This window comes from Somniosus microcephalus, chromosome 31 (genome assembly GCF_052327205.1).
Source record: "Somniosus microcephalus isolate GS21.2 chromosome 31, FLI_Smic_1.0, whole genome shotgun sequence".
NCBI lineage: Eukaryota > Metazoa > Chordata > Chondrichthyes > Squaliformes > Somniosidae > Somniosus > Somniosus microcephalus.
Genome location: NC_141017.1, coordinates 9020762 through 9164940, shown reverse-complemented (window position 1 = coordinate 9164940; position 144179 = coordinate 9020762). Strand labels below are relative to the sequence as shown.

General features: G+C 48.9%; 1 protein-coding gene across 1 annotated transcript; it reads left to right on the top strand.

Moving 5' to 3' along the window:
• The first annotated feature begins 43005 nt into the window (after nt 1–43005).
• On the top strand, nt 43006–110066 carry LOC147097564 (uncharacterized). Its single transcript, XM_085971407.1, has 13 exons — nt 43006–43204; nt 43941–44060; nt 50824–50898; nt 51604–51675; nt 55518–55592; nt 56298–56369; nt 60088–60162; nt 60872–60943; nt 70223–70297; nt 70991–71062; nt 81331–81482; nt 94156–94265; nt 107274–110066. The coding sequence occupies exons 1-13, from the start codon at nt 43120–43122 to the stop codon at nt 107398–107400; spliced, it is 1182 nt and encodes a 393-aa protein (XP_085827533.1). The 5' UTR covers nt 43006–43119; the 3' UTR covers nt 107401–110066.
• The last annotated feature ends 34113 nt before the right edge of the window (nt 110067–144179 follow it).

Genomic DNA, 144179 nt, shown 5'->3' with positions numbered 1-144179 from the left:
GTAATTGAACCAATTGCACTCTATGGCAGTGAGGTATGGGGATCGCTAACACAACAAGAATTTGCAAAATGGGACAAATACCCAATTGAGATCCTACATGCAGAATTCTGTAAAAGTATCCTCTGGACTCAAAGGAAAACCGTAAACAATGCATGCAGGGCAGAACCATTAATAATCACTATCCAAAAAAGAGCCACCAAATTTTGGAAACACCTAAAAATGAGCAACTCCCACTGCTATCATTACGAAGCCCTGAAATGCCAAGAGAGGACCATAAAGAAGAATACCCTCAGTCAACTAGTCCTGGGACGCAGTGAAGTAACTACTAACACTACTAACAATAACCAGCCCCAGGACAGTGACAGCGTAACACACAGAATTCGACCCAACACAATCGTCACTAAGCAAAAGGAAAAATATCTCTCATATTGGGCAGAAACAACAAAAACCCAAAACAAACTCAATTGCTACTTGGCCCTAAACAGACAATACAACATGGCTGATTACCTGACCATGGTAAAGGATAGCAAACTGAGAAAAACCATGACAATGTACAGACTTAGTGAACATAGCCTGGCGATCGAAAAAGGTAGACACAGGCAGACCCGGCTACCAAGAGAGGACAGGATATGCTCTCACTGCAGTCAGGGAGTGGTGGAGACAGAGATGCACTTCCTCACAGCTTGTAGAAAATATCAGGGCATAAGGGAGAATTTCTACCCAAAATTCACAAAAAAATGCCCGGAATTCAGAAATTTGAATGACGACCAAAAACTCTCATACCTACCAGGGGAAGAGAGAAATTGTGTAACCTTAGCGGCACACTATGTTACAGCTTGCCATAAACAGAGGGACAACCACTAAATATAAGAAAAGAGTATATACAAATTATATGAATGTATATTTATACACTCAGGGATATATCTGTTTATACACTGTATGGATAGATCTGTATTTATGTGTTCAACCATGAATGTTTTTCGATGCTTTGGCAACATAAGATGTACTTTGTCATGCCAATAAAGCAATTTGAATTGAATTGAATTGAATTGAGAGAGACAGAGAGATGGACAGAGAAAGAGAGGGAGAGAGAGGGGGAGTGAGAGAGAGAGATACAGAGAGAGGGAGAGAGAAAGCGAGGGAGGGAGATGGAGGGAGTGCTAGAGAGAGGAAAGTGAGGGAGAGAGAGTGAGTGAGGGAGAGTGAGTGAGGGAGATTATGAGGGAGGGAGAGTGTGAAGGAGGGAGAGAGTGAAGGAGGGAGAGAGTGAGGGGGAGAGAGAGTGTGAGGGAGGGAGTGAGGGAGAGAGAGGGTGATTGAGGGAAAGAGAAGGTGAGTGAGGGAAAGAGAAGGAGAGAGCAAGCGAATGAGGGAGGGAGAGTGTGAGGGAGAGAGAGTGTGAGGGAGAGGGAGAGAGAATGAGAGGGAGAAAGAATGTGAGAAAGAATGAGAGAGAGACAGAGAGAGAGAGAGAGGAAGTGAGGAAGGGAGATGCAGGGAGAGAGTGTGTGAGAGAGAGAGTGAAGGAGAGAGAATGAGTGGGAGAGTGAGAGAGGAAGAGAGAGGGAGAGAGTGAGAGAGAGATCTAGAGAGAGGAAGAGAGAGCAGGAGAGGGAGAGAGAGTGAGGAAGATTGAGTGAGGGAGGGAGAGGATGAGGGAGGCATGAGAGGATGTGGGAGGGAGTGAGTGAGGGAGAGTGTGAGGGAGGGAGAGAGTGTAGGAGGGAAAGAGTAAGGTAGAGAGAGTGTGAGGGAGAGAGTGAGTGAGAGAAAAAATGAATGAGGGAAAGAGAGTCAGTGAGGGAGAAAGAGAGAGAGAGAGTGAGAGAAAGCTCAAGTAGCTAGAGAGAGAGCGGGAAGAGAGATAACTGTAGCTGTAGTAAAGACAGCTGCTTTACGGTAGCTGTAGTAAAGACAGCTGCTTGACAGCAGTCATATAAATAGGAAGCCATCTTGGCCATGCGGCAGTACTGCACAAGCTGGCACTGACTCAAGACCTAATAAAGAGTACTCAACGATATCTACTTGTAAGCCTCTTAATACTAAGATATAAGATAACATTACATGGTACCAGGATTTATAGAACGCACGATACGGGCATACCACTACAATGGAAGGGATAAAACCACCGACTAGCCTGCAACTTGAAGGAAATCTGGACGAAAATTGACGTGAATTCAAACAACGCTTTCTTCTGTACCTCACAGCGATCGACGCCATGACTAGCTCTGGAACACGTAAGGTAGCTTTGTTGCTAACAGTGGCTGGCTCGCAGGCAATTGAGCTGTATAATACATTTACGTTTGCAGCAGAAGGTGACAAAAATGATCTGGACAAGGTGATAGGTTTGTTCGATAAAGACTGCACACCTAAAAATAATGAAACGTTCGAGAGATTTGTTTTTCGCTCCCGCGTGCAAAAGCAAGGAGAATCCTTTGATGTTTTTCTGACGGACTTGAAAACAAAAGCACAAACATGCAACTTTGGAGACTTGAAGGAATTGATGATACGCGATCAGGTCATCTTCAGAATACTTGACAAGAAGGTGAGGGAGAGAATGCTTAGGGACAATGACTTAACTTTGGATGCTGCAGTAAAAATATGTCATGCTAGTGAACTCTCAGCCATGCACACACAAACATTCGATAGGAGAACTACAGCAACGGGCGTGAGAGCGCTGGGACTGGACAACCTACCAGTGGATGTAGTACACAGAAGGGACAAAAGAGGGCACACAGAGTTCAGGACTATGACGCCATACTATTGCAGATGGTGCGGCAATAGACACGTGGCAAGACAATGTCCGGCTAATGGGAAGAACTGCGCAAAATGTAAAGGCAGGAATCACTTTGCTAAAATGTGCTTTTGGGAAGAGAAAACTGAAGGTAAAAAGACAGTGCATGCTATTGAGACTGAAGACACGGAATCGGAGACTTTGTATGTTGGAATTGTGCAAAATGACTTAAAACAGGGTAAAGATATGGAAAAGGAACTACATTCCGTAGGACTAAAGACTGAAGTTTGGATAGCCCCCTTGCTGGTAAATGGCACCATTGTTCCCTTCAAGCTAGATACAGGTGCTAAGGCAAACCTCATAAGCTGGAGTGATGCATGGAATCTCAAAGTGAGACCAAAAATACTGAACAAGACAGTGGCTTTGAAGGCGTACAATGGACAAAGTATTGAAACAAAAGGAACGTGTAGGCTGAATGTTAAGGTAAAAAATCGCATTCACCCATTGACGTTTGTTATAGTGCCTGAAGGACATGAGTCACTGTTGGGGGATAAGGCATGTGTGGATTTGGGCTTGGTAAAACGAGTCTATACTATTAATGAACTGAACTGTGTGCAGAGTGCCCCACAAGACAGTACAAATATAAAGCATGATGCTAGAACACACAAGTACGCAGATGTATTTCAGGGTTTCGGAGCACTGCCCTTTACATACTCCATCAAACTGAGAGATGACGCACAACCTGTGATTCACACACCCAGGAGAGTTCCAGTGGCCCTTCGTGAGAAACTGCGGAAAGAGCTAGACCGCATGGAGGGACTAGGTGTCATAAAGAAGACTGAGGAACCGACTGACTGGGTAAATTCCATGGTTTGCGTCAATTCAAAAAAGACTGATAAATTGCGTGTCTGCGTGGATCTCAAGGACCTTAACGCTAATATAAAAAGAGAGCACTATCAAATCCCTAAGAATGAGGAAATAGTCAGTGAAATGACAGGAGCAAAATTCTTCTCCAAGATGGACACCTCGCATGGATTCTGGCAGCTGAAACTTAATGAAGAGAGTGCTAAGCTGTGTACCTTTAACACCCCGTTTGGCCGATACTCTTACCAGCGCCTGCCCTTTGGCATTAGCTCCGCCCCATAAATCTTCCACAGAGCAATGGAGCAAATCATCGAGGGCCTGGATGGTGTGCGGGTGTACATAGAAACATAGAAATATAGAAGATAGGAGCAGGAGTAGGCCATTCGGCCCTTCGAGCCTGCTCCGCCATTCAATGAGATCATGGCTGATCATGCAAACCCTAGCACCCGGTCCCTACACCGACAGCCATCCCACCCAAGCCCTATCCTCGTAACCCCACGTATTTAATCCCCCCTAACACTAAGGGCCAATTTTTTTTTATATCATAACCAATCAACCTAACCCGCACATCTTTGGACGTGGATGATCCGGTAGTATGGGACTCCCCTCAGGGAGAGCACGACACCAGACTGGAAAAAACACTTCAGAGGATATGGCAGTATGGACTCAAACTAAATAAAGACAAATGTCAGTTCAGCATCAATGAAATCGCATTCCTCAGGGACAAGATTTCTGCAGAAGGGATTCAGCCAGACAAGTCAAAGGTAAAGGCCATACATGACATGGAAAAACCAAAGGACAAGAAAGGGGTTCAGCGGGCCCTTGGCATGGTTAATTACCTAGGGAAATTCATTCCAAATCTGGCAGTGAAAACCGCTCACTTGAGAAAACTGCTGCACCAAGAGACAGAGTTCCAATGGGGACATGAACATGAGAATGAATGGAAGGGGCTGCTACACATTCTAGCAGGTGAACCCCTACTGAAGTTCTTCTGCCCTGAAAAGAGGACAAAAGTGTCCACAGATGCCTCTAAGGATGGATTAGGGGCTGTCCTTCTACAGGAAGATGAAGGAGAATGGCGACCAGTGGCATATGCGTCACGCTCCATGACGGCTACAGAGTGCCGGTATGTGCAAACAGAGAAGGAGTGCCTGGGCTTGGCATTTGGGTGTGAAAAATTTCATACCTACATCTATGGACTTCCCAAGGTTATCATAGAAACTGACCATAAGCCACTGCTAGGGATCGCAAAAAAGAATCTGTGTGACATGTCATCATGGATACAGCGTCTAATGATGAGACTACAATGTTATGATTTTGAGCTCACATATGTGCCAGGGACACAAATGTTCATAGCAGATACATTATCCAGGGCTGTGCCTCGTGCCACACAAAACAGTGAAACAGAAGAGGATGTGGCCCTTCATGTGGATATGGTCTATGCAGCATTGCCTGCCTCACAGGAACAACTATCAAAGATAGCCACAGAGACATCAAAGGACCCTGTTCTGAGGAAAGTGATGAGAAATCTTCAAGAGGGTTGGAAGAAAGGGTCATGTAAACAATATCATCATATTCAGTCTGAGCTTTCTGTGGTCAATGGACTACTGCTTAAGTGTGACAGGATTGTAGTGCCCATTTCTATGCGACGAGAAATGCTTCACAGGATGCATGACGGGCACCTGGGTGTGGAAAAGTCAAAAAGGAGAGCACGTGAGGCACTCTACTGGCCAAACATGAACTCTGATATTGACCAGATGATCAGTGAGTGTGCTACATGTCAGGAGTATCACTACAAGCAAACAAAAGAGCCTCTCATTACCACAGAGCTCCCATCACAACCATGGGAAAAGGTAGGAACTGATATTTTTCACTACGAAGGAAAAGACTATTTGTTAGTTATTGATTATTACTCTAATTATCCTGAGATTGCTCTCCTACCCAGCACCATGTCAAGAGCTGTGATAACTCACCTGAAGTCAATCTTTTCCAGGCAGGGCATCCCTCGAACTCTGGTCCCTGATAATGGCTCTCCCTATGCCAGTCATGAGTTTCAGTCGTTTGCTACAGAGTATGAGTATAAGCATATAACCTCCAGCCCGCTCTACCCTCAAGCCAATGGAAAAGCGGAGAAGGGGGTACAGATTGTGAAAAGACTATTAAAGAAAGCAGCACACAGCAACACTGACCCATATCTGGCCATGATGTCATACAGGGCGGCCCCACTGGAAAGTGGCAAGTCTCCAGCTGAGCTCTTACTGCGTCACAAAATCCGTACTCGACTTCCCAGGCATGTCACACCTGATCACAGAGATGAGGTATGGGCAGACAAGGCCCGGAAACTTCGGCGGAAACAAAAAATGCTCCATGACCGCACAGCCACTGCACTAGTGCCTCTACAGGAGAAGGATGTAGTTCGCATTGAAGGGCCTGGGTCATGGAATCAAAGGGCCACCATTCTACAACAGGTCGCCCCCAGGTCATACAGTGTCATGACAGAAAATGGCAATGTGTATCGCAGAAACAGAAGGCACCTACTGAAAACCATGGCGACCTGTCAGCTGCAGGAGGACAGAGAGGATGAGCTGATGATGGAAATCCGACAGAGTGACGAGGAGATGAGGGCAATGCCACAAAGTGATGAAGTACACAGGGGTGACAATGAGACAAGGGATCCGTGTGGTACAGACATGAACTTAATGGACACAACTGGGTTGGCCTAGCAAATACCCGCTCAGCTACGCGGGTCACAGCGCACCAGAAAGCCTGTCGTTAGACTCGACCTGTAGACAAGGGAAAGAATGTAAACAGCTAATGGACTTCTGGGTGTGGGTAGTGTTTATATGTACCGGCAGTTATTGCAAGGTATAGTTACACTGACAGTTTTTACATGTTGTTAATAGTAATTAATAGTAGTTACACTGACTGTTTTTATATGTTGTTAATATGTGTTCTATGTGTTATGTTATTTTATGGTGTTTACTGTTTATGTCATCGTTGAGGGGGAAAGATGTACAGATAACTGTAGCTGTAGTAAAGACAGCTGCTTTACGATAGCTGTAGTAAAGACAGCTGCTTGACGGCAGTTGTATAAATAGGAAGCCATCTTGGCCATGTGGCAGTACTGCATGAGCTGGCACTGACTCAAGACCTAATAAAGAGTACGCAACGATATCTACTCGTAAGGCTCTTAATACTAAGATATAAGATAACATTACAGAAAGCGGGAGAGAGAGTGAGCTACAGAAAGAGAGAGAGAGCGAGGGAGAGAGTGAGAGAGAGAGACAGGCAGATCGGGACAGGCAGAGAGAGAGGGATGGGCAGAGTGAGACAGCAAGAGACAGGCAGAGTGAGAGGGACAGTCAGAGAGGTAGGGACAGGCCGAAATAGAGAAACAAACCGAGATAGAGAGACAGACAGAGAAGGAGACAGGCAGAGATATAGAGACAGGCAGAGAGAGAGGGACAGGCAGAGTGAGAAAGCGAGAGACAGGTAGAGAGAGAGGGACAGGCAGAGGGAGAAAGCGAAAGCCAGGCAGAATGAGAGAGACAGGCAGAGAGAGAAGGACGGGCAGAGAGAGAGACAGCCAGAGAGAGAGAAAGGCAGAGTGAGGCAGTGAGAGACAGGCAGAGTGAGAGGGACAGGCAGAAATAGAGAAACAAACAGAGATAGTGAGACAGACAGAGAAAGAGACAGGCAGAGAAAGAGACAGGCAGAGAGAGAGGGACAGGCAGAGTGAGAAAGCGAAAGACAGGCAGAATGAGGGTGACAGGCAGAGAGAGAAGGAAAGGCAGAGAGAGAGACAGCCAGAGAGAGAGGCAGGCAGAGTGAGACAGTGAGAGACAGGCAGAGTGAGAGGGACATGCAGAGAGAGAGGGACAGGCAAAGAGAAGAACAGGCAGTGAGAGACAGAGAGAGAGAGGCAGAGGCAGAGATAGATAGGCAGTCAGAGATAGAGAGACAGGCAGAGATAGAGAGACAGGCAGAGCGAGACTGAAAGACATGCAGAGTGAGACAGCGATAGACAGGCAGAGCAAGACAGTGAGAGACAGGAAGAGTGAGAGGGACAGGCAGAGAGAGAGAGGGACTGGCTGAGAGAGAGGGACAGGCAAAGAGAGAGACAGGCAAAGAGGGAGAGGCAGAGATAGAGGGACAGGCAGATATAGTGAGAGAGGCAGAAAAAGAGAGACAGACAAAGACAGATGGACAGGCAGAAATAGAGAAAGAGACGGAGATAGAGAGACACAGAGAGAGAGAGAGACAGGTAGAGATAGAGGGGCAGGCAGAGAGAGAGGGACAGGCAAAGATAGAGGAACAGGCAGAGAGAGAGGGACAGGCAGAGTGAGACAGTGAGAGACAGGCAGAGTGAGAGAGACAGGCAGAGAGAGAGGGGCAGGCACACTGAGACAGTCAGAGACAGACAAAGTGAGATGGGCAGGCAGAGAGAGAGGGACAGGCAAAGAGAGAGAGACAAAGAGAGACAGGCAGAGATAGATGGACAGACAGAGATAGACGGACAGGTAGAGATAGACAGACAGGCAGAGATAGATGGACAGGCAAGATAGAGAGACTGGCAGTGATAGAGAGACAGGCTGAGTGAGACTGCGAGAGACCAGCAGAGTGAGAGGGATAGGCAGAGAGAGAGAGAGACAGGCATAGATAGAAAGACAGGCAGAGATAGAGAGATGGGTAGAGTGAGATAGCGAGAGACAGGCAGAGTGAGAGGGACAGGCTGAGAGAGAGGAACAGGCAAAGAGAGAGACAGGCAAAGAGGGAGAGGCAGAGATAGAGGGACAGGCAGATATAGTGAGACAGGCAGAAATAGTGTGACAGAGATAGGATAGGCAGAAATAGAGAAAGAGACAGAAATAGAGAGACACAGAGAGAGAGAGAGACAGGCAGAGATAGAGTGACAGGCAGAGTAAGAGGGACAGGCAGAGAGAGAGGAACAGGCAACAAATGAGAGACAGGCAAAGAGAGAGAGAAAGGCAAGGAGGGAGAGACAGGCAGAGATAGGGGGATGAGCAGAGATAGAGGGTCAGGCAGAGATAGAGGGACAGGCAGAGATAGAGAGAGAGAGCCAGGGATAGAGAGACATGCAGAGATAGAGGGACAGGTAGAGATAGAGGGACAGACAGTGATAGATGGTAAGGCAGAGATAGATGGACAGGCAGAGTGAGACAGCATGTGACAGGCAGAGTGAAAGGGACAGACAGAGAAAGAGGGACAGGCAAAGAGAGTGAGACAGGCAAAGAGAGAGAGACTGGCAAAGAGAGACTGGCAGAGATAGAGGGATCGGCAGAGATAGAGGGTCAGGCAGAGATAGAGGGACAGACAGAGATAGAGGGACAGGCAGAGATAGACAGACAGGCAGAGAGAGAGGGACAGGCAGAGTGAGACAGTGAGAGACAGGCAAAGTGAGAGAGACAGGCAGAGAGAGAGAGGGACAGGCAGAGTGAGGCAGCAAGAGACAGACAAAGTGAGATCGACAGGCAGAGAGAGAGGGACAGTCAAAGAGAGAGAGACAGGCAAAGTGAAAGAGATAGGCAAAGAGAGACAGACAGAGATAGAGCGACAGGCAGAGATAGAGGGACAGACAGAGATAGATGGACAGGCAGAGATAGATAGACAGGCAGAGATAGAGAGACAGAGATAGAGACAGACAGACATAAAAAGGCAGGCAGAGATAGAGGGACATGCAGAGATAGTGAGACTGGCAGAGATAGATGGACAGGCAGATATAGATAGACAGGCAGAGATAGAGAGATAGACAGAGATAGAGACAGGCAGAGATAGAGGGACAGGCAGAGATAGAGCGACAGGCAGAGAGAGAGGGACAGGCAGAGATAGAGCAACAGACAGATATAGAGAAACAGACAGAGGTAGTGTGAGACAGGCAGAAATTGAGAGACAGACAGAGATAGAGGGACAGGCAGAAATAGAGAAAGAGAGAGAAATAGAGCGACAGGCAGAGATAGATAGCTTGGCAGAGAGCGAGGGACAAGCATAGAGAGAGGGACAGGCAGAGTGAGACAGTGAGAGACAGACAAAGTGAGAGAGACAGACAGAGAGAGCGAGGGACAGGCAGAGTGAGGCAGCAAGAGACAGACAAAGTGTGATGGACAGGCAGAGAGAGAGGGACAGTCAAAGAGAGAGAGACAGGCAAAGTGAAAGAGATAGGCAAAGAGAGACAGACAGAGATAGAGGGACAGGCAGAGATAGATGGACAGGCAGAGATAGACAGACAGGTAGAGATAGAGGGACATGCAGAGATAGAGAGACTGGCAGAGATAGATGGACAGGCAGATATAGATAGACAGGCAGAGATAGAGAGATAGACAGAGATAGAGACAGGCAGAGATAGAGGGACAGGCAGAGATAGAGCGACAGGCAGAGAGGGAGGGACAGGCAGAGATAGATAGACAGGCAGAGATAGAGAGACAGACAGAGATAGAGACAGGCAGAGATAGAGGGACAGGCAGAGATAGAGCAACAGACAGAGATAGAGAAACAGACAGAGGTAGTGTGAGACAGGCAGAAATTGAGAGACAGACAGAGATAGAGGGACAGGCAGAAATAGAGAAAGAGAGAGAAATAGAGAGACAGACAGAGATAGAGACAGTCAGAGATAGATAGACAGGCAGAGAGCGAGGGACAGGCAGAGAGAGAGGGACAGGCAGAGATAGAGGGACAGGCAGAGATAGAGGGACAGGCAGAGTGAGACAGTGAGAGACAGGAAGAGTGAGAGGGACAGGCAGAGAGAAAGAGGGAAAGGCAAAGAGAGAGACAGGGAAAGATGGAGAGGCAGAGATAGAGGGACAGGCAGATATAGTGAGAGAGGCAGAAATAGAGAGACAAAGACAGAAGGATAGGCAGAAATAGAGAAAGAGAAAGAGACAGAGAGAGAGAGACAGGTGGAGATAGAGGGGCAGGCAGAGAGAGAGGGATAGGCAGAAATAGAGGGACAGGCAAAGAGAGAGAGAAAGGCAGAGTGAGACAGTGAGGGACAGGCAGAGTGAGACAGTGAGAGACAGGCAGAGTGAGAGGGACAGGCAGAGAGAGAGACAGGCAGAGTGAGACAGTGAGAGACAGGAAGAGTGAGAGGGACAGGCAGAGAGAGAGAGGGACAGGCAAAGAGAGGGCCAGGCAAAGAGAGAGAGACAGGCAGAGATAGAGAGATGGGTAGAGCGAGACAGTGAGAGACAGACAAAGTGAGATGGACAGGCAGAGAGAGAGGGACAGGCAAAGAGAGAGACAGGCAAAGAGGGAGAGGCAGAGAAAGAGGGAAATGCAGATATAGTGAGAGAGGCAGTAATAGAGAGACAGACAAAGACAGAAGGATAGGCAGAAATAGAGAAAGAGACAGAGATAGAGAGCCAGAGAGAGAGAGAGACAGGTAGAGATAGAGGGACAGGCAAAGAGAGAGAGGAAGGCAGAGTGAGACAGTGAGAGGCAGGCAGAGTGAGACAGTGAGAGACAGGCAGAGTGAGAGTGCATGACAGGCAGAGAAAGAGTGACAGGCAGAGAGAGAGAAAGGCAAAGAGAGAGAGACAGGCAGAGATAGAGGGACATGCAGAGACAGAGAGACAGACAGGGATAGGGGGACAGGCAAAGATAGAGGAACAGGCAGAGAGAGAGGGACAGGCAGAGTGAGACAGTGAGAGACAGGCAGATTGAGAGAGACAGGCAGAAAGAGAGAGGGACAGGCAGACTGAGACAATTAGAGACAGACAAAGTGAGATGGACAGGCAGAGAGAGAGGGACAGGCAAAGAGAGAGAGACAGGCAAAGAGAAAGAGACAAAGAGAGACAGGCAGAGATAGAAAGGCAGGCAGAGATAGACGGTATAGAAATCTGGGATGTAATGCTTAAGTAATCCCCCAGATGGAGATAAATATTAAGGGATCACAATTGCCATTGTTTTAAGGTAATGTCCTGGCACACCACTTATTAAGGTAGTGGCATTGCACTCTGGGTATGACTCAGAGGTTGATCCTCCATCTTGGCTCGTGCAGTAAGAAATAGAGTATCTTGCTGGCAGCCTGTAAAGCTATGTTCTCTGCTACATGTGTATAATTAAACAGTTAATGTTTTGGTTCATGAAATCTGGCTTATCACAGTTCTTGACCTTACCACTCGGATATCACATTTGGCGATGAGGATGGGATAGATCTCAACTTGAAGAAGGAGAAATAAAAGAAAAGCACTGAATCAAGGAATCATGGCTGCTATAGTAGGACAGCTTTTGATGTTCAGACGCAGACATGGAATGATTACTGTGAGTTGCTGGGGCATTTCTTTGTAGCAAATGATTTAGTTGATGTCGGGAAAAGCAGAGCTATTTTGCTCACTTCCATGGGAAGTCAGACGTATAGTTTAATGAGAAACTTATGCATCCTGAAAAGCCTGGAGACGTACCATTTGCAAACTTAGTGGACTTGCTAAAGGAACATTTCAATCCCAGACCGAGTAAGATTGTACAGCATTTCAAATTTAATTCACGGAACAGGAAGCCGGGAGAGACTGTATTGGATTATGTAGCAGTGTTGAGAAACCTGGCACACGATTACAATTATGGGAACAGTTTGAAAGACATGCTGAGAGATAGGCTTGTTTGCGGGATAATGGATGCTCGAATGCAGAGGAGATTATTGTCCGAGACTGGGCTTACGTACAAAAAAGCGTTGGAACTTGCTCAATTAATAGAGACAGCTAACCGTGATGTAAAAGAGATACAAGGTTCAGACTGGGCTGCGAAAAAGCAAGTTGGAGGTCTGCTGGTGCACAAGTTAAATATGAGTCGGAAACCACAACGTGAGCATGTAAAGGCATGTTATAGATGCAATGAAGATCACCTGGCGAGGGAATGCAGGTTTCTGGAGGAAAAGTGCCACAAGTGTGGGAAAAAAGGACATATAACACGTGCATGCCGAGCAAAAGCTACCCTGGAGGTATACAAACCTAAAGGGGGAGGAAAGCAAAACCTAGTAAGAGAAGTGAAAAAACAGGGAGCACATCACATCAGTGGAGAAGCTGAGAAAGAAGATGATGTGTTCATATTGCATAGTATAGAAACATAGAAACATAGAAGATAGGAGCAGGAGTAGGCCATTCGGCCCTTCGAGCCTGCTCCGCCATTCAATGAGATCATGGCTGATCATCCAAATTCAGTACCCTGTCCCTGCCTTCTCCCCATATCCCTTGATCCCTTTAGCCTTAAGAAATATATCCAACTCCTTTTTGAATATATTTAATAAACTGGCCTCCACCGCCCTCTGTGGCAGAGAATTCCACAGGTTCACCACTCTCTGGGTGAAGAAATTGCTCCTCATTTCAGTCCTAAATGGCTTACCCCTTATCCTTAGACTATGACCCCTGGTTCTGGATTCCCCGGCTATCATAAACATCCTTCCTGCATCTAGTCTGTCCAGGTAGAGGACATTCCAAAAGTGGATCCTATCACTTTGCAACTGATAGTAAATGACTCTAAGGTGAACTTTGAGGTGGATACCGGATGCGGTGTTACCATAATGAATAGGTAGGAGTACTCAAAATTGTGGAACTGTGCAAAAGTTCCAGAGTTAAAGCCTTGCTCTATGCAGCTTAAAACGTATACCGGTGAACGAGTGGCGACATTGGGCACAGCTACTGTAACTGTGAAACACAGGGAGACCGTGGAGCAGCTATCTGTAGTTGTAGTATCAGGTTCTGGACCAAACTTGTTAGGTCGGGGCTGGATATGAGAACTTAAATTAGATTGGGGAGCAATAAATCAACTAGAGGGAGGCAAACAATTGTCTTTGCAAGACGTGTTGATTGAACATGAGAACGTGTTCAAGGACGAACTTGGAACATTTAGTGGCCCCCCAGCTAAGATTTATGTCAACAAGGAGGCACTGCCAAGGTTTTTTAAACAACGACCTGTGCCGTATGCCATTAAACCAAAGGTAGAGGCTGAGCTTGACCGTCTTTTGAGAGAGAACATTCTGGAACCCGTAAAATGTTCAGAATGGGCAGCTCCCATTGTACCTGTTTTAATACCAAACAATTCGGTAAGAATCTGTGGAGATTATAAATTGACTGTAAATAGGGTGTCTAAACTTGAACAGTATCCTATTCCTAAAACTGAGGATCTTTTTGCAAACCTGGCTGGAGGGAAGAAATTCACGAAGCTGGATATGAGTCATGCTTACTTGCAGATTACACTAGATGAGGAATCCAAGAAGTATGTAACCATAAATACACACAAGGGTTTGTTTACCTATAACCGCTTGCCGTTCGGTGTCTCATCTAGTCCAGCTATTTTCCAGAGGACTATCGAGGGTGTACTGCAAGGGATCCCACATGTTTCTATTTATCTGGATGATATTCTGGTGACGGGAAGAACCGACCAGGAGCATCTGAGCACTCTGAGTGAGGTACTACAAAGATTGGATAAGGCTGGGTTACGGCTCAAGAGGAGTAAGTGCACTTTCTTTGGGAATGAGGCTGTGTTCCTGGGACACAGAGTGGACGCCACAGGGCTCCATCCAATCAAGGAGAAGGTACAAGCACTGCAGGAGGCCCCAGCTCCTACCAATGTGACTTAGTTAAAAGCTTATCTGGGACTGCTAAACTATTATAACAGGTTTTTACCAAATTGGCAACAGTGTTAGCACCTCTTCACAAACTTCTGCACAAGGAGACACTGTGGCAGTGGGAAGAGGAACAGAGGGCTTCATTTGAACAGTCTAAGAAACTGATGCTGTCCTCAGATGTGCTGGTTCACTACAATGCAGAAAAAGACATCATTCTCTCTTGTGATGCTTCACCTTACGGGGTGGGGGCAGTTCTTTCACACAGCTTGGAAGATGGAACAGAAAGACCGATAGGGTTTATGTCTCGAACTCTGACCCCAGTGGAAAAAAACTATTAAACTATTCCCAGTTAGATAAAGAGGGATTAGCAGTAATGTTTGGGTTACAGAGGTTTTACAAGTACATATATGGCAGGAAATTCACCATATGCACCGATCATAAACCTCTTCTATCTTTTTTTAATGAGATGAAAGCAGTACCACAGATGGTATCACCCCGGATCCAGAGGTGGGCAGTGGCGTTGAGGGCATATGAGTATGTCATCATTTACAAGGCGGGCAAGTACCATGGGAACGCAGATGCCTTGAGCTGTCTTCCACTACCAGGTACACCTATCCATGCAGCTCCAGAGGACAGAGTTTTGATGTTGGAGGGCACGGACATGGCAATTGTGACCGCGGAACACGTAAGGACATGGACAGGTAAAGATCCAGTACTGTCTAGAGTCCGAGAATATGTAATGAGGGGTTGGCCACAACATCCAGAAGGGACTGATTTCGCACCTTACACTGTCAGGAAAACAAAGCTGAGTGTGCAGGATGGTTGTGTGTTGTGGGGAGCTCGAGTGATTATTTCACAGCCAGCACGACAGTCTATCCTCGTGCAACTACATCAGTGTCATCCTGGAGTTTCGCTTATGATAGCATTGGCAAGGAGTTACTTGTGGTGGCCAAAGTTAGATGAGGAGATAGAAAATCTGGTCAAGACATGCAGCACTTGTCAAGTACACAGGAAGGCACCAGCAGCGGCTCCACTCCACCCCTGGGAGTGGCCAGATAAACCATGGAGAAGATTACATGTAGATTATGCGGGTCCATTCATGGGAAAGATGTTCCTCATAATCATTGATGCACATTCCAAATGGATGGATGTGTATCCTGTAAATTCTGCTTCATCTACTGTTACTATAGACTGCCTGCGTAGGAGTTTTAGTAATCAAGGGATACCGGAGATCGTAGTAAGTGACAATGCCACGTGTTTTGTTAGTACAGAAAAAAAAGAGTTCATGAGAAACAATGGCACAGTGCACGTGACATCAGCTCCATATCATCCGTCTTCAAATGGACATGCGGAGAGAGCCGTACAAACATTTAAGGAGATGATGTAAAAAAGTGTGGAAGGGAGTTTGGCAGCAAAGGTGTCACGAGTTCTGTTCAGCTACAGAATAACACCTCAATCTACCACAGGACTCTCTCCTGTGGAGTTGTTGTTAGGACGTCGACTACGCTCCACTCTTGACCTGGATCACCCAGATCTAAAAAGGAAGGTGGAAAACCGACAAATCAAACAAAAGGAGAACCATGACAGAAGGACAAAGAGCCGCAGTTTTGGAGAATGAGATGCGGTCCTTACCCGGAATTTCAGTTATGGTCCAAAATGGATTCCTGGCGTCATAGACTCAATGACCGGTCCAGTCTCATATACAGTCATGGTGGGAACTGGTCAGGTAGTGCGCAGACATGTGGATCAGATACTGACCAGACAAAGGGAAATCGAACTGGAGGTTCCAGAGGAAATGTTGGACGACAAGTTGGTCCCCAGTTATCCAAATGCATCGGTGGTACCAGCACCACGAACAGAGCCAGTTATACCTGGACCCCTTCGTCAGGAGGAAACCATCATAGCAGTCAGATACTCTGAGTACTGCTCAGGAGCAGCAGGTGGCTCTACCACAACCAATCAGGGACTTGACTGTAAGACATTCACCAAGGACTCACAAGCCACCAGAGAGATTGATCATGACCTGCTAGATTGGTTCAGTATGGACTATCATTAAAGGAGTTTCCTTATGGACTTTTTAAGAATGTTGTTAAGAAATTATTGTAAACATAAGTGGGGGGGGATATCGTAATCTGGGATGTAATGCTTAAGTTATCCACCAGATGGAGACAAACATTAAGGGATCACAATTACCGGTGTTTTAAGGTAATGTCCTGGCACACCACTTATTAAGGTAGTGGCATTGCATTCTGGGTATGACTCAGAGGTTGATCCTCCATCTTGGCTCGTGCAGTAAGAAATAGAGTATCTTGCTGGCAGCCTGTAAAGCTATGTTCTCTGCTACATATGTATAATTAAACAGTTAGGCCTAGAAATTCAGTGCCCTTAGCACCGATTTTGCGGCGCTAGAGGGCCTAGCGCTGCAATTGGCACCGGTTCCTAAATTGCCTGGGGCCCTTCCGCGGCGGTAGACCGGTAGCGCTGCGCCGGCACCGATGACGTCATCGGTGTGCGCAGCGTCCCGGTTGCCGTGTTAACCCGGCCCCAAGCCAAAATTCAGTTGCGCCCGCCTCGCCCGTGGCAGGCGCAACTAATACTCTGGCAACAGAGTCTTCCCCCAGTGTGCGCCGGCGCATAAAGGTGGAGCGGCGGCCGGCCGCGTTCCCGGCGGCCGCCTGCCCGCACCTCCCTTCCCGGGCTCCTGCATTCCCCCCCCGCGGCCCTGATCAGTGTCTCATGCGAGCCCGGCACTTCCCCGAGGTGCCGGGCTCAGATGTCGGGTCAATCCGCCGGACAGTTGTCGGCTGCAGGCAGCTCCTCCTTAACAGGAGGAGGAGGCCTGCAGTTCCCCCGCCTGCCGCACCGCATCGGGTGCCGCAGCGGGGGATTAGTGCCGGGAAACCCAAGTTCACGCCCGTTTTGAGGCGCTAAAGGAGGGTTTTAGCGCCCGCCGCCGTCTGGGCCCGGCGCACCCGAATTTTCGTCGGGCGCTGCCGCATTACCGCTGGCGCAAACTTTCTGGCGCTACAGCCCTGGCAAGACCAGAACCCAATTCCTAGGCCTTAAAGTTTTGGTTCCTGAAGTCTGGCTTATCACAGTTCTTGACCTTACCACTCGGATATCACAAATGGACAGGTAGAGATAGACAGACAGGCAGAGATAGATAGACAGGCAAGATAGAGAGACTAGCAGTGATAGAGAGACAGGCTGAGTGAGACTGCGAGAGACCAGCAGAGTGAGAGGGATAGGCAGAGAGAGAGAGAGAGACAGGCATAGATAGAGAGACAGGCAGAGTTAGATAGATGGGTAGATTGAGACAGCGAGAGACAGGCAGAGTGAGAGGGACAGGCTGAGAGACAGGGACAGGCAAAGAGAGAGACAGGCAAAGAGGGAGAGGACAGAGATTGAGGGACAGGCAGATATAGTGAGACAGGCAGAAATAGAGAGACAGACAGAGATAGGATAGGCAGAAATAGAGAGACAGAGATAGAGAGACACAGAGAGAGAGGGAGACAGGCAGAGATAGAGTGACAGGCAGAGATAGAGGGACAGGCAGAGATAGAGGGACAGACAGAGATAGAGGGACATGCAGAGACAGAGAGACAGGCAGAGATAGAGAGACAGGCAGAGATAGAGGGACATGCAGAGACAGAGAGACAGGCAGAGATAGTGGGACAGACAGAGATAGAGGAACAGGCAGAGATAGAGGGACATGCAGAGACAGAGAGACAGGCAGAGATAGTGGGACAGACAGAGATAGAGGAACAGGCAGAGATAGACAGACAGGCAGAGAGAGAGGGACAGGCAGAGTGAGACAGTGAGAGACAAGCAAAGTGAGAGAGACAGGCAGAGAGAGAGAGGGACAGGCAGAGTGAGGCAGCGAGAGGCAGACAAAGTGAGATGGACAGGCAGAGAGAGAGGGACAGTCAAAGAGAGGGAGACAGGCAAAGTGAAAGAGATAGGCAAAGAGAGAGAGGCAGAGATAGAGGGACAGGCAGAGATAGATAGACAGGCAGAGATAGAGAGACAGGGATAGAGACAGGCAGAGATAAAAAGGCAGGCAGAGATAGAGGGACACGCAGAGATAGAGAGACTGGCAGAGATAGATGGACAGACAGATATAGATATACAGGCAGAGATAGAGGGACAGGCACAGATAGAGGGACAGGCAGAGATAGATAGACAGGCAGAGATAGAGCGACAGACAGAGATAGAGAAACAGACAGAGGTAGTGTGAGACAGGCAGAAATTGAGAGACAGACAGAGTTAGAGGGACAGGCAGAAATAGAGAAAGAGACAGAAATAGAGTGACAGACAGAGATAGAGACAGTCAGAGATAGATAGACAGGCACAGAGTGAGGGACAGGCATAGAGAGAGGGACAGGCAGAGTGATACAGCAAGGGACAGGCAGAGTGAGACAGCACATGACAGACAGAGTGAGAGGGACAGGCAGAGAGAGAGGGACAGACAGAGATAGAGGGACAGGCAGGGACAGAGTGACCGGCAGAGATAGAGGGACAGGCAGAGAGAGAGTGGCAAAGAGAGAGAGAGAGAGAACCAGAGATAGAGAGACAGGCAGAGATCGAGAGACAGGCCAAGATAGAGAGACAGGCAGAGTGAGACAGTGAGAGGCAGGCAGTGTAAGAGGGACAGGCAGAGAGAGAGCAACAGGCAGTGAGAGAGACAGGCAGAGAGAGACAGGCAGAGTAAGACAGTGAGATATAGGCAGATTGAGAGGGACAGACAGAGAGAGAGGGACAGGGATAGAGAGAGACAGGAAAAGGGAGAGAGACAGGCAAAGATAGAGGGAGAGACAGAGATAGAGAGACAGGCAGAGTGAGAGGGACAAGCAGAGAGAGAGACAGGCAAAGTGAGAGAGACAGGCAGGGATAGAGGGACAGGCAAAGATAGCGGAACAGGCAGAGAGAGAGGGACAGGCAGAGTGAGATAGTGAGAGACAGGCAGAGTGAGAGAGACAGGCAGAGAGAGAGAGGGACAGGCAGAGTGAGACAGTGAGAGACAGACAAAGTGAGACGGACAGGCAGTGAGAGAGGGGCAGGCAAAGAGAGAGAGACAGGCAAAGAGAAAGAGACAGGCAAAGAGAGACCAGCAGAGATAGAGGGACAGACAGAGATAGACGGACTGCTAGAGATAGACAGGCAAAGATAGATAGACAGGCAAGATAGAGAGACTGGCAGTGATAGAGAGACAGGTGGAGTGAGACTGCGAGAGACCAGCATAGTGAGAGGGACAGGCAAAGAGAGAGAGAGACAGGCATAGATAGAGAGACAGGCAGAGATAGAAAGACGGGTAGAGCGAGACAGTGAGTGACAGGCAGAGTGAGACAGTGAGAGACATGCAAAGTGAGAGAGCCAGGCAGAGAGAGAGAGGGACAGGCAAAGATAGCGGAACAGGCAGAGAGAGAGGGACAGGCAGAGTGAGATAGTGAGAGACAGGCAGAGTGAGAGAGACAGGCAGAGAGAGAGAGGGACAGGCAGAGTGAGACAGTGAGAGACAGACAAAGTGAGATGGACAGGCAGTGAGAGAGGGGCAGGCAAAGAGAGAGAGACAGGCAAAGAGAAAGAGACAGACAAAGAGAGACCAGCAGAGATAGAGGGACAGACAGAGATAGACGGACTGGTAGAGATAGACAGGCAAAGATAGGTAGACAGGCAAGATAGAGAGACTGGCAGTGATAGGGAGACAGGTGGAGTGAGACTGCGAGAGACCAGCAGAGTGAGAGGGACAGGCAAAGAGAGAGAGACAGGCATAGATAGAGAGACAGGCAGAGATAGAAAGACGGGTAGAGCGAGACAGTGAGTGACAGGCAGAGTGAGAGGGACAGGCTGAGATAGAGGGACAGACAGAGATAGAGGGACATGCAGAGATAGAGGAACAGGCAGAGAGAGAGGGACAGGCAGAGAGTGAGGGACAGGCAGAGAGAGAGGGACAGGCAGAGTGAGACAGTGAGAGACATGCAAAGTGAGAGAGACAGGCAGAGAGAGAGAGGGACAGGCAGAGTGAGGCAGCGAGAGACAGACAACGTGTGATGGAGAGGCAGAGAGAGAGGGACAGTCAAAGAGAGAGAGACAGGCAAAGTGAAAGAGATAGGCAAAGACAGACAGGCAGAGATAGAGGGACAAACAGAGATAGACGGACAGGCAGAGATAGAGAGACAGAGATAGAGACAGGCAGAGATAGAGAGACTGGCAGAGATAGATGGACAGGCAGATATAGATAGACAGGCAGAGATAGAGAGACAGACAGAGATAGAGACAGGCAGAGATAGATGGACAGGCAGAGATAGAGCGACAGACAGAGATAGAGAGACAGACAGAGGTAGTGTGAGACAGGCAGAAATTGAGAGACAGACAGAGATAGAGGGACAGGCAGAAATAGAGAAAGAGAGAGAAATAGAGCGACAGACAGAGATAGAGACAGTCAGAGATAGATAGACAGGCACAGAGTGAGGGACAGGCATAGAGAGAGGGACAGGCAGAGTGAGACAGTGAGAGACAGGCAAAGTGAGAGAGAGAGGCAGAGAGAGAGAGGGACAGGCAGAGTGAGGCAGCGAGAGACAGACAAAGTGTGATGGACAGGCAGAGAGAGAGGGACAGTCAAAGAGAGAGAGACAGGCAAAGTGAAAGAGATAGGCAAAGACAGACAGGCAGAGATAGAGGGACAGGACAGATAGAGGGACAGACAGAGATAGACGGACAGGCAGAGATAGAGAGACAGAGATAGAGACAGGCAGAGATAAAAAGGCAGGCAGAGATAGAGGGACACACAGAGATAGAGAGACTGGCAGAGATAGATAGACAGGCAGAGATAGAGGCCTAGAAATTCAGTGGTGTTAGCGCCCACTTAGCGCCTAAAGAGGCCTTTTCCCCGGCGCTGTTGGTAGCCTGGAATTCAGTGCAGCGCAAATGGTGGTGTTAGCCGGTAGCGCTGCGCCGGCACCGATGACGTCATCGGTGTGCGCAGCGCCCCGGTTCCAACGCGATGCCGGCCCGACGCCCAAATTCAGTTGCCGCCGCCTCACCCGTAGCGGGCGCAAAGAGCGTTTGTAAAACGGGGCCTTGCAGCTCCGAGAGGCCGGGGCGTAAAGGTGGAGGTGCGGCCGGCCGCTTTCCCGGCGGCCGCTTGGCCGCTCCTTCCTCCCCGGACTCCCACACCACCCCTCCCCGTGGCATTGGTCTCTGGCCCCCGCGAGCCCGGCACTTCTCCGTGGTGCCGGGCTCATTTGCCGGGGGAATCCAGCGGCGATCTCACAGTTGCAGGCAGCTCCTCCTTAAGAGAAGGAGGAGGCCTGCAGTACCCCAGACTGCCGCACCGCATCGGGTGGCGCTGCGGCAGCTGGACGCCTGAAATTGACTTTCAGCGACCCAAGCGGAAGCGGCCAAACCCTGCAATAGCGCACGCCTCCGTCTTGGGGCGCTGCAACTGAATTTCAGGCAGGTGCTACGGGAATCCGGGCGTGCGCTAACTTTCGGGCGCTAAAGACCTGGCGCGGCGATAGCGAATTTCTAGGCCAGAGAGACAGAGATAGAGACAGACAGAGATAGAGAGACAGGCAGAGTGAGACAGGGTGAGACAGGCAGAGTGAGACAGGGAGAGACAGGCAGAGTGAGAGTGCATGACAGGCAGAGTGAGAGAGATAGGCAGAGAGAGAGAGACAGGCAACGAGAGAGACAGGCAGAGTGAGAGAGATAGGCAGAGATAGAGAGACAGGCAAAGAGAGAGAGACAGACAGAGATAGAGGGACAGGCAGTGATACAGATAGGGTGTTCTGACCTTACACCAAGGGGTCCTGACCTCACACCCGGGGGGGGGCCCTGACCTTACACCCAGGGGTCCTGACCTCACACCCGGGGGGGGGGCCCTGACCTCACACCCGGTGGGTCCTGACTTCACACACAGGGGGGTCCTGACCTCACACCCAGCGTGTCCTGACCTCAGCCAGGGGGGTCCTGACCTTACACCCAGGGGGTCTAAATGCCCACTAAACAGATAACATGCCTGGGACAATGATTTCCAGATAGTTTGCCAACAGACTCTGTCTTGCAGAAGATTTGCAGAGTTTTCCGTTCACTGAGGGTTTGACGATATATCTACAGAACTAGGGTCGAGTCTAAAAGTGCAAGCAACAGTTCTGCAGGGGTTACGGTACTCGGTGCATGTTGAATACTGCTGGTGCGGAATCCCAATTGATTCCACAATGTCTAAAGCCCAAGTTTGGTAGTTGTCAGCACCGGGTCTTTGACCACTCGAGTCGGTCCCAGGGAGGCCAACGTACCGCGGGACACACCCCATAAGAGAAGAGGTCCACAGTAAGGAGACAATGGGAAGAAGCCTTGAAGCAGGCAGGCAAAGGAGGAGAGTCAAGCAAGAACAGGGTCCTTCTGCCTGGACGGTTTCCCAGGAAGCCTCTCGGCAATAAGTGGAGTTGGAGGAACCACAGACTGTCACCATGTTCATGGGATGGCATAGAATTCCTACCGGAGAGAGGCAGCTGGTCCAAGAACCACCAAAGAGCAACGGAGAACTGGCTGCTTGGTCGGCCTTATCTCAGCTGCTTTGGGCCGTCCATGGCAATTTAACACCAGGAGAGTTTGTCAGGAACCGGCAGTAGATTCTGATATGGTCGGCAGTCAGTCAACCATTGATCTCATGGGAAGGGAAATGAGATAGAGGCACCAAAAAGAGGGGAGGAGAGGGGAAGGGAGGAGAGGAGAGGAGAGGGGGGAGAGGGGAAGGGGGGAGTGGAGAGGGCAGGGGAGGAGGGGGAGGGGAGGTGAGGGGCGGAGAGGGACAAACACCCAATTGAGATCCTACATGCAGAATTCTGTAAAAGTATCCTCCGGACTCAAAGGAAAACAGTAAACAATGCATGCAGGGCGGAACTAGGCCAATATCCATTAATAATCACTATCCAAAAAAGAGCCACCAAATTTTGGAATCACCTACAAATGAGCAATCCCCAATGCTATCACTACGACGCCCTGAAATGCCAAGAGCTGACCATAAAGAAGAATACCCTCAGTCAACTAGTCCTGGGACTCAGTGAAGTAACTACTAACAATACTAACAATAACCAGCCCCAGGACAGTGACAGGGTAACACAAAGAATTCGACCCAACACAATCGTCGCTAAGCAAAAGGAAAAATATCTGACATATTGGGCAGAAACAACAAAAACCCAAAGCAAACTCAATTGCTACTTGGCCCTAAACAGACAATACAACATAGCTGATTACCTGACCATGGTAAAGGATAACAAACTGAGAAGAACCTTGACAAGGTACAGACTTAGCGAACATAGCCTAGCGATCGAAAAAGGCAGACACAGGCAGACCAGGCTGCCAAGAGAGGACAGGATATGCTCGCACTGCAGTCAGGGAGTGGTGGAGACAGAGATGCACTTCCTCACAGCTTGTGGAAAATATCAGGGCATCAGGGAGAATTTCTACCAAAGATTCTCACAAATATGCCCTGATTTCAGAAATCTGAATGACAACCAAAAACTCCCATTCCTACTGGGAGAGGAGAGAAGCTGTATAACACTGGCGGCACGCTATGTTACAGCTTGCCATGAACAGAGAGCCAACCAGTAAACTAAGAAAAGAATATATATAAACAATGCGAATGTATATTTATACACTCAGGGATATACCTGTTTATACACTGTATGAATAGAACTGCGTTTATGTGGTAAACCATAAATGTATTTTGATGCTTTGGCAACATAAGATGTAACTTATCATGCCAATAAAGCGATTTGAATTGTGAATTGTGAATTGTGTAGATGGGAAGGGAGGGAGGAGAGGGTAGGGAGGGGAGGGAGGCGAGCAGAAGGGAGGAGAGGAGAGAGGAAGGGAGGGGCGGAGAGGAGAGGGAGGATAGGGGAGGGGAGGGGAGGGCAGGAGAGGAGGGGGAAGGGAGAGGAGGAGAGGAGGAGAGGAGAGGAAGGATAGGGGAGGGGAGGAGAGGGGAGGGCAGGAAATGGCAGGAGAGGAGGGAGGAGAGGGGAGGAGAGGGAGATGAAGGGAGGGGAGGAGAGGGGGTGGGGAGGGAAAGCGAGGGAGGGGAGGAGAGGGGAAGGGAGGAAGGCGGAGCGACGGCAGCAGAGGGGAAGGGAAGCGAGGGGGAGGGAGGGGAGGAGAGGGGAAGGGAGTAGCAGAGAGGGGAGATGAGGGGTGGAGGGGGTGGAGAGGGGAGGGAGGGGAGGAGAGATGAGTGGAGGAGAGGGAAGGGGAGGAGAGTGGAAAGGCGGAGCGGAGAGGGGAGTTGAGGGGTGGAGAAGGGAGGGTGGAGAGGGGAAGGGAGGAGAGTGGAGGGGAGCGGAGGGAAGAGACGTTAGGGAGGGGAGGCAGGAGAGCGGAAGGGTGGAGAGGAGAGGAGAGGAGAGGGGCGGAGAGGGGAGTAGAGGGGAGGGTAGGGAGGAGGGGGGAAGGGATGGGAGGAAAGGAGAGGAGAGGGAGGATAAGAACATAAGAACATAAGAAATAAGAGCAGGAGTAGGCCAATCGGCCCCTCGAGCCTGCTCCACCATTCAATAAGACCATGGCTGATCTGATCCTAACCTCAAATCTTCTATCACTCTCCATCCCACCCGAACCCATGTGATCTCCCGGGAGAGGCAAAAAAACAGATAAAAAACCCAATGGCCAATTTGGGAGAAAAAATCTGGGAAATTCTTCTCCGACCCATCTAGGCGATCGAAACTCTTCCAGGAGATCACTCTGTCCCTATATTTTCTACAGTACTTACCTTCTGTAAAGGCGATCTTCACCCCAGCCAGGAACAGGAATAAAACCATCTCCTGAAATCTAACACACAATTAGAACACAAGAAGTAGGAACAGAACCATGCTACACGGCCCCTGGGCCCGCTCCACTACCCACAGGGCCATGACCATTCCGAACCGAGACTCATGTCCAATTTCCTGCCCGCTCCCCGTAACCCTTAATTCCCTTTACTTCTAGGAAACCACCTATTTCTGTTTTAAATTTATTTAATGATGTAGCTTCCACAGCTTTCTGGGGCAGCAAATTCCACAAACCTACCACCCTCTGAGTGAAGAAGTTTCTCCTCATCTCAGTTTTGAAAGAGCAGCCCCTTATTTTAAGATTATGCCCCCTAGTTCTAGTTTCACCCATCATTGGGAACATCCTCACCGCATCCACCCGGTCAAGCCCCTTCACAATCTTATATGTTTCAATACGATCGCCTCTCATTCTTCTGAACTCCAATGAGTAGAGTCCCAATCTACTCAACCTCTCCTCATATGACCACCCCCTCATCCCCGGGATTAACCGAGTGAACCTTCTTTGTACTGACTCGAGAGCAAATATGTCTTTTCTTAAGTATGGACACCAAAACTGTATGCAGTATTCCAGGTGCGGTCTCACCAATACCTTGTATAACTGCAGCAATACCTCCCTGTTTTTATATTCTATACCCCTAGCAATAAAAGCCAACATTCCATTGCCCTTCTTGATCATTTGCTGCACCTGCATACTAACTTTTTGAGTTTCGTGCACCAGGACCCCCAGATCCCTTTGTACTACAGTACTTTCCAGTTTCTTGCCATTAAGATAATAACTTGCTCTATGATTTTTCCTGCCAAAGTGCATAACCTCACACTTTCCAGTATTGTATTCCATCTGCCAAATCTCTGCCCACTTACTTAGCCTGTCTATGTCACTTTGCAGGTTTTTTATGTCCTCCTCACTCACTACTTTCCCTCCCATCTTTGTATCATCTGCAAACTTTGATATGTTATACTCGGTCCCCTCCTCCAAATCGTTAATATAGATTGTAAAGAGTTGGGGACCCAGCACTGACCCCTGCGGAACACCACTAGTTACTGATTGCCAGTCTGAGAATGAACCATTTATCCCAACTCTCTGCTTTCTGTTAGAGAGCCAATTCTCCACCCACGCCAGAATATTACCCCCAATCCTGTGATTTTTTATCTTGAGCAATAATCTTTTGTGTGGCACCTTGTCAAATGCCTTTTGGAAGTCTAAATACACTACGTCCACTGGTTCTCCTTCATCCATCCTGTATGTTACTTCCTCAAAGAACTCAAGCAAATTTGTCAAACATGACTTCCCCTTCATGAAACCATGCTGAGTTTGTCCTATTAAATTATGTTTATCCAAATGTCCCGTTACTGTCTCCTTAATAATGGACTCTAACATTTTACCAACCGGAGATGTTAGGCTAACAGGTCTATAGTTTCCAGCCTTCTGCCTACTACCCTTTTTAAATAAGGGTGTTACATTAGCAGTTTTCCAATCTGCCAGGACCTTTGCTGAGTCCAGGGAGTTTTGGAAAATTATTACCAATGCATCCACAATCCCTACCGCCACTTCCCTCAAGACCCTAGGGTGTAAGCCATCAGGTCCAGGGGATTTATCCGGCTTAAGTCCCATTATTTTACCAAGTACCACTTCCTTAGTGATTTCAATCATATTTAGCTCCTCTCCCCCTGGAGCCCCCTGTTTGTCCAGTGTTGGGATATTCTTAGTGTCCTCTACCGTAACGACTGATACAAAATATTTGTTCAGCGTTATTGCCATCTCCATGTTTCCCACCATTAATTTCCCAGTCTCATCCTCTAAGGGACCAACATTTACTGTAGCCACCCTTTTTCTTTTTATATAACTATAGAAACTTTTGCTATCCGTTTTTATATTTTTTGCTAATTTCCTTTCATAATCTATCTTCCCTTTCTTAATCAATCTTTTAGTTATTTTTTGCTGTCTTTTAAAGACTTCCCAATCTTCTATCTTCCCACTAGATTTGGCTACCTTATATGCCCTTGTTTTTAGTCGGATACTATCTTTAATTACTTTACTTAGCCACGGATGGCTATCTTTTCTTTTACACCCTTTTTTCCTCAGTGGAATATATTTTTTTTGGAAGTTGTAAAATAACTCCTTAAATGTACACCACTGATCATGTACCGTCTTACCCTTTAATCTATTTTCCCAGTCCACTCTAATCAATTCCGCTCTCATACCTTCATAGTCTCCTTTATTCAAGCTCAGCACGCTTGTTTGAGATCCAACCTTCTCACCCTCTACTTGAATATGGAATTCAACCATGTATGGTCACTCATTCCAAGGGGATCCTTTACTAGGACATTTTTAATTAATCCTGTCTCATTACACAGGACCAAATCTAAGGTTGCTTGCCCCCTGGTCGGTTCAGTTAGATACTGCTCAAGAAATCCATCCCTAATACACTCAATGAACTCATCCTCAAGGCTGCTCTGCCCAGTTTGATTTGTCCAGTTAATATGATAGTTAAAATCCCCCATAATTATAGCTGTTCCCTTATTACAAGCCTCAACTATATCCTGATTAATACTCCGTCCAACAGAGTTGCAAATGTTCGGAGGCCTATAGACTACGCCCACTAGTGTTTTTTTCCCCTTATTATTCCTTATCTCTACCCAAACTGTTTCACTATCCTGCTCCTTTGACCCAATACCATTTCTCTGTATTATAGTGATTCCTTCCTTTATTAACATAGCCACCCCACCTCTCCTCCCTTCCTGCCTGTCCTTCCTGATTGTTAAATAACCTGGTATGTTTAATTCCCAGTCATGGTCACCCTGCAGCCATGTTTCTGTAATGGCCACAAGATCATACCCATATGTAGTTATTTGTGCCGTTAACTCATTCATTTTGTTACGAATGCTACGTGCATTCAGATAAAGAACTTTCAAATATGTTTTGTGACACTTAGTAGTCGAATGGAATATTTCGACAGGATCCACTGCTGGTGCTTCCTCCGCAGTAGGCAGTGGCAGGCGTGATAGCCCATCAGCATTTCCATGCTGTTTCGTGCCCTTATATTCAATCTCATAGTGGTGCACCCCTAGAAAGAGTGACCATCTTTATAGTCGTTGCGCAGTCATCACCGGAACGCCCTTCTTCGGATTAAAAATGGAGACAAGAGGCTGGTGATCAGTCAGCAAGGTGAATTTCTGCCCGTGCAGATAGTGATTGAACTTTTTCAATCCCCACACTAGGCTGAGGGCCTCCCTGTCAATCTGGGCGTAGTTACGCTCGGCTGAGGTTAGTGATCGTGACGCAAAGACTATTGGCCTCTCTGAGCTGTCTGAGAATTTGTGCGACAGCACCGCTCCAATGCCGTAGGGTGACGCATCACATGCCAACCGAATTGGTAATGCTGGGTTGTAATGGGCCAATACCTCTTTCGATGTGATTAGTGTTTTGCTCTTCTGGAAAGCTCGTCTACATTCGTCACTCCACTTCCATGGCACCCCAGTTTGCAGTAGGGTGTTCAGTGGGTGTAGTATTGTAGACAAATTTGGCAACAACTTATGGTAGTAGTTTACCAGCCCGAGGAACGACCTCAGTTGTGACAAATTTCCCAGTGCTGGAGCCTTGACTACTGCCTCAATCTTCTCTGGGGACTTATGTAACCCCTCTTTATCGATAACGTGGCCACAATACGAGATCTGTTTTCTAAAAAACTCGCAATTGGGGCGGTTAGCTCGGAGCCCATATTCCTGCAATCTAGTGAGCACCTGCTCCAGGTTGGCAAGGTCATCACTGTCATTTTCGCCCATGACAAGGATGTCGTCCAAATAACACTGGGTCCCTGGGATCCCTTGCAGGACTTGTTCCATTGCCCTCTGCCAAATAGCTGGAGCTGATGCTACCCCGAATACCAGCCGGTTGTATTGGTAGAGACCTTTATGGGTGTTGATTGTGAGGTATTTTTTTGATGTTTCTTCTACTTCCATTTGCAGATACGCCTGGGCCAGATCAATCTTCGTGAAGCGTTTCCCTCCAGATAGCGAGGTGAAAATATCTTCAATCCGCGGAAGTGGATATTGTACGGTGTGAAGGACCGGGTTCACTATTACCTTAAAGTCCCCACAGATGCGAACCTTCCTTGGTTCCCCAGGCGTGCTGCTCAACGACTTTTTCATCACAGGGACGATGGCTGTAGCCCACTCGCTCCAGTCTACCTTGGACAGTACACCTGAACATTCCAGACTCTCCAGCTCTGCTTCGATGGCTGGGCGGATCGCATAAGGTACCGGTCTGGCCTTAAAAAATTTTGGGCTTGCGTTTTCTTCAATTTTAATCATCGCTGTCATGCCTTTTAGTGTTCCGAGTCCTTGCTGGAACACTTCTTTCATGTCAGTTAGGATCTTTGACAGTCGCCCAGGTGTGACGTCGTCATCCTTTTTGTCAGCCACAGTCAGTGCCTGTATGGAATGCCAATCCAGTTGTATTTTCCGGATCCATTCATGTCCCAGTAATGGTGGTCCTCCATCTTGCAATACATACAGGTCTAGTTTTGGTGTTTCCTTACCGTTATATATAACGGTCACCCTTATTTTTCCTTTGGGGTAGACTTTTTGCCCCGTGTACGTCTTCAAAATAATTTTTGTGTCTCTCAAGGGTATGTGTGAGAATAGCCGCTCGTAGTCCCGTCGGTTTATGACTGTTAGGGCTGATCCTGTGTCCAATTCCATCTTTACCTGGAGTCCTGCTATCTTGAGAGTGACCCAAATGGTTCGGTGATCCTCCATTGTGATCACATTATGTAGTTTCAGACAACTCAGTTCCCTGCTTTCGGAGTCGTTATCACTTTTTTGTTCATCTGAACTATTCTCCGTCATCTTATGTACCTTCTTGTACTTTCCTTTGGTAGGTTTCTTATTGCTGGTTTTCTTTCCCGACCTGCAGAATCGTGCTATGTGTCCTAATTTTCCACACTGTCTGCACACTTTGTCTTTGAACCAGCAATCATTCTGGTCATGTGTTGTTCTACCACAGCGATAGCACTGCTCTGTTCTATATGACATTTCGTTTGTGCCATATTCTTGCGGTCTCTGTTGTATCTCTGCAGCGCCCCGTGCTGCTGCTTCATATGATACCGCAATGCTGAAAGCCTTTTCCAGCGTAAGGTCCTTTTCAGATAAAAGCCGTTTCTGGGTTCCTTCACTTTGAAGCCCACACACAAACTTGTCCCTTAAGGTATCTGCCAGTTCCGCTCCAAACTGGCAGTGTTTCGATAGTTTGCGCAGTTCTGTTAAATAATCAGCATTGCTTTCATCCTTATGCTGCTTCCGTTTGTGAAACTTGAATCTTTCTGCTATCAGCAGCGGTGTGCGGTTTAAATGTTCCTGTAGTATCGTTGCTATGTCTTCAAAACTCTTTTCCATTGCCTTCGTTGGGGTTACTAGATTTCGTAATAACCCATACGTCTTTGCACCCATTAAATTTAACAATACCGATGCTTTCTTGTCATCTGACACCTCATTTGCCTGGCAGTATACCTCTATTCGTTCGACATATGTAGTCCAATCTTCGACTTCATTGTCAAACGCGGTGATACTGCCACTCTTCGGCATTTTGGGTGTGGTTTAAAATGGCATCTCCCAATGGCTTAAAATGGCATCTCCCGCTCTTTCCTTCCTCCCCCGCTGCTGCCAACACCGCTCCCGGCAGTTCTCATGGCAATGGCGGCGCCCTGTAGGTTTCGCGCGCTTCTCCTGCGCTGCTGCCAACGCCGCTCTCGGCGGTCCTTGTGGCAATGGCGGCGCCTTGCGGGTTTCTGCGCGTCTCTCTCTCCCTCTTTTCGACGCTGCTCGGCCCCTGAACACCGGCTGCGCCATGTGTGCTCTGCCCTCTCTCTCTCTCCCCCGTCGACGCTGCTCGGCCCTTTGCTGTGCCGCTCGGTCGGGCTCTAGCCCGCCGTTGTCCGGGAAGGGTCTGTGTACTATCTGTTGCCAGCCCGTTTCGCTGGTCCACCTCGACTGGAAAGCCAATCCTGGCTCTCGACAGCCTCCCCCCGCAATTCTCGAGTCTCTGCTGGATGACTGGGTGGTTGCCCGTGGTCAACGCCCGAGTCTCTGGCCTTGACCTCCAATCCACTGATCTCCAGGAATGAATCCCCGGGAGATGATGCAGAGTTGCAGGTAGGTTCGAACTTGCCTTGTCGCCAATGCTGTGTCTGTGTATAATAAGACACAGACTGCAGGAGAACGGTACAACAGGTGTTTACTCAACGTGGCTCACACGGGAACTGATCTGTACAGATTACTACTCAGTGCTATATACAGGTGTGGTCACTGCTGGTACTGCAGTATACATGAGCTGTAAAAGATAGTTCCCCCCCTTAAAGGTTCTGACAGGTCATCTTGTTGGACTCTTGTACTTCACCCTGCACAACCTTCCTCATTTCTACTTCACTCTTCACAACCTTCATCATCTCTACTTCACCCTTCACAACCTTCCTCATCTCTACTTCACCCTTCACAACCTTCCTCATCTCTAGTTCACCCTTCACAACCTTTCTCATCTCTACTTCATCCTTCACAACCTTCCTCATCTCTACTTCACCCTTCACAACCTTCCTCACCTCTACTTCACTCTTCTCAAACTTCCTCATCTCTACTTCACCCTTTACCACCTTCCTCATCTCTACTTCACCCTTCACAAACTTCCTCATCTCTAATTCACCCTTCACAACCTTCCTCATCTCTACTTCACCCTTCACAACCTCCCTCATCTCTACTTCACCCTTCACAACCTTCCTCATCTCTACTTCATCCTTCGCAACATTCCTCATCTCTACTTCATCCTTCGCAACCTTCCTCATCTCTACCTCACCCTTCACAACCTTCCTCATCTCTACTTCACCCTTCGCAACTTTCCTCATCTCTACCTCACCCTTCACAACCTCCCTCATCTCTACTTCACCCTTCACAACCTTCCTCATCTCTACTTCATCCTTCACAACCTTCCTCATCTCTACTTCACCCTTCACAACCTTCCTCATCTCTACTTCACCCTTCAGAACCTTCCTCATCTCTACTTCACCCTTCACAACCTTCCTCATCTCTACTTCACCCTTCGCAACTTTCCTCATCTCTACTTCACCCTTCACAACCTTCCTCATCTCTACTTCACCCTTCACAACCTTCCTCATTTCTACTTCCATAAGACTATAGTCATTTCTCCTCCAAACTTTCCATCGTGGCTCCATGTAATCTACAAACGCATTCTCCTCCATGTTTCTCCTCCTCCTAAACCATCTCTGCCTCGAATCCATTCTTTCGCAGGGCACAGAACTCTGCAACTCCTCCTCGCCTCCTGCTTTATCAATGCCTAAAATCAGTTTGCACACAGTGAATAACTTTGCAGCAGCCATTTTGTGCACTGTAAGATCCCACATTGAGCAATGAGGTGAATAACTAATGTGTCTTTGGTGGTGTTGGGTGAAGGTTAATTGTTGGGTATAGTGGGAGAATTACTTGTTCTTCTTCAATTAGTGCCATGGGATCCGTAACATCTACCTGACGAAGCAGAACTGGCAGATGGGGCCTCAATTTATTGTCACATCTGAAGGATGTCACCTTTGACAGTGCTGCACTCCCTCTGTACCACACTGGAATCCTTAGTCTGGGTTGACATAAGTCCTGGAGTGGGGTTTGAACGCACGACCTTCTGACTCTGATGTGAGAGTGCTATGACTGAGCCAAGGCTGACTATGAAGGAAAGGTCTGCTCCAGCATTGCACAGTGGAAAACAGACCGATTCCCTGTGGAGAACAGGAGCCACAATCAAAGACATGGCTGCCAAGGAGAGGAACATAGGAACAGGAGTAGGTCATTCAGCCCCTCGAGCCTGTTCTGCCAGGTACTGAGATCATGGCTTATCTGTAGCTCAACTCCATTTACCTGCCTTATCACTGGACACTCTTACCTAATAAAAATCTGTCAATCTCAGTATTGGAAATTTTAATTAGTCCCCAGCATCCACAGCCTTTTGGGAGAGTTCCAGATTTCCACTACTCTTTGTGTGGAAGAAGTGCCTCCTGATTCAACACTCTTGAATAGCCTGACTCTAATTTTAAGATTCTGCCTCCTTGTTTTGAATTCTGACACCAGAGGAAATAGTCTCTCTGTATCTACTCTATCGAATCCTTTATAATTTTAAACTCCTTCAGTGTCAGCCATGGCTCAGAGGGCAGCGCTCTCACCTCCGAGTCAGAAGGTTATGGGTTCAAGCTCCACTCCAGCACAAACTCCAGGCTAAGACTCCCAGTGCAGTACTGAGGGAGCGCTGCATTGTCCGAGGTGCCGTCTTTCAGATGGGACGTTAAACCGAGGCCCCGTCTGCTCTCCCAGGATCCCACTGCACTATTTCAAAGAAGAGCAGGGGAGTTCTCCCCGGTGTTCTGGCCAATATTTATCCCTCAACCAAGATCACTAGAAACAGATTATCTGGTCATTATCACATTGCTGTTTGTGGCAGCTTGCTGTGCACAAATTGCCTCCCACGCCTCCTACATTACACCAGTGGCTACACTCCAAAAGTACTTCACTGGTTTTCAAGTGCTTTGGGATGCCCTGAGGCTGTGAAAGGCGCTGTATAAATGCAACTTCTTTATTTCGACAGAATTCCGAACTGGAACGATTTACAACAAGTTGCATTTATATAGCGCGTTCAACATAGTAAAATGTCCCAAGGCACTTTACAGGAGCGTTATCAAACAAAATTGACACTGAGAAACATAAGGAGATATTGGGACACATGTTAGGTATTAAGGAGCGTCTTAAAGGAGGAGAGAGAGGTGGAGAGGTTTAGGGAGGGAATTCCAGAGTTTAGGGCCTAGGCAGCTGAAGGCACGGCCGCCAGTGGGGGAGCGATTAAAATCGGGGGTGTGCAAGAGGTCAGAATTGGAAGAGAGCAGAGTTCTCGGGGGGTTGTGGGGCTGGAGAAGGTTACAGAGATAGGGAGGGGCGAAGCCAGGGAGGGATTTCAAACAAGGATGAGAATTTTTAAATGGAGGCGTTGCCGTCAAGGGCGCCAATGTAGGTCAGCGAGCACAGGGGTGATGAGTGAGCGGGACTTGGTGCGATTTCAGGTACGGGCAGCAGAGCTCCGGATGAGTTCAAGTTTATGGAGGGTGGAAGATGGAAGGCCGGCCAGGAGAGCGTTGGGTGGCCAAGTCTAGAGGTAACAAAGGCATGGATGAGCTGAGGCAGGGGCGGAGTCGGGCGAGGTTACAGATTTTACATTGACATTTATACAGCGTTTTGACATAACAAAACATGGCAAAGCACTTCACAAAGGAGAGTAGCAACACGGAGCAGGGGCAGGAGAGGGAGCGGAGGGGACCGAATGTACAGGCAAAACGAGAAATAGTGAGGATGTGGCAGAGCCACCAAGGGACTCTTATATCAATGTACATAATTATCTGTAACAGAATGAATCTGTACCTGTATTCGTTTTACTACATGTAAATAGCGCGGTCCCTAGAGGGTTAAGACCAAACACGATGATGTCACCACGTGGGTCACGTGACGTTCCCAACGGCGGGAAACGTGATGCAGGAGCTCCCTCTCTCAGTCCTCGTGGAGCCAGCATTGAGCATAGACCTGTTTGTTAGTTCTCCTGCGTTTGATTGTTACTTCTGCAAAACAGTATTAAACTTCGTTTGGTTAACAGACTGACTCGATCTCAGTCTTTTGATTAGGAATCTGACAATTCCTACAGTGATGACCCCGAACTTTCGCGAACGATCTTTGCGGAGGAAGCGACGTGCAACGAGATGATGGAAGCGTACGTGGTGGCTTTGAAGCTCCCTCAGTTCTGGGAACAACAGGCGGCCTCCTGGTTCGTGCAAGCGGAAGCTCAGTTTGAACTGCGAAACATCATGGCGGATCAGACCCGTTACCTCTACGTGGTCTCCGCACTCGACGGCTCCACGGCTTCAAGGATCATCAACCTGCTTGAAAACCCCCCGGTCGACAGCAAGTACAAAATGCTAAAAGCGCGGTTAATTCAGGTTTTCGGCCTCACGAAGGCGGAACGCGCACACCGTTTACTTACGCTGCCCGGGTTAGGCGACTCCAAGCCATCGGAGTTAATGTGCCAGATGCTCACACTCCTTCACTCCGAACCGCAATGCTTCCTCTTTCGAGAGTTGTTTTTGAGCCAATTGCCCGAGCAGGTACAGGCAGCCCTCGCAAGATCGGATGCTACGGATTGCGTCGCACTTGCCGCTGAGGCAGACACCATTTATGCGGTCACTGCGCCGCCACGAGGCAACCCCCCCTCGTGGATCCCGCCCCGACGCCTCCATCGCCTGGCTTGTGCTTTTACCACGCCCATTTCGGCGCGAGAGCCAGATGCTGCCGGCCTCCCTGCAGTTTCACGCCTCAACCGAAGAAAAAACACCAGCGCCAAGTCCGGGAAAGGAAGCCCGAGCCTGAGGGATGTCCCACGGCCGCGATGGCGAGTGGCGATTCCGGGAAGCTCCTTTATATTACTGATTCCATCTCCGGCCGACGATTTTTATCCGACACAGGGGCGCAGTGTAGCATCATGCCCGCCTCCGTCCTCGACATCCAGACTGGGAGGCGTGGTTTTCCCCTCCAGGCCACCAACGGCGGTGCTATCCGTACTTTCGGTAAACGGCGAGCCAAGGTGTGTTTCGGCGGACAGCATTTTCAATGGGACTTCATCACCGCCAAAACCTCGCAAGCCATCCTCGGCGCAGATTCGACGCGGCCACTTTCAACTCCATCCCTTGTTTCCGCAGCACAGTTGTGTCGCACACAGTCTCCTGTGCTACGCCCGCACCTAATGAATTCACTCGCCTGCTCGGGGAATTTCCGGAGCTAACCAAGCCTACTTTCTCCTCATCCACCGGCAAACACGGCGTGGAGCACCACATCGCAATGACCGGCTTTCCGGTTTACGCATGAGCTCGCCGCCTGGAACTCCTCAAACTCGTGGCCGCTAAGGCAGAATCCGCCGCAATGGAGCAGTTGGGGATTATTCGCCAGTCGAATAGTCCCTGGTCCTTGCCACTCCATATCGTCCCGAAACCCGGTGGCGGATGGCGGCCATGCGGTGACTACCGACCCCTTAATGACGTTACAACTCCCAATCGGTGCCCAATACCGCATATACAGGATTTCTCCGCGCATTTGGCGGGAAAGTCAATATTCTCGAAGGTCGACCTCGTACGGGGGTACCATCAAGTGCCGGTACACCCCCAAGACATCCAAAAGACGGCGGTCATTACTTCTTTTGGCCTCTTCCAGTTCCTCCGGATGCCGTTTGGGCTTAAGAATGCGGCGCAGGCGTTTCAGCGTCTGATGGATTCAGTGCTCCGGGACCTTCCCTTTTTATTCGTCTACCTTGACGATATTCTGATCGCCAGCTCCACCAAAGAGGAACACATCTGCCAGTTGTGCACCCTGTTTCGCCGCCTCCATCAGCATCGTTTCATAATCAACCCAGCCAAATGTCAGTTCGGCCAACCACATATCGACTTCTCGGGCCACCGCATCACTTCGGAGGGTGCGATGCCGCTTCAGTCGAATGTAGAGGTGATTACAGTTTTCCCATGGCCGCAGTCCACCAAGGCCCTCCAGGAGTTCCTGGGTATGGTAAATTTTTACCACCGTTTCGTTCCCAGGGCTGCTCAACTTATGCAACCACTCTACGAGGCTCTCAGGGGAAAGCCGGGTAAAGGGCCCGTGGTTTGGACGCCCGAGATGGACTGCGCCTTCAGCGACATGAAGACCGCTCTTGCAAACGCAACTATGTTGGCACACCCACTGCCGGGTGCCACTTTCGCTCTCACGACCGACGCTTCGGACTACGCCATAGGCGCCGTGCAAGAACAGTGGGTCGGCGGCATGTGGCAGCCACTGGCGTTTTTTAGTCGCCAACTACGACGTAATGAGCGCAAATACAGCACGTTTGACAGGGAGTTGTTGGCGCTGTTTCTGGCTATCCGCCATTTTCCATTTTTATTAGAGGGGTGTCACTTCACCGCGTTCGTGGATCACAAGCCACTGACGTTTGCTATGGCCAAGACCGCCGAACCGTGGTCGGCTCGACAGCAGCGACAACTTACCTTTATTTCGGAGTTTACTACCGACATCCAGCACGTGGCCGGAAAGGACAACGTGGTGGCTGATTGTCTTTCGCGTGCGACCGTCCAAGCCGTTCAGCTGGGGATCGACTATTCCGAACTGGCTGCCGACCAAGCCACCAATCCAGAAACACAGGCGTTCCGTTCCGACTCAACCTGCCTCCAGCCAGCAGATGTGCAGTTCCACTCAGCATACACCTCCGTGCTCTGTGACGTCTCCTTGGGGGATCCCCGCCCGATCGTTCCGACCTCCTGGCGTCGCAAAGTTTTCAATGCCATACACGGACTTTTGCATCCTGGTGCGAAGGCATCTCAAAGATTACTGGCATCTAAATTCGTCTGGAGAGGGATGCGTAAAGATGTTTGTGACTGGGCTAACACCTGCGCCGTGTGTCAAAAATCTAAGGTTCAACGACATGTAAAAGCCCCCTTGGCCACTTTCGAAGTGCCAGAACGCCGTTTCGACCATGTCCACGTAGACCTCGTTGGGCCGCTTCCGCCATCACAAGGGTTCACACACCTCCTGACCATGGTTGACCGCACTACAAGATGGCCAGAGGCGGTTCCTTTGGCGTCTACTACCTCCGCTGATGTCGCCAGGGCTTTTATCTCCTCGTGGGTCGCCCGTTTCGGTGTCCCATCAGATATTTCGTCCGACCGCGGTCCACAGTTTTCGTCTGAACTTTGGAAAGCTGTAGCCTCAGGTTTGGGCACCAAGCTCCATCACACCACGGCCTACCGCCCGCAGGCGAACGGGTTGTGTGAGCGTTTCCATCGGTCGCTAAAAGCGTCGCTAAGGGCCACCCTTCAGGGCACTGCATGGGTAGATCGACTCCCGTGGGTTCTGCTTGGTTTGCGCACGGCGCCTAAAGAAGACCTGCAGTCATCTTCCGCGGAACTGGTGTACGGCCAGCCACTCCGGGTGCCGGGTGATTTCTTGCCATCGCCAACTAAGCCGTGGTCCGCGGCTGATCAACTCAGCACCCACCGAGAAACGGCCAACTCCTTTAAGCCGATTCCGATGTCGCACCACGGCCTTCCTTCCTCTCATATTCCAACGGAGTTAAGGCAGGCCGAGTTTGTCTTCGTTCGCCATGATGCCCATCGCGGTCCACTCCAGCCTCCTTATACGGGCCCCTTCCGGGTGCGGGAGGCTGGCGACAAGAGTTTTTTGGTCGACATCGGGGACAAACCCGACTACATTTCGATTGACCGCCTCAAGCCCGCGCACCTGGACCTCAACCGGCCGGTTGAAACTGCACAGCCACCACACCGTGGTCGACCGCCCGCTGCTACTACGTCCGAACGGATCGTTCCACCTGTCAGCCCATCTACCGCTCCACAAATTCCTCTCCGGGAATATAGGAGTCGTTCGAACAGACTTGTCCGACCTCCTCTTCAATTGACTTTCACTATTAAAGATAATTCTGGGGGGGCGCATGTGGCAGAGCCACCAAGGGACTCTTACATCAATGTACATAATTATCTGTAGCAGAATGAATCTGTACCTGAATTCGTTTTACTACATGTAAATAGCGCGGTCCCTAGAGGGTTAAGACCAAACGCGATGACGTCACCACGTGGGTCACGTGACGTTCCCAACGGCGGGAAACGTCATGATGTCATGACGTCAGAGGGAGGAGCTCTCTCTCTCAGTCCTCGTGGAGCCAGCATTGAGCATAGACCTGTTTGTTAGTTCTCCTGCGTTTGATTGTTACTTCTGCAAAACAGTATTAAATTCGTTTGGTTGACAGACTGACTCAATCTCAGTCTTTTGATTAGGAATCTGACAATTCCTACAAGGAGACATTTAAAGATGGAGGGAAGAAAGAAGGATTAAAAGGGAGGGGTTTCAGGGAGGTTGTCCCGAAGACTATATCATTGTCACAGTAATGCCACTGATGGATTGAGCTGTGATTTACTGAAACATTGCAAAATAGTAAAACAGAAACTAAAATCTCTTCACATGTTTAGCAATCTAAATCAGAGCAGAATATTTTGCATAATACAGTTTTTAAGGAGATTTTTTCAGTGTGCATTCTCTAAAGCACCTTGAATCACCCTGTATAAAGGAACCTCTGTGCACTTTCTCCACAGCCTCCTGTGCATCGACTTCAGTCTGCGGCAGTGAGCATGCTGTCTTACAGGGAGACGTGTGCCCGGGAGCATCGAGGCATAGAGTGCAAAAGCAAGGAAGTTATGGTAAACCTTTATAAATCACTGGTTAGACCCCAACTGGAGTATCGTGTTCAATTCTGGGCCCCACACTTTAGGGGGGAAATGGCGGAGGGCACCAGGTGTATATGATGCCACGTGGAATAGAAAGGGTTAATCTGGAGCATTATTTCACATTAACCCATGAGAGCAGGACAAGGAGACACGGGTACAAACTGGGAAATGGCAGGTTCAGGACTGACAACAGAAAGCCCTTCACACACAGAGTGAACAACACACAGTGGCCTCTGGGTAGGGAAGAGGAGGCAGGAACTCTGCAGTTAAATAGTGCGATAGGGACGAGATCATAGGTTTCATTGGAAGAGGTAGATGGGCTGAATGGCCTCCCTTGGCCATCATGGTCTTTGTGATATCACAAAATGGACATGTCTAACACACCCATTTCAACAGCACGATCACCCTCGGTTCACACATACCACCCATTACCTCAAATCACAGTCTCTTTGACCCATCCAGCCAGTTCCACTGCTTCGCCCCTTCCACCCCAAGCACACGCAGCTCTTCCTCATCCGATAACATCCCATTGCCACCTGCCGTCAATGCTTTATTGGGAATTCTAAAACCATCCAGTGGGAATGACGTGTTCATAGAATCATAGAAACTTATGACACAGAAGGAAGCCATTCGGCCCATCGTTTCTGTCCCAGCTGAAATAGAGCTATCGAGCCTAATCCCACTTTCCAGCTCTTGGTCCGTAGCCCTGTAGGTTACGACACTTCAACTGCATATCCAAGCACTTTTTTAATGTAATGAGGCTTTCTGCCTCTATAACCCTTTCAGGCATTGCATTCCAGACCCCCACCACTCTTGGGTGAAAAAGATTCTCAACTCCCCTCTAATACTTCTACCAATTACTTTAAATCTATGCCCCCTGGTTATTGACCTCTCTTCTAAGGGAAATAGGTCCTTCCTATTCACTTTATCGGGGCCCCTCATAATTTTATACACCTCAGTCACGTCTCCCCTCAGCCTCCTCTGTCCCAAAGAAAACAACCCCAGCCTGTCCAATCTTTCCTCATAGCTAAAATTCTCCAGTCCCGGCAACATCCTGGTAAATTTCCTCCGTATGCTCTCTAGTGCAATCACATCCTTCCTGTAATGTGGTGACCAGAACTGTACACATTATTCTAGCTGTGGCCGAACTAGTGTCGAGCTTCCAGTCGCCTGTCATTTTAATTCACCGCTCCATTCCCACTCAGACCTCACCGTCCTTGGCCTCTTGTATTGTTCCACGGAAGCTCAACGTAAACTCGAGGAACAGCACCTCATCTTCCGATTAGGCACTTTGCAGGCTTCCGGACTCAATATCGAGTTCAACAATTTCAGATCATAACCTCGGCCCCTATTTCATTTTTTCTTGTAATTTTTCCACTCCTTTTCCCCCCCCGCCTTTCCTTTTGTTTCTGTCTCACACCTGGCAGCTATCTCTTGCCCTGCCAGTACACTTTACACCTAATCTCAGCCTATTACCATCTCGTCTAGCTCTTTTGTTTCTTTCACTTCTTTTGTCCGATCGCAGCCCTGCCTTCGATCTAGTTTCTTTTCTTTCCAGTTTTGAAGAAGGGTTCAACCCGAAACGTCAACTCAAATTTCACTCCACAGATGTTGCCTGACCTGCTGAGTTTTCCAGCATTTTCTGTTGTTATTTCGGATTTCCAGCATCTGCAGTATTTTGCTATCGTACTGTATGCCTACATATTTGCTCTTCTATCTATCTCTGACTATTTGGGGTCTATAGTACAGTCCCAGCAGTGTGATTGGCCCTTTTTTGTATTTCAGTTCAACCCATACAGCCTCATTTGATGATCCTTCTAACATATCATCCCTCCTCACAGCTGTAATTGTTTCTTTAACCAATATTATGACACCCCTCCTTTTTTTTATCCCCCTCTCTATCTCATTTGAAAATCCTGTAACCAGGAATGTTGAGCTGCCATTCCTGCCCTTCTTTCAGCCATGTCTCAGTAATAGCTATGATATCATACTTCCAAGTGTCTATCTGTGCCCTCAGCTCATCTACCTTATTCCCTATACTCCATGCATTGAAGTATATAACATTAAGCACTGCCAAACCCTTTTCTTGTCTATTTCCTAGCCTTTCTTTCCTCTGCCTTCCAAGTTAACTTTCTAATTTTCTGCCTTAAATTCCAACTTTGCTTCCCTCCTTTCTGAAAACACTCTCAGGTTGACATTCCTCTGCCAAGCTAATTTAAACCCTCCCCAACAGCACTGGCAAACCGCCCCATGAGGATATTGTTCCAGGCCCTGTTGAGGTGCAACCCATTTGGTTTTTACAAGGCCCACGTCCCCCAGAACTGGTCCCAATGCCTCAGGAATCTAAAGCCCTCCCTCCTGCACCATCTCTCCAACCACACATTCATCTGCTCTATCCTCGTATTTCTGTACTCACTAGCACATGGCACCGGGAGTAATCCGGAGATTGCTACCTTTGAGGTCCTGCTTATTAATCTCTTTCCTAGCTCCCTAAAATCTGCTTGCAGGACCTCATCCCTCTTTCTACGTATGTCATTGGTACTGAGATGGACCACAACATCTGGCTGTTCACCCTCCCCCCCTCAGAATGTCCTGCTGCCGCTCAGTGACATCCTTGACCCTGGCACCAGGGAGGCAACATAATATTCTGGAATAGTGTGCAGTGGAAGAAAGAACCTACGACAGTGAATATCTACAAACCCAAAGAGATCTGTATAAAAGCCCTCAGTCTGAGAGCAGGTTTAGGGCAGGAATGCCTGATGGACCCCTCAAGGTCCTCAGTTCAGGGCATTGCCATTTAAACCCATCATCTAAAAACAGAAGTGTGTGTCCATCAGAAAATATTTATAAAATAACAACAGAAAATGCTGGAAAAACTCAGCAGGTCAGGCAACATCCGTGGAGAGAAATTTGAGTTGATGTTTCGGGTTGGACCCTTCTTCAAAACTGGAAAGAAAAGAAACTAGATCGAAGGCAGGGCTGCGATCGGACAAAAGAATAAAAGAAAGTAATGAAGATGAACAAGGTTGAAGAGCCAAACGGAGATCCCGTCGAAGAGAAGAACTTCTTCAAGGTAGGCATTCCTAGAAGAGGTGTGGCAGTGAACCAAACACTAGTACGATAGCAAAATACTGCAGATGTTGGAAATCTGAAATAACAACAGAAAATGCTGGAAAAACTCAGCAGGTCAGGCAACATCCGTGGAGAGAAATTTGAGTTGACGTTTCGGGTTGGACCCTTCTTCAAAACTGGAAAGAAAAGAAACTAGATCGAAGGCAGGGCTGCGATCGGACAAAAGAATAAAAGAAAGTAATGAAGATGAACAAGGTTGAAGAGCCAAACGGAGATCCCGTCGAAGAGAAGAGCAGAACTTCTTCAAGTTAGGCATTCCTAGAAGAGGTGTGGCAGTGAACCAAACACTAGTACGATAGCAAAATACTGCAGATGTTGGAAATCTGAAATAACAACAGAAAATGCTGGAAAAACTCAGCAGGTCAGGTCCAACCCGAAACATCAACTCAAATTTCTCTCCACGGATGTTGCCTGACCTGCTGAGTTTTTCCAGCATTTTCTGTTGTAATTTCAGATTTCCAACATCTGCAGTATTTTGCTATCGTACAGAAAATATTTATAGTTGTGGTTTATCAGAGAAACACTGCAAGCGCAGCAAGAGGAACTGAGTGAGGCAAAAAGTCCCATTTCTCTAACAGCCTCTCACACGTTCTTCAAAGACAAGAAGTTCATCCAGCTGGTGACATGGAGCTAGACAATTGTCAAAATCTCAGTGATTTTTATTCTGATCAACTAATAGGAGGCAGAGGAAAACAGGAGTTGAAGCCAGGTACACATCAGTGATCTGATCATTATTGTAGAGTTTATTCAGTTTGAGTTAATTAGTTCGAATTCATTAACACCTTCAGATCAATTAACAACAGTGAAAAGGTCATTTCTCATTGGTTGGGGAGCGTGTTGTTAGGAAATTCCACTTCTTCAGAAAAACTGATGGATTTAGATCTGAACAGTGAAATAAAGCAGTGGGGCCAGAAACCCCCCGTGACCATCCCTTTAACTGATGGTGTTGTTAGCACACAGCGAAATAAAGCAGTGGGGTCAGAAACCCCCCGTGACCATCCCTTTAACTGATGGTGTTGTTGGCTCACACTGAAATCTGTGAAGAAGGTGATGATGTAAAGATGCTGGATGAAGGATGGTGAAATGTTGAAGAAATGGTGAGGACAGAGGGGTGAGATGAACGAATGGTATTTATTCCTTGTACCCTGCAGATTACCTGAGTAAATGATATTTTGTGCCTGTTGTTTGTAACTGTCCATAACTTGCATCACTTCAGTTTCCGGCCCAGTTTAGATCTCTAACCTGCTGTTGATGAATGTTCTTAAATTGAAGAAATGTGTGTTCGAGAGGCCCAATAGTGCAAAGTTTCAAACATTCCAGTGTTGACAACAACACTCGGCTCCTCTGCCTCCTCTCCAGGTCCAAATGAGAAAAGGTTTGGAGCCTTTTTCACAAGACGGTTCCCTCTAATCCTTTCAGTGATGACTTTCTCTTACACTTTGCAGAAACTGGTGTCCGATCAGCAGAGCCTGTCGGAGGAAAACGGTCACCTCTGGTCATCTACATTCTCCTGGGTCTCTCCATCCTGCTGTCTGTAGTGGTTCTTGGCACTGCAGTTATACTGTGTAAGTTTTGTGATATTTGAAACTATGGAATTTACTGTTGTGAATTCTGCAATGATAGTTAACAAAGCTAATTCAGAGCTGTGCATCAATTAGCATGCATTAATAATGTAGGTATCGGGCCAGAACTTGCTGAAACTATAACTGTGTGAAAAAAGCACGCCATTATTAACGTACAAATTGTCCGACATCTTGTGGCAAGGAAGAGATACCCTGTGAATTGCGAATCACCACAAGTTGCTGGACGATTTGTGCCGCTCCGCCATTAGCCTCGCGAAAACGGTATCTCGCCCTTAACCTCCCCGTGAGTTTCCTGAAGTTGCTGCATTTGCACATTAATTGTCCATTAAACTCTGCTCAGAAAATTAAGTCTAGTAATTAACAGCATAGGTACCCTTTAAACAATGCAATATTTGTTAATGAGTGCCAGTCAACCTCCCTGGCCCAGAAAGTGAACAATTAAATGTGTGGAATCTCATTCCTTCAGGTACTGAATTGCTGTTGGAGATTTTAAAAATGTAAAATTTAAAAACATTTTTTCCCACTTTTCCTTCCTGCCTCTTTCTTCTCTCTCTCTTAATTCAATCTTTTGTTGGCATTGAATTCACCCTCTTCTCAGTCATTCCTAGTTCATTTCTCAGTCCCTACATTTCATTGATTAAGGAGTTAGACTGTTGGTCCTGTCATTCACTAAGGCCCATGATGGCCCTTCGCCGCACCGCTCTCAGCTCGAACGTCCAGCAAATTACAGCGCAAAAAACCTTTGAGCTGAAGGGGGCAGGAAAAAGTCTAACTAAAGGCTAACATCGCAAGATGCCCCACTCCAGCAAGATTTGGCCCAATATTAATTCAGTAGTGGGACTGGGGATCAGTATTATTAAAACTGGACAGCGTGGGCAGGACACATAATAACACCTTATAGAAAATACAGGCTCACTGATCTAATAACAACAAAAACCACAACTTGTATTTATATAGTGCCTTTAATGTAGTAAAATGTCCCAAGGTGCTTCACAGAAGTATTATAAGACAAAAAATGTGACACCAACCACATAAGGAGAAATTAGGGCAGGTGACCAAAAGCTTGGTCTAAGAGCTAGGTTTTAAGGAGCGTCTTAAAGGAGGAAAGAGAGGTAGAGAGGCAGAAAGGTTTAGAGAGGGAATTTCAGAGCTTAGGGCCCAGGCAACAGAAGGCACGGCCACCGATGGTTGAGCGGTTATAATCAGGGATGCTCAAGAGGGCGTTAGAGGAGCGCAGATATCTCGGGGGGTTGTGGGGCTTGAGGAGATTACAGGGATAGCGAGGAGCGAGACCCTGGAGGGATTGAAAACCAGGATGAAAATTTTGAAATCAAGGCATTGCTTAACCGGGAGCCAATGTAGGTCAGCGAGCGCAGGGCTGATGGGTGAACGGGACTTGGTGCGAGTTAGGACATGGGCAGCCGAGTTTTGGATGACCTCAAGTTTACATAGGGTAGAATGTGGGAGGCCAGCCAGGAGTGTATTGGAATAATCAAGTCTAGAGGTAACAAAGGCATGGATGAGCTGGAAAGGTCGAGAGAAGTGGTGGTGAGGTAGAGGTGGGTGTCGTCAGCGTACATGTGGAAATTGACGCTGTGTTTTTAGATGATGTCACTAAGGGGCAGCATGTAGATGAGAAATAGGAGGAGGCAAGGATAGATGCTTGGGGGACTCCAGAGGTAACGATGCGGGAGTGGGAAGAGAAGCCATTGCAGGTGATTCTCTGGCTACGATTAGATAGATAAGAATGGAACCAGGCAAGTGCAGTCCCACCCAGCTGGATGACGGTGGAGAGGCTTTGGAGAAGGATGGAGTGGTCAACTGTGTCAAAGGCTGCAGACAAGTCAAGAAGGATGAGGAGGGATAGTTTACCTTTGTCACAGTCATAGGATTTCATTTGTCACTTTGATGAGAGCTATTTCGGTACTGTGGCAGGGGCGGAAACCTGATTGGAGGGATTCAAACGTGGAGTGCTGGGAAAGATGGTCACGGATTTAGGAGGCGACAATAGGTTCAAGGACTTTGGAGAGGAAAAGGAGGTTGGCGATGGGACGGTAGTTTGCAAGGACAAAGGGGTCAAGGTTTTTTTGAGGAGAGGGGTGATAACGCCAGATTTGAGGGAGAGGGGGACAGTACCTGAGGAGAGAGAACCGTTAACAATATCAGCTAACATGGGAGCTAATAAAGGAAGTTGGGTGGTCAGCAGTTTGGTGGGAATAAGGTTGGGGAAGCAGCAAGTGGGTCGCATGGACAAGATGCACATGGAGAGGTCAAGAGGGGAGATCTGAGAGAAATGGGAAAAAGATACTAGTTCAGGGCTAGGGCAGTGGGGAACTTTAGAGGAACCATCTTAGCTCCTTCAAGTGCAAGGGACACAAATTGAGCATATCTGGCCCACAACTAGTTTAGCCATCCATCACCAGATCTGGCGGGCCTGCATCAAGTGCTATCGGACCTCACTCTCCGCTGCCAAAGCCGCCCAATAATCCAGGATCACCCTGAATGGCATAGACAACCCGGCTTCTTTTCTCCACTATCAACCATCTCCTGAAACCCCTCTCCCATGCCCGCTCCATCCTCACATGCAACAACCAGTACGAAGAGCTCATGGATTTCTTTGTCATTAAGATTGAGACCATCTGTTCAGCTGCCTCTGCTGCTTCCGCACCTCCCCTAGCACACCGGGCCAAACCTGCCCCCAGGCTCTTCCCTTACTGAGTGCTAATCCTGTGTCTTTGTCTAGTTTCTCTCCTATCTCCCCTGCTGCACTCTCTCATCTCAGCTTGTCTATGAGACCCATCCCCTGCTCTCTTGACACCCTTCCCACCAAACTGCGGACCACCCAACTTCCCTTCCTGCCGCCATGCTAATTGACATAAATTATTCCCTCTCTGCATGTACTGACCATCTATCAAAACTGCTCTTGAGAGACCTGCAGCTGGACAGCAGAGAGGGGAGCAAAAGAGAGGGAGAAGCAAAGGGGTGAGCAGCAGAGGGGGCGCTGCACAGATAGGGGGCAGCAGAGGGTGCGCTGCACAGAGAGGGGGCAGCAGAGGGGGCGCTGCACAGAGAGGGGGCAGCAGAGGGGGCGCTGCACAGAGAGGGGGCAGCAGAGGGGGCGCTGCACAGAGAGGGGCAGCAGATGGGGCGCTGCACAGAGAGGGGGCAGCAGAGGGGGCACTGCACAGAGAGGGGGCAGCAGAGGGGGCGCTGCACAGAGACGGGGCAGCAGATGGGGCGCTGCACAGAGAGGGGGCAGTAAGGGGGGTGCTGCACAGAGAGGGGGCAGCAAAGGGGGTGCTGCACAGAGAGGGGGCAGCAGAGGGGGCGCTACACAGAGAGGGGGCAGCAGAGGGGGCGCTGCACAGAGAGGGGGCAGCAGAGGGGGCGCTGCACAGAGAGGGGGCAGCAGAGGGGGCGCTGCACAGAGAGGGGGCAGCAGATGGGGCGCTGCACAGAGAGGGGGCAGCAAAGGGGGCGCTGCACAGAGAGGGTGCAGCAGATGGGGCGCTGCACAGAGAGGGGGCAGTAAAGGGGGCGCTGCACAGAGAGGGGGCAGCAGAGGGGACGCTGCACAGAGAGGGGGCAGCACAGAGAGGGGGCAGCAGAGGGGATGCTGCACAGAGAGGGGGCAGCAAAGGGGGTGCGGGGCAGCAGAGGGGGAGCTGCACAGAGAGGGGGCAGCAGAGGGGGCGCTGCACAGAGAGGGGGCAGTTAAGGGGGCACTGCACAGAGAGGGTGCAGCAGAGGGGGCGCTGCACAGAGAGGGGCAGCAGAGGGGGCGCTGCACAGAGAGGGGGCAGTAAAGGGGGCGCTGCACAGAGAGGGGGCAGCAAAGGGGGCACTGCACAGAGAGGGGGCAGCAGAGGGGGCGCTGCACACATAGGGGGCAGCAGAGCGGGCGCTGCACAGAGAGAGGGCAGCAGAGGGGGCGCTGCACAGAGAGGGGGCAGCAGAGGGGGCGCTGCACAGAAAGGGGGCAGCAGAGGGGCGCTGCACAGAGAGAGGGCAGCAGAGGGGGCGCTGCACAGAGAGGGGGCAGCAGAAGGGGCGCTGCACAGAGAGGGGGCAGCAGAGGGGGTGCTGCACAGAGAGAGGGCAGCAGAGGGGGTGCTGCACAGAGAGAGGGCAGCAGAGGGGGTGCTGCACAGAGAGGGCGGCAGAGGGGGCGCTGCACAGAGAGGGGGCAGCAGAGGGGGTGCTGCACAGAGAGGGCAGCAGAGAGGGTGCTGCACAGAGAGGGGGCAGCACAGGGGGCGCTGCACAGAGAGGGGGCAGCAGAGGGGGCGCAGCACAGAGAGGGGGCAGCAGAGGGGGTGCTGCACAGAGAGAGGGCAGCTCACAGGGGCGCTGCACAGAGAGGGGGCAGCTCACAGGGGGCGCTACCCTCGACACAGGACGTACAGGCCGAGGCTGAGTTTCCTTGACATGTCTGAACAGCAGTGTTTCAGGAGGCTCAGGTTGTCATGTCAGGTGGTGGCAGACATCTGCAGCCTCCTAGAAGAAGACCTGCTCCCTTCTGGACCTGGTTGGCCACCAGTGGCTGTAAAAGTGACCACAACCCTCAACCTTTTTGCCTCCGGATCCTTCCAGGACACGACCGGAGACATATCCAGGATCTCCCAGTCGGCAGCCCAACAATATATAAGAGAGGTGAGTGATGGCCTGTTTGCCAAGGCTGGCAATTGTGTCAACATCACCTGAGGTGAGGCTAGTCAGAATGAGCGGACACTCGGGTTTGTATCTCTGGCTGGCTTCCCACAGGTGCAGGGCATCATCGACTGCACACACGTTGCAATCTGTGCACCCCAGATCAACCAGGAGTATTCGTCAACCACAAGGGCTTCCAATCCATCAATGTGCAGCTGCTGTGCAACCGCAAGGTTCCCGGGGAGCTGCCACGGTGCTTTCATCCTGCGGTAGTCCAAGCTCTCTGATGTCTTTGGAGCTGCAAGCAGACTTAAGGCATGGCTGCTAGGAGACAAAGGTTACCCACTTCAAACTTGGCCGATGACACCCGTGAAAACCCACCAATGAAGCCCAAGAGCAGTACAACAAAAGCCATATGACAACCAGATGTGTCACAATCGGCATGCTCAAGATGTGCTTCAGGTGCCTGAACAGACCTGGAGGCGCCCTTCATTACGCACCAGCCAGGGTGTCCAGAATGATCGTGGTGTGCTGCGCTCTGCACATCATTGCGCAGGATAGGCTCCACAGGAGGAACAAGGCGCTGAGCGCACACAATCTACAGGTGGATCCGAGGAGGAAGAGGAGCAGGAGCAAGAGGAATATGGCAACCCCAATGCAGCACCAGCCACTCACATTGCTGTCCGGGTGCCAGGGAATCCCTTATGGCTGTAAGGTTCAGTTAGATGCCAGCACTGGACCGATGTAGCAATCACACCCAACAGCCACTCTCCTCGCTCCTCTCCTCAATCCCACTAAAACAAAGCAGTTCTATAAACAACCAATCACCTATTACACATCCATTGATCTGTCATCCTATTTAAGGTATCCAGAGATGTTGTGATCAAGGGCTGCATGGTCTCATTTGATTGCCGTGATTGATGTGCCATGAGGAATTGTACTCACCCTTCCTGACCTGGTTAGGTCATTATAGCGCTTCCTGCACTGAATCCAGGAACGTGGCACAATGCTCCTGCTGCTCACTTCCTGGGCCACCTCCAGCCAGGCCTCCTTTGTGCCAGCAGCAGGTTTCTTCTTCCCATTGCTGGCGAAGAGGATTTCTCTCTGGCTCCTGACAGCATTCAGCAGTACATCGAGCGATGCATTATTAAAGTGGGACGCAGCCTTTGAGCGTCCTGAGTCCATTTGTACAATGGCTGTCTCTGGGCAAAAACTCCCAACTCCTCCAAATTCCATCTTTGAAATGGACCTTTAAATACTCGAGTTGAGATTATGTCAGGCAGGTCCGCACCACGCCCGGTGCCGCGCATTCGATGTCAAACCCGGAAGCAAAATGATAATGAGGTAGCCATGTTAAAATTCCACAGACAGAGATGCTGAAATTCCTTCCTGATTTCCCACCCGACGTTGCACATCCCGCTCCAAACACACCGCGGAGTTATTATTGGGGCCATTGTCTCAGGCTGATCCAAAATGTTCCAAACCTCAGCATTCTATTAGACCCCGACTTCAGCTTCCAACCCCATATCTTTTCCATCGCGAAGACTGCCTACTTCCACTTCCGTAACATCACCCACCATGTGCTGCTGAAACCCTCATCCATGCCTCTGTCCCCTCCAGACTCGGCTGTTCTCCTGCCCGGCCTCCAATGTTGCACTCTCCATAACCTTCAGCTCATCCAAATCTCTACTGCCCATATCGTGTCCCACATCCCAAGTCTCACTCACTCATCACCACTGTCCTTACTGAACTACATTGGCTCCAGGTCCCCCAATCCATTCATGGCCCAGCCTTTCCCTATCTCTGTAACCTACTTCAGCCCTAAAACCTGAGCTTTCTCCTTGTCCTCCCTACAATTGTGTTGTGTGTTCAGAACTCTCAAAGGAATACACATCCTCACCTCGTGTGAGGAAACATCAAAGTCAACAGCAAGCAAGAATAATGATGGTGATGCGACCATTAGTCTATTCACGGTATCATTAAACTCCAAACTGGTATCAGAACAGCCTCTTAGCTGCCATTTGTGTACAAGCTATTCTAACCTGTGCCACGGTGTGTTTCTGGGTTGAGAGCTAAAGCTGTCTTTCCATTTCAGTTCCACAGATGTTCAGTGAAATGAAAGCGTCATTGGCCAATTTCAAGATGGAACTTTCCCAGATAAAGAGTAACAGTAAGTGTTAAATGCCAGTCAGGATCTCCAGTTCAAAGGGCTCTCTAGTTTTTCAGATGGTCTGCTCATTCTTCGCGGATTGATCTCCAGTGCATTTCACACTGGAGTGTTTGGTTTGGTTCGAATTTTGAACCAATCAAGTATAAGTGGATTTGATTGGTTCACATTTCCCATGGGCCCATTATAAAAGCAGTACAGATTTTTATGTTGTGAACACATTGGGGGAATTCCCAGAGAAGAAAATTAAATAGATAATAAATGAGTGTACATGTACTGTACAGTTAAAATCAATAGAATCTTACAGCACGGAAGGAGGTCATTCAGCCCATCACGTGTGCTGGCTCTCTGGGATTACAACAGTGACTACACTTCAAAAGTACTTCATTGGCTGTAAAGCACTTTGAGACGTCCGGTGGTCGTGAAAGGCACTGTATAAATAAAAGTCTTTCTTTTTTTCCGACATTATTTCTGGTTTGCCATTCCATGTCTTAAAAACCGTTTGTATAAAACAATTCCTAACCTCTCCCTTCATTGTGTTGCTGATCATCTTCAAATCTTCAGTTGATGCCCTCCGGTTACCAACTCACCAAACAGTGGAAGCAGTTTTGTCTGTTTTCTCCTGTGAAAATCTCTCGTGTTCGAAAGCAAAATTGATCTTGTTCTACAAACAGTGCCACACGATCTCAAGTGTTGTTCCTCTTTCAGTTACAGGAACGTCTGAGGAGACAAGAAGCTCAGTCGCTGAACTTAGGACTGACATTTCACAGCTGAAGGAGAGTAAGTTTAATAACCATCAGGGAGACCTTTGATCTCCAATTATTCATACTGGAAACTATCAGAATGGTGACACTGGGATCAGGTGGATTGTAAATACTGCACAGATACTGATCACTGGCTCTGGTTACTACAGACATTTATATTGATGCACAGAGTGGGATTAAACGGAATGGAATGAACAGAGTGCTTTATTTGGGAGTTTGGAAAGAGTGGAAATTTGGAGAAGAGGGGGAAGGAGTTGCTGCTTCTTGCCTACGCTACTTGTAGTGCTTTGTGTTACAGGCAGATATTTAATTTCAGTACCCTTAACTTAATCTAGATCAAGTAAGCAGTCAAGAAACTACACTATAAACTAAGTTACCTAAATACAAATTTATTAAATAAAACAAGGTCATATTGGGATGGCAGTGTAGGCGGTGTGCCGCAACTGCAGCATGTGGGAGTTTGTGGAGAGCTTTGTGATCCCGGACAACCACGCTTGCAGTAAGTGCCTGCATCTTGAGGAACATCAGCTCAGAGTTTTTGAGCTGGAGTCTGAGGTACAGACATTGCGGGGCATCAGGGATGGGGAGAGTTACCTGGGTACTTTGATCCAAGAGGCAGTCACACCCCTTAGGTTAGATAGTGGTACAGGTCTGGTTAGTGGTCAGGGACAGGAGGGTGTGATTGCAACTCAGGCAGGTAAGGGGACTCCAGGTACAGTGCTGGAGGAGCCTCGGCCTTTGCCGTTGTCCAACAACTATGAGGTTCTTGCTCCATGTGTGGATGAGGGAAAAGCCTGCAGGATGGATGAGCAAGCTGACCTGGGTGGGTAAGGCATCCTGTGCCGACGCCTGTTGGCCCTTCTCCATCTGGCCATGACTGGCACTGGGGACGCTGCACAGAGAGGGGCCAGCAGATGGGGCGCTGCACAGAGAGGGGGCAGTAGAGGGGGCGCTGCGCAGAGAGGGGGCAGTGGAGGGGGCGCTGCACAGAGAGGGGGCGCTGCACAGAGAGGGGGCAGCAGAGGGGGCACTGCACAGAGAGGGGGCAGTAAAGGAGGTGCTGCACAGAGAGGGGGCAGCAGAGGGGGCGCTGCACAGAGAGGGGGCACTGCACAGAGAGGGGGCAGCAGAGGGGGCGCTGCACAGAGAGGGGGCAGCAGAGGGGGCGCTGCACAGATGGGGCAGCAGAGGGGGCGCTGCACAGAGAGGGGGCAGCAGAGGGGGCGCTGCACAGAGAGGGGGCAGCAGAGGGGGCGCTGCACAGAGAGGGGGCGCTACACAGAGAGGGGGCAGCAGAGGAGGTGCTGCACAGAGAGGGGGCAGCAGAGGGGGCGCTGCACAGAGAGGGGGCAGCAGAGGGGGCGCTGCACAGAGAGGGGGCAGCAGAGGGGGCGCTGCACAGAGAGGGGGCAGCAGAGGGGGCGCTGCACAGAGAGGGGGCAGCAGAGGAGGTGCTGCACAGAGAGGGGGCAGCTCACAGGGGGCGCTACCCTCGACACAGGGCGTACAGGCTGAGGCTGAGTTTCCTTGACATGTCCGAACAGCAGTGTTTCAGGAGGCTCAGGTTGTCATGTCAGGTGGTGGCAGACATCTGCAGCCTCCTAGAAGAAGACCTGCTCCCTTCTGGACCTGGTTGGCCACCAGTGGCTGTAAAAGTGACCACAACCCTCAACCTTTTTGCCTCCGGATCCTTCCAGGACACGACCGGAGACATATCCAGGATCTCCCAGTCGGCAGCCCAACAATATATAAGAGAGGTGAGTGATGGCCTGTTTGCCAAGGCTGGCAATTGTGTCGACATCACCTGAGGTGAGGCTAGTCAGAATGAGCGGACACTCGGGTTTGTATCTCTGGCTGGCTTCCCACAGGTGCAGGGCATCATCGACTGCACGCACGTTGCAATCCGTGCACCCCAGATCAACCAGGAGTATTCGTCAACCACAAGGGCTTCCAATCCATCAATGTGCAGCTGCTGTGCAACCGCAAGGTTCCCGGGGAGCTGCCATGGTGCTTTCATCCTGCGGTAGTCCAAGCTCTCTGATGTCTTTGGAGCTGCAAGCAGACTTAAGGCATGGCTGCTAGGAGACAAAGGTTACCCACTTCAAACTTGGCCGATGACACCCGTGAAAACCCACCAATGAAGCCCAAGAGCAGTACAACAAAAGCCATATGACAACCAGATGTGTCACTTAGCAAGCAATCGGCATGCTCTAGATGCGCTTCAGGTGCCTGGACACATCTGGAGGCGCCCTTCATTATGCACCAGCCAGGGTGTCCAGAATGATCGTGGTGTGCTGCGCTCTGCACATCATTGCGCAGGATAGGCTCCACAGGAGGAACAAGGCGCTGAGTGCACACCATCTACAGGTGGATCCGAGGAGGAAGAGGAGCAGGAGCAAGAGGAATATGGCAACCCCAATGCAGCACCAGCCACTCACATTGCTGTCCGGGTGCCAGGGATTCCCTTATGGCTGTAAGGTTCAGTTAGATGCCAGCACTGGACCGATGTAGCAATCACACCCAACAGCCACTCTCCTCGCTCCTCTCCTCAATCCCACTAAAACAAAGCAGTTCTATAGACAACCAATCACCTATTACACATCCATTGATCTGTCATCCTATTTAAGGTATCCAGAGACGTTGTGATCAAGGGCTGCATGGTCTCATTTGATTGCTGTGATTGATGTTCCATGAGGAATTGTACTCACCCTTCCTGACCTGGTTAGGTCATTATAGCGCTTCCTGCACTGAATCCAGGAACGTGGCACAATGCTCCTGCTGCTCACTTCCTGGGCCACCTCCAGCCATGCCTCCTTTGTGCCAGCAGCAGGTTTCTTCTTCCCATTGCTGGCGAAGAGGATCTCTCTCCGGCTCCTGACAGCATTCAGCAGTACATCGAGCGATGCATTATTAAAGTGGGACGCAGCCTTTGAGCGTCCTGAGTCCATTTGTACAATGGCTGTCTCTGGGCAAAAACTCCCAACTCCTCCAAATTCCATCTTTGAAATGGACCTTTAAATACTCGAGTTGAGATTATGTCAGGCAGGTCCGCACCACGCCCGGTGCCGCGCATTCGATGTCAAACCCGGAAGTAAAATGATAATGAGGTAGCCATGTTAAAATTCCACAGACAGAGGTGCTGAAATTCCTTCCTGATTTCCCACCCGACATTGCACATCCCGCTCCAAACACACCGCGGAGTTATTATTGGGGCCATTGTCTCAGGCTGATCCAAAATGTTCCAAACCTCAGCATTCTATTGGACCCCGACTTTAGCTTCCAACCCCATATCCTTTCCATCGCGAAGACTGCCTACTTCCACTTCCGTAACATCACCCACCATGTGCTGCTGAAACCCTCATCCATGCCTCTGTCCCCTCCAGACTCGGCTGTTCTCCTGCCCGGCCTCCAATGTTGCACTCTCCATAACCTTCAGCTCATCCAAATCTCTACTGCCCATATCGTGTCCCACATCCCAAGTCTCACTCACTCATCACCCCTGTCCTTACTGAACTACATTGGCTCCAGGTCCCCCAATCCATTCATGGCCCAGCCTTTCCCTATCTCTGTAACCTACTTCAGCCCTAAAACCTGAGCTTTCTCCTTGTCCTCCCTACAATTGTGTTGTGTGTTCAGAACTCTCAAAGGAATACACATCCTCACCTCGTGTGAGGAAACATCAAAGTCAACAGCAAGCAAGAATAATGATGGTGACGCGACCATTAGTCTATTCACGGTATCATTAAACTCCAAACTGGTATCAGAACAGCCTCTTAGCTGCCATTTGTGTACAAACTATTCTAACCTGTGCCACGGTGTGTTTCTGGGTTGAGAGCTAAAGCTGTCTTTCCATTTCAGTTCCACAGATGTTCAGTGAAATGAAAGCGTCATTGGCCAATTTCAAGATGGAACTTTCCCAGATAAAGAGTAACAGTAAGTGTTAAATGCCAGTCAGGATCTCCAGTTCAAAGGGCTCTCTAGTTTTTCAGATGGTCTGCTCATTCTTCGAGGATTGATCTCCAGTGCATTTCACACTGGAGTGTTTGGCTTGGTTCGAATTTTGAACCAATCAAGTATAAGTGGATTTGATTGGTTCACATTTCCCATGGGCCCATTATAAAAGCACTACAGATTTTTATGTTGTGAACACATTGGGGGAATTCCCAGAGAAGAAAATTAAATAGATAATAAATGAGTGTCCATGTACTGTACAATTAAAATCAATAGAATCTTACAGCACGGTAGGAGGTCATTCAGCCCATCACGTGTGCTGGCTCTCTGGGATTACAACAGTGACTACACTTCAAAAGTACTTCATTGGCTGTAAAGCACTTTGAGACATCCGGTGGTCGTGAAAGGCACTGTATAAATAAAAGTCTTTCTTTTTTTCTGCCACTATTTCTGGTCGGCCATTCCAGGTCTTATAAACCGTTTGTATAAAACAATTCCTAACCTCTCCCTTCATTGTGTTGCTGATCATCTTCAAATCTTCAGTTGATGCCCTCCGGTTAGCAACCCACCAAACAATGGAAGCAGTTTTGTCTGTTTTGTCCTGTGAAAATCTCTCGTGTTCGAAAGCAAAATTGATCTTGTTCTACAAACAGTGCCACACGATCTCAAGTGTTGTTCCTCTTTCAGTTACAGGAACGTCTGAGGAGACAAGAAGCTCAGTCGCTGAACTTAGGACTGACATTTCACAGCTGAAGGAGAGTAAGTTTAATAACCATCAGGGAGACCTTTGATCTCCAATTATTCATACTGGAAACTATCAGAATGGTGACACTGGGATCAGGTGGATTGTAAATACTGCACAGATACTGATCACCGGCTCTGGTTACTACAGACATTTATATTGATGCACAGAGTGGGATTAAATGGAATGGAATGAACAGAGTGCTTTATTTGGGAGTTTGGAAGGAGTGGAAATTTGGAGAAGAGGGGGAAGGAGTTGCTGCTTGTTGCCTACGCTACTTGTAGTGCTTTGTGTTACAGGCAGATATTTAATTTCAGTACCCTTAACTTAATCTAGATCAAGAAAGTAGTCAAGAAACTACACTGTAAACTAAGTTACCTAAATACAAATTTATTAAATAAAACAAGGTCATATTGGGATGACAGTGTAGGTGGTGTGCCGCAACTGCAGCATGTGGGAGTTTGTGGAGAGCTTTGTGATCCCGGACAACCACATTTGCAGGAAGTGCCTGCATCTTGAGGAACTTCAGCTCAGAGTTTTTGAGCTGGAGTCTGAGGTACAGACATTGCGGGGCATCAGGGATGCGGAGAGTTACCTGGGTACTTTGATCCAAGAGGCAGTCACACCCCTTAGGTTAGATAGTGGTACAGGTCTGGTTAGTGGTCAGGGACAGGAGGGTGTGATTGCAACTCAGGCAGGTAAGGGGACTCCAGGTACAGTGCTGGAGGAGCCTCGGCCTTTGCCGTTGTCCAACAACTATGAGGTTCTTGCTCCCTGTGTGGATGAGGGAAAAGCCTGCAGGATGGATGAGCAAGCTGACCTGGGTGGGTAAGGCCTCCTGTGCCGACGCCTGTTGGCCCTTCTCCATCTGGCCATGACTGGCACTGGGGATGCTGCACAGAGAGGGGGCAGCAGATGGGGCGCTGCACAGAGAGGGGGCAGTAGAGGGGGCGCTGCACAGAGAGGGGCAGTAGAGGGGGCGCTGCACAGAGAGGGGGCAGCAGAGGGGGCGCTGCACAGAGAGGCGGCAGCAGAGGGGGCGCTGCACAGAGAGGGGGCAGCAGAGGGGGCACTGCACAGAGAGGGGGCAGTAAAGGAGGTGCTGCACAGAGAGGGGGCAGCAGAGTGGGCGCTGCACAGAGAGGGGGCAGCAGAGGGGGCGCTGCACAGAGAGGGGGCAGCAGAGGGGGCGCTGCACAGAGAGGGGGCAGCAGAGGGGGCGCTGCACAGAGAGGGGGCAGCAGAGGGGGCGCTGCACAGAGAGGGGGCAGCAGAGGGGGCGCTGCACAGAGAGGGGGCAGCAGAGGGGGTGCTGCACAGAGAGGGGGCAGCAGAGGAGGTGCTGCACAGAGAGGGGGCAGCTCACAGGGGGCGCTACCCTCGACACAGGACGTACAGGCCGAGGCTGAGTTTCCTTGACATGTCCGAACAGCAGTGTTTCAGGAGGCTCAGGTTGTCATGTCAGGTGGTGGCAGACATCTGCAGCCTCCTAGAAGAAGACCTGCTCCCTTCTGGACCTGGTTGGCCACCAGTGGCTGTAAAAGTGACCACAACCCTCAACCTTTTTGCCTCCGGATCCTTCCAGGACACGACCGGAGACATATCCAGGATCTCCCAGTCGGCGGCCCAACAATATATAAGAGAGGTGAGTGATGGCCTGTTTGCCAAGGCTGGCAATTGTGTCAACATCACCTGAGGTGAGGCTAGTCAGAATGAGCGGACACTCGGGTTTGTATCTCTGGCTGGCTTCCCACAGGTGCAGCGCATCATCGACTGCACACACGTGGCAATCCGTGCACCCCAGATCAACCAGGAGTATTCGTCAACCGCAAGGGCTTCCAATCCATCAATGTGCAGCTGCTGTGCAACCGCAAGATTCCCGGGGAGCTGCCACGGTGCTTTCATCCTGCGGTAGTCCAAGCTCTCTGATGTCTTTGGAGCTGCAAGCAGACTTAAGGCATGGCTGCTAGGAGACAAAGGTTACCCACTTCAAACTTGGCCGATGACACCCGTGAAAACCCACCAATGAAGCCCAAGAGCAGTACAACAAAAGCCATATGACAACCAGATGTGTCACAATCGGCATGCTCAAGATGCGCTTCAGGTGCCTCAACAGACCTGGAGGCGCCCTTCATTACGCACCAGCCAGGGTGTCCAGAATGATTGTGGTGTGCTGCGCTCTGCACATCATTGCGCAGGATAGGCTCCACAGGAGGAACAAGGTGCTGAGCGCACACCATCTACAGGTGGATCCGAGGAGGAAGAGGAGCAGGAGCAAGAGGAATATGGCAACCCCAATGCAGCACCAGCCACTCACATTGCTGTCCGGGTGCCAGGGATTCCCTTATGGCTGTAAGGTTCAGTTAGATGCCAGCACTGGACCGATGTAGCAATCACACCCAACAGCCACTCTCCTCGCTCCTCTCCTCAATCCCACTAAAACAAAGCAGTTCTATAGACAACCAATCACCTATTACACATCCATTGATCTGTCATCCTATTTAAGGTATCCAGAGACGTTGTGATCAAGGGCTGCATGGTCTCATTTGATTGCCGTGATTGATGTGCCATGAGGAATTGTACTCACCCTTCCTGACCTGGTTAGGTCATTATAGCGCTTCCTGCACTGAATCCAGGAACGTGGCACAATGCTCCTGCTGCTCACTTCCTGGGCCACCTCCAGCCAGGCCTCCTTTGTGCCAGCAGCAGGTTTCTTCTTCCCATTGCTGGCGAAGAGGATCTCTCTCCGGCTCCTGACAGCATTCAGCAGTACATCGAGCGATGCATTATTAAAGTGGGACGCAGCCTTTGAGCGTCCTGAGTCCATTTGTACAATGGCTGTCTCTGGGCAAAAACTCCCAACTCCTCCAAATTCCATCTTTGAAATGGACCTTTAAATACTCGAGTTGAGATTATGTCAGGCAGGTCCGCACCACGCCCGGTGCCCCGCATTCGATGTCAAACTTGGAGGCAAATGATAATAAAGTAGCTACACTAAAATGCCACAGACAGAGGTGCTAAAATTCCTTCCTGATTTCCCACCCGACATTGCACATCCCGCTCCAAACACACCGCGGAGTTATTATTGGGGCCATTGTCTCAGGCTGATCCAAAATGTTCCAAACCTCAGCATTCTATTGGACCCCGACTTTAGCTTCCAACCCCATATCCATTCCATCGCGAAGACTGCCTACTTCCACTTCCGTAACATCACCCACCATGTGCTGCTGAAACCCTCATCCATGCCTCTGTCCCCTCCAGCCTCGGCTGTTCTCCTGCCCGGCCTCCAATGTTGCACTCTCCATAACCTTCAGCTCATCCAAATCTCTACTGCCCATATCGTGTCCCACATCCCAAGTCTCACTCACTCATCACCCCTGTCCTTACTGAACTACATTGGCTCCAGGTCCCCCAATCCATTCATGGCCCAGCCTTTCCCTATCTCTGTAACCTACTTCAGCCCTAAAACCTGAGCTTTCTCCTTGTCCTCCCTACAATTGTGTTGTGTGTTCAGAACTCTCAAAGGAATACACATCCTCACCTCGTGTGAGGAACATCAAAGTCAACAACAAGCAAGAATAATGATGGTGACAGGACCATTAGCCTATTTACGATATCATTAAACTCCAATCTGGTATCAGAACAGTCTCTTGGCTGCCATTTGTGTACAAACTATTCTAACCTGTGCCACAGTGTGTTTCTGGGTTGGGAGCTAAAGCTGTCTTTCTAATTCAGTTCCACAGGTGTTCAGTGAAATGAAAGCGTCATTGGCCGATTTCAAGATGGAACTTTCCCAGATAAAGAGTAACAGTAAGTGTTAAATGCCAGTCCGGATCTCCAGTTCAAAGGGCTCTCTAGTTTTTCAGATGGTCTGCTCATTCTTCGAGGATTGATCTCCAGTGCATTTCACACTGGAGTGTTTTGCTTGGTTCAAATTTTGAACCAATCAAGTATAAGTGGATTTGATTGGTTCACACTTCCCATCGGCCCATTATAAAAGCACTACAGATTTTTATGCTGTGAACACATTGGGGGAATTCCCAGAGAAGAAAATTAAATAGATAATAAATGAGTGTCCATGTACTGTACAATTAAAATCAATAGAATCTTACAGCACGGAAGGAGGTCATTCAGCCCATCATGTGTGCTGGCTCTCCGGGATTACAACAGTGACTACACTTCAAAAGTACTTCATTGGCTGTAAAGCACTTTGAGACGTCTGGTGGTCGTGAAAGACGCTGTATAAATAATAGTCTTTCTTTCTTTTTTTCCGCCACTATTTCTGGTTGGCCATTCCAGGTCTTAAAAACCATTTGCATAAAACAATTCCTAACCTCTCCCTTCATTGTGTTGCTGATCACCTTCAAATCTTCAGTTAATGCCCTCCAGTTACCAACTCGCCAACCAGTGGAAACAGTTTTGTCTGTTTTCTCCTGTGAAAATCTCTCGTGTTCGAAAGCAAAATTGATCTTGTTCTACAAACAGTGCCACACGATCTCAAGTGTTGTTCCTCTTTCAGTTACAGGAACGTCTGAGGAGACAAGAAGCTCAGTCGCTGAACTTAGGACTGACATTTCACAGCTGAAGGAGAGTAAGTTTAATAACCATCAGTGAGACCTTTGATCTCCAATTATTCATACTGGAAACTATCAGAATGGTGACACTGGGATCGGGTGGATTGATAATACTGCACAGATACTGATCACTGGCTCTGGTTACTACAGACATTTATATTGGTGCACAGAGTGGGATTAAACGGAGTGGATTGAACAGAGTGCTTTATTTGGGAGTTTGGAAAGAGTGGAAATTTGGAGAAGAGGGGGAAGGAGTTGCTGCTTGTTGCCTACGCTACTTGTAGTGCTTTGTGTTACAGGCAGATATTTAATTTCAGTACCCTTAACCTAATCTAGATCAAGTAAGTAGTCAAGAAACTACACTGTAAACTAAGTTACCTAAATACAAATTTAATTAAATAAAACAAGGTCATATTGGGATTGCAGTGCAGGTGGTGTGCCGCAACTGCAGCATGTGGGAGTTAGTGGAGAGCTTTGTGATCCCGGACAACCACGTTTGCAGTAAGTGCCTGCATCTTGAGGAACTTCAGCTCAGAGTTTTTGAGCTGGAGTCTGAGGTACAGACATTGCGGGGCATCAGGGATGGGGAGAGTTACCTGGGCACTTTGATCCAAGAGGCAGTCACACCCCTTAGGTTAGATAGTGGTACAGGTCTGGTTAGTGGTCAGGGACAGGAGGGTGTGATTGCAACTCAGGCAGGTAAGGGAACTCCAGGTACAGTGCTGGAGGAGCCTCAGCCTTTGCCCTTGTCCAACAACTATGAGGTTCTTGCTCCCTGTGTGGATGAGGGAAAAGCCTGCAGGATGGATGAGCAAGCTGACCTGGGTGGGTAAGGCCTCCTGTGCCGACGCCTGTTGGACCTTCTCCGTCTGGCCATGACAGGCACTCTCTCACGGCGTCTCTGAGCCCTCTGAATGCAATGCAGTAAGCCAACTTTTGCACCCATTACAGTCCCCATTAGATGTATCGAATTAATGCTATGGCACTGAAGTTCCGGTTCGGGGCGCACAAAGGGCGTTGCACCATGAAATGACGTCAGGATCAGCGCGCGCAGCTAAGTGGGCACAACAGTTTTGCACCGCCGCTAATTCTTGACTGAAGTTCGCGAGAGGTGCAGATCGCGCCGCGCCCGGGCGCCAGCCGCCTCGCGCCCCGCTTCTCGGCCTCTTAAGGCGCTAGCGGCTGGCGCTAACCACTGAGTTTCTAGGCCCAAGACTTTTACAGATTTATGTAGGAAATCTAAACAATATGATATAAAAGTAACTAACAATAGATGTTTGGAACAATCTTCCACAAATGGCAGTTTATGCTGGGTCAACTGTTAATTTTAAATCTAACCAAAGGTATTAAGGGATTGGGGTAAAGGCAGGTACATGGAGTTAGGTCAGAGATCAGCCACAATCACATTGAGTGGCGGAAAAGGCTCGAGGGGTTAAAAGGCCTCCTCCATTCCTATGTTCCCTTCCCCATCACTAACTCCATCCGATCCATATCGCTAACTTCATCACTTCCCCATCACTAACACCATCCATTCCCCATTTCTAAAACCATCCCATTCCCTTCACTAACTCCACCCGTTCCCCATCACTAAATCCATTCCTTCCCCATCACTAACTCCATCCCTTCCCCATCACTAAATCCATCCCTTCCCCATCACTAAATTCATCACTTCCCCATCACTAACTCCATTGCTTCCACATCATTAAATCCATCCCTTCCCCATCCCGAACACAACCATTTCCCCATCATTAACTCCATCCCTTCCCCATAACTGACTGCATCCCTGCCCCATCACTAACTACATCACTTCCCGATCACTAACTTCATCATTCCCCATCATTAACTCCATTACAGTCCAATCACTAATTCCATCCCTTCCCCATCACTAAATCCATCACTTCCCCATCACTAACTCCATCCCTTCCCCATCATTAAGTCCATCCATGTCCCATCACTAACTCCATCCCTTCCCCATCACTAACTCCATCCCTTCCCCATCACTAATTCCATCCCTTCCCCATCACGAACTCCATCCCTTCCCCATCACTAACTCCATCCCTTCCCCATCACTAACTCCATCCCTTCCCCATCACTAACTCCATCCCTTCCCCATCACAAACTCCATTTCTTCCCATCACTATCTCCATTCCTTCCCCATCACTAACTCCATCCCTTCCCCATCACTAACTCCATCCCTTCCCCATCACTAACTCCATTCCTTCCCCATCACTAACTCCATCCCTTCCCCATCACTAACTCCATCCATTCCCCATCACTAAATCCATCCCTTCCCCATCACAAACTCCATTTCTTCCCATCACTAACTCCATTCCTTCCCCATCACTAACTCCATCCCTTCCCCATCACTAACTCCATCCCATCCCCATCACTAACTGCATCCCTTCCCCATCACAATCTCCATCACTTCCCCATCACTAACTCCATCCCTTCCCCATCACTGACACCATCCCTTCCCCATCACTAAATCCATTCCTTCCCCATCACTAACTCCATCCCTTCCCCATCACTGACTCCATCCCTTCCCCATCACTAACTCCATCACTTCCCCATCACTAAATCCATCACTTCCCCATCACTAACTCCATCCCTTCCCCATCACTTAGTCCATCCATGTCCCATCACTAACTCCATCACTTCCCCATCACTAACTTCATCCCTTCCCCATCACTAACTCCATTCCTTCCCCATCACAAACTCCATCCCTTCCCCATCACTAGCTCCATCCCTTCCCCATCACTAACTCCATCCCTTCCCCATCACTAACTCCATCCCTTCCCCATCACTAACTCCATCCCTTCCCCATCACTAAATCCATCACTTCCCCATCACTAACTCCATCCCTTCCCCATCACTTAGTCCATCCATGTCCCATCACTAACTCCATCCCTTCCCCATCACTAACTCTATCCCTTCCCCATCACTAACTCCATCCCTTCCCCATCACAAACTCCATCTCTTCCCCATCACTAGCTCCATCCCTTCCCCATCACTAACTCCATCCCTTCCCCATCACTAACTCCATCCCTTCCCCATCACTAACTCCCTCCCTTCCCCATCACTAACACCATCCCTTCCCCATTACTAACTCCATCCCTTCCCCATCACTAACTCCATCCCTTCCGCATCACTAACTCCATCCCTTCCCCATCACTAAATCCATCCCTTCCCCATCACTAACTCCATCCCTTCCCCATCACAAACTCCATTTCTTCCCATCACTATCTCCATTCCTTCCCCATCACTAACTCCATCCCTTCCCCATCACTAACTCCATCCCATCCCCATCACTAACTGCATCCCTTCCCCATCACAATCTCCATCACTTGCCCATCACTACATCCATTCCTTCCCCATCACTAACTCCATCCCTTCCCCATCACTGACTCCATCCCTTCCCCATCACTAACTCCATCCCTTCCCCATCACAAAAACCAACCCTTCCCCATCACTAACTCCATCCCTTCCCCATCACAAACTCCATTTCTTCCCATCACTAACTGCATCCCTTCCCCATCACAAACTCCATCCCTTCCACATCACTGACTCCATCCCTTCCCCATTACTAAATCCATTCCTTCCCCATCACTAACTCCATCCCTTCCCCATCACTGACTCCATCCCTTCCCCATCACTAACTCCATCCCTTCCCCATCACTGACTCCATTCCTTCCCCATGACTAACTCCATCCCTCCCCCATCACTGACTCCATCCCTTCCCCATCACTAAATTCATCCCTTCCCCATCACTAACTCCATCCCTCCCGTATCACTAACTCCATCACTTCCCCATCACTAACTCCATCGTTTGCCCATCACTAACTCCATCCTTTCCCCATCACTATCTCCATCATTTCCCCATCAGTAACTCTATCCCTTCACCATCACTTCCCCATCACTAATTCCATCCATTCCCCATCACTAACTCCATCCCTTCCCCATCACGAACTTCATCCCTTCCCCATCCCGAACACAATCATTTCCCCATCATTAACTCCATCCCTTCCCCATTACTGATTGCATCCCTGCCCCTTCACTAACTACATCACTTCCCGATCACTAACTCCATCACTTCCCCATCATTAACTCCATTACGGTCCAATCACTAATTCCATCCCTTCCCCATCACTAAATCCATCACTTCCCCATCACTAACTCCATCCCTTCCCCATCACTTAGTCCATCCATGTCCCATCACTAACTCCATCCCTTCCCCATCATTAACGCCATTCCTTCCCATCACTAACTCCATCACTTCCCCATCACTATCTCCATCCCTTACCCATCAGTAAATCCATCCCTTCCCCATCACTAACTCCATCCCTTCCCCATCACTAACTCCATCCCTTCCCCATCACTAACTCCATCCCTTCCCCATCACTAACTCCATCCCTTCCCCATCACTATCTCCATCCCTTCCCCATCACTAACTCCATCCCTTCCGCAACACTAACTCCATCCCTTCCCCATCACAAACTCCATTTCTTCCCATCACTAACTCCATTCCTTCCCCATCACGAACTCCATCCCTTCCCCATCACTAACTCCATCCCTTCCCCACCACTAACTCCATCCCTTCCCCATTACTAACTCCATCCCTTCCCCATCACTAACTCATCCCTTCCCCATCACGAACTTCATCCCTTCCCCATCACTAAATCCATCCCTTCCCCATCACTAACTCCATTCCTTCCCCATCACTAACTCATCCCTTCCCCATCACAAACTCCATCCCTTCCCCATCACTAAATCCATCCCTTCCCCATCACTAACTCATCCCTTCCCCATCACTAACTCCATCCCTTCCCCATCACTAAATCCATCCCTTCCCCATCACTAACTCCATTCCTTCCCCATCACTAACTCCATCCCTTCCCCATCACTAACTCCATCCCATTCCCATCACTAACTGCATCCCTTCCCCATCACAATCTCCATCCCTTCCCCATCACTAACTCCACCCTTTCCCCATCTATAACTCCATCCCTTCCCCATCACTAAATCCATCCCTACCACATCACTAACTCCATCGAAGTTACCATCACTAACTCCATCACTTCCCCCTCACTAACCCCTTCCCATACCCATCACCAACTCCATCCCTTCCCATCACTTAATCCATCCCTGTCCCATCACTCACTCCATCCCTTCCCCATCACTAACTCCATCCTTCCCTCATCAGTAACTCCATCCCTTCCCCATCAGTAACACCATCCCTTCCCCATCATTAACTCCATCAATTCCCCATTATTAACTCCATCCCTTCCCAATCACTATCTCCATCCCTTCCCCATCACTAACTCCATCCCTTCCCCATCACTAACTCCTTCCCTTCCCCATCAGTAACTCCATCCCGTCCCCATCACTATCTCCATCCCTTCCCCATCACTAATTCCATCCCTTCCCCATCAGTAACTCCTTCCCTTCCCCATCACTAAATCCTTCCCTTCCCCATCACTAACTCCATCCCTTCCCCATCACTGACTCCATCCTTTCCCCATCACTAACTCCATTCCTGCCCCATCAGTAACTCCATCCCATCCCCATCACTAATTCCATCACTTCCCCATTACTAACTCCAAACCATTCCATCACTAACTCCATCCCTTCCCCATCACTAACTCCATTCCTTCCCCATCACTAAAACCATCCCTTCCCCATCACTAACTCGGTCCCTTCCCCATCACTAACTCCATCCCTTCCCCATCACTAACTCCATCCCTTCCCCATCACTAACTCCATCCCTTCCCCATCACTAACTCCATCTCATCCTCATCATTAACTCCATCTCTTCCTCATCACTAACTCCATCCCTGCCCCATCACTAACTCCATCCCTTCGCCATTACTAAATCCATTCCTTCCCCATCACTAACATGATCCCTTTTCCAACATGAGATCCATCCCTTCCCCACCACTACATCCATTCCTTCCGCATCACCATCTCCATTTCTTCCCCATCACTAACTCCATCCCAGTCCCATCACTAAACCCATCCCTTCCCCAACACTAACACCATCACATCCCCATCACCAACACCATCCCTTCCCCATGACTGACTCCATGCCTTCCCCATCACTAAATCCATCCTTTCCCCAACAATAACACCATCACATCCCCATCACCAACACCATCCCTTCCCCATGACTGATTCCATGCCTTCCCCATCACGAACTCCATCCCTTCCTGATCACTAACTCCATCCCTTCACCTTCACTATGTCCATCCCTTCCCCACCAATAAATCCAACACTTCCCCATCACTAACACCATCACTTCCCCATCACTAACTCCTTCCGTTACCCATCACTAACTCCGTCCCTTCCCCATCACTAACTCCATTCCTTCCCCATCACTAACTCCATCCATTCCCCATCACTAACTCCATGCCTTCCCCATTATTAACGCCATCCCTTCCCCATCATTAACTCCATCCTTTCCCCATAACTAACTCCATCCCTTCCCCATCACTGACCACATCCCTTCCCCATCACTAAATCCGTCCCTTCCCCAACACTGAGTCTATCACTTCCCCATCACTAACTCCAAACCATCCCATCACTAATTCCTGCTCTTCCCCATAACTAACTCTTTCACTTCCCCATCACTAACTCCATCCCTTCCCCATCACTAACTCCATTCCTTCCCATCACTAACTCCATCCCTTCCCCATCACGAAATCCATCCCTTCCCCATCATTAACTCCATCCCTTCCCCATCACTAACTCCTTCGCTTCCCCATCACTAACTCCATCCCATCCCCATCACTAATTCCATCCCTTTCCCATCACTAATTCCATCCCTTCCCCATCACTTACTCCATCCCTGTCCCATCACCAAATCCATCCTTTCCCATCACTTACTCCATCCCTGTCCCATCACTCACTCCATCCCTTCCCCATCACTAACTCCATCCCTTCCCCATCATTAACTCCATCCCTTCCCCATCATTAACTCCATCCTTCCCTGGTCATTAATTCCATCCCTTCCCCATCATTAACTCCATCCCTTCCCCATCACTATCTCCATCACTTCTCCATCAGTAACTCCATCCCTTCCCCATCACGAAATCCATCCCTTCCCGTGCACTAAATCCATCCCTTCCCCATCATTGCCAAAATCCTTGTGAGGCATCAAGCTTTGTAAAGTATCTGGCACCTGACATTTCACTGGTGATTCCTTCTCGCTTGGGAATCTGGTAGTGTTCACGTTTTATGTTTGCATTTAAGTCCTTTGGATCCATGCATATTCTTAAGATCATTGTTCTTTTTCTTTACACATACCATGGAGTTAACCCAGTCTGTTGGCTCTTCAACTTTCCTGATGACTCCTAGTGTGGTCATTCTGTCCAGTTCATTCTTGAGCCGGTCACGCAGGGGTGCTGGAACTCTACGTGGAGCATGTACCACTGGCTGAGCATCCTCCTTTAGCTGGATCTTGTAAGTGAATGGTAGAACTCCAAATTCTTTGAACACATCTTGGAAATTATTCACTACAGAATCCATCGAGTCATCTGGTCTGCTTATGGCACAGTTTATACGGTAGACTCTCTTGACCAGTTCTAAGTCCTCACAAGCTTTGTCACCCAGTAGTGAATCAAGTCTTTCAGCCACAACAGAAAACATGAGGTGATGCACTTTGTCTTTGACTGTCACTTTAAGTCTGCATACACCTAAGCTATCTATTTTCTGTCCATTATAGTCCTTCAGTAGTACTGACTTTTTCTGTATTTTGGGCTTTACTTTCATATTGTTAATGTCACTCATACTGATTAAGTTTGCTTTTGCCCCAGTGTCTAGTTTCAAGGTAACTAATGCTCCATTTACCTGCAGTGGGATCATCCATTTGTCCTCTTTTACTGCATTAACTTTATGTTCAGCATTGTCCATTTCTGAGGGCTGCACATTTTCTGTATCCTTTTTGATATTGTCACATGACACCATTCCTACAAAAAATGTCTCACTTAAATCAGTGTCCTCAATTACATTAACTCATTGCCCTTTCTTAGTTTGTACTTTTGAAAAGCATTGTTTGGCAAAGTGATTCTTTCCATTACACTTTGTGCACATTTTTCCAAACGCTGGGCATTGTCTTAACTGGTGTTTGTAACCACAGCATTAACAATTAAAAATTTCACCCTCCGATTGCTTTTCATTTCTGTTCTGCCCACGTTTCTTCCCCTTGTAGGACACAGCACTGACAGCAGCATTATCACTCATTACAATCGCATCATTATTGATTTCACTGAAAGTCTTCACGTGCTTTCGAGCTATCTCGCTGGCTTGGCATATTTTCACTGCATTTTCCAAATTTAGTTCAGTTTCTCTCAACAGACGTTCCCTGACTTTTTTATCATGAATACCAAACACAATCTGGTCACGAATCATGGATGATTTCAGCTCAGAGAAATTACATGTCTGTGCTTTCAGTTTCAGATCAGTTATAAAGCTATCAAAAGTCTCATTTTGCTGCTGTGTCCTTGAACAGAACATGTATCTTTCATAGGTCTCATTCTTTTTGGGAGAGCAATGTGCATCAAATTTTTTTAGCACATCTTCCAATTTTTCTCTGTTCTCCTCTGGATTAAATACAAATGTATTAAATACCTCTATCACCTGTGGGCCTGCAACCGTAAGCAGCAATGCTATCTTCCTTGCGTCTGGCTTCGTACCGAATCTGATGGCTGCAATGTAGAGTTCGAATTGTTGTTTAAGAGTCTGCCACTTCTAGTCGGTATTTCCTGTGAATTTCAAATGCTCTGGTGGCTTCAAATTCTCCATGTCGCTTTTCACAATTTTCAGCAGATCTTCACCATCCTGGTACCATCTTATGTTCATTAATAAATAGACATTCTTATTATGAACACAGCTAGCTTTTGCTAGACACTTTTATTGAGCACATGTGGACTAGGTACAGTATCTGTAGAGGCATCCATCTTGACTGCTGCCTTGTGGTTAGCCTAGTGCCTCATGGGTAATGTAGTCTTAATATATATACAACTATATACAGCTCTACACAGCTCTACGGCTCCACCTAGTGTCCACTATAGAATGACATGTTATTGATCATTTCAACATCCTCACCTCGTGTAAGAGGAAACATCAAAGTCAACAGCAAGAAAGAATAATGATGGTGATAGGACCATTAGCCTATTTACAGTGTCATTAAACTCCAATCTGGTATCAGAACAGCCTCTTAGCTGCCATTTGTGTACAAACTATTCTAACCTGTGCCACGGTGTGCTTCTGGGTTGAGAGCTAAAGCTGTCTTTCTATTTCAGTTCCACAGATGTTCAGTAAAATGGAAGCGTCATTGGCCGATATCAAGATGGAACTTTCCCAGATAAAGAGTAACAGTAAGTGTTAAATGCCAGTCAGGATCTCCAGTTCAAAGGGCTCTCTAGTTTTTTCAGACGGTCTGCTCATTCTTCGAGGATTGATCTCCAGTGCATTTGACACTGGAGTGTGTTTTGATTGGTTGAGCCAATCAAGTATAAGTGGATTTGATTGGTTCACATTTCCCATGGACCCATTATAAAAGCACTACAGATCTTTATGCTGTGAACACATTGGGGCAATTCCCAGAGAAAATTAAATAGATAATTAATGAGTTTCCATGTACTGTATAATTAAAATCAATAGAATCTTACAGCACGGAAGGAGGTCATTCAGCCCATCACGTGTGCCCGCTCTCTGAGAGAGTTGTCCACTTTGTCTCTTTCACCTGCCCTTTCTCTGTACCCTTCTAAATTTTCGATTTGAAATATCTAACCAAGTCCCTTCTGATCTGGATTCAGCTTCCACCATTATTTCTGGTCGGCCATTCCAGGTCTTAACAACCGTTTGCATAAAACAATTCCTAACCTCTCCCTTCATTGTGTTGCTGATCATCTTCAAATCTTCAGTTGATGCCCTCCAGTTACCAACTCACCAACCAGTGGAAACAGTTTTGTCTGTTTTCTCCTGTGAAAATCTCTCGTGTTCGAAAGCAAAATTGATCTTCTTCTACAAACAGTGCCACACGATCTCAAGTGTTGTTCCTCTTTCAGTTACAGGAACGTCTGAGGAGACAAGAAGCTCAGTCGCTGAACTTAGGACTGACATTTCACAGCTGAAGGAGAGTAAGTTTAATAACCATCAGAGGGACCTTTGATCTCCAATTATTCATACTGGAAACTATCAGAATGGTGACACTGGGATCAGGTGGATTGATAATACTGCACAGATACTGATCACCGGCTCTGGTTACTAACTACATTTGTGTCTGGTGTGATCAACAAACAATTCTGAACAGTGATAAGGAGATGTGGCTTCTAATCTTTAAAAAACACCAGACTCTTACAGATTTACATATCGGTACAGTTGCTGTACTTTTTGTTTAGAAGGTACTGGAGGGGCTGACACTGGTGCAGGGAGTGTGTTGGTATGGCTGTACATTCTGCTATTGTAGCGCTACTGCTACACATTTCAGCACCAGGGGATTTGGATGACAGAGGACAGACAGGGTCTAGCTGTGTAAGGGGCCCTAGAGGCTACACTACTTTGTCGCAACTTAATCCTCTGACACTTGTGACTCATCTGACTGTGGGCCTTTACATTCTGTTAAGGAGGCCCTGGCTTCATTGGAGCCAGAACTACATGGAGAAGAGCATCACGATGACCTGCACTCAGAGGACTCCTCAGTGACTGCTGCAAGGAGCATCAGAGCGCATCTCGTCACTGAAGTCCTCTCTTCTGTAATACTCTGTCTACCTTTGAAACCAGAGCCTGACCTCCTTCTCCCCCACTTTCAGATTAAGGCAATTCCCTCAATACACAAACCATCCTACAGCATGACAACATGTTAGACCTCTTTGCCCCTAAAGCAGCAAGCCAATACTCATCACATGAGTGAATGTCTGCAACAAATGAGTGGAAGCTGAGGGCCAGTATTGGAAAAGGCCATTGGTTGCTCCTGCTCTATTGAAGGGTCATGGGACTGAGGTGGCCCTCCTGTCGTGGCGGCTTGTTCCTGGAATGGAGACGCTGCTGGCTGTATCTCTGGATCTCGGTCCTGGGGAGCCTTGTCTCACCTCCCATGTCTGGCCTGGTGCTCTGAGGGGGGAGGCCAAGGCCTGGCATGTGCTGCTGTCCTGAGAGACAATAGGATCAGACAGGGGGATTCCAGCTGTCCCATTCCACAGGGACCTGGATCTGTCACCCCATTGATCAGCGGAATGAATGGTGTAATGGTAGCTCTGAGACCCTGAAAACCCTGAGAGACAGCAGCCTGTATCACAGCCCCCATGGTCTGGAAGCTGCTATGCAGAGTGATGTCTATTCTCTCTCCTACTGCCACCAGAGCTGTAGGCTGTGCCTCTGCAGAGGAGGAGGCACAGACTAGCCCCTGACTGCTTCTTAGCTGGGGATATACTGCAGGATCCAGTGATGCTGCCACTCGCTCCACTGGTGCCTGTAAGGAAGATAAAGCTTCCTTGATGTTGTCGTAAAGCAGAGACTAGGAACTGTGGAGGAGCGAAGGGCTTTGGGTGTCCATGTATGTAAATCACTGAAAGCTAGTGCACAGGTACAACAAGTAATCATCAAGGCTAATGGGACATTGGCCTTTGTCTCAAGGGGTTGGAATATAAAGAGGAAGAAGTTATGCATCAGTTGTGCAGAGCATTGGCCAGATCCCATCGGGAGGACTGCGTTCATCCTGGGCAGTGCACCTCAGTAAGGCTATATTGTCCTTGGAAGGGGTGCAGCACAGATTCACCAGGATGAGACTGGGGCTTAAAAGGTTAAATTATGTGGACAGGTTGCATAAACTTGGTTTGCACTCTCTTGAGTTTAGAAGGTTGAGGGGTGATCTAATTGAGGTGTTTAAGATGATAAAGGGATTCGATAAGGTAGATACAGATAAACTAGGGTCCACTGGGGAACACCACTTGTCACATCCTGCCAATCAGAGTATGTACCCATTATCCCCACACTCTGTCCCCTACCTCCGACCGATTTCCAACCAAGTCAAAAGGCTAACTCCAATTCCGTGCACTCTCATTTTTGCATCATCTCTTGTGATGAACCTTATCGAATTCCTTCTGGAACTCCATATAAATAACATCCATAGACACTCCTTTATCTACCTTATTAGTGACCTCATTAAAAAATGTAACTGGTCAGTCAGACATGACTTGCCCTTAACAAAACCATGCTGGCTCTCTCATATCAGCTCATAATTGGTCAAGTGCTCAGTCACTCTATTCTTAGTGACAGATTCTCATCGCTTCCCCACAATGGATGTTCTTCATTCTCTGACTTGTGAATCAGAAGCTGTGACTGATCAATGACAGGAGGCCATTCAAGTAACCAGTGGGTCTGCAGACAGGACAGTCTCACCAACCTGAAGCTGACAGCTCTCCTCCAACGGCTGCATCTCCCACTGCCTCCCTGCTGTGTCTGCCCAGGAGATACAGAGCTTCCTCCTCATGGCTGCTGAGGGCTCTGAGGAATGCTGGCCATTCCTCCCTCTGTGATGCTTCAATGCAAAGAATAAATATGAGCACAACCAGAGGCAAAGATTTCAACATGCTGCAGACTAATTCACAAGGGTCCCGACGTTAACGGGGAGGCGGGGAAAGTGTGGGGGAGCGTGGTGGCGCGGGGGGGATACTGAGTAGTGTAGAGGAACAGAGGGACCTTGGAGTGCATGTCCACAGATCCCTGAAGGTAGCAGGACAGATAGGTAAGGTGGTTAAGAAGGCATACGGGATACTTTCCTTTATTAGCCGAGGCATAGAATATAAGAGCAGGGAGGTTATGCTTGAACTGTATAAAATGCGAGTTAGGCTGCAGCTAGAATACTGCGTACAGTTCTGGTCACCACATTACAGGAAGGATATGATTGTGCTAGAGAGGGTACAGAGAAGATTTACAAGGCTGTTACCAGGAGTGGAGAATTTTAGCTAGGAGGAAAATTGGATAGGCTGGGGTTGTTTGCTTTGGAGCAGAGGAGGCTGAGGGGAGCCTTAATTGAGGTGTATAAAGTTATGAGTGGCCTAGATAGAGTTATTTTTTTATTCATTCATGGGATATGGGCATCGCTGGCAAGGCCAGCATTTATTGCCCATCACTAGTTGCCCCTGAGAAGGTGATGGTGAGCTGCCTTCTTGAACCACTGCAGTCCATATGGTGAAGGTACTCCCACAGTGCTGTTATGGAGGGAGTTCCAGGGTTTTAATCCAGTGATGATGAAGGAACGGCAATATAATTCCAAGTCAGGATGGTGTGTGACTTGGAGGGGAAATTGGAGTTGGTGGTGTTCCCATGCGCCTGCTGCCCTTGAAAACTTCTAGGTGGAAGAGGTCGCGGGTTTGCGAGGTGCTGCTGATGAAGCCTTGGCAAGTTGCTGCAGTGCCATCTTGTAGCAGCCACGGTATGCCGGTGGTGGAGGGAGTGAATGTTTAAGGTGGTGGATGGGGTGCCAATCATGCAGGCTGCTTTGTCTTGGATGGTGTTGAGCTTCTTGAGTGTTGTTGGAGCTGCACTCATCCAGGCAAGTGGAGAGTATTCCATCACACTCCTGACGTGACCCTTGTAGATGGTGGAAAGGCTTTGGGGAGTCAGGAAGTGAGATACTCACTGCAGCATACCCACCCTCTGACCTGCTCTTGATACTACAGTATTTATGTGGCTGGTCCAATTAATTTCTGGTCAATGGTGAACCACAGGATATTGATGGTGGGGAATTCGGCGCTGGTAATGCCGTTGAATATCAAGGGGCTGTGGTTAGACACTTGCTTGTTGGAGATAGTCATTGCCTGGCACTTGTGTGGCAAGAATGTTACCTGCCACTTATCAGCCCAAGCCTGAATGTTGTCCACAGGTCTTGCTGCATGTGGGCATGGACTGCCTCATTATCTGATGAGTTGCGAATGGCACTGAACACTGTGCAGTCATCAGCGAACATCCCCACTTCTGACCTTATGATGGAGGGAAGGCCATTGATGAAGCAGCTGAAGATGGTTAGGCCTAGGACATGCCCTAAGGAACTCCTGCAGCGATGTCCTGGGGCTGTGATGATTAACCTCCAACCACCACAATCATCATCTTTTGTGCTAGGTATGACTCCAGCCAGTGGAGTGTTTTCCCCCCATTCCCCATTGATTCAGTTTTACTAGGGCTCCTTGATGCCACACTCAGTGTCTTGATGTTGACATCAATGTTTGGACCAAGGTAGTAATGCGGTCTGGAGCGGAGTGGTCCTAGCAGAACCTAAACTGGGCATCAGTGAGCAGGTTATTGGTGATTAAATGCTGCTTGATAGCACTGTCGACGACACCTTCCATCACTTTGCTGATGATTGAGAGTAGACTGATGTGGGGTAATTGGCCGGATTGGATTTGTCCTGTTTGTGTGGACAGGACAAACCTGGGCAGTTTTCCACATTGTCAGATAGATGCCAGTGTTATAGAGTGGATAGGAAGGACCTATTTCCCTTAGCAGAGAGGTCAATAACCAGGGGTCATAGATTTAACGTAATTGGTAGAATGTTTGGAGGGGAATTGAGGTGAACTTTTTTCACCCAGAGGGTGGTGGGGTCTGGAACTCACTGCCTGAAAGGGTGGTAGAGGCAGAAACCCTCATCACATTTAAAAAGTACTTGCATAAGCACTTGAAGTGCTGTAACCTACAGGGCTATGGACCAAGAGCTGGAAAGTGCGATTACGCTGGATAGCTCTTTTTCGGCCAGCACATGGGCCGAATGGCCTCCTTCTGTGCCGTAAATTTTTATGATTCTATGAAAACCCAGCAAGGCCCCACTTAAATGAAAGTTTACAGACTCCCACCTGACAGCCGGCCAAATTGGCAGCTTGGCTGGCAGAGCAGGAGCGGGAATCTGCGGATGGCCTGAAGGGGTGTTCAGGAGCAGGAGCAAAGCTAGAGTCAGCACAGAAGAGGTTGCTGGCTATCCGGGCGATGGCACATGTGGCCCCTTTAAGCTCTGGAAATTCCCACAGGTCCCCAGTAGCTCATGAAGGTATTGCCGCGATCGGGAGGGGAGGAACTGGATGCGATTGAGAAGTGGGGGTCTGGCTGTGATCGGAGGGAGGTGGGACCACGGTGCAATGAAGGCCTAAATTTCCTAGTGAGGCCTGGAGGAGCAGTCCAGCCCCACAAGGAAACCTGAAAAATTAAATTAAAACTTCACTTCTGAGCCTCTTCTTGCCCAGGTATGTTTTGTTCAGGAACCGGCTCCAGGTTTTGCCCAGGATCCGGCTCCAGGCTTGGCTCAGGATCTGGCTCCAGGTTCTGCCCAGGTTCCGGCTCCAGCTTTTTTCCAGGATCCGGCTCCAGGTTTGGCCCAGGATCCGGCTCCAGGTTATGCTCAGGCTCCGGTCCAGGTTCTGGCCAAGGATCTGGCTCCAGGTTTGGCCAAGCATCCGGCTCCAGGTTTTGCTCAGGATATGGCTCCAGATTTTGACTGGGATCTGGCTCCAGGTTTTTACCCAGAATCCGGCTCCAGGTTTTGCCCTGATTTTTGTTCTTCAGTTCATAGAAACATAGAAACATAGAAGATAGGAGCAGGAGTAGGCCATTCGGCCCTTCGAGCCTGCTCCGCCATTCAATGAGATCATGGCTGATCATCCAAATTCATTACCCTGTCCCTGCCTTCTCCCCATATCCCTTGATCCCTTTAGCCTCAAGAAATATATCCAACTCTTTCTTGAATATATTTAATGAACTGGCCTCCACCGCCCTGTGTGGCAGAGAATTCCACAGTTTCACCACTCTCTGGGTGAAGAAATTCCTCCTCATTTCAGTCCTAAATGGCTTACCCCTTATCCTTAGACTATGACCCCTGGTCCTGGACTCCCCAGTCATCCGAAACATCCTTCCTGCATCTAGTCTGTCCAGACCTGATAGAATTTTATAGGTTTCGATGAGATCCCCTCTCAATCTTCTAAACTCCAGTGAGTATAAGCCCAATCGACACAATCTCTCCTCATACGTCATTCCTGCCATCCCAGGTATCAGCCTGGTGAATCTTCGCTGCACTCCCTCCATGGCAAGAACGTCCTTCCTCAGGTAAGGTGACCAAAACTGCACACAATACTCAAGGTGCGGTCTCACCAAGGCCCTGTACAACTGTAGCAAGACACCCTTATTCCTGTACTCAAACCCTCTTGCTACGAAGGCCAACATACCATTTGCCTTCTTAACCGCCTGCTGCACCTGCATGCTTACCTTCAGCGACTGGTGCACCATAACACCCAGGTCTCTTTGCACTTCCCCTTCTCCCAATCTATTGCCATTGAAATAATAATCTGCCTTCCTGTTTTTGCCACCAAAGTGGATAACCTCACATTTATCCACATTATAGTGCATTTGCCATGTTTCTGCCCAATCACCCAACCTGTCCAAATCGTACTGGAGTTTCACGACATGCTCCTCACAGCTTACCCTCCCACCCAGCTTTGTGTCGTCTGCAAATTTGGAGATACAGGTAGACTATCCTTTATCCGAACTTCCGAAAACCGGAAACCTCTAAATACCGAAAGTTTTTTCGTTCAGCGTAAGTCGTGCGCACGACATGACCAGAGTGGCGCATGACTTACGCTGAGCAGGGCAGAGGGTCACAGAGTTCCCTCCTGGGCAGGAGATTGCAGGCCGAGCCAGGCAGTGTGAAGGAGGTACCGGGAGAGTGAACCCAACAATACAGCGGCCGGTCCGATAGCTGCAGTGGCCCTTCCGATATTCTTTTCTCCCCCGACCTGACCCACGGCCTGTCCGATATTCTTTTCTCCCCCCCCCACACCCGATTCGACCCGACCCCCGACCCGTCCAATATTCTTTTCTCCCGACCCGACCCGAACCGCGGCCCGTCCGATATTCTTTTCTCCCCCCTGACCCCACCCGGGCCCCCCCCGACCCCGACCCCCCCCGACCCAACCCCCCCCGACCCCGACCCCCCCGACCCCCCCCAACCCCCCCCCCGGACACCCCCGACCCCGACCCCCCCGACCCCGACCCCCCCGGACCCCCCGACCCCGACCTGAACCGCGGCCCATCCGATATTCTTTTCTCCCCCCCCCACCCGACCTGATTTGCGTGCCAGCTTAGTAGGAGTCAGCCGATATCCGGCTTTCCAGAGAAGCAGGAAGGGGAATGAGACACAGAACAGTTGCAAGAGGTAGCCTTAACTTTTAAAATTTATATTAAATACAAATTTCCCAGTCTTATAATAATACCTTCTGAAATCCGAAAAATTCCGAAATCCGAAACTCAGCTGGTCCCAAGGCTTTCGGATAAGGGATAGTGTACCTGTATTACATCCAATTCCCTCGTCCAGATCATTAATATATATTGTGAACAGCTGGGGTCCTAGGACCGATCCTTGCGGTACCCCACTAGTCACTGCCTGCCACTCGGAAAATGACCCGTTTATTCCAACTCTTGGCTTTCTGTCCGCCAACCAGTTCTCTATCCAAGTCAATACCTTGCCCCCAATCCCATGTGCCTTAATTTTGCATGCTAATCTCTTATGTGGGACCTTATCGAAAGCCTTCTGAAAGTCCAAATACACCACATCCACTGGTTCTCCCTTATCTATTTTACCAGTTACATCCTCAAAAACCCATACAGCATCATTTTTCAATTCAATTTTTATTTGCCATATGTAACCAGTACAAGTACAATTACAATGGAATGCTTACTCCCCGTAGGGACGCGTCAGCGATTCATACAGCACCACGTTCAGAAAGTCAATACAATGGCTTCCCGTGGCAGTGAGAGGACGATGTCCCTCAGCCGCTCCGTCCTCCTCGTCACTGCGGCCTCCTCCTCACTGTTGCCGGCTCCAAGTGGTGGCCTGCTATCCCACTCACAATCTGACCTCTGGCCGCCATGCCCGGCTCCCCTCCTCCCAGTCGGACTGCGAGCTTCCCGCCATGGAGCTGCCGGCCGACGTGCTGCAGCGGGTCATCGTGGCTGCTGCTGCTGCTCATTGCGCTGCGCTGCCTTCGCCCGACTCGACGAACACATCGTCGGGATGTGAATGCTCTGGTCGCCGCGGCCTCCTCCTCACCGTCGCCGGCTCCACGGTCCGATGGCCCGGGCCTGCTTCTCCCTCTCACGGTTCGGCCTCTGGCCGCCATGCTCGGCTCCCCTCCTCCCAGTCAGAATTCCTTCCCGCCGAGGAGCTGCCGGCCGACGTGCTCCAGCGGGTCGACGTGGCCGCTGCTGCTGCTCACCGCGCTGCGCTGCCTCTGCCCGACTACCTCGCTCCGGTTGCGGGAATGAGTGGCGAGAGCTGGCCGCCCGAAGCAGGGAGAGCGCGCTCAGCACCGGACTGTCTCGGCCACCATCTTGACTTTGATGATCCTTCTAACATATTATCCCCCTCACAGCTGTAATTGTTTCTTTAAACAATATTGTGACACCCCTACGATGATAGCAAAATACTGCAGATGCTGGAAATCCGAAATAACAACAGAAAATGCTGGAAACGCTCAGCAGGCCATGCAACATCCGTGGAGAGAAAATTGAGTCAACTTTTCGGGTGAACCCTTTGTCAAGACTAAAGAAGCACAGGAAATGAAATAGATTAAGAGGCCAGGCTGTGACACCCCTCCTTTTTTATCCCTCTATCTCATTTGAAAATCCTGTAACCAGGAATGTTGAGCTGCCATTCCTGCCCTTCTTTCAGTCATTTATCAGTAATAGCTATGATATCATACTTCCACATGTCTATCTGTCCCCTCAGCTCATCTGCCTTATTCACTAGACTCCTTGCATTGAAGTATATACCATTAAGCACTGACAAACTCTTTTGTTGTCTATTTACTACCATTTGTTTCCTCTGCCTTCCAAATTCACTTACTAATTCATAGAATGGTTACAGCACAGAAGGAGGCCACTTGGCCTGTTGAGCCCGTGCCAGCTCTCTGCAAGAGCACTTCAGCTCGTCCCACTCCCCCGCCCTTTACCCGTAACCCTGCAAAAATTTTTCCTTCAGGTACTTATCCAACTCACTTTTAAAAGCCACGATTGAGCCTGCCTCCACCACCCTTTCAGGCAGTGCATTCCAGATCCTAACCACTCACTGTGTAAAAATGTTTTTCCTCATGTTGCCTTTGGTTCTTCTGCCAATCACCATAAATCTGTGTCCTCTGGTTCTTGACCCTTCTGCCAATGGGAACAGTTTCTCTCTCTCTACTCTGTTCAGACCCCTCATGATTTTGAACACCTCTATCAAATCTCCTCTCAACCTTCTCTGCTCTAAGGAGAACAACCCCAGCTTCTGTAGTCTATCCATGTAACTGAAGTTCCTCATCCCTGGAATCATTCTCATAAATCTTTTCTGCACCCTCTCACATCCTTCCCAAAGTGCGGTGTCCAGAATTGGACACAATACTCCAGTTGAGGTCGAACCAGTGTTTTATAAAGGTTCATCATAACTTCCTTGCTTTTGTATTCTATGCCTCTATTTATGAAGCCCAGAATCCCGTATGCTTTTTTAACTGCTTTCTCAACCTGCCCTGCCACCTTCAATGAGTTGTGCACACATACCCCCAGGTCTCTCTGTTCGTGCACCCCCTTTAGGATTGTACCCTTTAGTTTATATTGCCTCTCCTCGTTCTTCCTACCAAAATGTATCACTTTGCACTTTCTGCATTATATTTCATCTGCCACATGTCCGCCCATTCCACCAGCCTGTCTATGTCCTCTTGAAGTCTATCACTATCCTCCTCACTGATCACTGTACTTCCAAGTTATGTGTCATCTGCAAATTTTGAAATTGTTCACTTTAACCCGTCATTAACATATAATAGGAGAAGCAGTGGTCCTAATACCGACCCTTGGGGAACACCACTGTATAACTTCCTCCAGTCCGAAAAGCAACCGTTCACAACTACTCTCTGTTTCCTGTCATTTAGCCAATTTTGTATCCGTGCTGCCACTGTCCCTTTTATTCCAGGGGCTTGAACATTGCTGGCAAGCCTATTATGAGGCACTTTATCAAATGCCTTTTGGAAGTCCATGTACACCACGTCAACTGCATTGCCCTCATCAACCCTCTCTGTTACCTCACCAAATAAATTAACCCAGAAAAGTCAATCAAGTTAGTGCCTTCCATTTTTAGTTTGCATTCTCTCCCTTCTGAATCTATGCTCAGGTACCCATCCCCCTGCCAAGCTAGTTTAAACCCTCTCCAAAAGCAATAGCAAACCCCCCACGAAGATATTGCTTCTGGTCCTGTTGAGGTGCAACCCAGCCAGCTTGTACAGGTCCCACCTCCCGCAGAACCAGTCCCAATGACCCAGGAATCTAAAGCCCTCCCTTGTGCACCATCTCTCCAGACATGCATTGATCTGTTCTATCCTCCTATTTCTTTACTTCACAGATCTGCCTTGTTTGCTGAATCCTGACCATTGGCGCCCATTCAAGCAAAAACTTTATTATTTTTCATCAAGTAAAACAACTTGGGATGAAGCCCAGGAATCCTGTAAATCAAGGAATGCCAATCTTGTTGTCATTAACAGTGATGAGGAGCAGGTAGGAGCTATCTGTTTATTATATTCACTGGCTGTCATATTTCAGTCTCATTTACGGCAGATCGTTTGTTACAGTTGTTAATCCTACATTGTAAATAATGGGCTGAAATTGCTGGGGGTTCGCGCTAGTAATGATGCATTCATGGCGTACACCATTATTTCAATGTAAAGAATCCAGCAAATAATAGCACAACTGAGATTGACCATCAGGTGCAACCTTCATAATTTGCTGGATCATTTGTGAAACTTTGTTAAAGGTTTGTTCACGCCACTCAGGCCACGGCGATCGCCAATTTGTTGGATTCACGCCTGGATCTCTCTTCTGGTCCAATACATCAAATACATTCCCATTTATCCCATAATCTAAATCAACCAATGCCACTGGGATAAATCTCATAACCTTACATTTCTCTGTATTAAACTGCATCTGCCATTTGTCTGCCCACTGATCGAGCTTGTCAAGATATTTTTGAATTTGTGCGCATTGATTATCATCATTTTCCTCCTCTTAATTTGGTACTGTCTGCAAAGTTGGACACTTTGGACACAATTCCTCCCTCAAAATCATTTAGAAAAATTCCAAACAACAGTGGCCCCAACACTGAACCTGCTGGCATCCACCGGTAACTGGCTGCCAACCAGATACCTGTCCATCCACTACTACTCATTGTTGTCTACCCACCATTTGCCATTCCATTTTAGTACATTCCCATCCATCCCATGGCCTTGGACCTAATGTAGTAGCCTATTCCGTGTCAAAGGCCTTTGTCATATCCAAGTAGATAACATCCATGGCCTCTCCTATCTACTAGGTCTGCCATCTGCTAAAAGAATGTCAATAAATTAGTCAAGCATAACATCCCACTCCTAAAACCATGCTGACTATCTTGGATTGTGTCTTGCCCCTCAAGATACTCCCTTATGTTATCACTCATAATACATTCAGACACTTTCCCAACAATGGAAGTAGGACTTACATGTCTATAATAGAGGTGGTGCTTCACCCCATTGCTTGGAGATTTTAGCCACGTTTGCTATTTACCAGTCCTCTGGGATTTAGCCTGAATCCAGCAAACTCTGAAAAATATTTATAGTAGACTCAGAAATGTGTGAGCCAATTCCAGTGTGCTAGACATATAGGCTTGATATTAGCTCGGAGGTTGGGAGGAACCGGGGTGGGGGGGTGCTGTTTTGCTTTCGGGAAACCAGGAAGAACGGGTTTCCCCCAGACTTTGCCGAATTTAACGGCAGAGCCTTATTAACATTTTTTGTCTCAGTTTCCTGGCCGCAGCCCGCTAGGTTGAGAGGCTGCATGTCGGGCGGGATGGCCTGCGGCACCAGGCCACAGCCGGGGAGTGGAGAGGAGGGAGGGAGGGATCGTGGGTCGGTGGCCGTGGATCGATCGGGAAGTCGGAGACATTGGGGGGGCTGGAGACACATTGTGGGGGTGGGGGTGGGACGCGGAATCATAGTTGGGGGTGGGCATCAGTGGGGGCGCAGACACATTGGGCAGTATTATGTCCGTGTGTAATTGAGACACGGACTGCAGGAGTTGGTTATAACGGGTCTTTACTGAGTGGAGACAAACAGGAACTAACTATGCAAAGTTACTACACAGGCTTATATACAGGGGTGGTCACTACTGGTACTGCAGTATACAGGGGCTGCAGAATATAGTTCCTTCTGCAAAGTACATACACTACAATTCCTCCCCTTTTAGCTAAACAGTACATAACATTCGATTAATAATTAAACAACATATTTACAATTACAGTTGTCATATACATTAGCTGAAGTTAAGCAATTATAAGTTCAGTCTTTGAGGAGGCTTCCTGATTCTGTCTGGATAACGCCTCTTTGGGGTATCAGGTTCTCCTGGCAGAGTTGATTCGGAATCAACGTCGTTGTTGGGTTCGTCTGCTTCCAATATTCCCGATTCTGAGGTCGATGCAATTGGTACTTCGGTTTCATCACCAGGTGTATCGGATCGTGGTGTGGAATTGACGTTTTCCAGTGACTCTAGAATCTGGTCAGCATGGCATCTTACAATGCTCTCTCCAACGTCCACGGTATACATTAGAGGTCCTTGCTGTGTGCAGATCGTTCCTGGCTGCCATTTCTCTGTGCGGTAGTCCCGGGCCAAAACTGGTTGACCTATCTTAAAACTCCTGGTCGGCCTTTCATTCATATTCTGAAACTGCCTGTTCTCCACATCTCTTCTGATGTTTGGCTTAACCAAATCCAAGCGGCATCGTAGTCTTCGATTGAAGAACATCATGGCTGGAGTTTGGTTGGTAACCGCATGTGTCGCATTCTGGTAGGCAAACAAGAAGTTATCCACCTTGTGTTGTAGGGGTATGTCTTCATTACACATTGCCTTGATAGCCTTCTTGAATGTTTGAACGAACCTCTCAGCCAATCCATTGGTGGCTGGATGATATGGGACGGATGTGTAATGCTTAACACCATTGTTCTTTAAGAACCTCCGGAATTCTTCAGACACAAACTGTGGTCCGTTGTCGGAGCAAATCTGTTCAGGCAGCCCATTTCTGGCAAATATGGTTTGTAAGACTGTGATAGTTTTTTCTGTGGTGGTTGAGGACATTTTTATTACCTCTGGCCACTTTGAATGTGCATCCACCACAATTAAAAACATCGAGTCCATAAATGGATCAGCAAAATCAATGTGCACCCTTTGCCATGGAGATGAGGGCCACTCCCATGGATGTAGAGGGGCTTGTGGTGGGGCGTTTTGGACCTTCTGACATCCTGTACAGCTCTTGATCATCTCTTCGATTTCTCTATCGATTCCCGGCCACCACACAAACGCTCTGGCTAAGTTCGTCATTTTTACCCCTCCCAGATGACCCTCATGAAGCTCATTGAGCACTCTATCCTTCAATTTGGGTGGAATTACTACTCTGGATCCACACATCAAGGTTCCTCTACACACTGACAGCTGTTCTCTTCTCGGCGAGAATGCTGGCAACAGTGGTTCGCCATGTGCTGGCCATCCCTTCACCATTAAATCATAGACCCAGGAGAGTGTTGGGTCATTTCGTGTTTCCTTTTCTATGTTTGCATTCGTCACAGGTAGACATTCGACTATGGTCGAGTGGAATATCTCCACTGGATCCACTGCAGGTGCTTCTTCCACCGTCGGCAACGGTAGGCGCGACAATCCATCAGCATTCCCATGCTGTTTAGTTCCTTTGTACTCGATGTCATATTGGTGTGCCCCTAGGAAAAGGGACCACCTCTGTAGCCGTTGTGCTGTCATTATCGGGACGCCCTTCTGAGAGTTGAAAATGTAGAGAAGAGGTTGATGATCAGTTAGTAGAGTAAATTTCTGACCGTGCAGGTAGTGATTGAACTTCTTCACCCTCCCACACCAGGCTGAGGGCCTCTTTGTCAATCTGGGCGTAGTTACGCTCGGCTGAAATTAACGAGCGTGACGCAAAAGCTATCGGCCTCTCTGAACCATCAAGGAATTTATGTGTCAGTACCGCTCCAATGCCGTAGGGAGACGCATCACACGCCAGTCTTATCGGTAGTGATGGGTTGTAGTGAGCCAATACTTCTCTTGAAGTGATTAGGTCTTTACTCTTCTGAAAGGCCCACCTACATTCATCGCTCCATTTCCATGCTACTCCAGTTTGTAGTAGGGCGTTCAGTGGGTGCAGAATTGTGGACAAATTCGGCAAAAACTTATGGTAGTAATTCACCAATCCGAGGAATGACCTCAGTTGCGACACATTTTCAGGTGCTGGAGCCTTAACTACCGCTTCAATTTTGTCAGGGGACTTATGTAACCCCCCTTCATCAATCACGTGGCCACAATATGATATTTGTTTCTTAAAAAACTCGAACTTGGGCGATTGGCTCGTAGCCCATGTTCTCTTAGTCTAGTGAGCACCTGCTCTAGGTTGGCAAGGTGTTCACTGTCATCTTCACCTGTCACTAGGATGTCGTCCAAGTAACACTGAGTCCTCGGAATCCCTTGCAGGACTTGTTCCATCGCTCTTTGCCATATCGCCGGAGCTGATGCTACTCCGAATACCAGTCGATTATACTGGTAAAGACCTTTGTGAGTGTTTATCGTGAGATACTTCCTAGAGGATTCTTGAACCTCCATCTGCAAATATGCTTGTGCTAGGTCAATTTTTGTAAAACGCTTCCCTCCAGATAGTGAGGCGAAAATATCTTCTATCCTCGGGAGAGGATATTGTACTGTGTGACGGATTGGGTTCACCGTCACCTTGAAGTCCCTACAGATGCGAACCTTCCTTGGCTCCTCAGACTTATTGTTTAACGTTTTCTTCATGACAGGAATGATGGGTGTCGCCCACTCGCTCCAGTCTACCTTAGATAACACGCCTGCATTCTCCAGATTCTCCAGCTCTGCCTCGACGGCTGGGCGAATTGCATATGGTACCGGTCTTGCTTTGAAAATCTTGGGAATTGCATTCTCTTCTATTTTTATCGAGGCGGTTACGCGTTTAAGAGTTCCCAGTTCCTGTTGAAATACCTCTTTGGCGTTAGCAAAGATTTTTGACAATCGGCCAGGTGTGCCGTCGTCATCCTTTTTACCAGCCACCGTCAGTGCCTGAATGGAATGCCAGTCTAAAGTTATCTTTCTGATCCATTCACTTCCCAATAACGGTGGTCCACCATCTTGCAGTATGTACAGATACAATTTCTGTATTTCCTTGCCGTTGTATTCGACAGGCACCCTTATTTTCCCTCTGGGGTATACTTTTTGCCCCGTATACGTCTTCAAGACAATGGATGTCTCTTTCAAGGGTATGTGTGAGAATAGCCGCTCGTAGTCTCGTCGATTCATGACGGTCAGGGCTGATCCTGTATCCAATTCCATTTTGACTTGGGACCCTGCTATCGTGAGGGTGACCCAAATGGTTCGGTGATCCTCTTTTGCGATTACGTTGTGAAGTTTGAGACAGCTTAGTCTCTTGTTCCCGGATTCACTATCGCTCATCTGGTCTTCGCAATTACTGTCCATCATCTTTTGTACATTCCTGTACTGTTCCTTAGTAGCCTTTTTGTTGTCGTTAGTCTTCTTCCCAGACCTGCAAACTCGTGCAATGTGTCCCATCTTTCCGCATTGCCTGCATATTTTGTCCTTGGACCAGCAGTCCTTCTGGTCATGGGTTGTTCTGCCGCAGCGATAACATTTTTCAAATCCCCGTGTCATTTCGTGGGTGCCGTATTCCTGTGGCTTTTGCTGTATTTCTGCAGCTCCCCTTGCTGCTGCTTCGTATGATACTGCCATGCTGAAAGCCTTATCTAGCATCAGCTCTTTCTCTGAGAGTAACCTCTTCTGGGTTCCTTCACTCAGGAGTCCACAGACAAATTTGTCCCGTAGAGTATCTGTCAGTCCTGCTCCAAACTGGCAGTGCTTTGATAGCTTGTGTAGTTCCGTAAGGTAATCAGCATTGCTCTCATCTTTATGCTGATTTCTCCTGTGGAATTTAAATATTTCTGCTATCAGCAGCAGTGTAGGATTCAGGTGTTCCTGTAGGATATCAACAATTTCGTTAAAACTCTTCGCTATCGGTTTGGCTGGAGTAATCAGGTTCCGCAATAGGCCGTACGTTCTTCCGCCCATTAAGTTTAGTAGTACCGATTCCTTTTTCTCATCGGCTACTTCGTTTGCCTCGCAATATACTTCGACTCTTTCCACATACGTGGTCCAGTCTTCTATTGCATTATCGAAGGCAGTGATATTGCCAGTCTTCGGCATCTTGGAAATCTAAGATGGCGCCTCCCGCGCTTTGCCTTCTTCACCAATTTAACAAAATGGCGCCTCCCGCACTTTCCGTCTTCTCCGCCGCTGCTAGTGCTGTTGCTGGCGTTTTATGCCTTGATGGCGACGCCCTATGGTCTTCGCGCACTTCCCCCCGCGCTGCTGCTAACGCCGCTCTCCGCGGTTCCCGTGGCAAACTGCAGCTCCTCGCGGCTTTCTGCGCTTCTCATTTCTTTTTCCCCGTCGTCGGAGCAACCCTACGGGACACTTTCCTCCCTCTTCTCGGGTCTGTACGCTGCCCGGCTTCGTAGTACCGGCCGCGCCCTGTGTGCTCCACCCTCTCTCTCTCTCTCCTCTTCCCGACAACGCTGCTCGGCCCCGTTGAAAAGCCACCCGATCGAGCTCTAGCCCGCCGCAGCCCAGGAAGGATCAGTGTACTACCTGCCACCAGCCCGATTAGCTGGAACACCATCGACAGGATAACCAAGCCCCGCTCTCAACAGCCTCTCCTGCAAATCTTCAACTCCGATGAATCAGAGGCGGTTGCCCACAGTCGACGCCCGTTTCTTCTGTTTGTTTTGTTTTTCTTTCTTCCTTCTGGCCTCGACCTCTGGCAACTTCGCTTCAGGGATGGATCCCCATGAGATGGTGCAGACTGTAGGTAAGTTCGGATCTGCTCGTCGCCAGTATTATGTCCGTGTGTAATTGAGACACGGACTGCAGGAGTTGGTTATAACAGGCCTTTACTGAGTGGAGACAAACTGGAACTAACTATGCAAAGTTACTACACAGGCTTATATACAGGGGTGGTCACTACTGGTACTGCATTATACAGGGGCTGCAGAATATAGTTCCTTCTGCAAAGTACATACACTACAGGCAGGTTGTCCAGAGGTACATCGTGGGGCCAGAGGGAGGGATCACAAAGTCCGGGGGGTGGTGATCCGAGGCCGGCGGGGAGATCGCAGGCACTGGGGAGTGTGGGGAGATCGGAAGGGTCAACTTGGTGGGAGCTTGTGGCTGAAGGGGGGTGTTCAATCGTGGGGGGGTAGGAGGTATGGGGAAGTAAGTGAGCTGGATCCAGCAGGTAATTAGAAAGGCACTTGTAAGGCATTTACCTGCTGGATCCAACAGTCCTCGCCTCCCTTTAGCTACCACGTTAAATTTAAAATGGAGATTAAATCTAAGGCATGCAGCCTCATTATAATATTTAAATGATCAACCCACCTCCTGGGAGCCTCTGTTAAACCCAGAAGTGGGCGGGTTTGAGGCGTGTTTGGTTCAGGTTTGTGATTTGAACATTTTAACATCCCACCTGACCCAAATCCACCTGTTTTTGGGGGTTAAAATTCCAAGAGATGCACAGGACACTCGTAGAAATGGCTATAATGATAATAAAGGATGGGATATAGACAGTAGAGAGAAGGATCGTAGCTCGTAAAATCAAGATGTAGAATCACTTTGAATGGCGCTAAGGAACAACAAGGGTCAGAAAACACTGGTGGGAATAGATTATGGGCCCCTGAACAGTAGGTTTAGCGTTGGACAGAGTATAAATCGGGAAATTAGAGGTTCATGCATCAAGGGTAATATAGTAATCATGGGGGACTTTAATTTTCATATAGACTGGGCAAACCGAATTTACAGTAATACTGCAGAGCATGAGTTCATGGGATGCATTTAAGATAGTTTTCTATACCAGTATGTCGAGGAACCAACAAGGGAACAAGCTATTTCAGATCTAGTATTGTGCAACGAGACAGGGTTAATTAATAACCTTGTAGTAAAGGAGCCTCTGGGGAGAGTGATTATAATATGACAGAATTTTATATTGAGTTTGAGAGAGGTTTAGTTAAGTCCCAGACTAGGATCTTAAATCTGAACAAAGCAAACCATGTAGGTATGGGGACAAGTCGACGAAGATAGATTAGGAAACTAGGTTCAAATATTTGACGGTAGATAAGCAATGGCAAACAATTCAAAGAAACCATTCATAATTTGCAACAAATATACATTACCTGAAGGAATAAAAACCCCACAGGCAAATTGGTTCAATCGTGGCTAACAAGAGAAGTTAAAGATAGTATTAGATGAAAGGAAGAGGCTTATAATATTGCCAAAAAGTAGTAAGCCTGTGGATTGGGAGGATTTTAGAGTTCAGCAAAGGATGACCAAGAAATTGATAGAGAGACAAAAGAGAACATGAGAGTAAACTAGCAAGGGTCATATAATCAGGTTGTAAAAGCTTCCATAGGTATGTCAAAAGGAAGTGATCAGTGAAAGTAAATGTGGGTCCCTTGCAGGCAGAGAAAGGAGAAATTATAATGGGGAATAAGGAATTGGCAGAGACTTTAAACAAATACATTGTATCTGTCTTCATGGAAGGCACAAAAAACATTCCATAAATAATGGGAAACCAAGGGTCTAGTGAGAATGAGGAACTTAAAGAAAGGAGTATTAGCAAAGAAATAGTACTAGAGAAATTAATGGGACTAAAAGCCATCAAATCCCCTAGACCTGATGGCCTACACCGTCGGGTTTTAAGAGAGGTGGCTATAGAGATAATGGATGCATTGGTTTTGATCTTCCAGAATTCCCTTGATTCTAGAACAGTCCCCACGGATTGGAAGGTAGTAAATGTAACCCCGCTGTTCAAGAAAGGAGGGAGAGAGAAAACGGAGAACTACAAACCAGTTAGTCTGACATCAGTAGTAGGGAAAATGCTAGAATCTATTATTCGGGACGTGGTAACAGGGTACTTAGAAAATCATAATATGAGTGGGTGGAGTCAGCACGGATTTATGAAAGGGAAATCGTGTTTGGCAAATCTGAGTGTTTTGAGGTTGTAACTAGCAAGGTAGTAGATAAGGTGGAACCAATGGATATAGTGTATTTGGATTTTCAAAAAGCCACACATGAAAATTAGGGCTCATGGGACTGGGGGTAATATATTAGCATGGATTGAAGAATAGTTATCGGACAGAAAACAGAAAGTAGGAATAAACAGTTCATTTTCGGGATGACAGACTGTAACTAGTGGGATACCGCAAGGATCAGTGCTTGGGCCTCAGCTATTTACAATCTACATTAATGACTTAGATGAGAGGACCGAGTGTACTGTATCCAAGTTTTCTGATGAAACAAGGCTAAGTGGGGAAGTAAGTTGTGAGGAGGACACAAAGAGGCTGCAAAGGGATATAGACAGGTTAAATGAATGTATTCCATCTGCCATGTTCTGGCCCAATGTGGAGAAATGTGAAGTTATTCACTTTGGTAGGAAAATTTGAAAAGCAGAATATTTTTTAAATGTTGAGAGATTGGGAAATGTTGCTATTCAGAGGGACTTTGGTGTCCTTGTACACGGATCACAGAAAGTTAACATGCAAGTACAGCAAGCAATTAGGAAAGGAAATGGTATGTTAGCATTTATTACAAAAAGGATTGGAGTATAAGAATAAAGAAGTCTTACTGCAATTATATAAAGCCTTGGTAACACCACACATGGAGTACCATGTACAGTTTTGGTCTCCTTACTTAGGAAAAGATATACTTGCCTTACAGGGAGTGCAATGAAAGTTTACCAGACTGATTCCTGCGATGGGAGGATTGTTCTATGAGTAGAGATTGAGGAGACTAGGCCTATATTCCCTAGAAGAATGAGAAATGCATAAAATTCTTAAGGGTTTTGACAGGGTACATGCTGAGAGGATGTTACCCCTGGCTGGGCACTCTTGAACTATGGGTCACAGTCTCAGAATAAGGGGTCAGCTATTTAGGACTGAGATGAGGAGAAATTTCTTCATTCAGAGGATTATGAATCTTTGGAATGCTCTACCCCAGAGAGCTATGGATGCTCAGTCGTTGAGTGTATTCAAAACAGAGATCGATAAATTTTTGGATATTAAGGTAATCAAGGGATAAAAACAGAAAATGCTGGAAATACTCAGCAGGTCAGGCAGCATCTGTGGAGAGAGAAACAAAGTTAACGTTTCAGGTCAATGACCCTTCGTCAGGACTGGAAAAAGCTGGAGATGGAACAGGTTTTTAAGCAAGTGTAGGGGCAGGGAAAGGGGGAAGGGGAGGAAAGAACAAAAGGGAAGGTCTGTGATAGGATGGAAGGCAGGAGAGATTAAGAGACAAAAGGGATGATGGTGCAAGGCAAAAGGAGATGGTAATGGGACAAGTTAAGAAACAAAAGATGGCTCTAGATGAAGTGTAAATGGCGATGGCAGAATGAAAGACAGCTGCTGCGTGAGAGAGAGAAAAAATGGGAAAAAAAGGAAGATGGGGCAGAGGTTATGGTCTGAACCCGCATGTGTCCTAGCTATGCCTGCCTTTTCGTGGTTTATGTGGAACATTCTTTGTTCCAGTCCTACTCAGGTCCCCTCCCTCACCTCTTTTTCCGGTACATTGATGACAGTATCGGTGCCGTTTTCTGCTCTCACCCTGAACTAGAAAATTTCATTCACTTTGCTTCCAATTTCCACCCTTCCCTCACCTTCACATGGTCCATCTCCGACTCTTCCCTTCCCTTCTTCAACTTCTCTATCACCATCTCGGATGATAAGCTAATGACAAACATTCACTACAAGCCCACTGACTCTCACAGCTACCTGGACTACACTTCCTCCCACCCCACTTCCTGTAAGGACTCTATTCCATTCTCCCAGTTTCTTCATCTCTGCAGCATCTGCTCAGACGATGCCACCTTCCATGCTAGTGTTTCCGACATGTCTTCCTTTTTCCTCAACCAAGGATTCCCCTCTACTGTGGTTGACACGGCCCTTGACCGTGTTCATTCTATTTCCCGCACTTCTGCTCTCACCCCTTCCCCTCCCTCCCGGAACCACGCTAGGGTTCCCCTTGTCCTCACCTTTCACCCCACCAGTCTTCACATCCAACGGATCATCCTCCGCCATTTCTGCCACCTCCAGTGTGATCCCGCCACCAAACATATCTTCCCCTCACCTCCCCTTTCAGCGTTCCGAAGGGACCGCTCCCTCCGTGGCACCCTGGTCCACTCCTCTATCACCCCCAACACCCCTTCCCCTTCGTCCAGCATATTCCCGTGCAAGCACATGCCCTTTTACCTCCTCCCTTCCCACTGTCCAGGGCCCCAAACACTCCTTCCAGGAGAAACAGCGATTTAGTTGTACTTCTTGCAATCTAGTATACTGTATTTGCTGCTCACAATGCGGTCTCCTCTACATTGGGGAGACCAAACGCAGATTGGGTGACCGCTTTGCAGAACACCTCCGTTCAGTCCGTATGGGTGACCCTGAGCTTCCGGTCGCTTGTCACTTTAATTCTCCGCTCCACTCCCACTCAGACCTCACCGTCCTCTGCCTCTTGCACTGTTCCAATGAAGCTCAACGTGAGCTCGAGGAACAGCACCTCATCTTTCGATTAGGCACTTTACAGCCTTCTGGACTCAACATCGAGTTCAACAATTTCAGATCATAACCTCTGCCCCCATTTTTTTTTTCCCCATTTGTTTTCTCTCTCTCACATGGCATCTGTCTTTCATTCCGGCATTGCCATTTACACTTCATCTCGAGCCATCTTTTGTTTCTTAACTTGTCCCATTACCATCTCCTTTTGCCTTGCACCATCATCCCTTTTGTCTCTTAATCTCTCCTGCCTTCCCTCCTATCACAGACCTTCCCTTTTGTTCTTTCATCCCCTCCCCCCTTTCCCTGCCCCTACATTTGCTTAAAAACCTGTTCCATCTCCAGCTTTTTCCAGTTCTGATGAAGGGTCATCGACCTGAAACGTTAACTCCGTTTCTCTCTCCACAGATGCTGCCTGACCTACTGAATATTTCCAGCATTTTCTGTTTTTATTTCAGATTTCCAGCATTCGGAGTATTTTGCTTCTGTATTAAGGTAATCAAGGGATATGGGGATAGGGCGGGAAGGTGGAGTTGAGGTAGAAGATCAGACATGATTTTATTGAATGACAGAGCAGGCTCGAGGGGATGAATGGCCGACTCCTGCTCCTATTTCTTATGTTCTTAAATGGCTGTTTACACCATTTCTTCAAGATTTTCACCAAACTTCCACCACAGTTACAGCAGGAGACCTGAGAAATTATCCCTTACTTTTAATTAACTCTTGTCAAAACATGCAGTGGGATAAATGTGCTTTAACTATCTCCTGTCATACACTACAATGTGATATGGATATGCTTCGAATTAAGTTCTGTGATAATTTTTTGATATAGATCATTAGAATGTTTCAAGATAATTTAAAAGTCAATCTATCCCAGCATTCCTTTCTTTTAGCATTTTTAGCGGTAGAGCAAATGTGAGAGAAAGGGGAAATCTTAATCTTGACTATACATGAACAACAGACAGTTTGGAAACACAAAGGCAGAGAAGGAATACACCCAGGTCTAGGGAACAGGATAAACATTTGTCCTAAACACTTAGTGTACTATAAACAAAACTTGTAGCACAAAGGCAAAGGCTGAAAGAGATAAGCTGAATAAATGCCTAAAAATGCAAGCTCAGCTAAACGTGCAAACTATATATTGGTACCTACGTATTATGTAGGCACAGGCCAAGGTGGCATTATAGTATAAGAATAGAACCAGGTTCCCTTTAACTTCTTCGTGTTCTCGAGGGTCAGGAGCCAGGACCTGGTGGGCAGGATCTGGTCGCTCCAGGACTTGTGTTGGTCAGAGCGTGCTCTCGAGGTGGTCGGAGCCTGGGAAACAGGTTGAATTATTTGCATGTTATATAATATAAATGGAAGACCAAATCAGTCAGTGTAACAAAGCTTGTTATTATAAAAAAATAATCATGTGTGAATCATAAGCGAAGTTATTGTTGCTGGAATGACAACCCTTTCTTCCGACAGTAACCACTAAGAAATCCGCTAACATAGCTACATTGGTATTTACCTGACAGGTATATTTACAAAGGAATATACAAATTGATCATTGGATTGGACTCCATGACAGTGTTGAAGAAGGGAAGTGGCGCTGGGTGGATGGTACAGATTATGCTTCAACTACCAAGTGAGTAGTGTTTTGCATCACACAGTAAGGTAATTTTCACTCTCACTGCCTGGACAGAAATCTAACAAAGTGCATCGACCACCATATTGAACCTGTCCAAATGTTATCCCATTGCTTTCTTATAATCAGAGCTTTCAGAATTTCTGTCCCAGATCCCCCAGGATCCTTGTCGGTCAGTAAGGTCCTTGGGTTTCAGTAAGTTCTTTAGTACCATCTCTTTTTGAATAGTAATCTCCATTATCTGTCTTACACCCTGTTGTACAGTCCCAAAATTCATCCACCTTGAAAAATCATGCAAAGTCCTAATTTAGTAACTCTGCCCCTCTCTCACTCACACCACCTCCATCTCTTAGTGACCCAACCCCATACTGTCTATCCTCTCCCTCCCAATGTGCCTATAAAAAGCCTTTTACTGCCCTTTATGTTTTAGTTATTTTTCTCTCATACTCCCTCAGTCTTTCTAATCTCTTTTGCCACAGCTTTCCTATATGCTCTATACTTGGCCCAACGGACTTCATTATCTGCCCTGAGAATGCTAAATGCACCTTTTGTAGTTATATAGATTCATAGAATCATATAGCACAGAAGGAGGCCAATCTGCTCTGCATCCTCTCCAAGGCCTTGATATGCTTCCTAAAGTGTGGTGCGCAGAATTAGCCACAATACTCCAGCTGAGACCTAACCAGTGATTATAAAGGTTCAGCATAGCATCATAGAATCAAAGAATGGTTACAGCATGGGAGGCGGCCATTCGGCCCGTTGAGCCCATGCCGACTCTCAGCTATTCCCACTCCCCTGACCTTTCCCCGTAGCCCTGCAAATTTCTTTCCTTCAGATACTTATCCAACTCCCTTTTGAAAGTTGCGATTGAATTTGCCTCCACCATCTGTTCAGGCCGTGCATTCCAGATCTTAACCTCTCGCTGCGTAAAATTTTTTATTCTTACATCACCTTTGGTCCTTTTGCCTATCACCTTGAATCTGTGTCCTCTGGTTCTCGACCCTTCTGCCAATGGGAACATTTTCTCTCTATCTATTCTGTCCAGACCCCTCATGATTTTGAACACCTCTATAAAATTTCCTCTCCGTCTTCTCTGCTCCAAGGAGAACTCCAGCTTCTCCAGTCTATCAATGTAACTGAAGTCCCTCATTCCTGAATCATTCTCGTAAATCTTTTCTGAACCCTTTCTAAGGCCTTAACATCCTTCTTAAAGTGCGGTGCACAGAATTGGACACAGTACTCCAGGGGCCGAACCAGTGTTTAATACAGGTTCATCACAATTTCCACACTTTTGTACTCTATGGGGTCCATTTTCATTGACCCGTGGAGTCGGGACTGGAGGCGTGCGGGGGGTTAAAGTCCCGAATTCGGGGGTCCCGACACCATCCCGCCCCCAACCCGCCTCCATGTAAGTTTCAAAGGAGGCGGGTACCCGCCCCGCACTGGGACCCGCCTACCCGATGCGGGAAGGGATTAGTGCCAATTAACTGCCTGTTAACAGGTAGTTAACAGGCAGTTTTTAGCCTAATCCCTATTTTAAAGCTTGAAGTGTGGGATTCCCGATGGCTCCAAACCATGCCAAGTTAGAGGAGTTGGGCCGTCGGGTTGAAGGACTTGGAGGGGTCGAGATGTCGGTGTTCAGGTGAGTGATGGGTGCATGAGTGCAAAGGTAAGTGTGTTTGGTGTGTCTAAAGTGTGTAAAGAAGTTTAAATTACCTGTACTTACCTTTTCAGCCTTCCTTCCTCTAGGTTTCGGGAGTCCATCATCTAACCGGCACAGAAAGCAGAATGGCTGTGAACTGTCAAAAGTGACAGCCTGCAGCTTTCTGTGCCGGTGAGATTTCTAACTGAGTCTGTGTAGAAGGACTCAGGTTAGAAGTAAGACTGTCAGTGTTTGACAGCTTCAAACAGCTGTGAAACACTGATAATTCATCTGTCAAAATGTCTTGACAGATGAAATTTCAGTCTGACGTCACCTATTGCCGGGTGGCCCTTAATTGGCCTGCTGAGCCCGCTGGGTGGGCTCAACAAGGTCAATCAAGTTAAAATCACGTGGATTGGCCGCATCTCGATGGAGGCAGGACTACAACCCTTGAAAGTTGTAGTTCCGCCTCCTTCCTGACATCTGAATGAAAATCACCCCCTATACCTCTATTCATTAAGCCCAGGATCCCGTAAGCCTTTTTAAATGCTTCCTCAACCTGCCCTGCCACCTACAACGATTTGTGCACACATACCCCCAGGTCTCTCTGTTTGTACACCCGTTTCAGGATTGTACCCTTTAGTTTATATGCGCTCTCCTCATTCTTTCTACCAAAATGTATCACTTCACATTTTTCTGCGTTAAATTTCATCTGCCATGTGTCCGCCCATTTCACCCGCCTGCCTATGTCTTCCTGAAATCTAACACTATCCTCCTCACTGTTCACTATACTTCCAAGTTTTGTGTCATAAGCAAATTTTTAAATTGTGCCCTGTAAACCCACGTCCAAGTCATTAATGTATATCAAGAAAAGCAGTGGTCCTAGAAACGACCCCTGCGGAACACCACTGTATACCTTCCTCCAGTCCGAAAAACAACTGTTCACCAATACTCTCTGTTTCCTGTCACCTAGCAAATTCTGTAACCATGCTGCCACTGTTTCTTTTATTCCAGCTGTGGCCTAACTAGCGTTTTATACAGCTCCATCATAACCTCCCTGCACTTATACTCTCTGCCTCGGCTAATGAAGGCAAGTATCCCATATGCCTTTTTAACCACCTTATCTACCTGTCCTGCTGCCTTCAGGGATCTATGCACACCAAGGTCCCTCTGATCCTCTGTCCTTCCTAGGGTCGTACCATTCATTGTGTATTCCCATGCCTTGTTAGTCCTCCCAAAATGCATCACCTCACACTTTTCAGGGTTAAATTCCATTTGCCACTGTTCTGCCCACCAACCAACCCGTCTACATCGTCCTGTAGCCTGAGGCTTCCCTCCTCACTATTTACCACTCCACCAATTTTTGTGTCATCTGCGAACTTACTGATCATACCTCCTACATTCATATCTAAATCATTAATGTACACTACAAACAGCAAACGACCCAGCACCGATCCCTGCGGTACACCACTGGACACAGGCGTCCGGTCACAAAAACAACCTTCGACCATCAACCTCTGCCTCCTGCCACTAAGCCAATTTTGGATCCAATGTGCCAAATTGCCCTGGATCCCATGGGCTCTTACCTTCTTGACCAGTCTCCCATGCGGGACTTTGCCAAAAGCCTTACTGAAATCCATGTAGACTACATCACCTCCACTACCCTCATCCACACACCTAGTCACCCCCTCAAAAAATTCAATTAAATTGGTTAGACATGATCTCCGCCTGACAAAGCCATGCTGACTATCCTTGATTAATCCTTGCTTCTCCAAGTGGAGACTAATTCTGTCCCTCAGAATTTTTTCCAATAATTTCCCTATCACTAATGTTAGACTCACTGGCCTGTAATTCCCTGGTTTATCCCTACTACCCTTCTTGAATAATGGTACTACGTTAGCTGTTCTCCAGTCCTCTGGCACCTTCCCTGTGGCCAGAGAGGTTCTGGAAATTTGTGTCAGAGCCCCTGCAATCTCCTCCCTTGCCTCACACAGCAGCCTGGGATACATCTCATTCGGGCCTGGGGATTTATCCACTTTTAAGCCCGCTAAAACCGCTAGCACCTCCTCCATCTCAATACTAATTTGTTCAAGTATATCACAATCCCCCTACCTGATTGCTACGCCTACATTGTCCTTCTCTAGTGAACATAGATGCAAAATATTCATTTAAAACATCACCCGCATCTTCCGGCTCTACACACAGATTGCCACTTTGGTCCCTAATGGGCCCTACTCTTTCCCTGGTTATTCTCTTGCCCTTAATATACTTATAAAACACCTTGTGCCTTGTAGATGGCAGAAAGGCTTTGGGGAGTCAGGAAGTGAGACACTCGCCACAGAATACCTAGCCTCTGACCTGCTCTTGTTGCCACAGTATTTATGTGGCTGGTCCAGTTAAGTTTCTGGACAATAGTGACCCCAAGGATGTTGATGGTGGGGGATTCGGCGATGGTAATGCCACTGAATGTCAAGGGGCAGTGGTTAGCCTCTTACTTGTTGGAGATAGTCATTGCCTGGCACTTCTATGGTGCGAATGTTACCCACCACTTATCAGCCCAAGCCTAAACGTCGTCCAGGTCTTGTTGCATGTGGGCATGGACTGCTTCATTATCTGAGGAGTTGTGAATGCCACTGAACACTGTGCAGTCATCAGCGAACATCCCCATTTCTGAACTTATGTTGGAGGGAAGGTCATTGATGACCATCTGCAAACTTTGAAATTGTGCCCTATATAGTTTGGACCCCAGTTTTCGATACACTTACGAACATATGAGCAATGATGGAGAGGTAAAGGCCTGCTGGTCCATCCAGCCTGGCTCACACAATTGCGATACCTTGTGTGTCACAATATATACACTCCCCACCTCACCCGAACCCATGTGATCTCCTGGGAGAGGCGATAAACTCCAGGCCAATTTGGAGGGAAAAAATCTGGGAATTTCCTCTCCTACCCATGTAGGTGATCGAAACTAATCCTGGAGATCACTGGCCTTGAATTCCCAGCAGCACCTACCTTTTGTAAGAGGTGATCTCCGCTCCACCCAGGAACAGGTCCAGCTCTCGCTTGAAGGAATTCAGTGAATCAACGTCAAACAACGCACGAGCTGGCAGCCTGTCCCAGAGGTCCCCTATTCTCTGGGAAATGAACCACCTCCTGACATCTAACCTAGATCTGGCCTTGTACAACTTAAAATTGTGACTCCTGGTCTTGCCAAACCTGTTTAATTGGCACAAATGTCAGCTGGAACACAATCTATTCCCTTCATCATCTTATAAACCTCAATCAGTCCACCTCTAAGTCTCGCTCCTCTAAAGTGTAGAGTCCCAAATCTTTTAGCCTATCTTGATCACTAAGATGCTTTATACAGGGAATTAGTCTAGAGGCCCTCCTCTGCACCCTCTCCAAAGCCTCAATATCACCCACAATGTGAGGAGACCAAAACTGGATTCCTTGTGAGGCCTGGTCAAGGTCTTGCACAAGGACAAAATAGTAGGCCTCATCTTATACGCAGTTGTTGTATGAATGCACCCCAACACTCTATTCACTCTAGCTAGCGCTTCACGGCATTGCTCATATACATTTAGAGCTGTATGCACGAGAATGCCCAGATCTTTTTCTTTCTCCGCCTTCTTTAATGCATTTCCCTGAAGGGTATATGTATGTTGAGCATTCGCCCCATCCACACGCATAACAATGCACTTTTCCAAATTAAACATAATTTGCCAGTCATGAGCCCAATCTCCCAACACATTAAGAACCGTCTGAAGCAGACGAACATAATCTACAGTCTGAACACTTGCACAGATCTTGGTATCATCTGCAAATTTGCAGATCGTGCCCCACCACCTACATCCAGATCATTAATAAAAAGTGAAGAGCAATGGTTCCAATACTGATCCCAGTGGGACACCACTGGTGAACAAACAGATCCAGATCCATCTATAACTACTTTCTGCCTACGTCCTTCCATCCCGTTCTCAATCCAGCTCAATATATTACCACTAATACCAGAGGCTTCAATCTTGTAGAGAAGCCTCTTGGATGGTACCTTATCAAACCCTTTTTGGAAGTCTAAGTAGGTAATGTCTACTGGGCTTCCCTCGTCCACCATCTTCATGACTTCTTCAAAAAATACAATCAGATTTGTAAAACAGGACCTCCTTTTTATGAAACCATGTTGGGTGACCCTAAAATGACCCTCTCTATCCAAGCAATCATATATTGCATCCCTAATCATTCCCTCAAGCATCTTTCCTATTGCTGATGTTAAACTAACAGGCCGATAGTTACCTGTGTCCGTCTTGTCAACTTTTTTAAAGATGGGGACTATATTAGCCTCCTTCCAGTCTACAGGAACCATCCAGAGTGCAGTGAGCTATTAAAAATACAGGCTACGGGCTCACACAGCACGTGTCCCATCTCCCTGAAGACCCTTGGCTGAATATTATCTTGCTTGGCTGCTCGATCTATGTTCAAGTTCTTAATTCTACCTAAAACACTATGGCCTAGAAATTCAGTTGGGCGTGCCAGCCGTTAGCGCCTTAGGAGGAGTAGATCTCGAGCGCTAGGCGCTTATCGCCCGGGCACAGCGCGATCTGCGCCTCTCCCCAACTTCAGGACACATTTAGCGCCGGCGCAAAGTCTTAGCGCGCGCGCCCTGCTGCGCGCGCAGATCATGACGTCATTTAATAGTGCAACGCCCTTTGTGCGCCCCAAACCGGAACTTCACTCGCGCCGGCCCATTGTGCGCCGGGCGGCCCGAGCGACTGTGACGTGGAACGGTACACAGGCCAGCCGGGCCGCGGGGAGCGCAAATTAAAGGGCACTTACCCAGCAGTATAAAGGCCAGCCATTTTGCAGCATTCACTCTTGTGCAACGGTTTTTTGGACAGAGACCAAGGAGGAGAGTTTACTGGTTTGGACCAACACTTGGACAGGTATTTTTGGCTCAGGCCAGAGCTTACCAATTATCTTTGCCTTCATTCAGAGCTCAGTGTTTGCCAGCATATAATGGGGGCTGCATTGGGTGGCAACGCTGAATTTCAGCCTTATGCCAGAAGGGCTTACAGACGCCGTGAGAGAGTGACAGCCCTGGCTAGACGCAGAGGGGGCAACAGGCGTCGCCAACTGAGGCCTTACCCACGCAGGGTATACCGCCAGCAGACCTCCTATCTGACCATGTCTGCCGCGATGTGTGTTAGGAGGCTGCGATTCCGAAGGGAGGTGGTTGCAGACATCTGCCAGCTGCTTCAGAGAGATCTGCAGCCACAGCTGATGCGCAGGACGTCTCTGTCGGTGGCAGTGAAGGTGACGGTGGCTCTCAACTTCTATGCCTCCGGCTCCTTCCAATCCGCTACTGGGGACATCGCTAACATCTCCCAGTTCGCCGTGCATTGCTGCATCCGCCAGGTGACCGAAGCCCTTTTCAGAAGGAGACATCAATTCATCTCCTTCCCCATGACCCTGGACAAGCAGCAGCAGCGTGCAGTGGGGTTTGCAAGAATAGCGGGCTTCCCCATGGTGCAGGGCGCCATTGACTGCACGCATGTGGCTTTGCGGACACCTCTTGAGCATGCCGAGGATTACCGCAACCGGAAGGGCTACCATTCCTTCAATGTACAGCTGGTGTGTGACCACAGGCAGCGCATCCTAGCTGTCAATGCCCGCTTTCCAGGCAGCAGCCACGATGCCTTTATCCTGCGACAGACAACTGTGGCTGACATGTTCCAGGCACAGCCTCCCCCAAGAGGATGGCTTATCGGGGACAAAGGCTATCCTTTGTGTACCTGGCTCATGACCCCGCTCCGCACGCCCACGACCCCTGCTGAAGAGGCATACAACGAGAGCCATCAAGCGACGAGGAACCTCATAGAACAAACAATCGGCGTGCTCAAGCAACGGTTCCGCTGTCTCGATCGCTCCGGGGGAGCCCTCCAGTATTCGCAGGATCGAGTCTCCCAATTCGTCGTTGTTTGCTGCATGCTGCACAACCTGACTATCCGCAGGACTCAGGCACTGCCACCTCACGTTGGACCACCACCTCAGGAGGAGGAGCAGGAGGAGCATGAGGACGACGAGGACGAGGAGTACCAGCCCAGGAGGGACGCACAAGGTCCAAGGGCCGCCCGTCGGCGGCTTATTGAACGTCACTTCTAGGCCCCCTGTCAGGGAATGGCTTGTGCCAATGATAGAACATGATTGCAGCCGCTCCGCAAGCCCTCAGCCGGTTAAGGCAACAAACACTTCAAAGATCAAACATGGACAATGTGAATAAATGAAATGCTTTATTGTACAAACTCTGGGCCCTTCCCACATGAAAACCAAAAACAGACGAAACCCCCAAAAAACACTCAAACACATTACTCGCTCCCACAACCTGGAGAGGATTAACAAAATAGGGCAACTAAAATGGCCGTCATTCTCGGCCTTTGTCAAAAACAAACATCACATCATCGGCCTTCAAAAAACAAACATCCAATTCTCGGCCTCAAGAAACAAACACAAATGGCCACACATTCGACTATTTGGCCCGCTAGGGCGATGCCTTGGCCATCTTTGGGTGGCCCCTGCCCGCCCTGCTGCTCCACCTCAAAGTAAGGCCATTGGCTGCTGCAAGGCTGGGGGCAGGCTCCTGAGGGGCACATGTCGTGACGGCAGAAGCCCTTGGGGGTCGGCCTAGTCGAGGTCTGGCCGTCGAGCGGGCGGCTGTTGATTGCTGCAGCTGTGGCTGGCCAGCATCAGTCGCTGCAGCAGCTCCTGGCAGCTCCACTGGGGGAGTGGCAGTGGCGGCTGGAGGAATGGCGGCAAGCTGGCGGATGGCAGGTGCTCGCTGGTCGCCTGAGACACTGGCAGTCGCCCGGGCCAGCACTGCAGCATGCGCACCAATCTGCCGAGGGACAGACCGCTGTGCTGCTGCAGTGCGCCGGGTGCCCTGGCGATGCCTGGCTGACACAGCGAGTGTGGCAGCAGTGAGTGCCCATGTTGACCTGTTCACTGACCGCAGCAGAGCAGCCAGTGACTGGATGGCACCACTGATCACCTGGCCAGTCGCTGACAGATCTGCCCGGTATTCCGCCCGACTGGTGGCCTCTAAGGGCCCGAACTCAGCCACACTCCGAGAGAGGGAATCGATGGACTCAGGCAACCGTGCCACTGCCGCCATGAGCTCCGTGTGCCGGCGCTCCGAGTCCGCGGACAAGTCTTCGAGGCGTTCCATCTCCTCGGCGAAGAGCATCTCCTGACTGGAGGCCGGACTCTCCCTCTGGGGAGAAGGCCGCCGAGCTGGCCGACCCATCCTGCGTTGCTGGAGGCCGCTGGGCCCAGCAATTGGACTCCTCTCCGACGCATCCCCCCTCTGGGGAGAAGACCGCCGAGCTTCCACCCACCTCCCGCCTTTCTGCAGCACGCAGGTCCCAGGAGCTCCCCTCCCCTTCGACACTTCCGCCACGCTGCCCTCCAGGGAAGACGTGTCCCCTACATTGGCCTGGGTGGCCGTGGCTGAGGGTTCCCCTGATGGGCCGCCTTCCTCTTGCTCCTCCTCCTGCTCCTCCTCGGAGGGTCTGTCACTGGCAAGTTGAGGGACCTCCTCTTAACCATCTGAAAGCAGGAAGGCACAAGAGTAGCTTTAGAGTGAGGAGAGGGCGTCAGTGCGGGATGCATGAGTGGTGGCATTCAGCGCATTGGTCGGACAGTGGCAAAGGATGTAGATCTGATGCACAAGTGGGACGAGAGAGGTGCAAAAGGTGATGTCCTTACCATTGGTGCCCAGAACAGGGTCGGCATCTCCACATGCAACGGGCCCAATCACCCGGCCACCCATGAGGCGCTCCACGCGATGTTGCAGGTCGGTGAGTGGCTGGATATGGGGTCGGCCTCCCCCGGTCGCAGTCCGGCTCTTGCGATTATTCGCCAGCTTGGCCTGCAAGAGAAAGGACGGCCTCTAAGTACAGTGTGTCGCCGTGATCTTGTGTGCACTGCCTCCCATGGTGGAATAGCTTGGCCAGTGTGTCGCCATGATCTGGTGTGCACTGCCTCCCATGGTGGAATAGCCTGGCCAGTGTGTCGCCATGATCTGGTGTGCACTGCCTCCCATGGTGGAATAGCCTGGCCAGTGTGTCGCCGTGATCTGGTGTGCACTGCCTCCCATGGTGGAATAGCTTGGCCAGTGTGTTAAGTGCAGAATGTGCAATTGATGCTCATGCCTGTCCCATAGCTGCTGGATGAAGGCTGGCCATTAGAGCTTTCAGGTCCCTTTGCCCATAATGTGAGGTGCACATGCAAGGATGAGGAGGTCATTGGAAAGGGTACTCACCCTGACAATGCGTGTGAGGTCATTTAACTTTTTGCGGCATTGGGCACCGGTCCTGGGGACGTCGCTGTTGGCTGACAGCTTGCTGGCGACATGCCTCCAGGCTCTCCTGTAGACGCGGACCATCGCCTTCTTGCCATTGTCCGGGTACAAAACATGGCGCCTCTTCTCCACAGCAGCAAGCAGCACACTCAGATCACGCTCTGAGAAGCGCTGCGCACGTTCACGGGCCTTCTCCATGTCTTCAGGCGCTATTTGGGTCCAGCAGCAGTGTTCAGGCCTAGCTGGAGGGCTCCACTATCCAGGGCGTGGCAGCAGACACAGTCGACCCATCCCCCTTAAGAGCTGGCCGGCGCCAGGGTGTCTGCTGTCAATCACGAGATGGCCGCACCTGCGCTGCGCCCGGCCTCGGCGCTATCAATCACCACCTCCGGCTTAGCGACCAAAGAGAGGCGTCCAGCAGCAGTTTTAGCGCTCGCCCGAACTAGTAGGGCGAAGCTAATGAATATCGGAGAAGTGGCATAGATTTGGCGGCGGCCGCAAACTTTAGCGGACGCCCCACTTTAGCGCCCCAAAAGTGGCGTCAATGAATTTCTAGGCCTATGTTCATCTATTTTAATATGACTAGTTTTATTATTAAAATCATTCAATTCGAGTAGTTCAGCATCGTCTTCAAGAGAGAAGGCCGATGCAAAGTTCTCATTTAATATTTACGCCATGCCCAGTGAGTCCTTCGTAACCTGTCCTTGAACATCCTTCAATGGCCCAATACAGTCTTTGACAGATCTGCGAGTCTTCACATAACTGAAAAAGCTTTTCCCATTACATCCACAAATGTCGGCGATCCTTTTCCCATTAGCCTTTCAGCTGATCTAATAGCAGCCTTTGTATCTCTGGCTCTTCCTTATACTCAACTCTGTTTAGTTGAGTATTAGATGCCTTTAATTTATAGAAATATTTTTGTACATCTTATTTGTCTTTGTACATGACCAGTCAGCCACCTTGGCTTTTCCTTACCACATTCCCTTCTTTTGACCTTGGGTACATTTTTGTCTTCCATAGTTTTTAATCTTGTTCTTAAAAACTTTCTATTTGTATTCTACATCGGTCTCATCACCGCCCAGTAGGGTTAGCCAATTAACACGTTCCAAATCATCTGCCATTTAGTGAAAGTTGCTCTTCTGAAATCGCTTACGAGTTGTTGATTCTCAGTACCTTTAGTTCTACCAGCCAATTGAAACTGTATAATGTTGTGGTCACTTTTGCCCAGCTGTTCCCCCACATGGAGATCCAATACGAGATCAAGCTCACTACTGAACACAAGGTCTAATACATGATTGTTCCTGGTTACTTCATTAACATGTTGAGTCAGCAAATAGTCTTGTCTATTTTCAATAACATTTCAGCTTCCCTCTTCTCTTCCTGGAATGTACTTGCTTTGTATCATTTCCATCTCCTGTTTAAATATTTATCATTGTTGATCTAAGGAGGATCTTAACTCGCTCCGCCCAGCGGATACTGGACGGTGCGGGAGTTAAAATCAAAGCGGGAGATTTGCCTCTGGTTTTCTGCCCCACCACCATCTTCCCATCGCTGGTTTAATAAGCGACTGAGGTGCCTACGTGACTCGGGCAGAGCCTCATGAATACGTTGGTATCGGGCCGAGTTACGGCAATAAGACCCAAAGCCATGTTTACATTTTAACTTGGGTACAGGGAGAACAATCTTAAAAGTTTCTGACCACACTAAAGTAGCAGGTTTTGCAAACAGCGAGGAGGACAGAGAAAGACTTAGAGAGACAGGTTAGTGAAATAGGCTGGCCCTCATGCTGTGCCTGGCTATTTGAGGTCACTTTCTGCCTTTTCCCATTGCTTCCACACTTGAACAAACATCATTCCTGCAGTGTGGGAATGAAGCCTAGCCTGAGTAATTCAGAATGAACCCAGTTAATTGTTGATTAAGAAGCTTGGCTCTGTGTGTTAATCTGTCCACCATTTGGCCGTCAGTAGAACTTCATGTGTGAGTGGAAAGAAGAAGTCACCTTACATTAGTGCAGTGCACAAAATGGCAGCAACTTAATAAATGGATGTTTGTACCAGCTGATAGACACAGCAAATTCCCTGGCCATGTGTTGAATCATGATCGTACTGTTATAGAGGTTACAATGACTCTGTTAAATGTTGAACCATCGGTTTATTGTGGAAACTCTTGTGGCAGTGTGTACATTAGAAAGGGTGACCATATTTTCTAAATTGAATCTGGGGCACACAGGGTGGGAGAACAGCAAAGTAGCCAGGATGGAAAATGTAGGTTGAGCAGCTTAGCGAGGCAAAACTTTTTGGTTATTCTGAATCGGCAAAATGCAGCGCTAGATCTTTCCGCCTGAATAATGTGGCTGCTGTTCACAGCATCTGCCGGCCGCAATCACGGGCTCCTCCCCCCCCTCACGGTCTGACACTCGCCCACACCATCCGGGCACCCGGGACATCCACATGGCCCGGCTCCAGCCGACGCTCATTAGTCTGGTTACCAGCGGCCCCCCACTACTCGGACATTTTGCCTCCAGGACCAATTTCTCTTCAACCGAATTCCGCAGGACGATCCGGGGATCTGGTGGGGGTGGGGGGGTCGGGGGTCAGGGGGTTAGGAGTTGAAGGGGTGGGGGGGCGGAGCATGCGTAATACGGGGCCACAGAGCGCAATCTCTGCATAAAGTAAAGTCCCTCAGTAAGTCCACCCGTTCTACTGGTTGAAAACAGGAGATTGACACCCATCTCACCAATCAGAATCTGCCCTGCCACACAGCCCCGCCCACTTTATTGACCAACCGCATTGCAGCTCGTGGTCACGTGGCTCCTGATTTGAACCCGTGCGTATTTGGGGATGAGTTTCCTGAACCAGGGACTCTTCCAGGGAGGTTGTCTGCCTGAGGACACAGTCCCTCATCCAGGAAAATGGGGACGTAGGGCCACCCTCACATTAGAAAGGGTCCTTGCACGAAACTTAGTGTCCAACAGTCCATTCATTCTGTTCTATTCATCTCTTTTCTCATTCAGGTTTTGGGAGAGTGGACAGCCAAATAATAATGCAGATGAAGACTGTGTCGTGGCCTCTGTAACTGGAGCATGGCATGATTGGCCGTGCAGTTCCAAACATTCCTCCATCTGTGAAAAATCACCATAATGCTATTTTGCTTATCGTTACAGTCAGTGCTAAGTGGAAAGTGAATCTATATTTAAATGTTCAGTACATGTACAATCGGCAAGCAGCCCTGAGCTGGTGTCGGTATGGTGGGTGTGTGGCCAGGGCTCTCCCTCCCTCCTCTCCTGATTGGAACTGTCCCAAAGCCCACTGGACACTCAGTTTTGCCCCTTTATCTTAATCCAGCAATGCAAAGACCCACGTGGTAGAATGTCCCTATTGTCCTGTACTGTGGTGAACCAGATCCAGTTTTGCGGAATGTTGAAAAGTGCCAGTGCAGTGTTTGTACACCAGCGGGTTCTGCTTCCTCACATCCCTCCAGCTCAGACCCATTGGAGCAAAGCTGCTCCGGGAATCTCAAACTCGCAGTGCCATTTGGAAACCGTGCAATGCCTCCTCCTCCTGTGAGGGATGTAGTGGGTTTTCAACAGTTCCTGCTCTCTGCAGCATTCAGAGTGTAGACAGAAAAGGCTGTGGCCTTTGGTTCACTCAAATTAAATTACTCAATCACTCCACCCCACCTCCCTGGCAAAAGAACCAGAGGCGACATGAGGAGACATTTTTTTACGCAGCGAGTTGTTGTGATCTGGACAGCACTGCCTGAAAGGGCGGTGGAAGCAGATTCAATAGTAACGTTCTAAAACAAATTGGATAAATACTTCAAGGGAAAAAAATTACAGGGGAAAGAGTGGGGGAATGGGATTAATTGGACAGCTCTACCAAAGAGCTGGCACAGACATGATGGGCCGAACGGCCTCCTTCTGTGCTGTATCATTCTATGATTGTATGATTCCATGAAATCTGATCCTAGACAGGCGAGCTACCAGCCCAGGTCCATTCCCTTCCGTGTCTGCCCCACCCCTCCCCTACCTCCCTCTGTCCCTCCCTGCTCCCCCTCCGCCCCACAACTTTCACTCCCTTTCACTCTACGTCCGCTCCCACCTCACCCTCCACTCCCACCTTCCACTCCCCCAGCTTCCCCTCCACCCCGACCCCACTTCTGTCCCATCTCCCCCTCATAGCTCCTCCTCTGCCCCAGCTCCCCCTCCACCTCCACCTGCCCTTCCTCCTCCCCCTCCGCCCCATTTCCCCTCCCAGCTCCCCCTCCACCCCCCCACCTCCACCTGCCCTTCCTCCTCCCCCTCCACCCCCCTCCTCCCCCTCTACCCCACCCCCTGCCCAGGGCCGGCTGCGTGTTGAAGGCTCTCGGGATTGGTCAGGCTGTGACTGGCGAGATGTATTGGGATACCCGACTAATGTCCCCAGCTCACCGTTTTAGAGTGAGCGAGGCCAGAGTTCCAATTCTGATCGAGCCACAGGGCGCCGAGACCAGCACACAAACCAACCCCTTCCCCATTTTTGGCCAATTTCTCAGTCCTCTCTTTGCAGCTAATGGGCTCCGACCATATTAAAGGATCTGGCTGGTCCAACTTGAACCCTTAACCCTCGGACACACAGCAATGCTGTAAACATACGGACATAAGAAATAGGAGCAGGAGTCGACCATACGGCCCATCGAGCTTCTCCGCCATTCAAAAAGATCATGGCTGAACTTCTACCTCAACTCCATCTACCCACATTATCCCCATATCCCTTGATTCCCTTAGTGCCCAAACATCTATCGATCTCAGTCTTGAATCTACTCATCGACTGGACATCCACAGCCCTCTGGGGTGGAGAATTCCAAAGATTCACAACCCTCTGAGCGAAGAAATTTCCCCTCATCTCAGTCTTAAATGGCCGACTCCTTATCCTGAGACTATGTCCCCTAGTTCTAGACTCCCCATCCAAGGGAAACAGCTTCTCAGGATCTACCCATCAATCCCCCTCAGAATCTTATACGTTTGCATGAGATCACCTCTCATTCTTCTAAACTCCAGAGAATACAGACCCAATCTATTCAACCTCTCCTCATTGGACAGCCCTCTCATCCCAGGAATCAGAGTAGTGAACCTTCGTTGCACCACCTCTAAGGTGAGTATATCCTTGCTTAGGTAATGAGACCAAACCTGTACACAGTACTCCAGGGGTGGTCTCACCAAAGCCCTATTCTGCTTTTCCATTCTTCCTACCAAAGTGGATAATTTCACACTTTCCCAAGACAAAATTTAATGAAATCTGATCCCTTGTGACAGGTTAACGATCTGTCCATTTCCAGAACTTGCGAATCTACAATGATTCTCACCAGTGGCTGGTGAGAGACACCTGCACAGTGAGGGAGTGGGGTAGAGATTTGAGCAGATCAATGTCCCTAGGTATGTAAATGCTTAGTCCAAGGGAGCTGTCAGACTTCTGTTTATGTGGGTGGATTAACAAATAACAAAGACACAAAGTCCAACCTCATTATAGAAATATACAATATTGAGCACTGGGCAACGCATCACTCGTCCTGCCTGTGGCATTTACAATCATCTCATCAGGAATCCTGCAGTAAGACTCTCGCAGTTTGTCTTTGCCTTGAAGGTGTGTGAGCTGCTCGCCTGGTTTCTGGGAGACTACCTGGTACCAGGGCCACCTCATTAGATTGATGGGTCTGTAACTGCAAGATTGTTTTCCAGTACTTTAGGTATTATAATCTAGTGAAATCTGCTGCTTGCTTTAATTTCTGGCAACCTTAATTCTTAATAAACGTGATTTGTATTTCTGAGTCTGATGGTCAATCAGTGTGTTGGTTATCTGCAGTCGGAGAGATCAGGAAGGGACAGTGAAATTCTTATTATTCCTAATGTCCATCTTAATGGTACAAGGGGTTTGTTGTTCACCCTGAGGCCTGCAGCACCAGCATAATTTGTGCAGTAGGTCATGTTTCAGTCCAGAGCAAGCAAGCGCTCACTGGGGAAATAAATTTTGAATTGGGTATGAGAAAAATTATCTCAAGTGAGATTGAATCAGAACAGAAATCACTTGCTGGCTGCTTTTGTGATTATGTTTCTTTTAAGGTGCATCATGGCAATTCTTTAGTAAGTCTGGTAACACTACAAGCGCACAAGCCTATTTTATGGATGCGAGAATCCCCACAGTTCACTGACTTTCTGATTTAGTGGTTATTTTAAACGTTTATTTGTAGGTTGAGTTAGGAGTGGATAGTATGGGATATTTCAGCACAGATTAGGTCATGCACAGCAAAGGAATTTGATGTAATTGTAATATATTTTTGAAAGACAATAATTAATTGAAACAAAAAAGAAAGGATATAATAAGGTGAATGGTAACGCAATATAGATATCATTGTAAATTCAATGATCCCTCAATCCCAGTGAAGCAAGGTGAAAGGGGTACAACACTGTAGCGCTGTCTCCTCACAGGCAGTGTAGAATCCTTGAATTTACTGTACGCTAACCACAGTCTGATTCAGAAGTTCAACAGTTCCAAGTCTCTGGGGGAAAAATTCGGTACCTTAGCGCCAGCAGATGGCACTAATGGGGTGCTAGCGCATTATCACCGGGGCGAGGTGAATCCAACGTCGCCATTAACAGTTATTGCTGGGAGCCACAGCGCCAGGTGGATTGTGACGTCAGTGAGTGTGCAACGCTCACTGACCGCCCGATCTGCAAAATTGATTGTCGCCACCTACTTTAGCGCCTGCAGTAAACAGTGACAGGGAGAGCTGGCATGAAGCACGAGGAAACTGGCTCCAGGGAAGTTATTTAAAGGGATCATCAGTAATACATAGATACATAGATACATAGAAGATAGGAGCAGGAGTAGGCCATTCGGCCCTTCGTGCCTGCTCCGCCATTCAATGAGATCATGGCTGATCCTTTAATTCAGTATCCCGTCCCCGCCTTCTCTCCGTAACCCTTAACCCCTTTTGCCCGTAGAAATATATCTAATTCCCTCTTAAATATATTTAATGAGCTGGCGTACACTGCCCTCTGTGGCAATGAGTTCCACAGGTTCACCACTCTCTGAGTGAAGAAATTCCCCCTCATCTCTGTCCTAAATGGTTTAGCCCTTATCCTTAAATTATGTCCTCTAGTTCTGTTCTCACCCGCCAAGGGAAACATTCCTTCTGCATCCAGTCTGTCTAGACCTGTCAGAATTTTATACACTTCTATGAGGTCCCCTCTCAATCTTCTAAACTCCAGTGTGTACATCCCTAAACTACATAGTCTCTCCTCATAGGTCATTCCCGCCATTCCTGGTATCAGCCTGGTGAATCGCCGCTGCACCCCCTCCATGGCAAGAACATCCTTCCTCAGATGAGGCGACCAAAACTGTACACAGTACTCGAGGTGTGGTCTCACCAGTGCCCTGTACAGCTGCAGCAAGGTATCCCTGTTCCTGTATTCTAACCCTTTTGCTATGAAGGCCAGCATACCGTAATGAGTCGCAGCTGTAGGTTAGCGGAGTTTCAGTGCTTTCTTGTCAGTTTCACATAGTCCAACAGTCTCATTCCGTAATTTCAAGGTTATTTTGTACGAGGAATTTTGTGGCAACTAAAAAGTAGCTACATTTATTCTTAAAAAATTCAAACTGCTACACTTGGTTACATTAATGGGGGCTGTACTGGCAATTGACCTGGTCCTCCAGGGTCTACGGTGGAGGGAGCAGAAACAGTGAGAAAGACTGGAACATGTGCCCAGAGGGAGGAGGAGGGCCATCAGGGTTCTCAACAAGAGGCCTTACCCTCCAAGGATATTCCCAGAGCATTTCTCCTAAGTCCAATTAAGCGAGGAGCAGTGCATTAGAAGGCTCGGCTTCACCAAGGAGGTAGTCACATAACTCTGCCACCTCCTCTAACCAGACCTCCAGCCTCAGATCAGGGCAACCACGGCTCTCTCAGTTGCAGTCAAGGTCACCGTCGCCCTCGATTTCTACGCTAGCGGATCCTTCCAGTCTGCAACAGGAGACATAGCTAACATCTCGCAGTTCGCCATCCATTGCTGCATCCAGGAGGTCACAGAGGCTCTCTACAGTAGGAGAAGGGACTACATTTCCTTCCCCATGACCAGAGAGATGCAGGATGAGCATGCATGTGGCTTTGCCAGGATAGCGGGCGTCCCCCTTGACTGCACCCACGTGGCTTTGCGGGCACCACATAACAATCCTGAGATCTTCCATGACAGCAAAACTACCACTCACTTAATGTCCAGTTGTTGTGCGACCACAGCTAATCCTCAATGTGAATGCCCGCTATCCTGGCAGTAGCCATGATGCCTTCATCCTGTGCTAGGCTGGTGTGCCACCACTCTTCCAGCCACCACGTCAAGCTCAGTGCTGGCTGCTCGGAGACAAGGGCTATCCACTCTCCATCTGGCTCATGACTCCCCTCCAGATCCCCAACACTCCTGCCGAGCTCTCATATAATGAGAGCCATGCCGCCACCAGGAACATCATCAAGCAGATCATCAGGATGATCAAGCAACGGTTCAGCTGCTTTGACCACTCAGGAGGAGCCCTCCAGTACTCGTCGGAGTGGGTTTCCCATTTCGTGATGGTCTGCTGCATGCTCCACAAATACCAGGGATTGCGGGACCACCTCAGGAGGAGGAGGAGGAGGAGGAAGAACAGGAGCGAGGGAGGAGGCATCCACTCAATCGGCCATCCAGAAGGTCCATGACCGCCTCATCAGACTGCGGTTCCTATAAATTAAACCCCAGATCCCCAGTTGCTCAGCACATCCCCATCATTCCAATCATGTCACAGGCCATATCACAGCGCAAAGCTGAAATGAGACACACCACAAAATCATCCAAACTGAATTAATAAATTTATTAAAATTCAGTGAACACATATTTACAACAACAATATTAGCTATTCATCCTTGTGCAATCCCTTAGTGCCCTTTGTTACTGTGCCTTTGCCTACTCCAGTGCTCCTACAAAGTGTTGGCCCAGCAGGGTGGGTGGAAGGCTGCTGAGTGTCCGTGCGGGAGACTTCAGATGGCCTTGCAGGACATCCTCGACCAGCTCTGGGCCTGGAAGGCCCGGCTGTAGACTGCACCACCTCAGGCTGGGTGGCAGCAGTCTGGGCTGGCTGGATGACAGGCAGTGACAAGTGCAATGGCGGAGTGCCAGTGGTGGGAGCAGGAATGCTGTCATCCTGAGAGAGGACAGCAGCTTCCTGCTCCACTGACCCACTGCCACGCCCCTGGGGCAGTACCTCAGCATCCCTACCAATCTGTTGGAGCACAGATTGCTGTCCTGCTGCGACACCGTGAAAGCCCTGGTGGACTGTGGTAGACCCAGCCACGATGGCAGCAGTCAGAGCTTGCATGGCATCAAGCTGAGATTGCATGAGAGCAGTCTGAGACTCGATGACACCAAGCATAGACTGCATTACAGCACTAAGACGTTGCGTCCTTCCGCCTGTGCTGCAATGGAAGCTGCAACATCGCCCATCACACGCGGCATCAGGTCTGGGACCCACAGTCTCTCAGGGAGTCCACCATCCTTTGCAGACTACCAAGGATGGGCTCCATGGTGTTGGAGTTGCAATGTTGGAGGCGGACTCCTCCACGCTCCTTACCATTGCCGAGAGACTCTCAGGCACCCTTGCCATTGCTCCTATGATCTCGGTGTGCATGGCCATCACCCTTCTTCTAAAGGCCTCCCCATCGAGGTCCTCATCTGAGTCCTGTGCAGCAGAACTCGTGTGCGAACTTGCCCTCCGGGGAGCTGACTCCCGAGCTACCCTTTCCCCCTGGCCTTGCTGTAGCCCACTTGTCCCTGGTGCATCACCCAGTGCAGACCCCGCTACTAAACTTGCCTCTAAAGATCACGTAGTGCCAGTATCTGAGCTGTTGCCGGCGGGTGGGACATGCAGTGAGGCGGTGTGTTCTCCCTCCTCCTTTCTCCCCCCTCGCTCTCTGCGGTGCCCTCGGACAGGCTGCTCAGCTGCTTGCTCATTGTCTGAAAGCATAAAGGCACAAGAGTCGGGTTAAGGTGAGAGGAGGGGGGCAGGAAGGGAGAAAGGCACAAGAGTCGGGTTAAGGCGAGGGGAGGGGGGCAGGAAGGGAGAAAGGCACAAGAGTTGGGTTAAGGTGAGGGGAGGGGGCAGGAAGGGAGAAAGGCACAAGAGTTGGGTTAAGGTGAGGGGAGGGGGGCAGGAATAAAGGCACAAGAGTCGGGTTAAGGTGAGGGGAGGGGGCAGGAAGGGAGAAAGGCACAAGAGTCGGGTTAAGGTGAGGGGAGGGGGGCAGGAATAAAGGCACAAGAGTTGGGTTAAGGTGAGGGGAGGGGGCAGGAAGGGAGAAAGGCACAAGAGTCGGGTTAAGGTGAGGGGAGGGGGGCAGGAAGGGAGAAAGGCTCAAGAGTCGGGTTAAGGCGAGGGGAGGGGGGCAGGAAGGGAGAAAGGCACAAGAGTCGGATTAAGGTGAGGGGAGGGGGCAGGAATGCAGAAAGGCACAAGAGTCGGGTTAAGGTGAGGGGAGGGGGGCAGGAACGGAGAAAGGCACAAGAGTCGGGTTAAGGTGAGGGGAGGGGGGCAGGAATGGAGAAAGGCAAGCACTTGGGGGGTGGATGAGGGAAATGCTGTGGATGTGGTTTACATGGACTTCAGTAAAGCTTTTGACAAAGTCCCGCATAGGAGACTGGTCAAGAAGGTAAGAGCCCATGGGATCCAGGGTGCCTTGGCGCGTTGGATCCTAAACTGGCTGAGTGGCAGGAGGCAGAGGGTGATGGTCGAAGGTTGCTTTTGTGACTGGAAGCCTGTGTCCAGTGGGGTACCTCAGGGATCGGTGCTGGGTCCCTTGTTGTTTGTGATCTACATAAATGATCTGGATGAGAATGTAAAAGGTATGATCAGTAAGTTCGCAGATGACACGAAAATTGGTGGGGTGGTAAATTGCGAGGAGGAAAGCCTCAGGCTACAGGACGATATAAACAGGTTGGTCAGATGGGCGGAAAAGTGGCAAATGGAATTTAACCCTGAAAAGTGCGAGGTGATGCATTTTGGACGGACAAATAAGGCAAGGGAATACACAATGAGTGGTAGGACCCTAGGAAGTACAGAGGGTCAGAGGGACCTTGGTGTACATGTACATAGATCCCTGAAGGCAGTGGAACAGGTAGATAAGGTGGTTAAAAAGGCATATGGGATACTTGCCTTCATTAGCCGAGGCATAGAATATAAGAGCAGGGAGGTTATGATGGAGCTGTACAAAACGCTGGTGAGGCCACAGCTGGAGTACTGTGTGCAGTTCTGGTCGCCTCACTATAGGAAAGATGTGATTGCTTTGGAGAGGGTGCAGAGAAGATTCACCAGGATGTTACCTGGGATGGAGCGCCTCAGCTATGAAGAGAGGCTGGACAGGCTGGGGTTGTTTTCATTGGAGCAAAGAAGGCTGAGGGGGGACCTGATTGAGGTGTACAAAATGATGAGGGGCATAGATAGGGTAGATAAAGAGGAACTTTTCCCCTTAGTAGGGGGGTCAATAACAAGGGGGCATAGATTCAGGGTAAGGGGCAGGAGATTTAGAGGGGATTTGAGGAGGAACTTTTTCACCCAGAGGGTGGTTGGAATCTGGAACTCACTGCCTGAAAGGGTGGTAGAGGCAGGAACCCTCACAACATTCAAGAAGCATTTGGATGAGCACTTGAAATGCCATAGCATACAAGGCTACGGACCAAATGCTGGAAAATGGGATTAGACTGGACAGGGATGGATGGGCGGCGCAGACACGATGGGCCGAAGGGCCTCTTTCTGTGCTGTAAAACTCTATGACTCTATGACTCACACAGCATGATTAGCTGGAAAGTGGGAAAGGCTTGTAGGGTGAGCGGGAAGTGCAATGTGCGAAGAAGGAGTAGGGATGAACATACCGTTGTTGTCCCCAAGGGGTTCCTGGGGACCACAATGCTGCCCGAGAAGTGCTGCGCTACCTCCCTCCACATGATACGGAAGACTTGTGGCGAGGGCCTTCTGCCACTTGACAGGTAGAGCACCGCCCTCCTTCTCTCCACAATAAACACCAATGCCTCCGATGCTTGATCGCAGAATCTGTGGGCTCTCTCCCTGGGGCGTGGATCTGCCATGAGTACAGCTGCTTCAGTGCTCCGGCTCCTTCTCCTTGACCTGCTGTTGCTTGCTGAGGCAACTGTGCAGCCAGCAATGCTGAGATTGAGGTTCTGCAGCATCAATGAACTTCCTCTTTATTACTGAAAAAAGCCTGTAGCAATCATGACTTGCAATTAGACTGCACCTGATATTGGTCCACCCTTTGAGTGTAACGCCAATGAGCTTGGGCTTAAAGACTTGAATTAGGACTCCAATCATTTCTTTGAGCAGTGAGCACGAATTTTGCGTGCAGTCTAAAGCATTAGCGCCTGGTGCTAATTCTCCAACATTTCTAATGATACCGCCCATTCCTGGGCTGTACTGAATTTCTAGCACTCTGACTTTTAAATTAGTTTTGATCACAGTATCACTGAGTGCAAGCTCTCTATGACCAAAATTGGACTTTTTGAAACATGTTGCTTTCGAAGGCAGTATTTATTCTCAGACAGTTCTCCTTGTTTGCAGACACCCACAAAATGAAGGATTGCTTCCCGGGGAACTGGGGATGATACCCATTACAGCCCAGGCTCAGGACACCTCTGCGCCACTCTCAAACTGTGACACAGACTGAATGTAGTGATGACCAGGCTTCACCACATCTCTCCTGCAGAATACAAACGGCAGTCTGAAGAAGATTTTCCAGGGCCTTCCAGCTCTAGCATCCAGTTAGTGCCCAAAGCTAGGTGGGAATGTAAGTTATGAGGAGGATGCAAAGAGGCTGCAAAGGGATACAGACAGGCTAAGTGAGTGGGCAAGAACATGGCAAATGGAATATAATGTGGAGAAATGTGAAGTTATCCACTTTGGTCGGAAAAATAGAAAAGCAGAGTATTTTTTAAACGGTGAGAGATTGGGAAATGTTGGTGTTCAGAGGGACCTGGGTGTCCTTGTACACGAATCACTGGAAGTTAACATGTAGGTACAGCAAGCAATTAGGAAAGCAAATGGTATGTTGGCCATTATTACAAGAGGATTAGAGTATAAGAGTAAAGGGGGGAGAAATTTGGTTGATAGCGCCACCGATTAACACCTAAAGAGGCCGAGAAGTGGGGCGCTAGCCAATTTCCGGGTGGGCGCAAGGCGCCTAGTGCCTCGCCCCATATTGAGCATGCATTTAGCACCGGCGCTAAATCTTAGCGCCCGCTCATGGGCGCAGGCTGATTATGACGTCATTTGAGTGTGCAACGCCTTTTGGGTGCCCCGGACCGGAAATTCAGTGGCGCCCCCTCCGTAGCGCCTGGCGCTAATAGTGACATCTTACCTGGGCCTTACCAAGTCGCTCTTGGGCTGGAGGAGCGTTATTTAAAGGGGACTGGTGTGGTTTAAAAGCGGCAGCCATTTTTGGATCATAACTTCCTCGAGAGCTACAAAGAGTTGCTGAGCTGCACACTGAGAGCCATTTGACCACTGAGCCAGCGCAGGCAGACGATCTTCAGCCTTTTGACCATCACCTTGCTGTTGGTGAGCCTTGACAACGGGGAACCTTCCTGTGGGCACTTATTATGGGGGCTGCATTGGAGGGGAACGTCCTGCTGCTGAATCATCTGGAAAGGGCACTGAGACACAGGGAGAGGGGGGCGGGCATGGCCAGACGGAGGAGGGCCAACAGACATCGCCACACGGCCCCTCTCACAGAATGCTTGCTGCCATTCCAAGAACAGGAATGGAACCGGTCTGATACCCCCAAGCCTGTGAAGGGCAAAATGCATGTAAATAGCTGGCAGGGTTATCCGACAGCAGTTTTCCTACATGAGCATGCCGGAGGAGCAGTGTGTCAGAAGGCTGCGATTTAGAAAGGAGGTGGTGACTGAGCTGTGCCAGCTGCTTCAGCCAGATCTGCAGCCTCAGATACGGTGCAGGACATCTCTGTCGGCGGCTGAGAAGATGGCTGCTGGCCTGAACTTCTACGCGAGCGGCTCTTCTCAGGCTGCGCATCAGAGGCTGATCAGAAGCAGCTTCTAGGCCCCTCTCACGGAATGCTTGCTGCCATTCCAAGAACAGGAATGGAACCGGTCTGATACCCCCAAGCCTATGAAGGGCAAAATGCATGTAAATAGCAGGCATGGCCATTGTAAATGAAGAAAGTGTTTCATTACACAAAATGTGGTTCCTTCAAACATGAGAAAGTTATGGCAACAGAAAGCGAAACTAATACACTGACACATAACTGACTCTCACACCTAGGAGACTGTCCAAAACATAAATCACATTCCGACCATCTTCCTTGGCCTTGATTCCACTGCACCAACCAAAGCCCCATCAGTGAGGCGTTCAGCCCTCTGCCTCACCCTTTCCATGTCTTGCTGTGCTGGTGCACCACAGGTAGGCTCCCACCGCCTTGAAGGCCTACAAGGCAGTGAATATGTCTGGTGATGCCAATTGACCTGCCCCTTTAAGAGCTGGCCGGTGCCACTGTGTCTCAGGGAAAGTGATTATTGACAGCACCCTCGCTGCGCCCCGCCGCCGCGAAATTGGGTTGCGCCGCCGGGTTAGCGCCTTAAGTGTAGCGAGCAGCGCCTGATTTAGCGCCGCAATCACCTTTAGGGGCGCTGCAACCCAATATCGCGCTAGGTGGCGCTAAATTGCGCCTGGCGCTAAACTTTGCGCATCACCAGGACAAGCGCCCCAAACGCGGCTATACCAAATTTCTAGGCCAAGATGTCTTACTGCAATTATATAGGGCCCTGGTGAGACCACACCTGGAGTATTGTGTACAGTTTTGGTCTCCTTACCGAAGGAAGGATATACTTGCCATAGAGGGAGTGCAACGAAGGTTCACCAGACTGATTCCTGGGATGGGGGGTTTGTCCTGTGAGGAGAGATTGAATAGACTAGGCCTATATTCTCTAGAGTTTCAAAGAATGAGAGGTGATGTCATTGAAACATACAAAATTATTACAGGACTTGACAGGGCAGATGCAGGGAGGATGTTTCCCTTGGCTGGGGAGTCTAGAACCAGGGGTCACAGTCTCAGAATAAGGGGTCGGCCATTTAGGATTGAGAGGAGGAGAAATTTCTTCACTCAGAGGGTGGTGAATCTTTGGAATTCTCTACCCCAGAGGGCTGTGGAGGCTCAGTCGTTGAGTATATTCAAGACAGAGATCGAAAGATTCTTGAATATTAATGGAATCAATGGATATGGGGATAGTGCAGCAAAGTGGAGATGGGGTAGAAGTTCAGCCATGATCTTATTGAATAGTGGAGCAGACTCAAAGGGCCAAATGGCCGACTCCTGCTCCTATTTCTTATGTTATCTCTAGTGTGCTGTGTGTTGCACAACATCAACTGAGGCGAAGACCTGGAGGAGCGTCAACAAGAGGAATAGGAGGAGAGACCTGAGAACTGGAAGATGATCGGGAGGCTCTAACAGAAGACAACCTGAAAACTGCAAAATGTGTTCGTCTGATATTAATCAACGGAACACTGTCTGAAATTCTCTCACAGCCAATTCTGTCAGGAACAAAGCAGGTCAGTTCAGAGCCTCCAAACTGTGCACCTGACTGAAGCAGCTGCAATTCCTTCCCACTCAAACCGCAATTTTCCCATTGCCGAGCGTGCAGGTTTGGGGACGGGTCGGCCATAAAAATCCCGGAAATAGCGAGCGCGTCAGGAACCCGCCGTCATCCCGCCGTCATCCCGCCACCTCACGCATTTAACTCGGGCGGCTTTGAAGGCTCGACACGGGCCCAATTGGCAGACCTCACTGAAGTCATTAACTGCTTGTTGAGAGACCCTTAAGAGGGTTCTTAACGCCAGATTTTGACTTTTACTGCAGGAGCACGGGATTCGCGGAGCTCCGGTACCTTGCATGTGAAGGGGAGGTGGAAGCTCAGTGGCCATTGTGCGAGTTCATTCATTGAGAGCTGGGAAAAGCACCTAAATACTCCCACATTACACCTCATTATTGCCTCATGGAACAGTTCTTGCTCATTCCATTTTATCCACAGATTTCGATGTCTGCAGTTTGCAGGTCATTTCTGAAAACTCAGAAGCCACTCTCACCACATTGCTACTCACTATCGCAGCATTGAGGGATTGGCCCTCTCATCTCCACTTTACCTGCCATCTACTACATCAGCATGGGTGCCACTTATATTTTCTCACCTTGGTCCTCAGAATCGGACCAAGATGAGCACCACCACCAACAACACCAACCACACCACCAACAACAGCAACCACAACAACAGCGTTCTCCTCAACGACCTGATGCTCCACAGGAGAGTGGGGGTGGGGGTGGGGGCACCACAGGGCTGCACTACGCTGGAGGCGATACCCCCAACACAGGGTATACAGGCAGAGGATGATCTTCCTCAACATGACTGAGCAGTAGTCCTTCAAGAGACTCAGGCTATCACACCAGGTCGTCGCAGATATTTGTAGCTTGCTGGAACAAGACCTGCTGCCCAGCGGTCCTGGTGGACACTCCTTTCCAGTGGCTGTCAAAGTCACCACCATCATCAATTCCTTCACCCCAGGCTCCTTCCAGGAATTTGCAGCAGACATTTGCAAGATCTTGCAGTTGGCTGCCCACAGATGCATTGCCCAGGTGACCGATGCCATGTTTCACAAGTCTTATGTTAATTTTGCCACTGATGAGGCCAGCGTTACTGAGCGGGTGCTGGGCTTTGTGGCTCTGGCTGACTTCCCACAGGTGCAGGGCATCATCGACTGCACAAATGTGGTCATGAAAACACCCCATCATCACCCAAGAGTGTTTGTGAACCACAAGGGCTTCCACTTCTCCAATGTGCAGCTCATCTGCAACCACAAAAAGATGATTTTGCAGCTTCCCTGGCAGCTGTCATGACTCTTTCATTCTGCTCCAGTCCACCCTCCCTCAGCTCTTCGCACCACCAAACAATGGGCAGTAAGGTGGCAGATGGAGTATAATGTAGGGAAATGTGAGGTTATTCACTTCGGTAGGAAGAATAGAAAAACAGAATAATTTTTAATGGTGAGAAACTTTCAAATGTTGGTGTTCAGAGAGATTTGGGTGTCCTCGTGCAAGAAACACAGAAAGCTAGCATGCAGGTACAGCAAGCAATAAGGAAGGCAAATGGCATGTTGGCCTTTATTGCAAGGGGGTTGGAGTATAAGAGTACAGAAGTCTTGCTCCAATTGTACAGGGCCTTGGTGAGACCACACCTGGAGTACTGGGCACAGTTTTGGTCTCCTTATCTAAGGAAGGATATACTTGCCTTGGAGGCGGTGCAACGAAGGTTCATTAGATTGATTCCTGGGATGAGAGGGCTGTCCTATGATGAGAGATTGTGTAGAATGGGCCGATACTCTCTGGAGTTTAGAAGAATGAGAGGTGATCTCATTGAAACATACAAGGTTCTGAAGGGGATTGACAGGGTTGATGCTGAGAGGGAGTGTCTAGAACTAGGGGGCACAGTCTCAGGATAAGGGGTCGGCCATTTAAGACTGAGATGAAGAGGAATTTCTTCATTCAGAGAGTTGTGAATCTTTGGAATTCTCTGCCCCAGAGGGCTGTGAATGCTGAGTCTTTGAGTATATTCAAGGCTGAGATAGATAGATTTTTGGACTCTAGGGGAATCAAGGGATATGGAGATCTGGCGGGAAAGTGGAGTTGAGGTCAATAACCAGCCATTGTAGGAATAGGTGTATTCCTAACAAATAACGGAGCTTGACTCGGAAGAACAACAAACAGGATTTTAATTTTGAATTAGATGAAGTACAGCAAACAACGTAGAACGGTGCAGGAGAGTCGTGGAACAGGTCATTCCCCAGTGGGGACGCCACGAGGACTGACTCGGCAGTCCAGAGGTTTGCGCGATGACATCATCGCGTTTGCGTCGTGACCTCATCGTGTTGCTCACGTTTCCCGCGCTTGGGGCGTCACGTGACTTGCGACGTGACATCATCGCGTTTACACGGCACCCGGCATTGGAGCTGGCCATTGCGGCCGAAGTCGCGGGAGCGGGAGGCCGAGCTGGGCCGGCGATTGTCGCGGGAGCGGGAGGCCGTGCCGGGCCGGCAATTGCCGCGGGAGCGGGAGGCCGAGCTGGGCCGGCGGTTGCCGCGGGAGAGGGAGGACGAGCTGGGCCGGCTCGCGGTTAGGTGAGTCACGTGATGCGCGATGTGACGTCATTGCGTTAGGTCGCGTTCTTAAAGGGGCAACGGCCCGAACAGGTAAACTATATATCTACATAGGTAAGTTAAAGGGAATTATGTATAATAAGTAAGGGACATTTCCTTGCGGGGAGGTTTGCTAGCACTGTTGGGGGGGGTTTAAACTAACTTGGCAGGGGGATGGGATACAGAGGGGAGCTGAAATAGGGGGTGATGTGCTGCCAATTATAGAGAAAAAAACAAGTCAGCTTGGTAGACAGGGCAAATATATAAGGGCAAGGCTGGATGGCATCTATTTTAATGCAATGAGTCTTGCAAATAAGGTGGATGAACTGAAGGTGTTGATAAACACATGGGAGTATGATATTGTTGCTATCACGGAGACATGGTTGAGGGAGGGGCAAGACTGGCAGCTCAATATTCCGGGGTACAGAATCTTCAGGCGAGACAGAGGGGGAGGTATAAGAGGAGGGGGTGTCACAATATTAATTAAGGAGTCAATTACTGCAGTAAGGAGGGATGATATATTAGCAGGTTCCTCTAATGAGGCCATATGGGTGGAGCTTAAAAACAAAAAGGGGGCAAGCACTTTGCTGGGAGTGTACTATAGGCCTCCAAACAGTCAGGGGGAGATAGAGGAACAGATATGTAGGCAAATCTCAGAGAAATGTGCAAATAATAGGGTAATAATAATGGGGGATTTCAACTTCCCCAATATTAACTGGGATAGTCAGAGTGTGAAAGGCTCAGAGGGTGTAGAATTCTTAAAGTGCATCCAGGAGAGCTTTTTGAGCCAGCATGTAGAAAGTCCTACAAGAGAGGGGGCGGTACTGGACCTAATTCTAGGGAATGTGGCCGGCCAAGTGGAAAAAGTGCTAGTAGGTGAGCACTTTGGTGATAGTGACCATAATATGGTAAGATTTAAGGTGGTCGTGGAAAAGGACAGGGATGGGCCAGAAATAAAGGTTCTAAATTGGGGGAAGGCCGATTTTAATAGGATTTTAATAGGATAAGGCAGGATCTGGCCAAAATGGACTGGGATCAGCTACTTGTAGGAAAATCCGCATCGGAGCAATGGGAGGCTTTCAGAAGGGAGATTGAGATCATACAATGGCAACATGTTCCCGTAAAGGTCAATGGTGGGTCCAAAAACCACAGGGAACCTTGGATGTCAGGGGATATACGAGAATGGATTAGGAAAAAAAGGAGGGCTTTTGGTAGATACAAAAGGCTAAAGACGGAGGAAGCCCTAGAGGAGTACAAAAAGTGCAGGGGGATAATTAAAAAAGAAATTAGGAGATCAAGGAGGGGCCATGAAATAACACTGGCGAGCAAAATAAAGGAAAATCCTAAGATGTTTTATAAGTATATTAAGGGTAAGAGGATAACTAGGGAAAAAATAGGGCCCATTAGGGACAAAAGTGGCAATCTGTGTGTGGAGCCGGAAGATGTAGGAGGGGTTCTAAATGAATTTTTTGCATCTGTTTTCACTATGGAGAAGGACGATGTAGACATAGAAATAGGGCGGGGGGACTGTGATATGCTCGAACATATTAACATCGAGAGGGAGGAGGTATTGGCGGTTTTAGCTGGCCTAAAAATGGATAAATCCCCAGGCCCGGATGAAATGTATCCCAGGCTGCAGTGTGAGGCAAAGGAAGAGATTGCGGGGGCTCTAACACATATATTCAGGACCTCTCTGGCCACAGGGGATGTGCCAGAGGACTGGAGAACCACTAATGTAGTACCATTATTCAAGAAGGGTAGTAGGGAAAAACCGGGGAACTACAGGCCAGTGAGCCTAACATCAGTGGTAGGAAAATTATTGGAAAAAATTCTGAGGGACAAAATTTGTCTCCACTTGGAGAGGCAAGGATTAATCAGGGATAGTCAACATGGCTTTGTCAAGGGAAGATCATGTCTGACTAATTTGATTGAATTTTTTGAGGGGGTGACTAGGTGTGTGGATGAGGGTAACGCAGTGGATGTGGTATACATGGATTTCAGTAAGGCCTTCGATAAAGTCCCGCACAGGAGACTGGTCAAGAAGGTAAGAGCCCATGGAATCCAGGGTGCCTTGGCACATTGGATACAAAACTGGCTTAGTGGCAGAAGGCAGAGGGTGATGGTCGAAGGTTGTTTTTGTGACTGGAAGCCTGTGGCCAGTGGGGTACCACAGGGATCGGTGCTGGGTCCCTTGCTGTTTGTGGTCTACATTAATAACTTGGATATGAATGTAAAAGGTATGATCAGTAAGTTCGCGGATGATACAAAAATTGGTAGGGTGGTAAATAGCGAGGAGGGTAGCCTCAGTCTGCAGGACGATATAGATGGGTTGGTCAGATGGGCGGAACAGTGGCAAATGGAATTTAACCCGGAAAAGTGCGAGGTGATGCACTTTGGGGGGACTAACAAGGCAAGGGAATACACAATGAATGGAAAGACCCTAGGCAAGATGGAGGGTCAGAGGGATCTGGGTGTGCAAGTACACAGATCCCTGAAGGCGGCGGAACAGGTGGATAAGGTGGTAAAAAAGGCATATGGGATACTTGCCTTCATTAGCCGAGGCATAGAATATAAGAGCAAGGAGGTTATGATGGAGCTGTATAAAACACTGGTTAGGCCACAGCTGGAATACTGTGTGCAGTTCTGGTCGCCACACTACAGGAAGGATGTGATCGCGTTAGAGAGGGTGCAGAGGAGGTTCACCAGGATGTTACCAGGGCTGGAGCGCTTCAGCTATGAAGAGAGACTGGGCAGATTGGGTTTGTTTTCCTTGGAGCAGAGGAGGCTGAGGGGGGACATGATTGAGGTGTACAAAATTATGAGGGGCATAGATAGGATGGATGCTGAGGAGCTTTTTCCCTTAGTAGAGGGGTCAATAACTAGGGGGCATAGATTCAAGGTAAAGGGCGGGAGGTTTAGAGGGGATTTGAGAAAGAACTTTTTCACCCAGAGGGTGGTTGGAGTCTGGAACTCACTGCCTGAAAGGGTTGTGGAGGCAGAAACCCTCACAACATTTAAGAAGCATTTGGATGAGCACTTGAAATGCCATTGCATACAAGGCTACGGACCAAATGCTGGAATATGGGATTAGATTAGACAGGGCTTGATGGCCGGTGCGGACACGATGGGCCGAAGGGCCTCTATCCGTGCTGTATTACTCTATGACTCTATGACATTCGGTGGTACCGCTACACCATGATCTTATTGAATGGCGGAGCAGGCTTGAGGGGCCGTATGGCCTACTCCTGCTCTTATTTCTTGTTCTTATGTACTCACTGCTTAAACCCACTGAGTCAGCGGGAGAGTCTGGATACAAGTTTATTCAGTGATCCTGCCTTTTCAATTGATCTACTGCTCCTCCAGCCTGCTGTCTCTCTCCAGCCAGAGCGGCCTCTAATTTCAAAGGACTCGGTTTAAAGTTATCCTTCCACTGGTGGCGGGTTTCCTTTCAGAGTTGGAATTTGAGCTGGAGTATATTACACATGTAGCTTCTGTTTCACTCTCAGTTTCCACTATGACACTTTGCTGTTCCCATACAGATTGGCAAAGGTTTACTGTTTCTGCTCGAACTCCTGTACTTGTCATTCTACAAGCTTAACATTGCTTACATGATATCTGGCACATTGATTCTAAAATCATTTGCCATTTGATAGGCAGTGAACTGATTAAATTTCCAACATATCCTAATCTTTATATTTTAAAGCGCTATGTTTACAATGGGTCCCAGCCCTCTCTACCTGTTAAGTGTTCGGAGATGCATTTGTACTGGACAATAGTTTTAACCCCCACTGGTTGGGGAGTCAATGAAGAGGGGCCATCAATTTATAATTGTCGCGAAGAGAGTGAGGAGAGAGGCTCGGAGAAATGTCTTTGCAGAGGGTTGTTAGAGCAAAGAATGCTTCATCACAAGGAGTGTTTGAGGCAGAGATCCTCGCAACTTTTAAAGGGAAGGGTATTTTGAGGAATGAATGTTGGCCGGGACACCAGGAGAACTCTGCTCTTCTTCAAACAGTGTAACTTTTGCATCACCTTGTTGGGCATTTAGTGATGTATGGGACAGCCAGCATGGTGCTGTAAAAGCAAGTCATGTCGCCAAATGTAATCGAGCTTTTGAAGGCGATTGGATAGATCAAGGAAATTCAGTCGATGTGATGCTAATGGATTTTGAGAGGGTGTTTGATAAGATGTCTCACAGGGAGCTTCTCACAAATATCAGTCATATGGTATAAAAGGGAAGGTAGCAGCGGGGATAGAAAGTCGGCTGTCAGACAGGAAAGGAGGAGGTCAACCACTGAACCACGAAAGCCGCAGATCCAGATATGAATTGGAGGTAAGTGGCTGAGGTGCTGTTGCGTTGCATTGTTCATTTCGTCAACATGACGTGTAAGATTTGCAAAATTTATGCATCTCCCCGAAGGTTATTATTAATAAAAAGGGACCCTGCATGGACATTTTAAATTAAAAAGGGTACCCAAGATGGCGTCCGTGCCTCGTGGCAGAAAGCCTGTGGGATTCCAAAATGGATTCTGCAGCGCAGACAGCTTGGGAGAAATCAAAACTAAGGATGTAGGCTTTCTGTGAAGAGAACTTTGTGTTTTGGAACAAGACAGAACTTTGAATTATGTATTAGACCGAATCAGTGAGGCCTATAGTTAAAGCCATCAAACAGTCTGCATACATAATCGGAAACAGATTAAACACAGCCATCGAGGCTGGACAAGCCCATCAAAGAACTTTCAGGACAATACAAGTCAATTATCGGGCCGGTAAATGCAATTACTGGCCATCTAAAAACAGTTAGCATGGATTACTACCATTATTGAAACTAGCCCGCCAAAATTAAGACAAAGAACTAACCTGATTTGGCGCGCAGATAAGGGTTTTTCAGAAAGGTATAACTAGAGGCCCCAGGTAGCAATCTGGGTCGTTGTTCGTGGGTTTGCGCTCTTGCTCTTGCCTTTGACCCTACTCTCGTGGCTCCGGCCTCTTGGGCTGCCGCTCGTACATGTGCCCTGGCCTCGTGGCGGGTTCTCTCCCCGGAGCAGATTTTCAGCAGCCAGAGACACCATGCCAACTGCTGGGAAGGGGAGCGAGGCCCAAGTCCAAGCCATCCAGAATGCCCAGGCCGCAGAAAGGGGCGAGACGAAGTTGAGCAGGTAGCCCAGGACTCGTAGAGTAGTCCGACGAGATGAGACGAGACGAGACGAAGAAGACGATAATAACTCGATAAGGGCAGAGCAGGGCAGCGAAAAACGCATTGATAATTTAAAACCAAGCGCCTAGTTATAAGCTGACGCTTGGGGGGGAAGAAAGTCCTTGAGGATGGTGAAGACAAGCATCTTGGACACTGCAAATAAACGCAGGTGTCCACACCTTGACGAATAAACTGGTGTTCGAAGGATGGGTAGTAAAATCTAAGCAGTGAAAACTGCTAATCGTCTCATCGACGTAACGTTATCGCCGACAACCGCCCGAGGGAGAAGAAGAGGAGAACCCATCGGGACGAGATGACGACGATAGCGGAGGAGGAGAAGGTGTGTCACCGCAGCAGCTCCAGCAACGCGCTTCTGAAGACCACGTGGCGACGGGGTACCTAAGAGGACAGAGAGCAAAACCTCAAAACCTGTTTTTCCTTTCAACAGTTGGCTTTGATTTTGGATTGGTGAGCATGAATTCTGACCCCACATAGCTTAATCTAGTTAGGTATAGGTGTGGGATAAGGATAAGGGGATTGTTAAGATATTTGTTTCCCTTCGATGTGCCGTGTGTTCCCCATTCCCTGTATAAGTGTATTTGCCTGTAACGCTATCGTAGTAACTTTCTTTTAAGACTGTATTAATTTTTCCTGTTCAATAAAATCTTGGTTTTGCTTGCATCCGAGCCACCTGTCTACTCGAGTTTTCTGTATCGCTGCCTGTACCTAAGTCCGGTGTCTAGAACCCAGGGGCGTGGGAGCGATTTGAACTATTCACAAACAGTCAGGGGCATAACTGACTGGGCGCACGCGCCACACCCGCCACCCCCTACAGAACTGGCGACCGCAGCAGGACACTGGCACCAAGGTTGCGATATGGGAGACAGTGGTTCGGATGAGCGAACCGTTATGGAGGAAAAGATTTCTGATTATATGTTTAGCAAGGTGAATATCACTAAGAAGTGGATCACCACTCTGTTAAAGGCTGGGCATCCGGTAGATGCAGCAGCTAAATGGACAGAGCGAAAGGAACACAAGAAGTCCTTAGAGAAGGCTGTTTGGCTGATGTGCGTTAAAAAGCAGATCCAGCTTCTAGACAGGCTCATTGCCGCACAGGCAATCGAGTTAAGGGAGTCAGCCCTGGAGATCCAGGATAAGGCTCTCGCAGGGGAAAAGTTGTTAGTAGCTTTGCAGGCTTTGAACCAGGAAAGAGTGCATCTAGTGAGAGAACACAAGGCCCAGTTGGAATACCTACGGTGCCAGGTCATCGAGGCCAAGGAAAATGAGTCAAGGTTGCGGGAGAAAAACGCCCGCATGGCAAGGCAGGTTAGGGAACAGGAAGAGAAAGTGCAGGAGGTAAAAGCCGCTTACAAGCTAGCGAATGAACAGGGGTTTGAGGAGGCAGACCACGGCCCCTGTAAAGAGAGGATAGAAAGTCTGAGCCGGGCCCTCCAGAAGGCAAAAGGCATGGTATGCCTCATAAGCCCGAAGGCAGGTCAGGCAGATTTTATGGGGAACGAGGGGAGAACAGTTCCAATGTCACCGGTAGTGCCTAGGGACGACCCAGTTGAGAGAGAGGAGACCTCATGACCACCACCCATAGCGTCAAATTTCAGCGAGGTTTGGCAGCAAGGGGGGATGGAACCCAGAGTGGAGCCAGAGGTGGAGGCGGAGGTAGAGCAACCACCGCCCGAAAAGTCAGAACCGGAACCGATGTGCCCAGCACGGCATCGGAGGTTCGGCCCACCCGCCAATGGCGAAGATGAGGGACCCCTCCAAAACCAGTTCGTATTACCCTTTAACACCCAACAGCTTAGGGTTATGGTCAACGATATCACGAAGCTTTCCGCCAAGGGAGACCCCTCGATCCACTTCAAGGAAATAGAGCAGGCCGCCAGCGTCAACAACTGCGATGACGCTGAGAAGGCCAAGATGCTGCTATTCTCCCTGGAGAGTAATCTCCTCCAATCCCTCTCTGAAGAGTGTAAGAGGGGACAGAGCGGGCACGAGGAGCTTAGAGACGCAGTCCTGGAGGCCATGGGGATGGATGGGCGAAGTCCTTTCTCCCGCGTGGAGAAGACGGTACAGCTCTCAGGGGAGACCCCGCAGGCTTTTGCGGACCGGCTGTAGCCGGTGTACCGGAAGGCTTGCCCAGGAATGCCCGGCCGGACGTTCCTGAACGGGGATTCTCTGACGCATTGGCTCCGTTGTCTAGTGGCGAACAGCTTGCCACAGATCCAGGCCAAGGCAGAAGCCTGGTTCGACCCCAAAGATCCCCAGACCGCAGAGATCACGGTAATTAGGCAGCTCACTCTGGCCTATAAAAACGGTCGGGGAGCCGATGCACAGCCACCCGCCCAAGGGTAAGCTGCATGAGGTAAAACCCGGACCGGGTAGGAAAGAGTGGCACCAGGAAGGGAGTAACCCCCCCAACACAAAGACCAATTGTTACGGGTGTGGGAAGGATGGTCACTGGCGGAAGGAGTGTAAGAACCCTTGGAAGGATAACAAGGGAAAGCATTCCACAGCCCCAGCCCAAAAGGCGGGGGCAAGGACCCCTTCTGCAGAGGTCGAGTCGCTTTTGGATGCCATGAGGTCCTTACTGACTGGCCAGGGGAGAGTAGCAGCCGCCACCGGTGCTCTCACACTGTCAGCCCCATCCAACCCACAGCCGTGACTAGAGCCGGCGCAGCCTGTGTATCTGTGTTCGCTCCGATATGATGAGTGGAGGAGACCCATGATGGAGATGGAGGTGGAAAAGGTGGCGGGGACCTATCTGTTGGACACGGGGGCATTGCGCACCGTGATCTACTCAGCTAACCCCACCACCTCACCTCTCTCTAGTGGGGTCCCATACAGTCTATCGGGGTTCACGGGTAAGGAACAGGCTGGCTCGATCTCCATCCCGCTCGCCATTCGGATAGGACCGCTCCGCTCCAAGTGGACGTGTGTCCTGATGAATTGGGATGTGGAGGGTGGAAGAGGGGTCCTGGGGGCTGACTTTATCGTAGGCCATGGGATCCTGGTGGATTTGAGGAATCATTGCCTCTGGGGGGCAGGAAAGGTAAAAAACGGTGAGATTATAGTTATCCCGGGTAAGGAAGGGAAGGGGACCCTCTGCACCATGAAGCCCAAAGAGGATTATAACCTCGGGCTCATGGTCAGCAACACCCCACCAGAGTTCCAGGCATTTGTGCAGGCCCACCTGGCCGCATTTGCCACTCACAAACATGACTGCGGGAGGGTCACAGGGTTTGAGGTCAGAGTAGACGGGGACCCCATGGCCCGACTGTTAGATCCGTGGTTCAGTGGATAAATAATTACACGGATGCTGTACATAAACAAATAACAGGTCTTTACTGGAGGAGGGTAATCTCTAGACTGGGGTACAAAGGCATGCGCACAGCTTATATACCGGTGTGGTCACTGCCGGTACGACAGTATACAGGAGCTGTAAAAAGTAGTTCTGACTTAAAGCACATACACTACAATTCCTCCCTTTTTAGATTAATACCCCCTTAGTATTCAAATAACAATTACATTTTTACATGTAACTTCAATAACAAAAGTCCATTTATAGATTCAGTCTTTGGGGCGGCTTCCTGACCCTTTCGGGATAGTGCCTTTCCGGAGGTTCTTGTTCTTGGTGCAGAGGCGATTCTGACCCTCTTTCATCGGGTAGTTCATCGGGTTCCACTGCTACTGGGTCTGAAGTAGATACTACCGGTATGTTGGGTTCATCCCCAGGTACTCGAGACATGGGGTTGACGCATTCCTGTGATGCTAAGATCTGATCGACGTGGCGTCTCACAATGTTCTCCCCGACATCCACTGTGTACATTAATGGCCCCTGCCTTATACATATCGTTCCAGGTTGCCACTTCTCCGTTCGATAGTCCCGGGCCAAGACTAGTTGCCCTACATTGAAGCTCCTTGTCGGTTTCTCGTTGATGTGCTGGAATTGTTTGTCCTCAACATTTCTTCGCACATTTGGTCTGAGCAAGTCCAGATGAGATCTCAACCTTCGGCTAAAGAACATCATGGCCAGGGTCTGGTTGGTAATTGCATGTGTCGCGTTTCGGTAGGCTAATAAGAAATTGTCCATCTTATGCTGTAGTGGAATTTCCTCATCGCAAATGGCCTTTATCGCCTTCTTAAAGGTTTGTACGAACCTCTCAGCCAATCCATTGGTGGCTGGATGATACGGGGCGGATGTGTAATGCCTTACCCCATTCCTTTTCATGAATTTTTGGAACTCGTCGGACACAAACTGTGGTCCATTATCAGAGCAGATCTGCTCTGGCAACCCGTTTCTGGCAAATATGGTCCGTAGGACTGCAATCGTTTTCTCTGTAGTGGCTGAAGACATCTTTATCACCTCAGGCCACTTTGAATGAGCATCCACTGCTATTAAGAACATTGAGTCCATGAATGGACCAGCGAAATCAATGTGCACCCGTTGCCATGGAGAGGAGGGCCACTCCCATGGGTGTAGAGGGGCATGTGGTGGTGCATTTTGGACCTTCTGGCATCCTAAGCAGCTCTTAGTTAGGTCTTCGATTTGTTGATCGATTCCTGGCCACCACACATAAGCCCTAGCTAGGCTTTTCATTTTCACTCCCCCCAGATGACCTTCATGTAGCTCATTTAGCACTCTCTCCCTTAACTTGGGTGGGATCACCACTCTGGATCCACACATCACTGTCCCCTGGCATACTGACAGCTGTTCTCTTCTGGATGAGAATGCTGGCAACAGTGAGTCGCCATGTGTTGGCCATACCCTCACCGTCAATTCATATACCCGTGACAGCGTCGGACCATTGCGGGTCTCCTTCTCTATATCCGCGTTTGTTACTGGCAATCGTTCAATTATCGACGAATAAAATATCTCGATTGGGTCCACTGCTGGTGCTTCCTCCACAGTAGGCAGTGGCAGGCGTGATAGCCCATCAGCGTTCCCATGCTGTCTCGTGCCTTTATATTCTATTTCATATTGATTCGCCCCTAGAAACAGGGACCATCTTTGTAACCGCTGTGCAGTCATTACTGGCACGCCCTTCTTAGGATTAAAGATGGAGACAACTGGTTGGTGGTCAGTCAGCAAGGTGAACTTCTGTCCATGCAGATAGTGGTTGAATTTTTTTACTCCCCATGCTAGGCTGAGGGCCTCCCTGTCAATCTGGGCATAGTTGCGCTCAGCTGAGGTTAGTGACCGAGACGCAAAGGCTACTGGCCTCTCCAGCCCATCTGGGAATTTGTGCGACAGCACCGCTCCAATGCCGTAGGGTGATGCATCACATGCCAAACGAATTGGTAGTGCTGGGTTGAAATGGGCCAACACCTCTTTTGATGTGATCAATTCTTTACACTTCTGGAAAGCTCGTCTACGTTCGTCATCCCACTTCCATGGTACCCCTGTTTGCAGTAGGGTGTTCAGCGGGTGTAATACCGTAGCCAAATTTGGTAAGAACTTGTGGTAATAGTTTACCAGCCCGAGGAACAACCTCAGTTGTGACACATTTTCCGGTGCTGGAGCCTTGACTACTGCCTCTATCTTGTCAGGGGACTTATGTAACCCCTCTTCATCAATGACGTGGCCGCAATACGAGATCTGTTTCTGGAAAAACTCGCACTTGTGGCGATTAGCTCGTAGCCCATATTCCTTTAATCTGGCAAGCACCTTCTCCAAGTTAGCGAGGTGATCACCGTCATTTTCGCCGGTGACCAAGATGTCGTCCAAATAACACTGGGTCCCTGGAATCCCTTGCAGGACCTGATCCATCGCCCTTTGCCAGATAGCTGGAGCCGAGGCTACTCCAAACACCAGCCGGTTGTATTGATGGAGACCTTTATGGGTGTTGATCGTAAGGTAATGTTTCGAAGCTTCTTCTACCTCCATTTGCAAGTACGCCTGGGCTATATCAATTTTGGTGAAGCGTTTACCACCAGATAGCGAGGCGAAAATATCCTCAATTCGTGGAAGCGGATATTGCACCGTGTGAAGGACTGGGTTCACTGTCACCTTAAAATCCCCACAGCTGCAGACCTTCTTTGGTTCCCCAGGCGTATTACTCAACGACCTCTTCATTACAGGAACGATGGGTGTAGCCCACTCGCTCCAGTCCACTTTGGACAGTACTCCTGAACGTTCCAACCCTTCCAGCTCTGCTTCAACCGCTGGTCTGATCGCATAAGGCACTGGTCTGGCCTTCAGAAACTTTGGGCTTGCATTATCCTCTATTTTAATTGTTGCTGTTATTCCTTTTAGTGTTCCTAGTCCCTCCTGGAACACTTCTTTTGCGTCAGTTAGCATTTTTGACAGTCGTCCAGGTGTGACGTCGTCATCCTTTTTGGCCTCCACCTTCAGTGCCTGTATGGAATGCCAATCTAAATGTATCTTCCGAATCCATTCACGTCCTAGCAGTGGTGGTCCTCCATTTGTCAATACATATATATCCATTTTAGGTATTTCCTGACCTTTATATGTCACCTTCACCCTTATTTTTCCTTTGGGGTAGACTTTTTGCCCCGTATACGTCTTCAAGACAATCTCTGTAGCTTTCAAGGGTATGTGTGAAAATAGCCGCTTGTAGTCTCTTTGATTTAGGACTGTTAGAGCTGACCCTGTGTCCAATTCCATTTCCACTTGGACTCCGTCTATCTTGAGTGTAACCCAGATAATCTGGTGATCCTCCATTTCAGTTACATTATGTAGTTTCAGACAACCCAGCTCCTTGCTTCCGGAGTCTGTGTCACTTTTCTGTTCATCTGAACCACTGTCCATCACCTGGTGTACCTTTTTGTACTTCTCCTGTGGAGATTTCTTACTGTTGGTTTTTTTCCCAGACCTGCAGACTCTTGCTATGTGTCCTGCTTTCCCACACTGTCTGCACACTTGGTCCTTGAACCAACAATCTTTCTGGTCATGTGTTGTTCTGCCGCAGCGATAGCACTTCCCTGTTCCATAGGTCATTTCGTTGGTGCCATATTCTTGCGGTCTCCGTTGTATCTCTGCAGCGCCCCTTGCGGCTGCTTCGTGTGATACTGCCATACTGAAAGCTTTGTCCAGCGTAAGGTCCTTTTCTGATAGAAGCCGTTTCTGAGTTCCTTCACTTTGTAGCCCACACACAAACTTGTCCCTTAACGTGTCTGCTAGTCCCGCTCCAAACTGGCAGTATTTAGATAGCTTGCGCAGTTCCGTTAGGCACTCAGCATTGCTTTCGTCTTTGTGTTGGTTCCTTTTATGGAACTTAAATTGTTCTGCTATCAGCAGCGGTGTGGGGTTTAAGTGGTCCTGTAGGATTTCTACTATGCTTTCAAAATTCTTGTTTACCGGCTTCTCTGGGGTTATTAGATTTCGCAGTAACCCATAAGTTTTTGCACTCATGGAATTTAACACAACCAGTGCTTTATCAGCATCTGGCACTTCATTCACCCTGCAGTACACCTCAATACGTTCCACATATGTCGCCCAATCTTCGACTTCATTGTCGAACGTAGAGATACTGCCACTCTTCGGCAGCCTTGGTTGTGTGTTAACTATCACCAATGGCGCCTCCCGCGCTTCCCCTTCTTCTCCGCTGGCACAAAATGGCGTCTCCCGCACTTTCCTTCCTTCCCGCGTTCGCCCGTCTTCTCCGCTGCGGCTTCGCAAAATGGCGTCTCCCGCGCTCTTCCTTCTTCTCCGCGGCTCAATGGCGCCTCCCGCGCTCTCCCTGCTTCTCCACGGCTCAATGGCATCTCCCACGCTCTCCCTGCTTCTCCGCGGCTCAATGGCGTCTCCCCTTGCTTCGCCCCGCGGACCCTGATCAGCCCGTGATCCCTGGCTGTGCTCTGCGCGTTCTTCTCTTGATATTTGTCGATGCCGCTCATTCTAGAACCCGGCTGTTTCTTACCCTCTCTCTCTCCGGTTTGCAGTATTTTTCCTCGACGCCGCTCGGTGATCAACCCCCGGCTGCGCCCTGCTCTCTTCACCCTCTTTCTTACCCCGTCGACGCTGCCCGGCTCTCTCTCTCTGCCGTCGGCCGGCTCCAGCTGCCGCTGCTCGGGAAGGGTCTGCTCTGGACCTGTCGTCGGTCTCTTATTGCTCGTTGTGGCTGGGGAACCAAGCCCGGCTCTCCACAGCCTCCCCAGCGAAGTTGGATCTCTGCCTGACTGCTGGGCGGTTGCTCGCGGTCGACGCCCATGTTCCTGGACTCGACTTTTTTTTTATTATGTTGCAGGTAGATTTGCATCAACACTCGTCGCCACTGTTAGATCCGTGGTTCAGTGGATAAATAATTACACGGATGCTGTACATAAACAAATAACAGGTCTTTACTGGAGGAGGGTAATCTCTAGACTGGGGTACAGAGGCATGCGCACAGCTTATATACCGGTGTGGTCACTGCCGGTACTACAGTATACAGGAGCTGTAAAAAGTAGTTCTGACTTAAAGCACATACACTACACCGACCATAGAAACAGTATAACTTCCCCAGGGAAGCAGAGCCGGACATGGAAGCAGCCATGTCCTCGTTGGTACAGCAGGGAGTTCTGAGGCCGATAGCCACCCATGTAAACTCTCCGTTGTGGCTGGTTAGAAAACCAGACAATTCCTGGAAGGCCACGGTGGACCATCGGGTGCTCAACAGTAACATCCCAGCCTGTGCACCTACAGTGGCAGCAGTTGCCGACCTGATAGGGAGTATTCCAGCATCCGCGACCACTTTCACGGTGCTGGATATTTCCAATGGGTTTTGGTCCATCCCTGTAAGGAGGGAGGATCAGTACAAGTTTGCCTTTACATTTAAAGGGCAACAGTACATGTGGAACTGCTTGCCTCAGGGCTTCCATAATAGCCCCAGCATCTTCCATCAGTGCATGGCAGACAGATTGAAGGACTTTAGTCAGCCCGGGCAGTTGGTACAATATATGGATGACCTGCTCCTGTTCACTGATTAGAAAGAGGAGCATGGCCCACTATTGGCCAAACTACTGGAGCTGTTAGAACAGAAGGGTTTCAAAGTGAATCCCAAGAAGGCGCAGATCGGCCAGCAGGAAGTGAAATCCCTCGGTCTGATCGTGCGCGCTGGAGAAAGGGCCGGAGATAAAACCGTCCCGGTGAGAAAGGAGAAAAGACAGCCCCTAGAAGGTCCGTCTGGGGCAGCGGGCGAGCCTTCGGCACAGTTTTTAAAACAGGCCGCTGGTTATATCAACCAGTGCAAGCTGTTTCAGCCTGAAAGGGAAAACAGCCAGTTGGGGTAAGGTCTGAGGATAATGATCCTCAGCCCGCAGCACGAGTGAGTTCACAGACCACGCAAGCAGGCGCTGTGGCTTGCTTGAAGGGAGGAGCCATCCAGCCAATCGATTGGGACATGCCCCCACTCTTCTGGGATCCAGACGAGGGGAAGGGACCTGAGGGCAAAAACCCCGCCCCTAACCCAGGTGTAGAGAGGGAGGGAGCTGAAGTCGAAAACCCCGCCCCGGACCCAGCCATGGGACCTGGGGGCAGAGACTCTCAGCTCGCAGCAGCAGGCTGTGAAAAGTTACCTGCCCCCAGCCCAGGTTCGGGAGGGGTCAAGCCTGGGGGAGCAGCGGCTCGGGTAAAAGGCCCAGCGGCCAAGAAAGCCCCACCCGCCAAAGCCCCCAGAAGGTCTCCGCGGACGCCTCAGCCGAGAAAGCCATGGTCACCAGCCCTCCAGTTCCCAAGGGCTGCCCCTCGAGCCAGGGAGAGGTCCAGGGACAGAGGTCCTCAGCCAGCAGCCTCGGGCTGCAAGGGACCAACAGTGAAAGACGATGTGGTCACGTCGGGGGTGGCGGCGAGCCGCAGTCCGACCAGGGATTAGCCTGGCCGCCCGGAGACGGGCGGCGGATGTACATAGTTTTGGTTTAAGTTTTAAGTTTTAAGGTGTAATTATTTAGCTTAAGTTTGGGTGTTTATAATTTAAGTTAAATAAGGTGATGGGTAGTTTTAGGTAAGCAATCTGCCGAGAGTGTGTATATTTGGGTCGAGGTCGCGGGATTCGACCATGCCTCACCAAGCCAGAGAATCTCTTCAGGACCTGGCTGCATGTTTTTACATCTTTTTGCAGAAAGATTTTCGGGGTGGAATGGATCGTGATCCTATTTGCCCTGATCGGGATGAGTAAGGAGAGGAGGGGCGATGTCCAAGACTCCCACATCTATGGGTGTTCGGGGGACACGGCGCCCCTGGCGATCGACGGGAGCGGCGAACAGGATGCGGAGGAGACCGCCGTTTACTTCCACGAGGGAAGGTGGCCAGGATGGTTGGGGTCCAATTCGTCTCAGTACTCCAGCCAAACCGGATTCACGTACGGGGAGGCCTCCCTCCTGTGCCCCAGGGTACGGGTCGTTACCACGAGGGTCAGCGTCACCGTTGGAAAGCGAATATGTTTGACATGCAAAGGACACATTCCACTGGATAGGTGGTGGTGGCTCAGGAAGTTCAGCAAGGACATGAGGAACCACGAAGTCGAATGGGAGCGGTTGAGTAACAACACCCATCGGACAATTACCGGGACTCATGGAGGACTAAGCATGTGTTGGGACAAGTGGTGGGAACCGGACCAAGGGATTTATATCTGTATGTGGGGGTCAGAGACGGTCTGCCCCGCGGGCATATCCATTATTTTCCGCCGGCAGTGGCAAGACGCCGGGGATGGAATGAGGTGGGATACCAGCCTGAAGGCGTGCACAGTCCCATTCTCCCCGATCCCGGTCAATGCCACTGAGCTAGTAACCCGCCCCCGTAAGCCCCTGCCCGCGGCGCAGGCGGTGAGGTTATTCAGGGAAGATTGCCCCACCACCACCAAGGGACCAGGGAATGGGTTGGTACTGGTCCCCACCGATCAGATGCTATACCAGGGGGTACACTACGCGGTAGCCTCCATGATCTTAAATCTCACGGAGGTACATTTACTGGAGTGATGCCCCAAAGAAACAGAGCAGTTATACCGGGCCCTATTAAAGGACATATTCAAGAAGTTTTATGAGTTCGATTTTGCTAATACGGACAAGACCGAACTCTACACCACACACCGAGAATTTTTGGGTAACCCAGGGAGACAAAGAAGGGGTGTATGGAATAATGTTTTTACTGCGTTTAATACTGGGTCCTCTGTCATCAACAGCTTGGATGACATAGAGCTGCAGACCCAGATAAACGGTTTAAAAACACAGTTAAAAAGGATATTACTAGATGAGAACAAGGTAGTGGGCTCGGACTTGCATGAGGACCAGGCCATGGCTGTTGTGTATGTAACCTGTTCCACCTTAAGAGAGCTTAAGCCTGTTCCACCTTAAGAGATGTACTACTTTCTCAGGCTGCTGTAGACGTAATACCGGGGGTGAACACACCGGTATATAAGCACTGTGCAGTAATCTTGTATTCAGTGTAGTCCCTACCTCCAACCAGTAAAGACCTGTTTTATTGTTACTGATTAAGTCTGAGTATTAATTACTTGAACAACTCACAGGCTTAACACTGGCGACGAGTCGGTTCGAACCCTGCGGCAGTTATTCCACGGCGGCTTCGTCCAAAGACAGGACGTTGAAGAGAGGTTTCAATCCTCAACACCCCACTCAAAACTGAAGGGCAGCAGAAATCCTGACAGCTTCCAGCGAATGGAAGCGACAGGCATTAGGACCCTGAAGCCTCCATAACCTCGTGGGTAAGCCAGAGCCCGGGAGGGAGCGAGCAAGAGCCGCGCGAGCGGGTGAGCCAGAGGCCGGGAGCCGCTTCAAGTGCGAGGCGCAGCGCGGGCCAGCGATCGGGACCAAAGATAAGGGCCGCACTCGGACTGAAAGGCGCGGCGGCTGCAGAAGCTCAAGGTGCGAGAGCCGCGGTGCACAGCGCGGGCTATCGATCGCACAGAAGATAAGGGCCGCACTCGGGGGCTGAAGGGAGACGGCGTCGGGGGACGGGTGAAGACCGCCAAGCGCGGGAAAACCGCCATTTTGTGGGCGGAGGACGACGGCAAGAGCGGGAAGCCGCCATCTTTGATAACAAGTAAAGAAAATAAAATCTGAGAAATTGCAAATCTACAATGCCTAAACACGGGAATATTAGCACCTTTGATAGTGACCTCGAAGATTGGGCCATATATGTTGAAAGAGTAAAAAATTATTGTAAGGCCAATAAAATTCGTGACCAAGATAAAGCTCTAACATTATTAAATTTAATGGGTGCGAAGACATACAGGCAATTGAAACACCTGTTATCACCAGATGAACCGGCGGATAAGACGTTCGATGAGATTGTTACTGTCCTGAAAGATCATCTAAACCCCACGCCGCTGATGCTAGCGGAACGATTTAAATTTTACGACAGAAGGCAGCTACAGCATGAAAGCAATGCTGAATATTTGCTGGAATTGCGTAAATTAGCGAAATATTGCCAGTTTGGAACGGGACTGACAGATGCACTACGAGACAAATTTGTGTGTGGTTTATTTAAACAGGATACACAAAGGCGACTGCTCGAGGAGAATGAGCTGACGCTTGAGAAGGCGGTCACTATGGCAGCAGCACACGAAGCCGCAGCGAGAGGCACGGCAGTAATGCAGCTACGGTCACCGGAGCTCAGTGCACACAAATTGGGTGTGAGTTCTGGCAAATGTTATCGTTGTGGAAAGACAACGCATGATCAGAACCAGTGTTGGTTTAAAAACCAAGAATGTAGAACTTGTGGTAGGCTTGGACATATAGCTAGAGTATGCAGGTCAGGGAAGAAGACCAGCAACAAGAAGTCACCGCAAGGAAAATACGCAAAAGTACACAAGGTGGCCGAACAGGAGTCCGATTCAGACGCTAGCAGTAATGAACTGGCTGGCTTAAGCAGTATTGAACTGGCTAGCTTAAGAGTACTCAACGCTGGTAAGGGTGCAGACCTCCAGACAATTTGGGTCACTCTTCAGATAGAAGGAGTCCAAGTAAAACTGGAATTGGACACTGGATCGGCATTGACGGTCATAAATAAGAAAGATTACGGAAAGTTATTCCAACATATTCCCCTACAGGATACGGGGATTATATTGAAAACATACATGGGGCAAAGAGTGTACCCCATCGGGAAAATAGAGGTTGCAGTGGTCCACAAGGGCGAAGACAGTCAAATAATGGTCTTATATGTGATATCTGACGGAGGTCCTCCACTACTAGGACGGGAGTGGATTAGGAAAATGAATATGGACTGGCATTTCCTACAAACAATAACGAGTGAGAACTCGGTGAAGATAGTCGGCCCAGACTCTGGAACGGATGATGGTAAGCCCAACTCAGGTGCAAAAGACAAAGTTTCAGCACAGAATTCCACTGAGCAACAACAACATAGTTTAACTGTGGATTCTGAGTCTGGCAAGTCTACTGATGTGCCCATTTCTGAGGGACACTGGGCTCGAACTCAACTCCATTTCAAACTACAACAGCAATTAGAACAAATGCTTCGCCGTTTTGAGCAAGAGTTGAATGCAACGAAAGAGTTCTTTGATATAGAGTTGGAGAATCTGGAAAGACAACAGAAGCAGCTGATGGAGAAAATGGAGCAGGAGCACACAAAACGTCTGATGTCAGAGGAGTTAACGGTCAGCCAACTCCTGCATATGCTGAAGGACAGGACTCTGAAATGGGAAAAACTTGAACACGAACTTCAATATTCAAACGAAAGGGGTTCGGAGCTCTCAAAGGTTATTGGAAGAGCTGAGGTGGCAACACAGACTGAGATGACTGCAACAGAGCAGCCCTTGGATGCCAAAAGTACGCTGACTCACGTCAACGTAGAACAACAGACCGCTGAAACAGCTGCTCCGGTAGAAGGATTGCATAGTCCGATCAATCAATCTCCAAAGGAAGTTGAAGTATTAAAATCACAAATGAGGTCACTAGTAAACGACTTGCTGAAAGCCCAGAAAAAGCTGGATGCAGAGGTACACATGAAGAAGTCTCTTCAGGAAAGATGTCTGGATTTGGAACAAGAGCTGGCTAACGTCCAGCTGGGTATGGAGGAAATAGACGACCCTCTCGCTGACCTGTCGGACGACTCCGAATATTACTATGTCCTGTCCTGCCCAACTTGTAACTTCGACTCCCACCATACAGAAATCATGGAGGAGCACCGAAAGTCTACGGAACATCGGGAGAAGGTGGCTCTACTACGAAAAAAGGAGGAAGAGAAGGAGGAACTGCGCATGCAGCTGGCAGCTGTGGCAGCTGACAATGGAGCCCAGAGAGTCTCCAAGAAGCAGAAAAGGAAAAGTAAAAACAGAAGATGACCCATCTGAACCATTATCACCTCTACCAGATCACACTCGTGGTCCCTCCGAACGGAGCCAAATCAGTTCGGAAGTTCAAGCTGTTAAATCCATGAAAGGACTATTGAATGAGTAACGTGAACCGACTACACCACAGAGATTGAATCTGTGAACTGTTTTCCGCAGAAACTGAATCTGTGATATGTTACGTTAAACATGAAGTTATATATGTATATATGTTATTACGTTATGTTAAATGGGGGGGATGACTATAAAGCTAAGAAGGGAGGAGTGTTGTGTATGTAACCTGTTCCACCTTAAGAGAGCTTAAGCCTGTTCCACCTTAAGAGATGTACTACTTTCTCAGGCTGCTGTAGACGTAATACCGGGGGTGAACACACCGGTATATAAGCACTGTGCAGTAATCTTGTATTCAGTGTAGTCCCTACCTCCAACCAGTAAAGACCTGTTTTATTGTTACTGATTAAGTCTGAGTATTAATTACTTGAACAACTCACAGACTTAACAATGGCGGTCCATTTAAAGGAGATCATAGCCGAGTTGGAAAAGCACACAAAGACGGTAAATGCTCTCATAAGGGAGGACAGAAATGCTTCTGACCAGGCTGCGCAGAATGAGGTTTGCATGTTATACGGGGCGTGGTTACTGGGCGAGGGCCACAGTAACCTGGAGGATTTAAAACAAGGTTTGGTCCCCTCCTGGATTAGCAACAAGCACCTCGCAGCCCTCCAACCTTTTGAGAATGCATTGAGCCCATGCCAACTCCGGCTAGCCTCCGAAGCCTACCCAGTCCCCGTGGATTGTGGACGGTCCAACCACACAATTATGGGAGTAGTAGTTAGGATGCCGGTCATGGGTAGGACAGCCTGACCCACACCGGTATACAGGGTTGAGAACATTGGAGTCATTCAAGGGGGTGCACACATTCGTTTCACAGCGGTCCCGCCTTACGTCATAAAGTGGGAGCACGCTATGACAGGTACCGACCTCTCAGGGTGCCGGAGCCGGGGAGCACACATAATCCTGTGTCCCCAGCACTTGAATGCCTTTTCAAAACCGCAGTGTGGGTTCAGAGCTGCTGACGCGAAGCCTATAAATTGCACCATGGAGGCAATGGCACAAGGCCATGTTCCCCCGCAGGTAGCATATATAGGAGGTGGGACATATTGTGTCACCACCGGCGCATCCCACTACCAGCACGGACAGCATGGCTGGTGTCCGGTCAGTGACAGCAGTTTCTGTTTTAAACCCGAGGCAGAAGTTCAAGTGGCCCAGGAGCGAATTGTCCCCATCCCTGAACCCTCCACTGTTCACCTCACTGTGAAGGAGAATTTTACGAATTTGCAGAAGTACGTAGCGCACTTTGGCTACGAAACTTCCCCCTCTCCCTGAACACTTGACCAAAATTCTAAAGGCCGTTATAGTTTCACAGAAACATTTTTACACTCTTGAGCAGAAAACAGTAGCGATAGGGACTAAGATATTGGATATCGTGACTCCACCCTGGTGGAACCTTTTCAATAATATAGACGTCCCTTCGTGGATCAGACTGGCTTCCCACATTCTCGTGGTTTGCCAGTTAGGGATAGTGTTGTACTTAATTTGCATTCAGTGTAAGGGAAAGGGTCGGTGGTCAGAATTCCGAAACCAGAGCTTTTGGAAAGAACATTACGTAAACGTAGAGGAAGATACGCCGGTTTAAGTCTTTTTCCCTGTATTTTGATTAAAGAATTGTTGTTTCTTTGCGTTTGTTATTTTTAATTTTTTTGCTCACCTTAAAAGTATGATACTTCAAGCAGGTTTTAGTATCACAGGGAGGACTGTAAGATTTGCTAAATATGCATCTCCCCGAAGGTTATTATTAATAAAAAGGGACCCTGCATGGACATTTTAAATTAAAAAGGGTACCCAAGATGGCATCCGTGCCTCGTGGCAGAAAGCCTGTGGGACTCCAAAATGGATTCTGCAGCGCAGACAGCTTGGGAGAAATCGAAACTAAGGCTGCAGGCTTTCTGTGAAGAGAACTTTGTGTTTTGGAACCAGACAGAACTTTGAATTATGTATTAGACCGAATCAGTGAGGCCTATAGTTAAAGCCATCAAACAGTCTGCATACATAATCGGAAACAGATTAAACACAGCCATCGAGGCTGGACAAACCCATCAAAGAACTTTCAGGACAATACAAGTCAATTA

Excerpts from the sequence above, each read along its gene's own strand:
- LOC147097564 (XM_085971407.1), top strand. The coding sequence starts at position 43,120 with ATGGAGCTAGACAATTGTCAAAATCTCAGTGATTTTTATTCTGATCAA. Across the intron at positions 50,899-51,603 it reads TTCCCAGATAAAGAGTAACA|TTACAGGAACGTCTGAGGAG; the intron begins GTAAGTGTTAAA and ends TTCCTCTTTCAG. Across the intron at positions 60,944-70,222 it reads CATTTCACAGCTGAAGGAGA|TTCCACAGATGTTCAGTAAA; the intron begins GTAAGTTTAATA and ends TTTCTATTTCAG.